The sequence below is a fragment of the Panthera uncia genome, chromosome A2 (genome assembly GCF_023721935.1).
Source record: "Panthera uncia isolate 11264 chromosome A2, Puncia_PCG_1.0, whole genome shotgun sequence".
NCBI lineage: Eukaryota > Metazoa > Chordata > Mammalia > Carnivora > Felidae > Panthera > Panthera uncia.
The window spans coordinates 11,282,691-11,400,226 of record NC_064816.1 but is presented as its reverse complement, the minus strand read 5'-3'; the positions used below and the strand labels follow the sequence as shown (position 1 = coordinate 11,400,226).

General features: G+C 50.7%; 5 protein-coding genes across 21 annotated transcripts in view; 4 read left to right on the top strand and 1 right to left on the bottom strand.

Moving 5' to 3' along the window:
* Window positions 1–5: 5 nt before the first annotated feature.
* SLC35E1 (solute carrier family 35 member E1) lies at window positions 6–19,723 on the top strand (the record flags this gene model as incomplete). Its single annotated transcript, XM_049639419.1, has 6 exons — window positions 6–393; window positions 797–867; window positions 2,424–2,561; window positions 3,959–4,084; window positions 15,926–16,171; window positions 16,626–19,723. Coding segments are annotated over 6 exons (1,200 nt in total), but the record flags the coding sequence as incomplete, so codon positions are not given.
* A 4,712-nt stretch (window positions 19,724–24,435) lies between these two features.
* On the top strand, window positions 24,436–43,964 carry CHERP (calcium homeostasis endoplasmic reticulum protein). Of its 3 annotated transcripts, none has more exons than XM_049640131.1 (17): window positions 24,436–25,084; window positions 25,394–25,567; window positions 28,789–28,973; window positions 30,110–30,247; window positions 30,554–30,705; window positions 32,398–32,509; window positions 32,624–32,713; window positions 34,319–34,583; window positions 35,364–35,539; window positions 37,245–37,680; window positions 38,922–39,160; window positions 40,164–40,297; window positions 40,901–40,987; window positions 41,264–41,407; window positions 41,498–41,614; window positions 42,100–42,194; window positions 42,464–43,964. In XM_049640131.1, exons 1-17 carry the CDS (start codon window positions 25,060–25,062, stop codon window positions 42,655–42,657), a joined length of 2,763 nt encoding a protein of 920 aa, XP_049496088.1. In that variant the 5' UTR covers window positions 24,436–25,059; the 3' UTR covers window positions 42,658–43,964. The 3 variants fall into 3 exon arrangements, with proteins under 3 accessions (XP_049496088.1, XP_049496089.1, XP_049496087.1); XM_049640132.1 differs by having other exon boundaries at window positions 32,365–32,509; window positions 37,599–37,680; XM_049640130.1 differs by having other exon boundaries at window positions 32,365–32,509.
* On the bottom strand, window positions 43,321–64,588 carry CA2H19orf44 (chromosome A2 C19orf44 homolog). 11 transcript variants are annotated; one of them, XM_049640141.1, is made up of 12 exons: window positions 64,480–64,586; window positions 62,908–63,104; window positions 62,731–62,810; window positions 61,020–61,116; window positions 58,813–59,575; window positions 56,412–56,724; window positions 51,107–51,180; window positions 49,753–50,167; window positions 48,307–48,402; window positions 46,086–46,252; window positions 44,476–44,556; window positions 43,321–43,409 (listed from the first exon to the last, which is right to left on the bottom strand). In XM_049640141.1, the coding sequence occupies exons 5-12, from the start codon at window positions 59,572–59,574 to the stop codon at window positions 43,353–43,355; spliced, it is 1,965 nt and encodes a 654-aa protein (XP_049496098.1). In that variant the 5' UTR covers window position 59,575; window positions 61,020–61,116; window positions 62,731–62,810; window positions 62,908–63,104; window positions 64,480–64,586; the 3' UTR covers window positions 43,321–43,352. The 11 variants fall into 11 exon arrangements, with proteins under 11 accessions (XP_049496098.1, XP_049496090.1, XP_049496097.1 ...); XM_049640133.1 differs by having other exon boundaries at window positions 43,392–44,324; XM_049640140.1 differs by having other exon boundaries at window positions 43,392–44,321.
* A 104-nt stretch (window positions 64,589–64,692) lies between these two features.
* Window positions 64,693–87,115, top strand: CALR3 (calreticulin 3). The gene is made up of 9 exons (XM_049640145.1): window positions 64,693–64,913; window positions 65,167–65,268; window positions 66,839–67,042; window positions 73,682–73,776; window positions 77,016–77,204; window positions 81,019–81,126; window positions 81,221–81,352; window positions 82,333–82,425; window positions 86,891–87,115. Exons 1-9 carry the CDS (start codon window positions 64,823–64,825, stop codon window positions 87,032–87,034), a joined length of 1,158 nt encoding a protein of 385 aa, XP_049496102.1. The 5' UTR covers window positions 64,693–64,822; the 3' UTR covers window positions 87,035–87,115.
* A 4,787-nt stretch (window positions 87,116–91,902) lies between these two features.
* Window positions 91,903–117,536, top strand: part of EPS15L1 (epidermal growth factor receptor pathway substrate 15 like 1) — a 97,733-nt gene continuing 72,099 nt past the window's right edge. For all 5 annotated transcript variants that reach the window (XM_049640126.1, XM_049640125.1, XM_049640124.1 and 2 more), the window contains exons 1-3: window positions 91,903–91,965; window positions 116,899–116,940; window positions 117,140–117,229. In XM_049640126.1, the coding sequence (XP_049496083.1) occupies window positions 91,933–91,965; window positions 116,899–116,940; window positions 117,140–117,229 (165 nt within the window). In that variant the 5' untranslated portion in view covers window positions 91,903–91,932. The remainder of the gene's footprint in view (window positions 91,966–116,898; window positions 116,941–117,139; window positions 117,230–117,536) is intronic.

The following is a 117,536-nucleotide window of genomic DNA, read 5'->3' as shown; positions in this document are numbered from 1 at the left end:
GCGCGGGGGGCCCGGGAGCGGCGGGCGGCGGCGGCGGCGGGGCGCGCGAGGGCGCGCGGGTGGCGGCGCTGTGCCTCCTGTGGTACGCGCTGAGCGCGGGCGGTAACGTGGTCAACAAGGTGATCCTGAGCGCCTTCCCGTTCCCTGTGACCGTGTCGCTGTGCCACATCCTGGCGCTGTGCGCGGGGCTCCCGCCGCTGCTGCGCGCCTGGCGCGTGCCCCCCGCGCCGCCCGTCTCGGGCCCCGGGCCCGGCCCACATCCGTCTCCCGGCCCGCTGCTGCCGCCGCGCTTCTACCCGCGCTACGTGCTGCCACTCGCCTTCGGCAAGTACTTCGCGTCCGTGTCAGCGCACGTCAGCATCTGGAAGGTGCCGGTGTCCTACGCGCACACTGGTGGGTGCAGCGGCCGGCCTGGGGGGCGGCGGCCGGGACGCGCCGCCCGGGGTTTCGGCGCGTGGGTAGGAGTGCGCTGGCGGGGCTGCGCCCCGACGGCCTGGAATACCAGACCGAGAAGTCAACTTCTGTTGGCGAGGGGCTGGGGGCCAACGAGACTTTTAGCAGGGGAGCGACTCGCACAGGGGTCTAGGGGAGGGAAGTGGCTGGGAAGAGAGCTGGGAGCTGAGCAGGGCGGGTCGCAGCTATTGGGCTGCGGGGAAGCTCCCCGGAAAGAGAAGGGCCGAGGAGGCTTGAGGGGCTGCCAGGCGCTCCCATCGCACTAGTGGAGTTGGGACAGGGTCCCAGGGTGGGTTCTGGGACGGAGACGGCTCCCTGAGAGCCCCCTCGCCTCTCTTTGCAGTCAAGGCTACCATGCCCATCTGGGTGGTTCTCCTGTCCCGGATCATCATGAAGGAGAAGCAGAGCACCAAGGTAACCTGGGAGGGTTCTGGGCCGGTGGGGGCCCCAAGGTCTTCCTGGCTGGTGCCCAGCTGGTGACGTGGTCGCGGCTCCTGGCTTCCTGTCAAATCAGGAAGTCTGCTTAGAGGCTTCTGGTGGCCCTTTCACTAATGTTCTGTAATCACTTTGGAGGCAGTGGTGTGCAGTGTGTGTGCCCCCGAGTTGTCTCTGCCGTGTGGTCTTGGGGACACTCCTGTCCCTCTCAGGTCCAGCTTCCCTTCGTGTTTTGGTTCCCTCCGTGTGGTTGCTAGTGGGCGGTGACTCGGTCCCATCTTGGCCAGGCCCCACGTGCCCCTCCAGGGGGACCCGGAATGGAACATCTGACGTCTTGCTGGAACTCTGACAAAGTTTCACTTCTTCGCGAGTGACCGCAGTCAGGTTGGGGACTTCTGGGGTCCGAAGTGAGGTGCTAGTCAAAAGAGTGATTTTGGCAAAATCCAACAAAGTCTTCGAAATGAAAACAACCAGGAACTGTGAGTGTCTGGGACTGGAAACGAAAGCAACACGCAGAGCCTAGGACCGCATAAGGAAGATGCTTTGGGCACAATCCAGTGTCTGTTCAAGATGCCAAGCCTGGGTATTTCCTGGCTTGGGGCGAGAGGAGCTGTGGCTTCAGCCAGAGACGGCCTTGCTCCTTGTCCTTAAGTGGAAGTGCAACTCCTGTCGTCCCAGCTGGAATCCATTTCGTGCTGGACAGAGCGCCTCTTCTCTAGGTGGTTGGTTTCTGGCATCCTGTATTTTATGTAACTCAGAGTGGCGGTGCCCTGGATCGGCTTATAGAAATTGGGCCACTTCTGGCTGATTTTTTTGTTTCAGCCTCTTTTTTGTCTGTAAGACCTGGGTGTGCTCTGGAACCCGCCCCCAGGGTGATGTCAGGTGTGACTTGTCTCCCTGGGTCCGAGTTGCCTGGGAGGTGTGTAGCTTCATCACTCGATATCACGTCATGTTTATCAGGTTTCCCTGTCGTTCGGGACATTGTACCCAGCTTGGGCAAGGAGCCGGCACCTTCCACTGTGGGGAAGGACTGAGGAATGGCCTAGGCATGTAGGGACCCACCCTATGAGACAGATAAGGCAGGTGATTGTCATTCTTGATCGCAGGGGAAGAAGTGGGACTTAAAGGGAAAGGGGAGAGTCAAATAGCCTAATAGCCTGAGGCCCACAGCCAGCAGGGGGGTGGGGGGGGGGGGGCTGGAATTCAGGTCCCCCAGTCCGGAACCCTTGTTCTGACCCTCTGGGGCGTTTGAGAGGGCCTTACACCACCTCCTAAAATTCCTGCAGTGCCTTTAAAGTGTCCTTTGTAGGAAAAGGGTGAGCTAGAGGTCCAAAATGGATCCCATTTCTCCAGAAGTTTGGAGCCATTTAGCCACCAGATCTCAGGAACCATCACATACGCTCTGGGCCTTGTAAAGTTGGACCTTCCCTTTGGTGAGGGACGGGAGACCGAGGCTCTCCTCCAGGCCCAGGGGCGTGTGGGGGGCAGCCTGGCTCAGCCTCGGCCATCCGCCCCTCCTGCCCCCCTTCCCGCAGGTGTACTTGTCGCTCATCCCCATCATCAGCGGCGTCCTGCTGGCCACTGTCACCGAGTTGTCATTCGACATGTGGGGGCTCATCAGCGCCCTTGCTGCCACACTGTGCTTCTCGCTTCAGAATATTTTCTCCAAAAAGGTATTTGGGTACCGTCTGGGACATGCCTGGTGGTTTGCGGGTACACAGGCGGGCGGCCTGTGAAAATGCGGTCAAGGAGGGTTTCCCTTGGTGTTGAAACAAACAAAAATCCTGTGGCCCTTCTGCTGGTTTTGTATTTGTTTCATTTTCTTAAGTAATTTGTTTCCTTTTATAAAATTAGCATATATTCAATGTGGAAAACTAGAGAAAAGTCCCCCCACCCCCCAAAAATCAGAAAACTTGTGTCAGGTACCATAGTGGGTGCTGGAGATGACTAATCAATAGAGACCTGCCCTGCAGCCAGGGATTTCCACGCTATTGAGCAAAATCACAGTACTTTCCCCTAAAGAACTACTGGGTTTTTTTTTTCTTTTAATGTTTATTATTTTTGAGAGAGAGAGAGTGCAAGCGGGAGAAGGGGGGGGGGGGGGGGAGAGAGAGAGAGAGAGAGAGAGAGAGAGAGAGAGAGAGGACACAGAATCCAAAGCAGGCTCCAGGCTCTGAGATGTCAGCACAGAACCTGACGTGGGGCTCAAACTCACCAACTGTGAGATCTTGACTGGAGCCGAAGTCCAACACTTAACCCACCGAGCCACCCAGGTGCCCCAAAGAGAACTACTGTTAATGCTAGTAGGGGTCTTTTTCTGTACAGTTTTTAGAGTTGTGATATTATAGGTACGTTTCAGAATTGTGCTTTTGAAAAGTAAAATTAGTACATTTTCATTTACGATTACAACATTCTCCCATTTCATTAAAAATTACTGCTCTAGGGACACCTGGGTGGCTCAGTCAGTTGAGCATCTGACTTTGGCTCAGGTCATGATCTCACGGTTCGTGAGTTCCAGCCCCACATCAGGCTCACTGCTGTCAACCTAGTAGTGCAGAGCCAGCTTCTGATCCTCTGTCCCCTGCTCTCTGCCCCTCCCCCACTCGCGCTCTCTCAAAAATAAGTATTTAAGAAAAAAACTATTTTTCTCCAACCATTCATTATAAGGAACGCAGCAACAAACATCTTTGTGTGTGCAGGTTTTCTGTCTCGAGTTATTTCCTTACGTTGTTGGGTCGGAGTATATGAGATATTTATGGCTGCTGATAGACTTTGCCTGGTTGCATTCTGGAATGTGCATGAGCTGATTTAGACATAAACCAGTAGAATTTCAGAGTGCCTGTTTCACTACAGCTTTACCAGTTTTGAGTGTTGGTGTTTTTCACTCTCAGTCCCTCATATTTGTCTTGGGCACGGGCTGTGTGTCTCATCATAGGGCACTGGTAGGTTTGGTGGTCAAGGTCAGATGTCAGGGCTTATGTATAGTCACTGTGTTTGGGGCCTGGGTAACTGGAGCCCTTCTTGCCATGTTTAGTTTCAGTCGGCCTTTACAGAGGTTTTCTCTTTTCAGGTGTTAAGAGATTCACGGATCCACCATCTCCGGCTGCTGAACATCTTGGGCTGCCACGCTGTCTTCTTTATGATCCCCACGTGGGTCCTGGTGGACCTTTCAGCTTTCCTGGTCAGCAGCGACCTGGTGAGTTGGCCGGTGCCACGGACACACCCTTTTCTTAACGAGTTCCAAACCAGTTGCTTTGCCGGGCAGTTACACCTGTGTTGACTTTGGGACATTCGGGGCCCCTGGCAGCCAGCCAGCCCTCTTAAGGCTCAGCTTTGTCATGACGCAGTTTTCGTGCAGTCGAGGAAGTCGTCTTCCTTTGCACTTCCTCCTCCAGCGTGCTGGATCTCAGGTGTTGATGGCTGCTTCATTTGTGCCAGTGGCATCAGGAAGGAAAATGCCAGCACGGGCGACTTTCCTGTCCTGACAGTCTGGCTCAGATCTCACTTTGACTTGTCAAAACTGTGTTTGCATAGCTTGATTCCTCTCTTGGTGTCATCTCCGTCCGTACTTCCTTTACTCTGGGTGTGTGCGGAGCTCTCTGAGCACCAGCATGAAGCTTCCCACCACGTGCAGGGCCAGCCTCCAGACGGTTCACTGGAAGCTAAGCAAGTGAAAAAATAAATAAAAAAGAAACTAAGCAGATGACAGTGATAAGGAGGAGGTAGGCGTGGTTTCTTCAAAGCCGGAGTTACAGAGAGGGTAAGAGAGGGTAGTAAATTTTATTAGGGCTTAATGAGGCCCGATAGAGTTCTTGGCATTGGTCTTCAATCCTCAGCACTGCCTGGAGACATAGTGCACGTTATTTCCATTTTCCAGATGAGGAAAGTGGCTCTGTTCTCACTTCCTTTCCATATTGATTAGCTGTAATTTTTCTGTAAAGAGCTTTCCATCATCACTCAGGACTAGTGTGTTACTTTCAACTACACGAAAAGCAGTTCAGTGCTTTTCTTTCATTTTTTTCTTAATTACCAATTTTTAGAGAACACTTCTTAGCTTAGTGTAAATGTTAACCAGTGAATGGGGGGGGGTGTTTTTTGTGGGAGGGGTAAAGGAAGGTCCTTTTATATATTCTTTTTTTTTCAACATCTTTGTGGACGCCTGTGTCAGTTGCACATCTTAACACTTTTTCTATTTGGATTATCCTGTCTCGGCCAACGGAGTCCTTCCCACTGGCTCCCTGTCCTTCTGACAGCACAGGTCAGCCTTTGGTAGCTTTTGGTCCAGCAGGATGTTGTTTCCCATATCGTGCCTCTCCTGTCCCAGACTTGCAGTCAGCCGCTCCTTCGAGAGTCCGGGTTGCTTGTGGTAGAGAGCGCTGCTGAGAGAGACAGGCCGTGGTGCTCACCGCTGTTGGGTTGTCATTGCTTTTAAGTCTTTGTGGTAGAAAACTAGGAAAGCCCTGTTGGGGCAGAGGGGAGAGTTCATTCCAGTTCATTGCAATGTAACATGACAGGATTCGTCACGGCTGTGATTTTTAAGTGTACGTCTTTTCGGGTACGCTTGATTCCTTCCCGTAATTACTCACGTACAAGATTCCACTGTATGCACACATAATTGCTTCAGAGTGAAAATGCCCACAGGCCAGCTGCGGACAGAATTCTGAGTTTAAGGTTTCTTTGCCGGTCTTCTTTGTCCTTAGGACATGTCCCGTTAAAGATGCACAGTTGGAATGCTGTGTTCTAAGGGCACTGGAAATAATTGTTTTCACAATGTGCCCGTGTCACCAGCTTGTCCGGTTGGGTTCTTTTACTTCCATCTGTTTTCCATTTGTGGCATTGCTTTCCTCCCCCCGCCCCCCAACACTGAATTTGTCAGATACCTTTATATTTCCAAAGCCAAATGAGATGAGGAGGTTTTTTCAAAGAAGTCTGGCTTCGGGGGCGCCTGGGTGGCTCTGTGGGTTATACGTCCAGTCTTGATTTCAGCTCAGGTCATGATCTCAGGGCGTGGAGCTCTGTGCCGGGTGTGGAGCCTCCTTAAGATTCTCTCCATCTCCCTCTCGCCTTCCCCTCCTCGCAAGCACGCACTCCCCACCCCCGCCAAAGTGAATAAACAAAATAAAAACAAAAAATAAAAATATTAAGAAACAAAAAACCCCAAGAAGTCTGGCTTCAGTCCCTATCACCTCCTGCTTTCTTGTCCCTCCCCTGGAGTTCTTCATCGCTATGCTCTTGGTTTATTCTTTCAGGGTTTCTTTTTGCAAGTATAAACACATCTGTATATATTCCTACCTTTCTCCTCCTTACACAGAAAGTGACTTTTTAGGTAGAAAGGAGCACTTTGCTATTTTCCCTCAGTGATATTTCCTGGGGATCGATTATTCCCTATTGACATATTTAGGTCTTTCTCATTCTTTTTATTGGCTGCAGATACTGCTGGTGGGTTTCGTGTCAGTTCTCTTACTACGTCCTGTGACAGCTCCTTAGTGTCTCTGTATACATGCACACAGACACGTGCTTCCAGGCTCGGCTCTAGTAACTTCGCTTGTATTTGCATTCAGGACACGTTTTAGTTTTATTCCAGTGATTACCTTGTTTGTAATACCTTTAGTGACCTGTTCTCTTTGTCGAGCCCATACATATTTTTTACCTTGATGGGGTCCTCGTACGCTCCAACAGTTTTCCGGGGAGCACTCTGTATTTGACAGTGCTGGGGTGTGAAGGCAGGGCCCCTACCTCTCTGGGCTCCCCCTCCCTGCCCTGTGTCTCTGGCACGGACGCCGGGTGACGTGGCCCCATCCCAGTGCTGTGCTTCGTGGCGGTACAGGGAGAAGGATCAGGTAGGAGAGCATCACCTGGAGTCTGCCGCTCGCCGTGTCACCAGGATTCAAAGGCTGTGTGTGGTGGGTAGTTCTGCACACGGGCAGCCCCACTGCTGACAGCTTGACCGAAGCCAGGCAGGGATCACTAGACTCCGAAGCAGGCGGCCTGGTTTTAAAGCTTTTACAAGATGAGTGAAGCAGCTATTTGAGAACAGAAAAGTAAATGGCAGTGGACAGGCTGGGGTTGAAGACCAGATTTCAAATTACCACTGAGTCAGCAGTTTGCTTTGCTTTTCTTCCTTTTTTTTTTTTTTTTTAATTTTTTAAATGTTTTTATTTTTGAGACAGAGAGAGACAGACTATGAGCATGGGAGGGGCAGAGAGAGAGGGAGACACAGAATCCGAAGCAGGCTCCAGGCTCTGAGCCGTCAGCACAGAGCCCAACGTGGGGCTTGAACCCACGGACTGTGAGATCATGAGCTGAGCCGAAGTTGGACACTTAACCGACTGAGCCACCCAGGCACCCCTCTTTTCTTTTTTTTAAGTTTATTTATTTTGAGAGAGAGAGAGCAAGAGTGAGTGGGGCAGGAGCAGAGAGAGGGAGAGACAGAATCCCAAGTAGACTCCTTGCCGTCAGTGAAGAGCCTGACATGAGGCTCGAACTCATGAACCGTGAGATCATGACCCAAGCCGAGATCAAGAGTCAGATGCTTAACTGACTGAGCCACCCAGGTGCCCCTCAGTTTGTCTTTCTTTTGCCTCCTGTATCTTCAGCCTTAACTCGCAGCCCCGGGTGCTGCACGTGGTGAGAACAGAGTGAGACACCCTCTACTTCTGGATCAGGGAATAGGAAAGGGGGTTCCTGATGCTCAGGGTAGGGGAAATGCCCTTCTGGCTTTTTCTGTTATTTTTGTTTCTTTGTTCTCCTGTGTCCCAGGCCCCTGGCAATCCTGTGGCAATGGTAGCAGCAGGGTCCCACAGCACCTGAGATGCTGAGTGAGGGCAGCCTCCCTCTGCGGTCAGAGTGGGATTAGCCCCCACTGTGTATTTTTCTCTTTTAATCAGCCCACTGCTTGGTCCCAAGTAGAGGTACAGTTGTGGGAAGGCCATAGTGTAGAGCGGGATAACTGTGCCCCAGCCCTTTGACTAGAGGACTGGTTCCTAGGGGAACCCTAGGCCACGGTCAGTACCAGGGAGATCGTGGAGGAGGAGGAACTTGGGAAAGTGACCTCAGAAACACCATGAAATCCTAGGCTCACCCCCGAGCTGTACATGTGAGGATCTGACCCTAATAGCACACCAAAGACTGACACTGAATTACGAGGTAGACTGCTGCCCACATCCCAGACTGATTGCTGGGTAGCGCACACTCCGGATGGAGCCGCGTACTGCTGGAGAGGCTTTGGAAACACAACTGACATTGGAACCAACACCCCCAGAAGGCTTGTCAAGCTTGTAGCCTGAACCCAACTGAGTCTGTTAAAACAAAATTCCGTATCAACGTTCTGTAGAGGATTTAAGTAAGACCTACAGTCTTACAATATCCGAAACGTCCAGAATATAATCCAAAATTACTCGGCATATGAAGAACCAGGGAAATTTCAAGTCCCTTCTCATAGAAGACAATTAACAGATGCCAACACTGAGATGACACAGATCTTGGAATTATTGAACAGCGACTATTTTTTTTAAGTTTATCTATTTATTTTGAGAGAGAGCACGAGAGGGCAAGTGGGGGAGGGGCAGAGAGAGGGAGAGAGAGAATCTCAGGCAGGCTCTGCACTATCATTGTAAAGCCCGATGCAGGTCTCAAACCCACAAACCCACAAACCTCAGATCATGACCTGAGCCAAAGTCAGATGCTTAACCAACTGAACCACCTAGGCACCCCTGAAAAATGTCTTAAAAAAAAAAAAAGTATTTACTTTTGAGATAGAGAAAGCACCAGCTGGGAAGGGGCAGAGAGACAGGGAGACAGGAACTGAAGTGGGCTGCACACTGACAACAGAAAGCCCGATGCAGAGCTCAAATTCATGAGGTGTGAGATCATGACCTCAGCCGAAGTCAGACACTTAGCCAACTGAGTCACCCAGGCACCCCCTTAACAATGACTTTAAAGCAATGATTATAATCATGCCCCAAAAGGTAACGTGAATTCTCTTGAGACAAATGTAAAGAATGAAAGGCAGAAGAACCAAATGGAAATTTTGGAAATTCAGAAAGAGTAGCTTAAAAACTCAGTGGATGAGTTCAGTAGTAGAATGGAAATGACAAAGGAAAGGGTCAGTAACTCAAAGATAGATCAATAGAAATTATCCAGTTTGACCCACAGAGAGAAAAAAAAGATTAAAACACAAACAAGCAAAAAATCTGGAAGCAGCCAGAGAAAAATGATGCATTACTTACAGAACAGCGGTTTGAATGACTGTGGATTTCTCATTAGAAACCATGAACACCAGAAAGAGGTGAAATAACATTTTTAAAGTACTGAAACTAAGAACTAGCAACACATAGTTTTATATCCAGTGAATACAGAACCTCCAGAACCAATAGAACTATAAAAAAAAAAACCCACCAAGCAAAAAGATAATATCAGCAACCAACTGGGTATCTCACTGACATTTGTAAAACATTTTACCCAACAACAGTGTAATAGACATTCTTTCCAGGTATTCATGGAACATTCACCAAGACAAACCATATTCTGTGTCATAAAACAAACTTTAACAAAAAATCTGAAAACATACAGGGGTGCCTGAGTGGCTCAGTTGGTTAAGTGTTGACTTTTGATCTCGGCTCAGGTCACAACCTCATGATTTGTGGGTTTGAGCCCCGTGTCGGGCTTTGTGCTGACAGCACAGAGCCTCCTTGGGATTCTCTGTCTCCCTCTCTCTCTTTCTGCCCCTACCCCACCTGTTCTCTCTCTCTCTTCTCTCTCTCTCTATAAATAAATTAAAAAAAAAAAAAGATACGAAAACATACAAAGTATCTTCTTTGACAGCAGTAACAGGAAAATCTCCACAAACATTTAGAAATTAAGTAACACATTTCTAAATGATGCAGGGCCCAAGAGGAAGCCTCAAGGGAAATAAAAAATATTTTCAACTGAAGCAAAACAGAAAAGAAGACATTACAAACACCAAGAGTGAAAGAGGGAATATCACTATAGACCTCACAGACATTAAAATGATAGAGATATTACTGACTATTCTATATACAGCATAGATGAAATAGACCAATTCTTCATAAACCACAAACTATCAAAACTCACCTACCCAAGATGAACTAGATAACCTAAATAGTCCTATAGCTTTTTTTTTTTTATTTTTTTTTATTTTTTGATGTTTTATTTTTATTTTTGAGAGAGAGAGGGAGACACAGAATCCAAGGCAGGCTCCAGGCTCTGAGCTGTCAGCACAGAGCCCTATGTGGGGCTCAAACTCACGAACCGCGAGATCATGACCTGAGCCAAAGTCAGACACTTAACCAACTGAGCCACCCAGGCACCCCAGTACTCCTATAGCTTTTAAGGAAATTGAATTCATAGGTTCAAACATTCTAAAAAGAAATCATCAGGCCCAGCTGGTTTCACTGGCAAATTCTACCAGACATTTAAGAAAAAATAAATATCGATTCTACACAGTCTCCTCCAGAAAACAGAAGACAGGGGAATGCTTTGGGCCATATAACAAAACCAGTATTCCTCATGGACGTTGGGGCAAAAGTTAACAGAATATTAGTAGGGGCACCTGGGTGCCTCAGTTGGCTGAACATCCAACTCTTGATTTCAGCTCAGATCGTGATTTCAGGGACATGGGATCAAGCCCCACATCGGGCTCTGTGCCAAGCATGGAGCCTACTTAAGATTCATTCTGTCTCTCTCGCTCGCTTGCTCTCCCCATTCCCCCCACTCACATTCTCTGTCTAAAAATTAAAAAAAATAAAAAAATATTTTTAAAAGCCCCAAATACTAGTAAATCGAATGTAGCAATGTATAAAAAGCATAATACACTATGACAAAATGGGATTTAAATCAAGAATGCAAGGCTAATTCAATATTTGAAAATCAGTGTAATCTCTAACAGTTTAACAAAGAAAATCACTTATTCATTTCAACTGATACAGAAAAGGCATCTGACAAAACCCAACATCATTCATGAAGATAAACACAACTAGGGGCGCCTGGATGGCTCAGTTGGTTGAGCATCCGACTCTTGGTTTTAGTGCAGGTCATGATCTCACTATGTAAGATCAAGCCCGGAGTCGCAGATCCCACTTAAGATTTTCTTCCTCCTCCTCTGCCCCTCCCCGACTCATGCATGCACATGCATGCTCTCTCTCAAAATAAAATAAAATACAAAGTCAACAAACTAGAAATAGAAGGAAACTTCCTCAACCTGATTTTTTTTTACACGAAAGCTGATTCTTACCATCAACAGCCATTCTTTAAACATGAACATGCATATAGAATATTCTGCACACACATCACAGTTTTTAACATTAACGGTTAAACACACAACCTACATCCTCATGAAAATAGTCAAAATGCAAACATAAAACAAAAGTCTTACTAATTTTTAAAAAGTTTGTGTTGGGTCCCATTTGTACAACATAATTAATTTAGACGTTTTCATTTTGGCTGTACATGAAAAAAGCAGCCAGTTGAAAATAAAGTCATTGAGGGTTTTTAAATAGCAGAATAGGCAGTTTTGCCATGCAGGAGAAACAATGTTAAATATTAGTTTTCCCAAAAAATCCACATTTAAAAATATTTAGTTCAAGTCACAGAATTTTTCTCAGTAGAGACCTCAATGTGATGCATAATTAGCTGCCTTAGATGGCCCATTTGAAAGGACGGTGTCCCTTCCCCAGTATAACGTTACTGATTTTGGCACAGAAAAGAAGTCTTAAGTATGAGAACATGATAAAAAAAGATGGAAGAGAACAGAGGAAAGAAAAACAGCAAGAAAGAGTACATGAGCTAGTAGTCGCAATCACTGAAAACTGCATTCTCAGCCACTGCAGAATACTAACACCATGATGAAAGATTGGAGGTTTTTCCTGCTAAATTCAAGAATAATTTCAGGATGTTCATGCTCAACATGTTTATTCCACATCATACTTGACATCCTGGCCGGTGCAATAAGACAAGAAAAAGAAATAAATAGATTTGAAAGGAAGAAATAAAATTCTAACCAGTAAAACCTTGTTCTTTAGTATTAATTATAAATAATTGCTTGAATTTTAACTTCAATTTTTCTCCTTGGAAAAGGTGGTAATGAAGAAAAGTTGAGATCCATTAATCTACACAGGCATACCTTGTTTTATCGCACTTAGCTTTATCACACTTCGCAGATACTCCATTTTTTACAAATTGAAGGTTTGTGGCAACCTCACATCAAGGAAATCTGTTGGTGCCGTTTTCCCAACAGCATTTGCTCACTGTGTCTTTGTGTCATGTTTTAGTAATCTTTGCAGTCTTAAAAACTTCTTAATTGTTACTGCATTTGTTATGGTGATCTATGATGAGTGATTATGACTGACTGAAAGCTCAGGTGATGGTTGGCATTTGGGAGTAATAAAGTTCTGTACATTTAATTAAGGCGTACCCCTTTTTTAAGACATAATGCTATTGCACATTTAATAGTCTACAGTATAATATAACTTCTATACGCACTGAGAAACAAAATTCACTTGACTTGCTTTATCGCAATATTTCCTTTATTGCAGTGGTCTGTAAGTGAACCTGCAATATTGCGAAGATATATGCCTGTATATCTGTGTGTGTGCACGTGTGTGTGTGTGTGTGTGAGAGAGAGTGTGCGCGCGCGTGTGGATAGATAGATAGGTATTGAGTTTTTTTAATCTTAAAGCTGATTGGAATATTTACGTAGATAGGCAGACAAACTGGAATAGTCAAAATAAGTCTAAGAAAGAATAAACTTGGAGGAATCACATTATTTAAAGACTTAGTATTAAGGTACAGATACTGGTTAAGGGGGAGACACATAAATCAGTGGAGCAGAATCGTGTGCAACTAAATGCACACAAATTTGGGTAATTGATTTTTGACAAAGATTCAAAAGCAATCACAGGGCAAAGGGTAGTTTAACAAATGGTGTTGGAACAACTGGACATCGATAAGGAAAAATCTGAGCCTTGACTTAGACCTCACACATTACAGAAAACTTAACTCATAATGTATTCTAGACTTAAATGTAATGATAACCTTTAGGGGAAAAGAAACACACACACAGGAGAAAAATCTTCATCATGACTTGGGATTAGTTCTTAAGACATTCCACCAAAAGCAAAGTCCATAAAGAAAAAATTGGTAAATGGAGTCTCATTAAAATTCAAAACTTTTGCTCTGTGAAGACACTACTAAGTGAAAGAAAAGACAGACTCCCAACTGGGAGGAAATATTTGCAAATGACGTACTAACAGAGAACTTGTGTTTTGAATATATAAAGAACTCTCAAAACTCACTAGCAAGATCATAACTTGCTTAAAAATGGGCAAAGGACTTGAACAGACTTTTTCCCATTGGGACTGTCTAGATGGCATGTAAATAGGCAAGTAAAATATGCTCAACATCATTAGGCACTAGAGAGAAACAGAACCATAATAAGATCCACCTCATACCTATTAGAATGGCTGTAATAATAAAAAAATACAATGCCATGTTTGTCAAGGATAAGGCACAGCTAGAATTCTTATATGTTGTTGGAGTAAATACAGAGTGGTACAACCATTCTAGAAAACATTTGGGAGTTTCTTCTGAAGTTAAACATACGCTAATCGTATGACCCAGCAATCTCACATGTGGGTGTTAACTTTAGAGAAATGAAACTCAAGTTCACACAAATGTTTATAGCAACTCCACTCGTGACCTCATGACCACCAAAAACTGGACACAACCCAGATGTCCTTCAACAAGCGGGTGAATAAAAAATGAAACAAGCCCACTTTGGTACATTCATACAACGGAGAGTTGCTTGGCAATGAAAAAGGTCATCAGCTGTTGTTCCTTATGACAGCTTGGGTGGATGTCACAGGCATTATTGCTGAGTGAAAGCAGCCTGTCTGAGAAAGTTCCATCCTGTATCATTCCAGTTCTAGGATCGTCTCTAAAAGGACAAACCTAGAGGGAAGGAGAACACACCGTTAGTTTACCTGGATTGGGGAAGGGGATTCATACCAAGAGGCCTGGGAGGGTGTTTCGGGGTGAGGGAGTGGTTCTGAATCCTGATTGTGTGGGGAAGAAACACTTGACTGGTATCAGTTTTTTTTAAAAGCTGGATTGACTGGGTTCCTTTTCTGAGAAATAGGGATCTAGGCAAGCTGGCTGGCTCATAAAAACAGCTTGTAAGACCATGTCGGTCATCTCAGGAAAGGACTCGGGAGTGAACAGGTCAGCTTGCCACAGAAGCATGCTGGTGGGCTCACGTGCCTTACAGGGGCTGTTCCAACGAGGGGCAAAAGTCAGAGTGACCGTGAGGTCACCTAAGTGTATCTTGCTGCCCTTTGAGAGGACCTTGTGATCCCTCTCTCTCTCTGAGGGTGGTGGAGATGGAATCAGGTGGCCATTCTAAGACCGTTCCAGCTCCCATGCTGGCAGGCCACTAAATGCCACCTTCCCGGAGGGACCCAGCTGTGTCCAGTACCAATGTGGCTTGAGGACTGGGATGCAGAGAGGAGGTGCCACCGCGCAGCTTTGCTGGCTTTGCTACCTTCACTGAGCCACACTAGGTCTTGAGGGTGCTCTGCCCTTGGAGCACGGGGACGTGGGGATTGTCCCAGCACTCCAGACGAGGTCAGACACTGCAGAGGTGGACAGCCTGGAGCTGTGCGTGGCTGGTGTACTGTCTCCTGGGGCCCTTCCCCTGGCCGCCCTGCCCTGTAGCAGCCTCTTGGTGCCCCTTGGTTCCTCAGGACTGGTACCGAGGTAGGACTGTGGGAGGTGGGGAGGCATAGGAGTGGTGCCACATGCCTTCCGGTATCCAGCTCTGAATAGATGTCCGTAACTGTTCAGCACTGGGCATTCCCAGCCGCCTGGCGGGGGCAGCCCCCCACCTAATTCTCAGCTGCTGCCTGTTCTGGGATCAACCCAGTCTCAGGGGGAGGGGTGGGGGAAGGGGGTTCTGTGGTCCAGATGTCTGCTAGTTGTGAGTTCTTAACTTCTGGGCCCCCTTGATCAGAGTGCCTCATTCCAGAGAGGGTCAGATGATAACTAAAGTTTTTGAGAACATCTCGTGTTTGGCTTGGACTGTTTTAAAGCACTTTCACGGCCATGAACCCTTTTGATTGTCCCCGCAGCAGCACTGTGTGGGCTCAGCAGGGTCAGTGTCTTCTGTCGCACAGAGGAAGAAAGTGTGACTTGAAAGGTCAGGTGGCTGGAGGTGAAGGGCGGGGAGGAGGGGGGGTGGTTCTCAGTAACAGGGCAGACCCAGGGCTTCTTGCTTCTAGCCTGGGACTCTTGTATTACTAGGTTCTGTGCATACTCAGGGGCTGCCTTCCCAGGGCCTCCCTGTCCTACAGAACGTGTCATGTCTGCCACAGTCTGAATGTGTCCCCCCCACTCAAATTTCTATGTTGAAACCCAGCCCCTCATATGATGGTATGAGGAGGTGAGGCCCTCGTCAGACAGGGTCGGTTGGCCTTATAAAATGAGACCCAGTGAGTTCTCGCCCCTTCCACCACATGAGGGCACCGTGAGAAGACCCCACCTATGAACTGGGAAGCTCACACAAGACACTGAGTCTCTTTGATCTTGAACTTCCTGGCTTCCCGAACGGTGAGAAATAAATGTCTATTGTTTATACCCCCCACCCGCCCATGGCATTTTGTTATAGCAGCTCAGTTGGACTGAGACAGTGTCCAGTAAGCAGACCTTGCTCTGCTAACCCCACAGCTCCCAGTCCTCACTGTCCGGGACAAGGGAAGCTCCAGTTCACCTCGTGCTCTCCACCCTTGGGGCTCTTGGAGCCTCCCCGTCCTCAGCAGCAACGGAGTGGATTATTGCTGTGCCTGCGTGCAGTGTCGCGAGGGTCAGAGGTTGCGCAGATCAGGCACCTGTTATTACACGGCAACACACAGCTGGAACTGCTCCCCGCCTGGACGCCGACCCCAGTAAGCCACTTTGTGCCTCTCCCCCACTTCTGCCAGGGCCAGCATGTGACCCCAGTGCTGTTCTTGTTTTCTCGTCTCTGTAGACCTATGTGTCCCAGTGGCCCTGGACGCTCCTGCTCCTGGCTGTCAGCGGCTTCTGTAACTTTGCCCAGAATGTCATTGCCTTCAGCATCCTCAACCTCATCAGCCCTCTGAGCTACTCCGTTGCCAATGCCACCAAGAGAATCATGGTCATCACGGTGTCCTTGATCATGCTGCAAAACCCAGTCACCAGCACCAACGTCCTAGGCATGATGACAGCCATCCTGGGGGTCTTTCTGTATAACAAAGTGAGTCTGAGGTGGGGTGGGGTGTCCCCTCGATACCCAAGGAGGCACCAAGAGTCAGTGGAGGGGAGAAGAAAGGGCCTCACCCTGAGCCAAGAGGCTGGGGTTCCAGCTCCCAGCTTTGTGGCTGACTGGTTTATGGTGTTGGTGTGGCCCTTCCTAGCCCGGCTTTCCTTTTCCTGTGTAGATTATTCTGGGTCCGTGCCATACTCCAGCTGTGGCTTTTGGGTCTGTGGAGACTCTGTCAGGGATCTCACGGTCTCCTCAAGAAGACCGTGTTCAGTCCAGTGTAAAGACACAGATGGCTCACAGGGACGGCTGGCCATGCCTGAGCCCTGCTAGGGCCAGTGCTTCGGTGGTGCCTTGAAGGGCTGCTCGGATGCCCGTTGCTCCTCTGTCCTGTGTGCATGTCCTGGGGAAGGAGCCAGTTGTCTCACTGACTCTCTTGATCTTGCAGACCAAGTACGATGCCAATCAGCAAGCCCGGAAGCACCTCCTCCCTGTCACAACGGGGGACCTGAGCAGTAAGGAACATCACCGGAGCCCCCTGGAAAAACCCCACAATGGCATCCTCTTCCCCCAGCACGGGGACTATCAGTATGGCCGCAACAACATCTTAACAGATCACTTCCAGTACAGTCGGCAGAGCTACCCAAACTCATACAGTTTGAACCGTTATGACGTGTAGAGTGTAGAGGGCAGGGTGGTACCTGTGTGACTCCTTCCCCCACTCCCTAGCAGTACCAGAAACTTCTGACAACCAGTGAATGTACAACCCAGCCGAGGGGACGGTGCACAACCATCAGAAGACCCTGGGCTTCCCAGCCCCTTGGGGGCAGCAGGACGCTGCCCTGCAGTAAGGGCCACCGCCCTCAAGCTCCCGTGTTCCAGGCCCTTTCTTCCTGGAGTCTGTCATCCGAGGGCTGTGTTGCTGTGGAGATCTTGGCCAGGTTTTTACCTTTCTGTGTGGACTTCTTCCCCAAGTCATGTATTTGAGAGTTCTCGTTCTGCTTTCCAGATAGTATTTCCAGGTAACTCTCCGGAGAGGCGGGATCACTGTGGATGCAGACCTCCCCGAGCAGGCAAGAGGGGGTTCCCGGGGGCCAAGGAAAGGACAGTAGGATGGTGCTGGAGAATGACAAACTAGCTGCTTCAATTCCGCTGCTCAGATAGGCCAAGGGCCGAGGCAGGCATGGAGCAGAGGGGTACTAATTAAAAGCATCTCCAGCAACATAGATGGACCCAGTTTCCGGCCAACCCCTTGGCCGTTTGCAGTTACTGGCAGATCTTCCAAAGAGAAAAGCTACTGCAATTAGCCTTGAATTCTTGGAGCCTAATTCTTTGACCTGCAAGTCAGAGTCAGTATATGTCCAGATCCAGAGGGAAGGGCAGCTGCTGTCTCCTGTGCCCTCTCTTTCCTAGCCAGAGCAGGGCACCTCTCCTTGCTGGGGACAGCAAAGGGGGAGTGGCTGAGGGGCTGTCAGAGCATTAGGAAATCACGTTCAGTGTTTCAAGCTCTGTTTTTGTAATATTCGTTTTGTCTTTTCTGATGAGTCTTCGCTTCTGTGACGACTTAGTAGGATGTTTGGTGGGGAGATGTTAACTTGATGAGGATCTTGCATTTTTCTAGGGAATATTTTGCAGTTGTGTGTGTTTATGCCATTGTCTCCTATGGGGGGTGGGGCGCATGAGGACTGGCTTATAGATTGAAAACGCTTTTGTTCTTAAATGTTTAAAAACAAGAAAAACTCCTTCTGGTGATGCGTGTCTTGATACATTTCAGCATTAGTAGGAAGCGCTGAAGTTTCTGAAGCTCCTAATGGCCCCAGCCGCCGAAAGCAGAATGAATCAAGAATGTCATCTCAACAGTTTGTGTAATAGATGAGACCACAGCACTTTGATTCCATGACCTGATCTGGTGGGGTGTCTGCGTTAGGATCGGAACCATGTCCTGGTGAAGGGGAGAAGCGGCGAGCACCAAGCTAGGATTTGGGTTTGGATAAATCACGTATCAGGAAAATGATGTGGCCCCAGCAGATAGCCCATGTGCCGAGGTTCAGGTCAGGGTCTCCATCTTTCCTAGCGTCACAAGAGGATGCTGTCCTCGCAGAGGGGACCGCTGGCTCAGCTGCTGGGGTCCCTGGTGATGTCTGCCTTCCTTCGGGGCTGTGCCCAACCTCTTGAATAGGCACTCGGAGGAAGGCGCAGGTGGGACAGTGGGTCACCCTTTATGTCTTGGTGAGACATTTCCCCGTCTGAGGGAGTACCATAGCTTATGATGGACTCCTGGTTTGGTTATTTTTGTCAGCTTATGAGTGGGCTGTTCCTGGAGGTCACCCGGTCCCCTTGTGGCTGGAGTTTATGCACCACCAGCCTCAGGTCCCTGTGTGTTCACGTGTCGTTCACTTTCTTTGTAATTATTTTGGTTGGCCCCAAGTTTTGAGACGGTTGCTGTGTAAAACGGGAAGGGGAAATCTGAAGGGCATTTGTGAAAAGAGTTTGCTGAGTGTCTTCACAGAGGCATTACAGTCTGTAGCTGAACTTTTCTCACTGGTGACTAGCAACAAATGGGGGTAATTCTGCACCACAAAGATACTGTGGTAGTTGTTTTTATGATTATAGTGACTGAGTCCTTGAACAGATAATTGAACTCCAAAATGAACTGTGTGTCTTTTCAGGTTTAATGAAATTTATGATGTTGCTAAAATTTGTATATTGTTTCCCTTTTCCAATGCAAGATCTGCTGGCGAGGGGAAAAGACTGGTTTTATTACGGTTTATAAATTAATAAATGGGGTATTTAATTCTGTACATAAATCTGCAGCAAGTACATACACTGGAATGAATGAGACAATCATATTAGACCAAATCATCCGATCAAAAGACAAAGACATACTTTTGAGACTTGAAGGTTCAGAGCTGACACTGACCTCCTGAAGGCCAGTTTTCCAGCCACTTTGGCCCTGGCCTACCACCCCCGCCCACTCCCACATTCCCATTTGCAGCTCTGTTCCCCTCTCCCTCTCCCTTGCTGGGGTTTGTGGCAGGAAATTAATCTACCCATCCTTTGTGTGGTCTTGCCTAGGACACTAACTCGAACCCAACTCCTTCATTTTACAGAAGGGGAAACTGAGGCTCAGAGGGCATTTTCGAATAGTGTTTGTTCACTATTTTGAGACTTGGTGTGGACTTTTTAAGCACCTTATTTTAAGTCATTCGTTATAGGGAAAATCAAACCCCTATTACAAAGGAGAGAAACCAAACATGTTGAAGTGAAGAAGCACTTGGGATTTCTCAATTTTGCTGTGTATTTGGTATACATCATGCAACAGGCCCTTTATTGTTGCTGGGATACAACCAGACCCGGGTAACTTAAGGTCTAACAGCCTTAAAGGGATAGAACATTAAATTATTAAAGGAACTGAAAATTGTGAATTCTTTTTTTTCAGTGGTCACCTGTTTTCAAGAATTAAATGCTATAGACTTCTGTGGGATTGATACTGTGTGTATATTCATTGATGGCATTTACCAAAAATAAACGATGGTCTCCAGGGAATCATGACTGGTCCTAATTTGTCAGTGAGGGTCTGAGTGACCCTGTCTTCAGTGTGCCCGGCAACAAAACATGTAAGAAACAGAACGAACCAACTTGATTCTCACATCTGAGTAAACTGCAACTTTTTTTCCTGAGCCAAAGATGAGGACATGTGATGTGTGAATTTATGACATGGTAGAATAAAACCAGAGACACAGCTCAGCAGTTAATGACATGCCTTTATTGAACAAAATAACACGGAAAACCCAAGAACATGTAGCAGCTGTTTTCATGGAGCGTATTTTTGAGGAATAATGGCTAATAGTGAGACCTGCTCCACGCCTAACACAGTGGTGGATTTTCCCCACACAATCCTTACAAGGTTTATTAACTTTATTTTACAGATGAAAATGAGGCTCGAGGGGGTTATCACACAGTAAGTCTGCCTCCAAAGCCCATCCCTCCCCCCATATTAACTCAGAAACCCATTACCTACAGAATTTCCTTCAGCCACAGTTGAAGAGTAGGAGTTTCTGCTACAACAACTGCCCACATCCTTTTAATTCATAATCCTTTTGTTCACTGATTTACGGAACACTTCATTTGAGTCAAGTACAGGAAACAGATGCCTAGGCCTCAGAGCACGCTTGGCTTAATTTGTAGATACGTAACTAAGTTAAGTAGCATATAGGGGCTATATTGGGGATATGGAAAACGGTAAGGAAAGTACAGGATAATTATTTGAGGAGAATGGAATGGAAATGTTTGCCTTATTACACTTACAATTCTCAGGTTATTTTACTTGCATATTTTATATTATACACATCTCATTTAACCATCAGAACCCAAGAGGGAGATACTGGCACCATTTTCCAGGGAAGTGGAAACAAAGCCCATGGACCAAGCCAGGAATCCAGGAGTGTCTGACTCCAAGCCAGGGCCCTTTGCCCGGCAGAGCGGCCAAGATAAAGTGAGCTGTTTTGTTTTTCCTCACCTTTGTCACATATTCGCCATGAGAGGAGGTGATGTCCTCAGGGGTGTGTCCTTTCGTTGCAGTTGTGTGGGCCATGCTGCCACAGTAAGACCTTGACGGAGCCCTCCTGTCTGGGCGACTGGTGGCTTGGCAGTCCACCACTGCAGCTGCAACGGGGCCTCCAGAGGCTCTGCCCCAGGATGGAGTTGCTGCCTCACAACTCAAGACCTGGTCCTACGGAGAATAACAGCTCATGCTGCACGCGGCCCCGTTGTTCAGACACTAGTCTCAACTCCTACCTGGGACTGAACACTCCAGGGACTGGAATACTCCCATTTATCTATCTCCCCAGGGCAACTCCTTTGTGACCAGAGGCTGGCTCGGTGACAAGATCAGGCCCTGAGGAATGCTGCTCCCTCAAAGACTGGATAGGACCTTCTCTGTTCCCACATCATTCCTCCTGCTGTGGCTTCAGCTAGTTGACCACACGGGGTTCAGTTACTGTAGGAAACGAGATTGACAGTAACACCAAGCTTTGGCTTTATTGAGACTACACGTCTGGATGGGCATTAGACTTCCTTAGTCAGCCGCTACTTTTTTAATAACAATTTTTATTGTCTATGTATTTTTCAGCTTGAAAAAAATTGTTAAAGCTAAAAAATATCTATACTATACAGACATCGAAAAGAATGAGTTAAGGGTGTCTGGGTGGCTCAGTCAGTCAAGCGTCCAATTCTTGGTTTTGGCTCAGGTCACGATCTTAAGGTTGTGAGATAGAGCACCGAGTTGGGCTCTGCCCTGCCCCCACCTGTGTTCTCACTCTCAAAATAAATAAACTTAAAAAAAAAAAAAAAGAATGAGCTAGATCTATGTGTGAAGGGAACAATTTCCAAAATATATGGATATATAAATGTGCTTGTGAATACACAGTATGTTTCTGGAAAGACACACAAAAGACAACACAGCAGTTGCCTGTGGGAAGGGTATATATGTGTCTTTTTTTTTTTTTTTAATGTTTATTTATTTTTGAGAGAGACAGAGCAAACAGGGGAGGGGCAGAGAGAGAGGGAGACACAGAATCAGAGGCAGGCTCCAGGCTCTGAGCTGTCAGCATAGAGCGCGACACAGGGCTCGAACCCACAGACCACGAGATCATGACCTGAGCCAAAGGCAGATGCTTAACTGACTGTGCCACTCAGGCGCCCTGTTATATACATGTTTCTTTCAAAACATGCCATATGCGTATTATTTTATAACCCGCTTTTAAAAAATATGCCATGGGTGCCTGGGTGCCTCAGTCAGTTGAGCATCCAACTTCAGCTCAGCTCATGATCTCACAGTTTGTGAGTTCAAGCCCCGCACTGGGCGCTCTGCACTTGGTGCAAGAACCTGCTTTGGATCTTCTGTCTCCCTCTCTCTGCCTCTCCCCTGCTCACGCACTCTCTCAAAATAAATAAACATTAAAAAAAAAAAAAGTATGCCAGAAACATTTCCGCATGTTATTAAATATCCTCTTGATTTCGTGCGTCTGTGTACACACATTCTATTGAGGGAATGTGCTATAATTAACCGATCCCTACTGCTGCACATTTAAACACCATTTTATGGGATAACTTTGCAGTGCACAGCATAGCACATACTTCTGATTTGGGATAAATCCTTCACAGCGTGTTTGCAGATCAAAGCAGGTATGCATACGGCTTTAGACATTTTTCCATTCTGCTTCTTGGGGTGGGCGGGAGGGGTCTCTTCAAGTTCATCTCGCCCAGGAGTATGCATTTTACTGGTTTCCTTAAGAGTTGTTTCCAGGTTCTTGAGACCATCGGTGCAGCAGCCTCTGCTTTTGGCAACTCGACTGCTTTCTTTTGACCAGTGGATTCTCATTTGGCCCACTGAAAGGAGTCTGCGTGAGGCCGCCTGATGCTTAAGTGTTCAGTTTCAGATAAATGGCATTTTAAACACTAAGAAATTAATGTAGTGGGGCGCTTGGGTGGCTCAGCCAGTTGAGCGTCTGACTTTGGCTCAGGTCATGATCTCATGGTTCGTGAGTTCGAGCCCCACATCGGGCTTGCTGCTGTCAGCCTGTCAGCACCACAAGTGTCAGAGCCACTTCAGATCCTCTGTCCTCCCCCCCGCCCCTCCCCCGAAAAAACAAAACATTAAAACTAAAAAAAATGAATGTAGGGACGCCTGGGTGGCTCAGTTGGTTAAGCGTCTGACTTGATTTCAGCTCAGGTCATGATCTCACGGTTTATGGGTTCGAGTACCACTGACAGTGTGGAGCCTATTTGGGATTCTCTCTTTCCCTCTCTCTCTGTCCCTCCCCTCCTCCCTCTCTGTCTCTCTCTCAAAATAAATAAACTTAAAAAAAATGACTGTATAAAAGTGGTCACAGGTTTACATTATCATTTGAGGGGACAGTTGAACATTATCAGTATTAAATGTGCACATCCTACGCTAAATCATTTTAACAGTGGCCTAAAAGTGGAATCAATCAAAGAGACTCCATAGAGTCTGGCTTGAATAAATTATTGTACACCCACATCACACTGTCCTGAGCAGTCACGAGAAATGACCATACAGATTCGTTAACCTGTCTTGGCTCACAGATCCTGTTAAGACTCTAAAAAAACACTGTGTATCTTTAACTCACGAAAACACATATAGGTACAACAGCGTGCTATCTCTGAATTCCATCCGTGGCGGATCACAAATTAAAACCCTGATGGAGATCTTTACTGGCACCTGCAGCCCCCGGATTACTGGGCTTTATACTGAACAGACCAACATCCATGCTCCCTTTGCCTGGTGTGGTCACACAGCTTGCTGCAGAGTAGGATCTCAGTGCAAACCTCACTTCCCAGGGGCAGGCCATACCCCCCTCCCTCATCAAGGTCTCAGTACCCAGCTGTTTTCCTTAATAACACTGTTGGAATGACGGATTTGTCTACTGATTTATAGGTCTCTGCCCCTCCTCGGCTGCCTGCTCAGGAGAGCAGAGTTCAGGCATCACTGGGACATCACAAGCCACGTTCAGCCTGCTTTTCCGTGAACCAAGAATAGTCTCTACTAGGGAACATCTGCAATCAACTCATGCCAGGGAAGACCAAGTTAGAACCGCCAAAAAAAGCATTCTATTTTTCTCAGCAGACCTGTATTTTAAAAACTGCTTAATCATTACATTCTGAATACCACCAATAAAAAAATGTTAGGGACGTTTTCTCTTTGATTACGCAAGTACCTACATAATATGCTCCGTTTTGCCTCTTGGCCCACAGAGCCTAAAATATTTGCTATCTGGCCCTTTATAGAGAAAGTTTGCCAATTCCTGGCCTAGAGCAGTATCTGACATACAGGAGATAATCCATGAGCGTCAGGTGGCGAAATTTGTAACCAAAGAGAAAAGTATCTAAAATATATAGACGCTTATTTGCACAGAAAAAATAGGGACGTAGAGCCAACCAAGCGTTAATGGCAAATCTCAAGAAGGTCGGATGACCGGGACGTCCAGTCTACGTTCTCTAACGTTTACGGCTGCTGCTTTTATCTTTCCCCACCATCAGCACGCGTTCGCTTCGTCATCATCTGAGAAGGAATGTGCATCTTTCAGGAAGGCGCCGAGCCCACTGGGCGCGCAGTCTAGAAGGCCGGGCACCCGCAGGTCGTGGGCGCTCGTTCCACGCCGCTTGAATGACTGCACGGAAACCACGCGAGCCCCAAGGGGACGCAGTCTGAGGCCGGCGAGGGTGGCGTAGGTCCCCCGCCCCAAAGTCTTCCTTACCAAAGCGTTGGGTCGAGCGAAAGAAACTGAGCGGAAGGATCTTGTGAAGTTCAACAAGCCCAGTTCCATCCCCGCCAAGCCCGTCGCCTCCCGGTTCTAACGCCCGGGAAGATGTGACCGGCGTCACGGCCCGGGAGCCTCCCGGACGCACCTCACCTCGTAGTCTTCTCACCGCAGCCTCGCGAGGAGGAAACACAGGCTTTGACCGGCGCAGGGACTCCCCAGGCAGCTGTCCAGCGGAGCACGCAACCTGCCAGGCCCTCCAGCTGCGACGCCGGCTCGGGAGAACGCCGCGGCGGCGGGTAACGGTAGTCCGCGCCTTTCCCCACGTTCCGGGGCGGAGCGCGACAGCGGCCCACTCCGCGCAAGCGCGGGAAGGCCCCTGCGCGTGCGCATCACTAGCGACCAGTATCGCGCGGCTTCTTCCCGCCCGCCTTCTGCCCTCCCTTCCGCGGTTTCCCGGCGACGGCCGTAAGTGGAGGGCGGAAGCCGCCCGCGAGACCAGCCGTAAACGGCTCCCTCGCGCCACTTCCGGCCGGCTTCCGCAGACGGGGCTGGTGGGCGATCGTGAGGCGCCGGAGGACGTTCCTTGCGGCCGGAGCCATGGAGATGCCCCTGCCGCCCGACGGTGAGGCCCAGCCTCGGCTCGGGGACCGTTTCTCTCTCCCCGGAATCCCTTCTTGGCCCGCCCCGCCTTCCGGGGTTTCCGGGCCTAGGAGGGGGCGGGGCTCGGCCGCCCGGGTTCGCCTGCGGCCTCTCCCGCGGGTCCCCGCATCCCCGGCGCGCGTGTGGCCTCTATCGGGACCCGTACAAGGGCGGCCTCTCCGGGGCCCAGCCCCAGGGACCCCGGCCCGGCGGACGGGGGCTGGGACGCCAGGGCTCCCGGATTTGGGCGGTCCTCCCTGACGCCCCGCGTGGCCTTTTCTCCGTCCTCCAGACCAGGAGCTTCGGAATGTCATCGACAAGCTGGCCCAGTTCGTGGCTCGCAACGGGCCCGAGTTTGAGAAGATGACGATGGAAAAGCAGAAGGACAACCCGAAATTCTCGTTTCTGTTCGGAGGCGAGTTCTACAGTTACTACAAGTGCAAGTTGGCGCTGGAGCAGCAGCAGCGTGAGTTCTCTCCAGCTCTCAGGCCGCCCCTTCCAAGCGATTCCTTTCTCCGACTCCAGTTCGTGCCCTGCCACAAACCGCCTTCTTTCGGCCGCATGCTCAGTCTCTGAAAATGGGACAGCTCGGCCTTCACAATCCCAGGGCCCTGCCCCGAGCGGCTGCTGGGTCCGAGTGTAATAGAGAACGAGGTTATTGATCCTCTTCCTGGGCTCCGGATAAAGGATTTCTGTATTGTTTTGCAGATGTGATGACTTCGGTCAGCAGAAGTAGAGTGGCTGCTTCAGTGTTTTCCAGAGCGGAAGTGATAGAGGCTGGACTGGGACCCTAGTGGCAGGTGTCCAGAACCCTTTGCGGGACTCTCGGGTCTAGCAAGATTTTTGTGCATTTCAGGTGTTTGCAGTCCAGATCTAAAAGACTTGTTCTTTGGGTTTTAGTTCTTGGCAGATATTTGCCATTTATTTATGTTCGCTGAGTTGTGTATCAGGCTTCCAGCCCTGCTCTCAAAGAGTTTAAGATGGGTTTAGAATGGCCTTTGAATAATAGTCACCACGTGGTAAGAGCCCATATCTGTCTTGTTTAGTATCACATTTCAAGCTTGTAGATGACATTAAATGAATAAGTAGGGGGTTGCCAAGAGGTAGGCATCGAAAGGTGTATATTTCCTAAGACTATAGGTTTCCTGAAGCCAACCAGACCTTGTTTGGGTCGTTGTGTTATATAATACATGGTAGGTAGTAGGTGTTCAATAAAAAGTTGGTAAGAAACAGCAAATGTGCGTTGGCTTGAATAAACACGGTGTGTTTAGAGAGCCATAAGAGTACTGTGAGAAGCCCACCATGGCTAGAGCCTAGAACGTGTGTAGAGTAGGGAAGGGTTTGAGCTGGAGTGATAAATACCAGGGGAAAGTTTGGATTTTCTCTCTCATTCCAGTAGTTCATTTGGTGCCAGTTAGGAGTTAGGTTTGAGGTGTAGGTGGGGGTTTGCCTGCAATTGTAGGCAAATTGTTGTATGCACTTAAGTGTTTTGGAGCAACCATTCATCAGCCCCAGCACATCACCTTGAAAACAGCTGCTACAGGCAGTGGAAAGCCACGAGAGTGTTTGAAAGAAGGGAGAGGTGGGTCAGGTTTGTGGGGCCAGTGTGGAAGACAGGGTGGAGGGAGCATGAATGGAGGCTGGGACCAGTGAGGTCTGCACGTGACGGAACAGGGCATTTGATGGTAAGGTCTGAATTAGGTCAGCAGGTTGGGTCAGAGGGAGTGGGCATGGGGGCAAGTAGGGTTAAGGGGTAAATCCATGAACTAGGGCCCCAGTTGGATATTTATGAGGGTGTCATAACCAGGCAGAGGAGGACAGTGCTTTGGCCCAAGTGACCATGAGGTGAGGTGCTGTTTTCCCTGCAAGGGAGCCCACTCCCTCCCTGGACTGTCAGAAATTGGGGGCTGCTTGGGACTTGGCATTATAACGGGGGGGGGGGGGGAAGGATGGGGTGCTTCTAACAGGGGAAGTTGGCTCAGGAAATGCCTTCTGCTGGTAACGACATCTCTGTTGAGATTAAAGAGGATGTCAGAGTTAGTCAGATGGAAACAGAGGAGAGCAGTGTTTAGGCAAAGGAAAGAGCCTTAGGGAGGGTTGGGAGTGGAGGGAGCAACAGCTCAGGGTGGCTAAAACCCAGAGAAGGAAGGATTGTTGGAGTGGACAGAGGCCAGGGTACAGATGACGGAGGGCTGGCTTGCCAGGGACTTAGGAATTCTGGAAGCTTTTGGAGAGATCTTGGAGGATTTCAGTACTGTGTTCTGGAGCAGGCGTAGCCACTGTGTAGCTGGCCCTTCACCCTGGTAGTTTGAGAAGAGTGAGCCCAAGACTGTTCTAGAATGGCGCTTCACAAACTCTGGTGAAGAATTAGATTTTATTTTTCATTTTTTTAAAACCCGACCTGTTGTGGAAAGTGTACTATTGCAAAATACAATAAAGTGAACTGCGAACCATCAAGCCGCTATGAAGATGCCAGAATGATCGTTGGCCATTTGTATATTCGGTCCGGGTTTCGCCAAGGGCTGACCCTCGGACCACACTTTCACCAGCAGCACTCTGGCTGTGGTATTGCAAAGAGGTGTAGAGGGCAGGACTGGACTCGGGAGACCAGTTCCAAGGGTGATGCAGGTGACAGCAGAGTCACAGCAGTGATGGCAGGGACACAGATCGGAGTGTGATGTAGGAGGTTCCGACTTGACTACCCGGGGTGACCTGTCAGTGTAGGGTGCAAGGGAGTGGGGAGTGCCCAGACCTCCTGGGCTTCGGGCGTGGGCCTAACTGTGCCAGCCACGGAGCCTGGGAAGGGCCCTGGAGAGGTGGAGCACGTGGCGAGAGGACACGTGTGCCTGTTTGAGGTGCCTGTGGAAAGCCCGTGGGCTGTTGGGTCTGTAATCGGATCCACAGTGCAAGGAATACAGGATGGTGACAACAGAGGTAGGAGCCGTGGCTTGCGAACGTAACTGCAGCCTCAAGTTACCATGTCACGCTCCCGTGGGCTCGCGCAGAGAAGAGGGTGGAACTAGGCATCCCAGCATCCCAGGGTCGGGCAGGGAAAGACGACGGGGCCTGGGGGCAGCCACACAGGCCAAGTGAGACTGGGACCTGAGACCGGGCCGCCGGCCTGAAGAAGGATGTCCACAGGGGTTGGCGGGAGGGGGGTGCAGAGCCAGACCGCCATGGAACGAGATAAACGGGAGGCGCAGAATTAAAGATGAGCCTCAGCTGTAAAGTTGTTGAGAGGAGGCATGAGACAAAGTTTTTACAGACAGAAACTGCTGAGGAGGCTGGGGAACTAGAGACCCCCTTGGGGTGGGGCTATTTATGATCTGGGTTCAACTTGGGCTGGGGCCTGGGTGAGGGGTGGAGAGGGTGGGGGGTGATGGGCTCAGTCTCAGCTGGAAGGCCATTGGCAAGGCCAGATGGCAGGCTAGGGAAGGGCAAGGTGACGTCACACAGAAGAGGGCCCTTAGGGTCGAGGGCAGGACTAGGGCCCTTCAAGTTGAGGGCAGAGCGGGAGGAGCCGGGCTCAGAGTGAGGGGCTGCCGTGCAGCATGGGGGTCCTCTTGTGGACGGCTCAAATAGGGAGGGGAAGTCTCTGCGCCTTGGAGCTGCCCAACGGGCAGCTAAGGGGACGCTTGGGCCCTGGCCACCTCCTCATGGGGGCCACCTTTCCTCCTCTGTCACCAGTCATCTGCAAGCAGCAGGCCCCAGAGCTGGAGCCGGCCGCGGCCCTGCCGCCCCTGCCGCAGCCCCCGCTGGCCCCGGCTGCGCCCATCCCGCCGGCCCAGGGAGCCCCATCCATGGACGAGCTCATCCAGCAGAGCCAGTGGAACCTGCAGCAGCAGGAGCAGCACCTGTTAGCTCTCAGACAGGTACGGGGCCTGCTCCTCCTCTGCCCTCTCCCTCCCTCCCCTGCTGGCCCTGGGAGGAGGGGGGGTTCCCGAGGAGGCCTGGGGCCCTCCCTGCTTCCCCTCTTGGTCCTGAGGCGGGTAGCCGGAGCTCAGCCTGGGCCTCAGCGTTTGCATCTGTGTGTTGGGACTGAGAATGGTTATCAGAAGAATCCGCCACCATGTGCCAGCACTGAAGACAGGGCTGCCACCCCTTGGGATGTGTTTAGCGGGGCCCCTGACGCGGGACACAGTTCTTCGTGAAGTCATTCCACGAGGTCTTTGACGCACGGACACCCTTCGTGATGGGGTGGACGTCCACAAGTGGGCCACGTGCTCGAAGGCCGGGTGGCCTCTGGTGCCGTTGGCCCCAGCTCCCGCTAGCTAGGCCACCCCAGGCTGTCACGGGGAAGGACCCTTTGGTCCTGATTTGTCACGGTTTGAGTTTTTGGCAAAGTACAGCAGGACGAGTTGCCAGAAAAACAGGATGAATAAAAAATAAAACACCTGAAACGCCAGCTCCATTTCTATTACTAGGTTCAAGATGTAAAACTACTGTCATTTTGCCGAAAACAAAACCTTCCAGAGCGCTCCCCCTCGGTTCCCATGCAGAGCTCGTCCGGGACTGGGTGGCCCGGCTCGGCCAGCCCTGAGCTGACTGCCCAGCCCACAGCAGCACTGGGCCTCAGCCGCTTCGCGGTCTGCGAATCTAGTGTGCGAGACCCCGCGCCACATTTTAACTCCCGTTTCCCCGACTGCTAGTGTGGTTGCTCTCTTTTCCCTTGACCGGTGACTGTATGTTGTCTTTGGACTGTTTGTCCACACTGGTCGCTCAGTTTTCATTCTGTTTTTGTTGAATTGATTGGCTGCCCCTCTGGGTGTTCGTTTTTCCATCCATCGCCTCGGGGGCAGATACCATCTCTTGCTACGCTTTGTCTTGTTCTATCTTCTCCCTGCCTGCCCTGGTCACGGCTGTGACCATGACTGTCCCCGATGCGTGTCTCGGGCTTCAGGTGTGAGGGACAGGACCTCCTGATGCTGGGGGCAGGGCGTGGATGGGCCCGGCTCAGCCTGGGCTGAGGTCCCTCCTCACTCAGCCTCCCTCCTGCTTGGCCTCCCAGGAGCAGGTGACAGCGGCCGTGGCCCACGCGGTGGAGCAGCAGATGCAGAAGCTCCTGGAGGAGACCCAGCTGGACATGAATGAGTTTGACAACCTGCTTCAACCCATCATCGACACGTGCACCAAAGATGCCATCTCGGTGAGCGCGGGAGGGGGGGTTGGGCGGGCGCTCCCAGAATCTGGCGCTCCCGATGAGATGGGAGCCTCCTGCGGCCTGCGTAGGGTGGCAGTGCTCCGGGGGGATCCCCATCTGCCCCTTGTCTCCGCTCTCGAGCACTGCGGGCAGGTGTGCTGCTTCCGGGGAGAGGGAGCCAGAAGCCTGGGTGTGCAGCCCAGCGCTTGGACGCCACGCCCTCAGGGCCCGCCCTCGGCCTCCTGGGCGCCTGCCCGCGTGGTGGCCCGGCGGGGAGCTCATCCCTGCTCACCATCGGCCTGGCTGTTGCAGGCCGGGAAGAACTGGATGTTTAGCAACGCCAAGTCCCCTCCTCACTGCGAGCTGATGGCGGGCCACCTCCGGAACCGCATCACAGCCGACGGGGCACACTTCGAGTTGCGGCTGCACCTCATCTACCTGATCAACGACGTGCTGCACCACTGGTGAGGGCCCCGCCAGGCTCCGCCTTGCCTGTCCCCCCTCTTCTGGCCCTCTACTGGGCTGCTGTTCTGCACTCAGTAGCTTGGCCTGGCCCGGGACCGTGGGCGTCGCGTGTCCAAAGACCCCAGAGGCGGATTGGTCTGAGCCATGAGCCCTCCGTCGGGAGGACACCCCACCATCCCCGACATCTTGGCCCGTTCCCTAGACCCTTCATGTCACCCGGGCCACCGTCCCCTGACTCCTTACTTTCCTCGGGCAGCTTCTGGGTGTCTTTAGGCATCTGTCTGTGTCAGCTGCCCGCTTCTCTTCGTTGACACACACACACACACACACACACACACACACACACACACACACACTCGCTCACTCAGTCACCCTGCTGCCCGACTCTGCTTTGCTTCAGGTCCCTCCCATGGAGTCCTCTTTGCTACCCTCTGTCCCACCGCCCTGAAACCCACCCCCACCACACACACAGCCCTCCCGAGGCCAGGCCAGCGGTTAGTTCTGCACAGCCTCTTTGGTACCTTACGACAAAGGTTAACTTAAAAAAAATCAGACACCTGAGCCAAAGCAGTCCTGGAGAGGAAACCGGCAGAAGCACAGATTACTGGTGAGGCTAGCGCTTAGCCGTCAAGACTGGCTGCCAAGTTTGGCTTTGAGCTTGGCCTGGCTGAAGGGGACGGCTCCCTCGAGAGCAGCAGAAGCTGCCCGCCTCCCTCCCGACCCTCACCCCATCTCGTCCCATCTCCTGCCTCGAGTGTGTGGTCTGGGTCCCCGCCCCTCCGCTCCCTGTTTCCTGTGCCAGGCAGATGGCTCTGTTACCACCCGGCCACTCCCTGCTTTGTCCCTCCATTATTTTTCTGCTGTGGGGAAATAGGCAGCCGCTCAGAACCTTCTCTGCTCTCCTGCTTTGACCAGCCACTGTGTTGACCAGGGCAGCTCTGCAGAGACGGCCCTGTTTCTGGTAGCTGTCCAGCCATGCTCCTCCTGAGCTCTGCTCTGTCCAGAAGCCTAGTGCTGCACCCTGTCCTCCTCCTAGGACTGCCCTCCCCTTCTCCCCTCCCCTGTCCCTCTTCCCAGGGCTGCACTCCCTGCTCTCTCGGAGCACTCTCTGGTGAGCTAGGTGCTGGGAGGGCCTTGGGCTGCTCGTCTTCTGCCCTGCATCCTCCTCCAGGAGGCAACGTGTACCACCGGGTTCTGCCACCTAACTGCACAGCCACAGGGGCCTCCACACCCATGTACACAGAGTGCCCCCCAGGAAGTTGTGAGGACGGGCCGGCTGGCATGGCCAGCACGCTCCCTCTGCCTCCTGAGATGCGGAGCTCGAGCCAAGGTCTCCTTGTGCATAGGGGGGGACAGGGCTGAGTGAGGCCACACAGACAGCTGGGGTTCCTACAGGCCTTGTGTCCATCACCGGGGGGAAAGGGTTGTCTTACTGATCAGGAGACCAGGGTGACAGGCCTCGCCCTGAAGGTCCCCAGGCTGTTCTTTCCCTCCTCCCATTGCTGTCCGTCTGTCACTTGGGCCCAGATGCCAGCATAGGTCTTGTGGGGAGCCCAGCCCTCGTCCCGGCCGGGTTGGGGGCCCGTGTCCCGAGAAGGCAGAGGGTGCTGTGGCTGGAGCCGCAATGGTAACGGGCGCGTGGCCGGGTCCCGCCCCAGGGCCCTGACGCGCGGAAGGTCTCTCCCTCACAGCCAGCGCAAGCAGGCCAGGGAGCTGCTGGCCGCCCTGCAGAAAGTCGTGGTGCCCATCTACTGCACCAGCTTCTTGGCCGTGGAGGAGGACAAGCAGCAGAAGATCGCCCGGGTACGTGGGGCAGCCGGGAGAGGCAGGGGGAGAGGGCCGGGGGGTGGCGGGAGAGGGGGTGGTGGTGCTGAATTTTCTTCTGACGCGGCCTCTCCCTCCTCTCCCCACGTCCAGCTCCTGCAGCTCTGGGAGAAGAACGGCTACTTTGACGACTCCATCATCCAGCAGCTACAGAGCCCAGCCCTGGGGCTCGGCCAGTACCAGGTGGGCGCCACCTCCACCCGCGCCGCTCCCCGGGACCGGTGCGGATCCCCCCCAGGGCCCGGAGGGTGGGGCGTCTGCGACCCCAGCACGTTGCCACAAGTCGAGGGGACCGCAGCCCCCGCCTGGGCCAGGAACGGCTGGTGGGGTGGGGTGGGGATTTCAGAGGCTGGGTGGCGTCTTCCAAACTGGGCTCTTGCATGTGTCTCCGGGGCGGTGGTGAGCAGTGGGAGGCCGGGCTCCGAACAGCAGCCTGTGGGGGCTCCCGCCCTGTCCACAGTAGCCAGGGAGCCCCTGCCCGCTGAGCCCGCCTGCCTTTTCCCTGGTGCTCTGGCGACCGGGCTGCCCCGTTCAGGCCCTGCTGTTGGCAGTCTCTGGCCTGTTGGCGCCGGTCCTCCGGGCTGGCTTCCGCACAACGGAAGCGTCAAAAAGCCTCGAGGCAGTCTTAGCCGTCGTGGTCGTGCCCCGTACGTGCGTGTCTGCCTCCTCTCTGAGGACAGGGGTGCGGGGCCGGGAGGGGAGGACCAGCCGGGTGTCCTTGGTCACCTCTACTGTGGCACCGGCATCGCTGCCCCATCCACAGCTGCTAGAAGAAAAAGCAGAGCTCCTACCCCTTTCCTCGGGCCGAAAGGTAGCGTTTTTCTGCAGAGATCTGGTGGGAGTGTCAGAAGCTGTGTTGGCTGTGTCCTCTTGATGGTCTTGAATGCCACCTCCCCGCAGGGGAGAAGCTTTCATGCTCAGAGAGGCAGGAGGAGCAAGTGCGTGGTGTACTTTTAAAACCACTTTCCTGTTTTTTGTTGTCGTGAAATAAAACACCCGGTCGGTGACGTTAACTGCTTTTTTTCTGCTGAGTTGGTGACAACAGCTCATGTTCATGGTGCTGCCCTAGTCTCTTTGCGTATGTTATTTCACTGAGTTCTCCCTCAAATCCTTGGAGGTAGGTCCCATTACCGTTACATTTTACAGATGAGGAAATTGAGGTTCAGGGAGGTTGTGACTTGCTCAGAGCTGTGTAGTGAGTGAGGACCGTAACCTAGAATTTTGTCAGTGTTTGTGGGTTTTTTGTTGTTGTTTGTTTGTTTTTTTGGTTTTTTGTTTTGTTTTGTTTTGAGTTTATTTTGAGAGAGACAGAGTGCTGAGCTGGAGAGGGGCAGAGAGAGGGAGAGCAAGAGTCACAGGCTCATAGTGCAGAGCCCGACACAGGGCCCAAACCCACAGAACTGGAAGACCATGACCTAAGCTGCAATCAGGAGTTGGCTCCTTAACTGGCTGAGCCACCCAGGGGCCCCTCAGCGTTGAGTTTTTAACAGTCGTGTGACAGTCAAGGACATGGCTGTCGAGGCTTGTTCCCTTTACCAGGGATTTACTTAACTGCAACGAACATTCTTGTCACCAGTTTTTGGCTAGAATCGAAGGCTCTGTGCTTGTCGAGACTATTACGTGACAGTCACCTGCCTGCCTGCTCCGGGCTCCTGGGCCTCACTGCCCAAGGCACTGTCCCAGATTCCAGGGACTTTCCGGGGTTTGCTCCAGAAGGTCTGGGCCGAGGCAGCGAGCCCTGAGGCTGCCATCCTGAGCGCCGGCTGCTCTCCTCTCTCTCTCTGCCAGGCGACACTCATCAACGAGTACTCCTCGGTGGTCCAGCCGGTGCAGCTAGCTTTCCAGCAGCAGATCCAGACCCTCAAGACGCAGCACGAGGAGTTTGTCAACAGCCTGGCCCAGCAGCAGCAGCAACAGCAGCAGCAGCAGCAGCAGCAGCAGCAGCAGATCCAAATGCCACAGATGGAAGCTGAAGTCAAGGCCACCCCGCCGCCGCCTGCCCCGCCTCCGGCCCCCACACCCACCCCTGCCATCCCGCCAACCACCCAGCCTGGTACGGGGCTCCCTCAGCACCCACCCTGGGAGGCAGCTTCAGGAAGGCAGCCTTCTCCCGCAGAGAAGGACTCCGGTTCCGTGGGCCCCAAACCGGGCCCAATCCCAGGGCCAGATTCTAACCTGTTTCCAAACACTAGGCCCGGAGATTTCACAGGTGAATATGACCAAACCCTTACAAGTCAGAGGATTCCTTTCCTGTACGAACTACCCCAGAGAATGCAGAGAGAGGAAAGCTGCCCAGATCATTTTTTGAGACCAGAGTAACTTTTACATCAGATGGACAAAGAGCGATAAAGGTCCTGCAACGTCACTTCTGAATACAAATGCACAACTACTTACCACCTGAAATCCAGCAAAGTATTTAAAGGCACATCACGGTCAAATAGGGTTTGCCCCAGGAATGCGGAAGGATGGTTCGACATGTAAAGAGTGTCATGAGATAACAGATGAGCTGGGGAAGAACGATCTTTCAACAAGATGTAGAAAGGGCATTTAATAAAAATCAGTAGTGGGAATTTTTGAGCAAACGAGAGATGGGGCAGAAGTTAAGGTGTTGGGAGGCTTTCAGAGGAGGGGGTATGTCGTGTGTGAGGTCAGTCCCCCCGCTTCTCACTGCCGTCCTGTAGGCGATCGCTTTCCAGTGGGGTCACACAGCAGGGGTTTAATGAGAGGTAAAGGCCCCGCCTGGGTTGGTCCCGCAGTGGTCGCTGAACATCTTTTTGGGCGGCGCCTCCTGCTGACTGTTGTCCTTGCTAACCACCTTCCTGCCTGGCTCTAGATGACAGCAAGCCTCCCATCCAGATGCCTGGCTCCTCTGAGTACGACGCCTCCGGGGGAGTCCAGGATCCTGCCGCTGCCGGCCCCCGGGGCCCTGGACCCCACGATCAGATCCCACCTAACAAGCCCCCGTGGTTTGACCAGCCTCATCCTGTGGCTCCTTGGGGCCAGCAGCAGGTATTTTCCCAAACTTGGGGGGGGGGGGGGGGGGGTGGGCGCTGTCCTGTGTGGGTCGATGGGCTTTTCCTGGCTTGCTGGGGAAACCTGAGATTCTGCAGCACGGCCCTGGGGCTGAGCGGGTAGGGGAGAGAGACCAGCCCCACGTTCCTGAGGGGCAGGGGCAGAACAAGGCAAGTCAGCTCTTCACACCCATCCCTGCTGCTACCTTCCGGCATTAGGAGCACAGGACCCCGTGTTCTGTGAGGGCTGGGAAGCTTCATAGGGTTTGAGTACAGCCAGGTGAACGGTTTCTGCCCCTTTAACTGGTTCAGCTAGCACAGTGCCAACATTTTGTCACCCTGCAAAGAACATGGTGCTTGCATAGAAAAGGAAGGTCAGAAACGGAAGGCTGGCAGTGCTTTCTGGGGCAGAGATGCTGCCCATTGCCTCTGGTTCCTTGGGGTCAGAATTCCTAGGCTGGGGTCATCTCATCCAGCTTCGCATGACTGGGAAATACTGGAAAGATCCGCCTGCTCTCTGGTCACTGGATCTGATTAGACACCTTCTGGCACGTCCCGCGGCCCCCGATGGATGCAGCCCTGCCAGGGGACTCTGTGGAGGGGGTGGGAGGGAGTCAGCTTGGGACTGACGGGCGGGGTCTGTGGCTTTGCGTCCCCATCCCCCACCCCAGCTTTAGGACAAGAGATTTAATTTCACCAAAGATCGGGCATCTCCGTAAAGACGGCTCGCGCCTCTGGGTGCCAGCTGTGAGCCGTGTGCCATTGGGCGTTTTGTGGGTGCCCTCTACTGAGGGAACAGTTCTCGTCCCCATTCTGTAGGTGTGGAAAACAGAAGCCCTCAGTGTCTCCAGGCTCCACCTTCTCTCTGGGGACTGGCGGATGGGCTCGTGACGAGGGCCACCTCCCTGAGGGTCTGCCCAGAGGCAGAGGCACGCTTGGCCTGGCCTGCCCACGTGGTATCTTACACATTTTGAAGTAACTCCCACGTTTAAAGTCTGGCTTTCTGACTTCTTGAAAGACCTGAGCGTGTGGTGCAGCCTCGGCCCGCTCTGTGCTGGCGGTCAGCGGAGCTTCCCAGCTGTGACCCTAGAGATGGGCCCTCTGGTCGTCCTCCCGGGCACATCCCCCCCCACCCCCGCCCGGCCCTGTTTGGGGTCAGAATCCCCGTTTTCAGCCTCACAGCAGCAGTTGGGTGAGATCCAGAGCTCATGTTCTCTTCCCCCTGCAGGAAGACACTTCCTGGAACGGGCCCTCGGGAGCAGACCCTGAGACAGGATTTGAGTTCGTACGGGAGGGGGCCCAGAGGACCGTGCAGGGCAGAGGGGAAGTGACAGGGAAGGGAGTGTCGTCAGAGCAGCATCCGCCGCCACGCGTCCCCGGGCCCAGCTGCTCTGCAAGCACCCAGGGGCGGGGGAACAAGAGGGCATCCGCCAGCTTCTGTGTCTGGTGGTCATGCGGCCCCGGGGCCTGCCTGGCCTGGACGCGGGCACAGGGAGCCCCCTCTGCTGAGACGCGGGGGCAGCATTGGGAGCGTGAGCCCGGGGTGCGCCCAGGCGGCACGGCGTCCGCCACGCGGCAGAGGGAAGGAGGTGGCACCAGGTCGGGGCCGGGCCGCCTCCACAGGCGGAGGCCAGTGCCGCAGAGCGGTTGGCCGGTGCCGGCCCGGCCTCGTGGGGGGCTCACGTCCGCCCTTTGCCTTGCAGCCTCCCGAGCAGCCCCCCTACCCGCACCACCAGGGCGGGCCGCCCCACTGCCCACCCTGGAACAACAGCCATGAGGGCATGTGGGGCGAGCAGCGTGGGGACCCCGGCTGGAACGGCCAGCGGGACGCGCCCTGGAACAGCCAGCCCGACCCCAACTGGAACAGCCAGTTCGAGGGCCCCTGGAACAGCCAGCACGAGCAGCCTCCATGGGGCGGAGGCCAGCGCGAGCCGCCCTTCCGCATGCAGCGGCCGCCCCACTTCCGGGGACCCTTCCCGCCCCACCAGCAGCACCCACAGTTCAACCAGCCGCCGCACCCCCACAACTTCAACCGCTTCCCACCTCGCTTCATGCAGGACGACTTTCCCCCGCGGCACCCCTTCGAGCGGCCGCCCTACCCCCACCGCTTCGACTACCCCCAGGGGGACTTCCCCGCCGGTGAGTGCGAAGGCGCCCTCCGTGGGGACTGTCCTCGGCCCCGTACACGCCCTCCCTCTCCTGCCCCTCGTTCCCGTCCCCTGCTCAGAGGAGGCGCCTCACGGATCGCCCTCCTGAGCGGGCTCATGGCGCAGCTCGGGGTCGTTGCTGCGGGACCTGGCACGTCCCCTGAGTCAAGGTGACAAGCAGAGGGTCACGGGATGTTGTGGAAGCCCAGGCCGGGCCCTTGGGAAGGCGGGGAGACGCAGAGGCTGGCGGCCCTGGTGGAGGCGTGTGGCACACAGCCGGCTGGCTGGCAGGGTAGGAAGTCCTGCTCCCGTTTCCCACAGAGCCTGGGAAGAGGGCGCTGCGTCTGTCTGTCCTGCACATGAGGAAGGATGTGGGGGTTTGTGGAAGGAAAGTAGCTCCCAAGCCCCACAGTGGGCACGTGGTGCCCCTTCCCGGTTCCTTGTCTGGCTGTTTTCACCATCTTTTCTAGTTCGTTGCCAATTTTTTTTTTTTTTTTTTTTTTTTTTTTTTTTTTTGGAAAGAATGTCTAATTTAGTTAAATTTCTCTTTTTAAAAAATGATTTCTACTCTGTCACTGCTTCTATGTTTGTTTTAAAATTCATTCTTGACCCTAAACTCAGTTGGGACCACTGAGCACATTGATGGCCAGTACAGGTTTCCCCAGGGCTGTACCAAAGCACAGGGCGTCTTGCCCCCCCCGCCCCCCCCCCCCCCCGCTCTGGGGGGGGTGAGAGTAGGGGGTCTTCTCCCCGTCTTCACATCGGCCTCCCTCTGTGTGTACCTGTGTCCCACTCGCCTCATCAGGACGGTCGTGTTGGCCTGCCTGTGGGACCTCACTGAAAGTTACCTTTTTAAATACCCTGTCTCCAAATAACAGTCATATCCTGGGGTACTGGGGTGGGGAGGCACAGTTCAGCCCATAATGTTGCTACAATGTTGTGATTTCCCTTATGGTTCCCTGTTTTTGCCTTGAGCCCACGGGTGTTGGTGTGGGTGCAGGACTGGTCCCCCCCGAACCCAGATCCTCCCCACCTGGCTGCAACACCCCAGATAGCGAGAAGCAGCTGGAGAGAAGGTGCCGGGCAGGGCTGCCCACGAGCAGGTGTTGGCATCTTTGCCCCTCACTGGACCCCCTTCCGCGGGCGCTTGTCACCTTGTAGATCTCAGTTGTGCTGTCAGCGCCACCCAGATCACGACCCCCAGCGGGCCTGAGAGGAGTTTCTGTTTTGCAGAGATGGGACCCCCTCACCACCACCCTGGCCACCGCATGCCTCATCCTGGGATCAACGAGCACCCACCCTGGGGTGGGCCCCAGCACCCCGACTTCGGCCCTCCTCCCCACGGCTTCAATGGGCAGCCCCCCCACATGCGGCGACAGGGCCCTCCCCACATCAACCATGATGACCCTAGCCTGGTCCCCAACGTGCCCTACTTCGATCTGCCTGCCGGGCTGATGGCGCCCCTCGTGAAGGTAAGGTCACCATGGCAAGCACCTGCTCGCGCTTGTGAGGAGTAGTGGGAGCCGCTTCCCCGCAGGCTACAAATGCTGCCGCCCGGGGCCCCTTCCCTCTGGTTCCCTACGCCCGGCCAGCCTGAGCGGTCAGTGGGAATGCGTCCAAGCCAACGCCTCTACCTGGACTTGAATCCCTGGGGCAAGAATGAGCAAGGCCCGTGTCTCCTCTGCCCCCTCCACATTTCCCTCCCAGTGCCCCAAGTTCCGTGGCCATGAGCAGCGGGCCAGGCTGGGTGTGAGGTGCAGCCCTCTTGACCCTGGCCCTGGGAAGCCACTTTGTCCAGTGGCTGACGGCAGAGGGATTTCTCAGAGAAGGTGTGGCCTCTGAACTGGGCCTGCAGGAAATCCAGGGAGGGGCAGCGCTGGGGGTGGGGGTGGGGGGCAAGGGGACCAAGGTCGGGCTGCAAACCGCTCAAGAGATGCGCTGACAGAGGAGCCACTTCTCATCTACTCTGAGGCCCCATCAGACTGGCAGTCGAGAAGGGCTGCGCCGGGGCGGCAAGGGGGCGGCAAACTGACCTGGTTTCTGGCGAGGGGGTTCCCTGGCTCGGGCTGATGCTGCTCTGACCCGGGAGGGGGCCCTGGGGTAGGAGCTGGGGGCACAGGGCAGAAGTCTGGCCGTATCTGCGATCTGCATCATGTCTGTGAGTGAACCGAGGGGCCTTTCCATCATCTCACCTTGGAGATTGTGTCTCACGTGTTTTCTGGAGGGAGAACTCTGGCCTTTATTGGTCTCCAAAAAGTCCTCAACCGCCTCATTAAGGGATCAGATGACTGGTGTGGCCGCAGCCCTAGTGGGATTTCTCAAGGAGGACAGGATGAGGAACACTCGTGCCCGGGGTAACCCTCATCAGACCAGGCCCTTATGTCCCCCACCCCACTCCCCGGTGCCCACAGCACCCTGGGTGGGCCTGACGGGGATTCCGGCTGGCGTGTGTGACACCTGTGTTCTTCACTGCAGCTGGAAGACCATGAGTACAAGCCTTTGGACCCAAAAGACATCCGCCTCCCACCCCCCATGCCGCCCAGCGAGAGGCTGCTGGCGGCTGTGGAGGCCTTTTACAGCCCTCCGTCCCACGACAGGCCCAGGAACAGGTACGGGGCTCGGGGAGACTGGGGATGCAGCTGGTGATGGGAGGGTGGCCCCTGTCCCCTCTCCTGGCCTGACTCTCCCGAGTTTAGTTTATGGGAAAGACTCCACGCCTTCTGCCCAGGGTAGTGTGAGGTCCAGGTGAGGAAAGTGGTGGCCTATATACAACGCTAGGCGTAGGGGTGCCTGGGTGGCTCGGTCGTTTGGGTGTCCGACTCTTGATTTCGGGTCAGTTCATGATCTCACAGTTCATGGCCTGCCCTTTGCAGGGCCACAGGCCTGTCGTCTGGGAGTCAGAGCTCCAGGTTCCCTGTTAGGAACATCGTAGGCCCTAACAGCCGTTTGAGCTGTTTGGGGAAACGCTGATGTGGAAAAGGCATGGGAGCCGGGCGTGCAGGCCAGCCTGACTGCTTCCCAGTGGGAGGCCCGGCCTCTCGGCCCGCTTCCCTGTGCGAAGAAGGGCGGCCTCTGCTCACCCGGGTGAGGGACCCTGCTCCGTGTCCGAATGAACGAGGGAAGGGAGGGCCGCACACCCGGACGTGAACTTTCCCCAGTTGGGTGCGGGAGGGAGGCGCACGGAGTCACACGGGAAGGCCTGTGTCTTACAGCGAGGGCTGGGAGCAGAACGGCCTCTATGAGTTCTTTCGAGCAAAGATGCGGGCGCGGCGGAGGAAGGGCCAGGAAAAGCGGAACAGGTGAGCGCACGGGGGCCCGCTCACGGTCCACCCGCCTCCCCAAACTACAGCGGGGCCCTGCCTGTGCCGGGCAGACGCGCTGTCACGTCCTGCCCCAGGCTGGCCCGTCTCCCCCTGGCAGGGGGCAGGGGGCAGAGGGAGGTCAGTCCGGCCCCTGCCCGGGCCTGGGGGTTTTTTCACGCGAGGCCCAAGTTAAACCCGAGACGCCAGCACCAGAGGTTTGCCCGGGGTCTTCCCGAAAGCCGGGGGCGCCGCTCACCAGCTCTCTCCCTGCAGTGGACCCTCACGGTCTCGGAGCAGATCCAAGAGCCGAGGGCGCTCTTCCTCCCGCTCCAACTCAAGGTCGTCCAAGTCCTCGGGCTCGTACTCCAGGTCCAGATCTCGCTCCTGCTCCCGCTCCTATTCCCGCTCCCGCTCCAGGTAGGCAGGGTGCCGCCCGCGGACCGAGGCCCCTCCGTGGCGCCCGTGGCCCGTGGCCGCCGCCGACCGCCCGCCCTGTCCTCCCTGCAGGAGCCGCAGCCGGTCTCGCTCCTCCCGGAGCCGCTCCCGCTCACGGTCCCGCTCCCGCTCCAAGTCCTACTCCCCGGGACGGAGACGCCGGTCGCGGTCCAGGAGCCCCACCCCGCCGTAAGATTTCTGTCTTAACTGTCCAGTGGCCGCTGGTAGCGCTGGAACCCTCTGATGCTTTGCTGTGAATGTTGAAACCTGTCGCTAGAAGACGTGCTCCCGGTGGCCCGTGCCGAGGTGGCACCTCGGGGACCCCGAGTTCTAGCGCGGTGACAGTGGCACCGCCTCGCCCCACACCACGCTCTTGCCTTTTTTGTGGTAACGCTGTAAAGCCTGAGGCGGCGCCTGGGCTGCGTCTGACCCTTCTGGGGGTTCCGTGTGACCTGCCCTCACCGCTCGCCGTGGGGCAGGGGCCATCTTAGGGAGCTCCCCTACCTGGCTGGCGAAGATGACGAAGAAGAATGAGAGAGACCCAGGATGTGTGTGTGTGTGTCCTCCTAACTGGTGAACCTTCACGTACGCCACACGCTGTAATGTTCTAAGAGTTTTCATTCCAATAAATGTATCCGCTCGTTTTTAAAAAACGTAACCTGTCTTAATTTTAGTTCCTCGGCTGGTCTGGGTTCTAATTCAGCACCTCCTATTCCTGATTCAAGGCTCGGGGAAGAAAACAAAGGACATCAGATGCTGGTGAAAATGGGTAAGGTTCCTGGGAAGAACCACCACCCGCTCTGGGCCTTTGGGGCTGGGGAGCCAGAGAAGGTTCCGGCTCTCTGCCAGAACTTCTACAGAGGGCGAGCCTGCGGTTTTTGCTGGCCATTCTTTCTTACCTCATCAGTTACACGCTTGCCGACCACACACGTGCACATCATTCAGCTCTGCACACGGAGTCCTGTTTCACTTCACACATAAATGTGCCAAATTTCGGCTTTCGTGGGTTATAACCGCCCTCCCCCCTTTCTTCTTAAGGCTGGAGTGGATCTGGTGGCCTCGGCGTGAAAGAGCAAGGGATCCAGGACCCCATCAAGGGGGGGGACGTCCGGGACAAGTGGGACCAGTACAAGGGTGTGGGCGTGGCCCTGGACGACCCCTACGAGAACTACCGCAGGAACAAGAGCTACTCCTTCATCGCCCGCATGAAGGCCAGGGACGAGTGCAAGTAGGCGCTCTGCGGGCGGGAGCCACGCCTCGGCCACCGCGTTGGCCACCGGGACCTTCCTGGCTTACTGGCAGTGACAGATGGTAGGGACAGCTCAGTTCTCACACAGCCTCCATCTCTGGGGAGCGGCAGAAGAGAAGGAAGGCCACAGCCTGCCTAGTGACGAGCGCCATGCTCGATAGCTTGGAAGGCCCCGGGCCCCGCCTGCAAACCGCTCTAACGTAGAAGCACGACCCCGCCAGGAGATGCCCGGGCCCGTGCGGCCAGAGCCTGCTTCCCTTGACGGCGAAGTGAGAAACACGAGACCCTCCACCCCTGGATGAGAATCCCTGACATCTTAAGGCACGGCTGTTTCGCACCTCTCCCCTCGGGCAGATCTGAGCTTCTGCTTAAACCAGTAGGAGCGTGTGGAGGAGAGGCCCTGGGCGAGTGGCCCGGCAGCCTGGGAGCGGGTGTGGGGCCAGCCGGCCCTGCCCGCCCGTGCCCCGCCCGTGCCCCGACGTGCGGTGGATGGGGAAGCTCAGGCCAGGCACTGGTTCCAAACAGAAAAACAGACCCTTTTTGATTTGCAAAGTTACACAGGGTTCTTCTCGTTTTTACTCCAGGTCTTTAGTTTTGGAGAAGGGAATGTTGCTCTAAGAGGATCCCAGTGAGAATTTGAAACCCGATTCCTCTGAGACATGCTGGCCCTTAGTTCATTTATTTTAGTTGTTTGCGTTGAAATTTTTTCCCCCAAACGTCAGCCGTTTGCTGTACCTGCAGAAACGGAGGTTCTGAGGACACGGACCTGAGGCATCTTCAGGTCCCAGAATGACACCCTCGGAGAGTCTGTACCCTTAGTGTCTCGGCCTGTGTTTCCCACTTAGAGGAACCCAACACCAGCGCTTGCGTGGACCTTCCGTTCCAGGGTGTGGAGAGAGACCCCTGGCTGTGCCTCCTGCTCCTCATTTCCCCTTGCTGCCCCACCCCCCCACAGCCACCACCATCGAGGGAGGTGAGGCCAGGAGGGAGTGGGGTCTGCTGGGCGACGCTGGGGACGGCGTGGGACAGGCCACGCTTGGCGTCTGTGGGCAGCTCGTGCGGTGCCGTTTATTTGTACAGAAACGTTTTTGAAAAATTCTTTTCAATAAGATGCAAAGTCCTCTCCAACTTTTCAACCTGATGTGATAAAATATTTGATTTTGTTCTAGGTTTCCTGTAGCTGTGAATTGTTCAAACGTGTCTGATTCAGGATAAAACGTAAACACGTGCTGTTAACAATTTCTTGTGGATTTTACTGTTTTGCCTTCAAATAAAAACTTTTTTTAAAGACCTTTTTCTCTGCGTGTTCAAGTTAGAAGTGTGCTCCAGCCGAGTCGGGAGCAGGCGTGCCTGGAACGCAGAGACTGCGTCCGAGTCGTGCGGTCAGGTCAGGAGCTGCCCTAGGCGCCTCATGTGGGTGTGCCCGGCGTGGACACCTGGCCTGGGCTCCTGCTTAGCAGACGGGGCTGCGGCCCCTCCCGTCTATGTCCGCTCACTGGGCGGCCAGCACCCGGCCGGCACAGCCGCTCCGCGGGGCTCCCGACAGGCTGGCATCCTCCGTCCGGCCGTGAGTGGTGACCGCTCCACCCGTGGGGCCACTGCCACCGGCCCGCGCGTCCCCTCGGGGGCCGGGCGAGTTCCACTACTCTGCTAAAGAAGGCTGGAGCTGGGATTCCACTCGGGTGAGTCCTCGGCACCGCCTGCCCCCCGCCACTGTCCCCTGGAAACCAACGTGTGTCGCAGCCTCGCAGCCGGTGTTCTGGACCCGCTTGTCCGTTCAAACCCACGAATCCCGCCTCACCTCCGGTCCCCAGAGCTCCTCCTCCACCTCCTCCAGGGCATCCTCCATGGACAGCGGGGCAGGCCTGTGGTGCCTGATGTACTGTGGGGCAGAGGACAGGGGGCCGTCACCACCGCCACCTCAGTCCACTGAGGCTTTGGGTGCTGGAGGCAGCGCCTGTCCCCAGTGGCTTCCGGGCAGGTGGGCAGAAAAAGACCATGACGCAAAGTCATGTGACAATGCTGTGGAAAGAAGAGGAGAGACAAACCCAGACAGGCTCTGGCCAAGGCACCTGCGAGGGATGCGCCCTGACTGGGTCTGAGAGGGAAGCATGACCACGGCTGGGGGTGGGGGGAGCTGGCGAGTGAGGCTACTGGGGGCGCCCTCAGGGCACACGGGGCGGGCAGAAGGGCCCAGAGCAGGCCGTGAGGAGCCACGGGGGGCTATAGGCAGGTGACATGGTCAGATCACTTCAGCTGTATCCCACCAATCGATGTGTATGACCAACTGAAGTCAAAGAACCCCGCAGGGGTGTGATCATCAGAGTCCAGGATGCGGGAAACCGTCAAAGAAACAACCTGTTTACTTGAACAAATGAACTGCAAGGAAACATCAAAGAGATGGGGCAGGGGAAACCGGTAAGCAGGGGTTCTCAAAGTGGGTCCCCTGTGGGCACAAGGGGGAACATCCGCTCCCAGGCCCACCTCTGCTGCCAGCGGAACCCTGGTGGCCCTCGGGGTCTGATGCCGCTCCGAGCCAAGAACCATCGCCCTAGGCCCTAATCGGGAGGCTAAAAAGACCCCAAACATTGATGTACAGGCTTTGGATTCTGAGGAAACAAATAGCAACAAAATGTTTGACTTGCATGAGCCAAGTGGGAATCTACCCCTGGATATCCACCAATACTAAGAAAATAAGAAAAGTCCATTTGGTTTGGGTGTTATAATGATACTGTGACCCTTGTTCCAAAGTCCTTAGTTTTAAGAACTACAAAGCAAGATATTTGTGGATAAAAGGATAGAAATGACCGTGCAGAAGTTCATGTGGTGTGATGACATCTCTATAAACATTATCATATCTAATACCTAGTATGCTATATATCTTATAACATACAGTATGAAACATACATAATATTGTATATTTCATACATAATGTTCCTATTTTACACAGGGAAAGTCTAAAGAATATCGAATTCTCTCTGAAATTGTGGAGGGCTTTATAAATTACCTACCTCTGTAACAAAATTTTTACAAAATGAGAAGAAAATTTTTACAATCGAACAAAACTTAAATTTAGGGGGGAGCGAGAGGTGAGTGTGACAGTCTTCGCACTTCGGCCCACAGGGCTGGGCAGAGCTTGGGGACGGGTCTGCAGAGGGACAGGAGCCCCCACCGAGGAGGTCCCCTTTGCTCCAAGGTCACACACAGCCTAGCCAGCCGCAGCCCGCGCCAGGCTGCCTCTCGCTGCCCCCGTCCCATACTGCTCTCGCCAAGGACGAGGACAGCTCCTTTCCCTAGGACTGTAGGTGACTGGGCCCACGGTGTCCCTGCTGCCCAGGCTGAGCCCTGTCCCCCTTCGCGTGCAAAGGCCCCTGCCCTCTCTCCCAGGAAGGGGGTGTGTGCTGCGGTCACCTGTTTGGTTTCCTCCAGGGTGTGGTAGTGGAAGGAGTCTCGGTCCAGGGACTGCAGGAGGGACATGTGCAGGTGCCGGCTGGCCTCCACGAACTGCTGCGTCAGGCTCAGCTGCTGCTTCAGCATGTCGTTGAGCGCCAACGCGGCCGGGCTGTAAGCTGTCAGGGCTGTACCAGCTCCGTGTCACTCCGCCCACCTGCCCGCCTGTCTCCCCAAGGGTGAGGCTCTGGGCCACCCCCCCCCCCGCCCTCACCCCGCCCTCAGCAGCGTCCCCGCAGGGCCAAGGGGGGCTGCCTTCTGGAAGTGCTGCCACCAGAAACACTGCTGTCTGCGGGCTTGTGTGGGACCCTCAGGAGCTGCACGTGGGATGCTCGGCTCCCAGGCAGAAACGGAAGCCTCAACTAAACGTCCCACCCGCGGGAAGAAGTCTAGGAAACCCCAAGTTCTGCAACCGCACGATGTGAATCCTGATCGCACCACTGAGCCGGACACTGAAAAACGGGTAAGAGGAGGGGCGCCTGGGGGGCTCAGTCGGCTAAGCGTCGTGGCCCTTGGTTTCGGCTCAGGTCATGATCTTGCGGTTCGTGAGTTCCAGCCCCACGTCGGGCTCCGTACTGACAGTGCGGAGCCTGCGTGGGATTCTCTCTCTCCCTCTGCCTCCCCCAACTTGTGCCGTCTCTGTCTCGAATAAACTCTTAAAGAAATGGGTAAGAGGGTAAATCCTGTTATGTATCTTTAAACATAAAACTAAAATACTTAAAATTAAAAATACAATTAAAGGGGCTCCTGGGTGGCTCAGTCGATTAAGCGTCTGACTCTTGGTCTCAGCTCAGGTCGCGATCTCATGGTGCGTAGGATTGAGCTGACAGCACAGAGCCTGCTTGGGATTCTCTCCCTGCCCCTTCCCTGCGTGCGCTGTCTCTCTCTCTCTCTCAAGAATAAATAAGTAAGGGGCGCCTGGGTGGCACAGTCGGTTAAGCGTCCGACTTCAGCCAGGTCACGATCTCGCGGTCCGTGAGTTCGAGCCCCGCGTCGGGCTCTGGGCTGATGGCTCGGAGCCTGGAGCCCGTTTCCGATTCTGTGTCTCCCTCTCTCTCTGCCCCTCCCCCGTTCATGCTCTGTCTCTCTCTGTCCCAAAAATAAATAAAAAATGTTGAAAAAAAAAAAAAAAAAGAATAAATAAGTAAACTTTGAAAAGTACAATTAAAAATAAAAATAAAAGTTTTAATTAAATTCAAAATATGTTGAAAAGTGGAAGCTGTGTAACTGTTAGAAATGATCATTGTCAGACTACAAGAGAACAGAAAAATCTCTGAGGTAATAGCAAGCTAAATGGAAGAGTTTTTTGAAAGGATACCAACATTTCAATTGTTACAACCTGTGCATTTTAACGTCTTCATCTTTAAAAAAATTGAAAATGGCAGGGGCGCCTAGGCTCAAGTCGGCTAAGCAGTCGACTTCGGCTCAGGTCATGATCTCACGGTCCGTGAGTCCGAGCCCCGCGTCGGGCTCTGTGCTGACAGCTCGGAGCCTGGAGCCTGTTTCAGCTTCTGTGTCTCCCTCTCTCTCTGCTCCTCCCCACTCATACTCTGTCTCTCTCAAAACCAAATAAACGTTAAAAAAATTGTTTTGTTTTTAATTGAAAAGGGAAAAAAACCCCCAAAAACCCAAGTCCTAGATGGACCTTTGTTTGTGCCCCGTGAGCCACCAGTGGCCCCGTGGGGACCTGACGCGGCCTGGGCTCCCTCAGCAGCTTCTGGGAGGGCCTTCCCCCTGCCCCAGGCTGGACCGGGCCTCCCTAGGACCCCACAACTCCCCCAGACTCTGAAAGGAGTCCAGGCCTGTGGCCGCCACGCTGGCTCACACTCAGGACCTGCCGAGCGTCTTCAGGGGAAAAAGCACCATGTATTCTGGACGCGAAGCCTCAGAGGGGAGCGCGCAAAATAAAAGTGCGGCGGGGGTGGGGGGCCTAGAGGTGTGTTACTCCCAACATTCCTGTCTTATCCGACACGGGTGTCCTTTGGCAACACGGACCAAAGGTTCTCAGACACCCAGTCTGTCATCAGGGGTCCCAGGAACCGGGGCAGTTGACTGTGACCATGTCGCCAACAGACTCCCCAAACCCAGCACTGAAGCGGGGCAGCAGCCCTCCCGGCGGGGGCAGCCCTGCAGCTAAGATGCGTCCGCTTCACCGCAAGGACCCGCTGAGCGGTACTGTTACCTTCTATGGAGTCCGCGCTGACGACGTGGCTGGCAATGGGCACGGGGTCCACGTAGGCACCTCCCAGAGCCGGTCCGACGGCCGCCACACCGGGCCCTGTCCCAGAGACAGAGGGGGAGGGGCCGGTGGGCAGGATTCAGAGCGACTTTCATCAACGGATGAAATAAGCTACACGAGTCTGTGCTTTCCTCTCCCGAACAGGACAGCCGCCTTCTTGCTTTGTTAACCTCCTTTACGATTTCCCCGAACCTGCTCCGTCTTCCTGGAGGCGTCTCCTGGTACAAGTCTGCTGAGCGGGCTCAAGCCATCACCGCAGTCCGTGACATCATGCCCTCCCCTCCTTCTCCCCTCCATCCTTGGGGCCACACGAAGGCTTCGGAATGTTCCCGGGACTCTGATAAGCTGGTTGATTTAGACTGCTGTTTTCCTCTTTCGATATCAGGCCTAGTCGAGGAAAACGGCACCAGCTGGGTTTTACCAAAGGGCTCTTTAAGTCGCAAAATAATAGAGACAGAAACGCGCACATTTGTCAACAGGCTACGTTGTCAGGCAGCGGGAGGATGTGGAGAGGAGCACAGAGGCTTCTACGTCAGAACTGGGCCTCCACTACCCTCGAAGGCCTTCTAGTGATCTGACTTGGCACATCTGACTGGCTTTCCTCCCCGAGAAATGAGAAAATGGTCATGACCTACCCCAGCGTGCAGCCCAGGCTGAGACACGGCTAAGCCCCCCTGAATCAAAATGAATACAGCAGGTGAGAGTGTTACGCCCTCGTGCAGTCCAGGAATAACCCTGGCTACGCTGTGGGCAGCCACCTAGGCGAGAAAAGAGAGCGGGGGGACGTTTAAAAGCAAGGGACCTTTCCACCCAGAAGGGCCAAGACTGAAACTGGAGACAAGACAGACGCCTGGAAACTCACAACGGCCATGAAGAGCAATGTCCCCTGCACCACAGAAGAGAATCCACCACAACACACCGCACCGGGACCCCCAAGCCACCTGAGGACTCGCCGTCCCAGGTGGTGGTCCCACGCTCAGTGCCGTCCCCAGGCTCGCCCTGGGCACCGCCAACATTTGGGGCTGGGTCATCTCCTGGCAGGGCCAGCCTGGGCACCGCAGGACGCTGGGCAGCATCCCTGGCCTCTACCCAGTCATGACAGCCGGAACTGGCTCCAACCTCGCTGAGGTCCCCCGGGGGCAGGCTCACCACAGCTGAGAACCACCGCCTTAGTCCCTGATTCTGAAACCTTTCCGGAGGTTTTAGAGCTCGGGAGGCAGTGGGAGACACCCAGGGCGGCTGCCCCTCATCGTTGCAAGAGGGAACGGGGCACCGAGGCCCCCCAGCTGGTTAATAATGACAGACACTGAAGCCTTCGTCATGCTTCCAAGGATGCCCGCGGCACGCGCCCTGGGAGCCGGCGCCTCCCCCCGGGGCCCGCACACTTACCCTCCACCCACTGGTAGGTGAAGGCGGGCTCGAGGGTCTGCACAGCCGTCTCCTTCATGATGACTCTTGTAACGTCCCCGACTTGCTTTTTCCAAGGCTTGAGCGTTGGCAGGGGAAGGTCTGTCTTCAGGCTTGCAGAGAATTCTGACAGAGTGTCCAGCGTCCTTTCAGGAGACTCGGAACGGGCCCTTGACTCGGATGCTGTCGAATTTGGGGATTTTTCAAAATCTTCTGAGTAAGCCGAGCTCACTGTGCTGGCCGTGGGCTCCTGAGACGTTGGCCTCGGGCTGGAAGCATCCTCAGGCCCGGCAGAGGAAGCCGATGGCTCGCTCAGGCACTCTGAGACCTCGCTTCCAGTGGGAGGGCCCCCTGCCTGGGGACTTTGGCTGGATCCCTTTTCCCGCTGGCCTTCTTTCTAAAGGGAGGGTGACAGAGGTCACGGGAAAGTGGTTTCAAACGATCAACACGCTCAAAGTACCAACGCATTAGAATGGAGTGCAGGGTACCCAGGGGGCCCAGCAGGGAAGGGTCCACGCTGGTCCTTCAGGGGTTTTGAGCAGGCCCAGTACCATGAGCAATATTCTTGAGATGCTTTGGGGCTGCTGTATTTTAACACTGATGGTGTGAGCATGTGTAGGGGGCACGTGGTTGAAATCCGTTACAATGTCATTATTATGTATTATTAAAACAGTGCCTGCAGGTTCCATAGTGAGGAGGTTACTAATATGGCAAGAACCACAATGGGGCACTATGATGAGTACAGGTCAGCGCGGTGTTCTTATGGGGCAGTTTAAGTGGGACCCGCTTTTTTTCTTTTTTCTTTTTTTAAGTTTATTTACTACTTATTTTGAGAGAAAGGGACAGCATGAGTGGGGGAGGGGCAGAGAGGGAGAGAGAATCCACACTGTCAGCGCAGAGCCCCCACATGAGGCTCAGACTCACGAACTGTGAGATCGCGACCTGAGCCAAGGTCAAGAGTCGCACGCTCTGCCGACCGAGCCAGCCAGGCACCCCTAAGTGGGACCTGCTTTAATCACCTGCCACATTAACTAGCTTTATTCTGTTTTCACCTACATCAGGATCTCTCACCCGGGGCACTCCTGAGACCTGAAGCCTAAACACTCTTTGCAGTGGGGACTGTCCTGTGCATTGCAGGACACTGAGCGGCATCCCTGGCCGCCACCCACCAGACGCCGGCAGCAATCTCCACCCCAGTCACGATAATCAAAACTGTCTCCAGACCTGCCAAGGGTCCCCCGGGGGTTAGGTCAAGACCCACGGGCCTAAAGGAAGCACAATGCTACCAAGCGTCTCCACGTAACCTACCGTGAAATATTAAGTTGGCTGTACTCACTTTCCGTTCCAAGTCTGAGTTCTCACGGACAGCTGGAGCCAGATCATCGAGGGATAAAAGATTGATTCGAAAATCTGTAATTAAAAATGCAACATGACATTCACTCATTTACATACCACACGGTATTTACCATTATGTCATAGGCACTGGGCTAAGTGCTAAGAATAGAAACACAGAAGCGTGCAGTCTCGGTCCTTAATAAGCCAGCACAGGGATCTACACGTGTTTTCTCTAACTAGCAAATGGTTTCCACTTTGCACCCTAGACTGTACCACAGTTAGCTCTGTCGTTATGGTGCAAAAACCACCACAGACCACGTGTAAACAAATGGATGGGGCTGGGTTCCAATAAAGCTTCATTTCGGGGCACGTGGGTGGCTCAGTAGGTTAAGCGTCCAATTCTGGATTGTGGCTCAGGTCACGATCTCGCGGTTCGTGAGTTCAAGCCCCTGCATCGGGCTTGCTGCTGTCGGTGTAGGGCCCCCTTTGGATCCTCTGTACCCCTTTCTCTCTGCCCCTCCCCCCCAAAAATAAACATTTTAAGTGTTTTTAATGTTTATTTTTGAGACAGAAAGAGACAGAGCATGAGCAGGAGAGGGCCAGAGAGAGAGGGAGACACAGAATCCGAAGCAGCTCCAGGCTCTGAGCCGTCAGCACAGAGCCCAATGCGGGGCTCGAACTCACAGACCACGAGATCATGACCCGAGCCAAAGACAGACACTTAACCGGCTGAGCCACTCAGGCGCCCCAACAAATAAACATTAAGAAAAAAGCCTCTTTAGTTATAAAAACAGACACTGAGCCAGATGAGTAGATGACAGCAACACAGTAAAGAATGTGTGGTGCCCAGTGTGTGCAAGGTAGGGGGTGTGGGGTGTAGGGACAACTCAAGCAGACATAAAACTAGACCCGAAGTGTCGTAAGTTCCCACTTAAAGCAAGTTAAGGGCACAGGAGCCCAAGGAGAACCAGCATTCGGCATGCCAGCTGGCCAGTCGCCAGTGCCTGAGACTTGGGAGTCTAGAATCCTCTGTGGAGTTCTGGTGTTCCAAACAGACCTCTGGGAACCCAACAGATGAGCCCACTCCTCTAGGTGGGTGGGCAGTGGACATCGGCCAAAGTTGGCAGCAACTTCTATTGCACAGTTCAGTTCAGGCCCTGAAACACGGACAGGGGGCGGGGTGAGAGAGAGAGAGAGAGAGAGAGAGAGAGAGTAAGTTGGAAGGAACAGGCAAGAGTAGGGTCCTCTGGGCAGCAGGCACAGGGCTGGATGCGGGAGAGAGAGAGAGAGAGAGACAGAGGGAAGTCCACACCACCTGCCCCCCGCACCTGCCCATCCTAAGCCCTAGAGTGAATCCCCGTCACCCCAGTCCTGGGGGCTCACGTCTCCTCCGAGCTCTCTGCTTCTGTCACTGCCATTCACGTGGCAGGCAGGTCCAGAGACACATCCCTGGACAAAGCGTCTGAACTAAAAGGCATCCGGCTGGCCCAGAGCAAAGGCATAGGGGTGATTCTGAACTTGAGCACTTGGGAACAGCGTTGGCGCTGGCCGAGGAACATTACCGTCATGTAGGCCAACCCTAGCACGCACGCGCCTCCTGTAGCAGAGGGCCAGCTGAGGGGCTTCACAGCCACTTCTGTGGCTCTGCCCCCACTTGACGGATGAGAAAACTGAGGCACAAAGCGCCCGAGACTGCACAACCGGTAAGAGGCAGGGCCAGGACGCCCACCCAGCTACGTCAGACTCAGAATGTGCTCACCACTGCCAGCTGCCTCCCTCCCTCGAAGCTACATCTGGACAAGGGAGGGCAGGGGCTGGCCACCAGGAGAGGCCCCTCCAGGCCAGCAGTGAGGACAGAAGGGCTGCCGGGACCGGCAGTGTGGACAAACAGCAGAAACCTGGGTCTGTCACCTGCCCCACCAGCCTATACCCGTCTTCCCATCCACGTGATGAGGGAGGTGACATGGGGCCAGGGGAGCAGGGACACCCACTTACTAAACTCTCGGGCCCAAGGATCAGAGCCACTGAGGGAGCTCAAAGGGGTATCTCACGTCGGCAGCCAAGAGCCCATCCCCCTGCGTTCTCCGACCCTAACAAGGGCACCGGAAGGAACCACCCTTCATGGCAATACTTCCCCTCAAACCCCACCCCGATAGAGCTTCTACTGCTGACCTCCCGGGGCATGAACACCCACGTTAGTCTGTGATGGGATTCAGGACACGCTACCCCAAAATACAGCACCTTGGCCTACTGAATATCTCAGATGGGAGGGAACTTGAACATGGCACGTGCTGCAAGAATCCTCTGCCCTTCTCCCTTGACCTGCTGCAAGGGTCTCATGTGAGAAGTGCACCCCCCGCCGCCACCCAGAGGAAAGGAGCATCCCGTTTCCAAGACAGAGGGACCCCAAGAGGAATCACAGCAGGCCTCGCCAAGTCTGGCCCCGTTTACCACCCTTAGCTCGTTTCCTTTTGTCTGATCACGTTTTTCCAGTACCTTCCACTCCTCATCGAGCCTAGAGTAAAAACGCTCACACACTTAACTGTTTTTTTTTTTTTTTTTCCAGGTCTGGTTTCCTTAGGAAGGCTCTGTGTCCCATAAAACTTACGTTGAATATTTAACATCTATTTAATAACTGTATGCTTTTCTCTCAATCTGTCTTTTGTTGCAGAGCTCCCACCAGGAACGTAGAAGGGTAGCAGGAAGAAGCTCTTTTTTCATCCCCTACCAGAGTCACGAGCTACGGGTCACCCAGCGCACAGGGGGCAGGGCTTGTGTTGGCCTGTTTGCCATCGTCTTCTTGCTAACACCACCCTTGCCACGTGCCAGTGCCCAGCACGCCCTCAAGACACAGTTTAGGGGCGCCTGGGTGGCTCCGTCAGTCGTGCGTCCAACTTCGGCTCAGGTCATGATCTCACAGTTCGTGGGTTCGAGCCCCGCGTCGGGCTCTGTGCTGACAGCTCAGAGCCTGGAGCCTGCTTCAGATCCTGGGTCTCCCTCTCTCTCTGCCCCTCCCTGGCTCATGCTCTGTCTCTCTGTCTCTCAAAAATAAACATTAAAAATAAATAAATAAATAAAGACATTTTAATTTGGGTCTCACAATGAAGCACCCCAGAGGGAAGACATTAAGTGTTGGGTATACATCTTTTCTCTTTCTCCTTTCTTTCTTAAATATGTGTAATATTGGGATAAAAATAATATTGAATAATTTGAAATAACAGAAGTGTCTAATTGTGACTGGTTAGAGATTTACTCCCTTTTCTGAATATAAAAAGGAAAGGAGGTAAATTCCTCTTTCACCAAAAGAAAAATCGCGTTGCCTTTTTGTCGTATGTGGCTCTAGGATTTTGTTTTCAGGTTATTGCTCTGTAATTGGTCAGGGTTACTGAATGAAAACACTAAAGACAGAACATGGCACAAAAACAGACACTCAGATCAATGGAACAGAATAGAGAACCCAGAAATGGACCCACAAACGTATGGCCAGCTAATCTTTGACAAAGCAGGAAAGAATATCCAATGGAAAAAAGACAGTCTCTTCAGCAACTGGTGCTGGGAAAACTGGACAGCCACAGGCAGAAAAATGAACCTGGATCACTTTCTTACATGATACACAAAAATAAACTCACAATGGATGAAAAACCTAAACATAAGACAGGAAACCATCAAAATCTTTGAGAAGAAAGCAGGCAAAAACCTCTTTGACCTTGGCCACAGCAACTTCTTACTCATCACGTCTCCAGAAGCAAGGGAAACAAAAACAAACATGAACTATTGGGACCTCATCAAAAGAAAAAGCTTCTGCGAAGGAAACCATCAGCAAAACTAAAAACCGACGGAATGGGAGAAGATATTTGCAAACGACATATCAGATAAAGGGTTAGTATCCAAAATCTATAAAGAACTTATCAAACTCAACACCCAAAATACAACCCAGTGAAGAAATGGGCAAAAGACATGAATAGACACTTCTTCAAAGAAGACATCCAGATGGCTAACAGACACATGAAAAAATGCTCAAAATCACTCATCATCAGGGAAATACAAATCAAAACCACAATGAGATACCACCTCACACCAGTCAGAGTGGCTAAAATAAAAACTCAGGCAACAACAGATGTTGGCAAGGATGCACAGAAAGAGGATCTCTTTTGCATTGTTGGTGGGAATGCAAGTTGGTGCAGCCACTCTGGAAAACAGTATGGAGGTTCCTCAAAAAACTAAAAATAGAACTACCCTACGACCCAGCAATTGCACTACTAGGTATTTATCCAAGGGATACAGGTGTGCTGTTTCAAAGGGGCACATGCACCCCCATGTTTATAGCAGCACTATCGACAATAGCCAAAGTATGGAAAGAGCCCACATGTCCATTGATGGATGAATGGATAAAGAAGATGTATACATATATATATGGCCAGAGTTCATTCTTTTTGATTGCTGAGTAATACTCCATTGTATATATGTGTGTGTGTGTGTGTATGTGTGTGTGTGTGTGTACATATACATATATATATGTGTGTGTATATATACACACACACACACACACACACACATATATGGAGGGACCAAGTCTCTCTCACACACACACACACACACACACACACATATATATATATACACGTGTATATATATGTGTGTGTGTGTGTGTGTGTGTGTGTCTGTGTGTATACATACATATATATATATACACTCCATTGTATGTGTGTGTGTATGTGTGCATGTTTATATATATATATATATATATATATGCACACATACAATGGAGTATTACTCAGCAATCAAAAAGAATGAAATCTTGCCATTCGCAACTATGTGGATGGACTAGAGAGTATTATGCTAAGCGAAATTAGAGAAAAACATATCATATGACTTCACTCTTTTAAGGACTTTAAGACACAAAACAGATGAATATAAGGGAAGGGAAGCAAAAATAATATAAAAACAGAGAGAGGGACAAAACTAAGAGACTCTTAAATATGGAGAACAAACAGGGTTACTGGGGGGGGGGGGGGGGGGGGGGGGGTAAATGGGTAAGAGGCATTAAGGAATCTACTCCTGGAATCACTGTTGTACCATATGCTAACTAACCTGGATGTAAATTAAAAAAAAAAAAAAAAAAAAAAAAAAAGGAGCAAAAATCTGACTTGGCTCCTCCACCAGGAAAGGTGGTCAGGAAGTAGAGGGGGTGGCATGACCAATGCGTTCCCCACGGCAATACCCAGTGACCCCCCCCCCCAGGGACCCTCTAGGTGGTCTTGCCCTTCCTGCCTAGGGTGACAGGTGGGCACAGGGCCATGGGTTACCATTCAGGCTGTCATCGGCAGCTTCTGAGGGCGACTGATCGTGAGGCTCAGGCTCACTCCTTCCGGGGGAGAGCTTGCCATGTGGCGTCATGGAGGCTGATTTTGAAAAGGTGCCAGTGATGGACAGTGATGCTGTGCAGGCGGCTGCGTCCCCTGAAGCGTGAGTCTGTGGGGAGCGAGCTTTTGAGCGCGTGCTGCGAAGGGTCCCGTCTGCTGACTGTGAGGCTGGCAGACATGATGTCCGAAATGGCTTTGGGCCGGGAGGTTCCTCACTGGGTAGTGAAAGGATTCTTGGTTGAGTTGGGATCTGATCCTACTTTGGCGGAAATAAATGAAATTAATTATCAAACAGGTGACAAGGAAGTCCTTATCACTGAATAATGCGGCCAGAGTAGGGCGGGCCAAGGATTGGCGATCAAAGAGTTCTCTCTCTCTGGGCCCCTTTCTTTCTCTCCCTTCATCTCTAGAAGTCCAGGTACAACATTTAGACGAGATAATATTGGGACTGCAGTGCAGAAACACTGCACAAATAATCAGAAATATCACATGGCTTTCAAACAAATTTGGTTAATTACACCGTTTCTAAATTAAGGCCCCTGAGCGCATGATCTAGGAAAGCCTGAGCCTGCAGCAGAATCAAAATAAATGGGCAGATTTTTCCCCCTTAAAATGCAGCCTTTCCATCACTTTATACCCACTAAGATGGCTCCAGTAACAAGTGCTAGCTCTAATAACCAGCGTTGGAGAGGGTGTGGAGAAACTGGAACCCTCGTGCACTGTGGCCGGGAACGCAAAACGGCGCAGCTGCTTTGGAAAAGTTTGGCACTGCTTCAGTAAGTCACACAGAGAATTACCACAGGACCCGGTAATTCCGCTGGTAGGGAGAGCCCCAAAAATTGAAAACAGGGACTCAGACAGATACGTGTACACAAATGCTCCTAACAGCACTATTCACAAATAGCCAAAGGGTGGAAAAGACCCAAATGCCCATCAGTGGATGGTGGATACAGAAGATGTAGTATATTGACACAATGGAGTATTACTCGGCCATGAAAAGGAAGGAAACACTGACTCCTGTTACGATGTGGAGGAACCTCGAAAACATTATGCTCAGAAAAGCTGCCAGTCACATAGGACCACGTACTGGATGATTCCGTGCATGTGAAATGTCCAGAACAGGCAAATTCACGGACACAGAAAGCTGATTAGTAATTTTCAGGTGCTGGAGGGAGGGGAAAACAAGGAATGATCATTTAACAGGTACAGGGTCTCCTCAGGGGTTGATGGAAACGTTCTGGAATTAGAGGTAGTACACTGGCACGACATCATGAATGGACTAAATGGCACTGAACCGTTTGTTTTAAAAATGTTAATTTGAGGGATGACTGGATGGCTCAGTCGGCTAAGCATCCGACTCTTGATTTCAGCTCAGGTCTTGATCTCCCGGTTTGTGGGTTCGAGCCCTGAGCTGGGCTCTGTGCTGACAGTGTGGGAACCTGCTTGAGATCCTCTCTCTCCCTCTCTCTCTGTTGCTCGAGCTCTCTCTCTCTCTCTCAAAATAAATATATAAACTTTAAAAAATAAAAAAGGAACGAAAGTAAAAATGTGGATTTTAGATTATGTGAATTTCATCTCAATTTTGAAAAAACAGAAACGCAGCTGTCCCAAGTTTCCTGTGCGGCACCACGATCCGTCATACAAAGTGCAGGCCTGCGCTGCGCACACTTACTCCAGATATTGCAAAACTGCCTAATGTCCCAAACCCTGTCACCTCACGTCAGGCCCAAAACAGGCAGCCGTGGTTGGCTGGAGGCCAACGGTTCCTTGTCAAATCCCTTCCTCAAGTAGCTTACGGGTGACAGCTGCTGTCAAACCTTTGTAAAGCGCTGTGACACACAGTGCAGACGCGAAGCTTGGTTAAGAATAAATACACGCAGGGGCACCCGGGTGGCTCAGTCGGTTAAGCTTCCAACTTCGGCTCAGGTCATGATCTCACGGTTCATGGGTTCGAGCCCCGCGATAGGCTCTGTGCTGACAGCTCAGAGCCTGGAGCCTGCTTTGGAGTCTGTGTCTCCCTCGCTCTCTGCCCCTCCCCCGCTCACATTCTGTCTCTCTCTCTCTCAAAAATAAACATTAAAACAACAAAGAATAAATACATGCAGGGGAGCCTGGGTGGCTCAGTCGGTTAAGCGTCTGACTTCGGCTCAGGTCACAGTCTCACAGTTCGTGAATTTGAGCCCCGTGTCGGGCTCTGGGCTGACAGCTCACAGCCTGGAGCCTGCTTCGGATTCTGTCTCTCGTCTCTGCCCCTCCCCAACTCATGTGTGCTCGCTCCCTCTCTCTCTCTCTCACAAAAAAAAAAATAAAAAAAAAAAAAAAAAAAGAATACGTAAAAACTTACCGAGAATACTTTTGTTTGTTCTTTCTCACTGACTTTGGAGCTGATGAAACGCCGATTCGTGTATGTTTCTTTTTCTCTAGAAGATTCTATCAAGCCTCCTAGCAACTCTTTCATTTCCTCCTCATCGCTGTCTGGAGAATCTAGTTTTCTAGTGGGTTTTTTCTCTTTGGGTGTTTGAAAACTCCTCTCTTTTCCACAATGTGTTTCAGGGAACCCATTTTCAACGCGTGGTTCCCTCTTCTTTAGAAACCTACTGACCTTCCCACTCTGTGTGCCGCTCCCGGCCGTGGGAGTTTCATGGGCTTGTTTCTGGGTTTTCTCTGGGCCGTGTGAGGAAAGTCCGACTGTGCTCCTGGGAAGGGCTGTATCTGCGCTCCTCGGAAGACTGTCCTCGGGGGTCTTCAGGTCAGATTCCACATCAGACAAATCCGCCTGAGCTTTCCGATTCATGATCTTGGTTTCCAGCTGAGTCAGTTTTGTGAGCGCAGCGCTGGCCCTGAGCTTCGAGGCAGTGATCGGGGGTCTCCCCGAAGACAGTCTGAGCCCACCCTCCACAACAGCATTCTCTTTCGGGAGTGAGTATTTTACACCCATAGTTGGGTGTCCTTTGAGAAATCTGCTGCGGCCGGGTGCTATTTGGGTAAGACTTCTACCGATTTTCAAGTTTCTGATTTCTTCCATTTTTGAATCCTCTAAGGAAAGATCACTAAAATCACCAAAAATATTGCGCATGGGATGGCCGGTTCTTCTTCTGGAAGCCATTCTGCGGGGGGGGGGGGGGGGGGGGTTGGTGAAGAAAGAAAACTTAGAGTAAGAATATCTACCTGGTGTTCATACCATGCATTCAAATCTCTCAAGGCCTCCCATTTTATTTATTTAAAGTTTATTTGTTTTTGAGAGAGACATACACAGCGAGCAGGGGAGGGGCAGAGAGAGAGAGGGAGAGAGAATCCCAGGCAAGCTCCACAAGGTCGGCGCGGAGCCTGATGTGGGGCTCGAACTCACAAAACTGTGAGATCATGACCTGAGCCGAAACCAAGAGTCAGTCGCTTAACTGACTGAGCCACCCAGGCGCCCCTCAGCACCTCCCATTTTAAAGATCAAACCTTTCTTTGCAGTCTGCCTGAAGCGCTCCCTTCAAGCCCCATGATGGCAATGAAAATGTCAACACCCAGTACCACTGGCTGAATTGCCGTTCAATGCCAGGTCTTTTTTGACATTTACTTAAATTCAAATTAGTTAACACGTAGCGTGGTATTGCTTTCAGCAGAATTTAGTAATTTATCGCTTACATATAACACCCCGTGCTCATCCGAACAAGCGACCTCCTTAATGCCCATCACCCATCTAGCCCATCCGCCCACCCACCTCCCCTCCAGCAACCCTCAGTTTGTTCTCAGCGTTTAAGAGTCTCTTAGGGTTTGCCTGATGCCAAGCTCTTAAAGGAGACACGTTGCACGTCAGACAGAAGAGCCAGAGCCTCTCAGCCTCCAACAGTGAGCCTGGCGCTCTGCTCAGAGCTGTATTATCTGTTTTAATCCTCACGCAACCTTGAGGCAGCTAGTGTCACCTCCCCCCGCCAAATCCCGTTTTAAAGAGGAGGTGAAAGAAATAAAAGCACCTGAAGGTTAGGTCACCGGTTAAGGTCACCGGTCAAGGTCCCCTGGCTGGTGAGCAACAGAACCAAATTCAAAGCTCAGGTCTGATTCCAAAGGCCCCCTTGTTCCCGACAGAGCTCCACTGCCTGGCCAGTGACACGACCACTACTCCAGGAGTCCTACTCCCCACTGGCTCCCCACATCAGCGCTCCTCTATCCAAGTATCCTCAGCTGTCTCACAAGGAACTGCTTAACATCAGCCTGTATTTAAGGACCCTCCCCTCCGCAGAAAATCTCACTTCACTTTAAGGGTAAAAACCACCTGGGGTGCCTGGGTGGCTCAGTCGGTTGAACGTCTGACTTCGGCTCAGGCCGTGGTCTTGCAGTTTGTGAGTTCGGGCCCCGCGTCAGGCTCTGTGCTAACAAACAGCTCAGAGCCTAGAGCCTCCTTCGGATTCTCTCTCTCTCCCCCTCCACTGCTCATGCTCTGCCTCTCTCTCTCAAAAATAAATAAATGTTAAAAAAAAATGTTTTAAAAATAAAGTTTAAGGGTAAAAACCACGGTCCTGGAAGGGTGGAGGGGCTACAGACGGACACAGCAGCACCCACCCAATGTTGATCACATGTTGTGCGCACACACTGGTGAACAGCCTTCAGCAGGGCGGGGTCAGTGCTTTTATCATATTCTCAGTGTTCCTGCGTGCCCCTGAAAGAATAAAAATGACCCACCCCAAGATTTAAAAAGGTTTCAAAGAAGTTTAAAGTCTCAAAAAAAAAAAAACATGGAAAAATATGGCATGGGTGGCTGTGCGTTTGCTGCAGCCCCTTTAGTAAGGAACTCAGCAACAGCAACGAAAATGTGAAAAGCAGAGGCCCGGCACCCGGGCAATTGGAATTTGCCTCCGATTACACTCTCAAATGCACATTGATGTGTATGCGCGAGGAATGTCATGGCAGCATCGTCTGTACCCCTCAAGCGCTTGAACCCATCCGTAAAGAGCCGGGGAAATCCAGAAGACCACGTGCAGACAAGCGAGTGCTACGCAGCCGTGAAAAAGCAGTGAGGGAGATCTGTGTGCATAATGTCGTCTCCAGCGTAGTATGTGAGGCAGAAAAGACCAGGTGCACAACCACTGCTCGTTTCCATCCTGTTTGAGTGTTTTAACAAGGCCAAGTGTTATTTTGTTGTTTAAAAAGAATTCACTGTGAGACCTGAAGGAGCCTTTTTTCCCATCCCTGTCCACTTGGAAAACAATCTTACGAGGATTACCAGATTAAATACAGGACACCCGGGATGTGAATTTAAGATAAAGACTAAATAATTTTTTTTAAGAGAGAGCGTGTAAGCAGGGTAGAGAAGCAAAGGGGGAGAGAGAGAATCTTTTTTTTTTTTTTTTTAAGTTTATGTACTTATTTTGAGAGAGAAAGCAAGAGCACACACACGCCAGCAGGGGAGGAACAAAGAGAGGAGAGAGAGAGAATCCCAAGCAGGCTCTGCGCTGTCAGCACAGAGCTGGACACAGAGCTCGAACCCGCAAACTGTGAGATCATGACCTGAGCCGAAACCAAGAGTTGGACTCTTAACCAAGTAAGCCACCCTGACACCCGGGGTGAAAGAATCTTAAGCAGGCTCCATACTCAGCACGGAGCCAAATGCGGGGCTCGATCTCACAAGCCTGGGATCGTGACCAAGAGTCGGACGATCAACTGACTGAGCCACCCAGGTGCCCCAATAATTGTTAAAATAGAAGTATGACCCACATATTTTTATGCTAAAAAGTAGTATGTTCCAAATAATTTCATACTAAAAAATTATTGGTTGTTTATCTCAAATTCAAATTCAACTGGGTGTCCCATACTTTTATTTGTAAAATCTGGCAACCGTCTGTCTTATGCACCTTTCAGAGCTGAACTCAGGGGCACCGAGGTGGCTCAGTCCATTAAGTGTCTGATTCTTGATTTCAGCTCAGGTCACGATCTCACGGTTCGTGAGTTCCAGCCTGGCATCGGGCTCTGTGCTGACACCGTGGAGCCTGGTCGAGATTCTCTCTCTTCCCCTCTCTCTGCCCCTTCCCTGCACTTGCTCTATGTCTGAAAATAAATAAACTTGTTAAAAAAAAAAAAAAAGCTGAACTCAAATGTTTTGTGAGAGGAAAAACATTGAACCCAGCCCTAAGATTCTGTCTGCAGAAGAGTGAATCGTTTTTCTTTGACTCTGTTTTTCTGCGTGGCGTACCTGCTTGCTCATCCCCATCTGGGTACTTAGAGTGCCTGGCACAGGCCTGACCACAGGGGTCAGTGAAGGCAAAACCAACCACACCTGACAGAAACAGTGCAGGAGTCCTAGCCTGTGTGACGCTGGGCAAGTTACTTGACCACTCTGTGCTTCGGCTTGCTCATCTGTAAAACGATGACAATTATTCCCTTCATAAGATTCCTATGTTCATTGTAGGACATGGAATAAATGGTAAGATTTAGATAATAGTGTTTGGAATACCTGCATTAGCGGGCTTTTAGCAGGAAGGACGTGGTAAAGAGGAAGTAGAGACTGCTGGAACGTCAACAGCTACCTTGGTTGATATTTTTCTAACCGAGGCTCAGGAGGTGACTCAGCCCCCACCATTCTGTGGGTCAGAGGGAAAGCCCGACCACCAGGCCAGGTTTAACAGCGTCTAGTTTTTCTGAAAAGTTTCCCTAGGTTTAAAAATAAATCAACAATGGTTACAAAGGCAAGTTTTATGTTCTATCCATTTCATCACAACTAAAATCGGTATATTTTTAAAACACAATTAAAAATAAACCTATGGGCAAAGGATACGAACAGATACCTCGCTGAAAAAAAAAGAAAACATACAAATGGCCAATAAGCACATGAAACCATGTTCAACATCACTAGCCATTAGGCAAATGCAAACCAAAACCACCAGATCCCAGTTCCCAGCCACTAGAATGCCTACAATCAAAACCACAGATGGGGCGCCTGGGTGGCTCAGTCGGTTAAGTATCCAACTTCGGCTCAGATCATGATCTCACGGTTTGTGAGTTAAGCCTGAGTCTGGGCTCTGTGCTTACAGGGTGGAGCCTGGAGCCTGCTTCGGATTCTGTGTCTCCCTCCCTCTCTGCCCGTCCCCCACTCGCATTCTGTCTCTCTCTCAAAAATAAACATCAAAAAAATAAATTAAAAAACTAGAAACTGTAGATAATAACAAGTGTTGCTGAGGATGTGAAGAAATTGGTGCCCTCATACACGGTCATGGAGCATTACAATGGTACAGTCACCAATTTGGAAAACAGTCTGGCAGTTCCCCTGTAGCCAAAGGTGCTTGAAATGTATGCAAATGTTCATATTAATTATTATTCATAGTAGGCAAAAAGTGGAAACAACCCAAAAGTCCGTTAACTAGTGAATGGATAAGAACCGAGGTCCATCCATCCAATGAAATACTATTCAGCATTAAAAAAAAGAATATGGATACATACAACAACATGCATGCATACATCTCGGACACATCATGCTAAGGGAAAGTAACCACATACTGTATGACCTCATTCATAAGGATCATCCAGAAAACGCAACTTTATAGTCAGAAAGCGCATCAATGGTTGCCTGGGGCTGGGAGGAGGAGCGAGGAGGGACTGCAAAGGGCCAGGAGTGATATCCTTGGGTAGACAGAAAAGTTCTAAAGCTGGATCTTGGTGACGCTTGCCCCACTTAGCAAACTTATTAAAGTAACAGAGTTGTGCACTTACAAGGGGTGGATTGTACGGTAGGTAAACGCATCCTCAATAAAGTTGTTAAAGATAAATAAACCTAACTTTGAACACACAGGCGCCTCTCACCCCATCGGGCTCTTCCCACCCCCCCCAACTGCCCCCCGCTCCCCACCACCGGCCTGGAGCGACCCACCCCGGCCCACGATCCCAAATGGGCCCCGACGGGGAACCAGGCGTGAGGCCCCTACCCTCCCTCAGCCCGACAAGCCCAGCTCCAGAACGTTCCCCATTTCCCGCAACTCCTCTCCCAAATCCGGTCGCCAAGCCCGGCAGCAACCGGGCCAACCCCGCCAACCTCGTCCCACGATGTCCATCCGCAGAGGCCGTCGCTGCGCTCCCGGCTAGACACTCCGGCCGGATGGGACCGTTGCCCCCGGCAACTGCGCCAGGGCGGAAGAGACTACATATCCCAGAGCGCGCCGCGCCCCGAGGACCAATGGGGCCTCACGTCATAATCGCGGCGCGTCGGGAGGGTGGTAGTGCCTGGGCGGGCCCGGCGTGCACTGCGCGGTAGGGGCCAATGGTGCCTCAGGTCACAATCGCGAGGCGTGACGGGAGTTGTAGTCTTGGGACGGTCTGGCACTTCGCCGAGACCGCTGGGAGCAAAGGGGCGTTACAAGAAGAGCAGCGCGCACTCTATGGCTGTGGCTCCCGTTCCGCTGTGGGCGGTCTGCGTGCTGCGGGTGGCGCTGGCCACCGTCTACTTCCAAGAGGAATTTCTAGACGGAGGTGAAAAGGCGATGTCCGTGGTGGTGGGAAAGTAGGGGCGAAAGCTCCTCCATCCTTGGCTGCCCAGCGGATAGCCAGAGTCGCCATTGGCACCAGCCCATCGCCGCGGGGTCGGTGGTGGCGAAGCTTTGAAGCCTCGAGCCCCCCGCCCCCCCACCGCGCGCGCGCGCGCTCACACACACACACACACACACACACCTCCATGATTCAAATGAACAGTCTCAGCTCTAACCGGTCTTGTTTCCCCCCACAGAGCGCTGGAGGAACCGCTGGGTGCAGTCCACCAATGACTCCCAATTTGGGCATTTTAGACTCTCATCGGGGAAATTTTATGGTCATAAGGAAAAGGACAAAGGTTAGTGTAGGAATGGTGAGAAAATGGAGCTAAATGTCAAACACACACGCCTCACCTCCATAGCAACCTTCCGAGGTAGGTGTGGCACACCCATAACACCTCTTACAGCCGTTTCACGGGTGGGGAAGCTAAGGCTTGGATAGGGCCTGGCATTACTTTTTCTCTTTCCTTTCTTTACTTGCCCAAGGTTGCTCCATTGTATACCCACTAGTGGCAGGAGTTTGGAGACTCCAGGTCTTTGACCTGCAAAAGGAAAATGATTAGGGGATACTTCTCATGTTTATTTCCACTTTAAGAAGGAGAAAAAAATCGACCTAAAAGGTACATGCTGTCAGGTGTATAGATCGTAGGGGTATAGAAAGATGAGTGTTTACATTTGTACACCCTGGATCAGATAGGGAATGTTTCAGAGCCCCCGCCCCCTTGCACTGCCCATCCCCCAAGTCAGTAGCCTCCTAGTGCCAAGGGTAACTTCTGTCTTCTTCTCATTTCTCATGTTCAAACGTGGACAAACTACACACTTGTTTTTTGCATGGCTGGTGAGATAAGAATGGCTTTTACATATTTTAGTTGTTGGGGAAAAATCAAAAGGGGAATGGTATTTTATAATGTATAAAAATTACATAAAATTTAGTGAAACATATGAAATGTCAATATCCATAAGTAAAGTTTTAATGGAACACAGCCATGATCATTCATTGACTTAGGTTCTTTGGCCTTTTGCATGCTGTAAAGGCAGTAAGTTGGCACACAGACTGTATGACCCGCGAAGTCTAAAATACTTGATCTCTGGCTTGGCAGAAAAGATTGGCCAACCTCTGGTTCAGATGAAAAGTTTTCCTCTTTTCACCAGCCTTCCACTCCACCTCTACCTTGACTCCGCTCCTCCGGTGTTGTCCTGTCGGCAGCTTCTGGTTTTCTTTTCTTTCTTTTTTTTTTTTTTTTTTTAATTTTTTAACTTTTATTTATTATTGAGAGACAGAGCATGAGCATGGGAGGGGCAGAGAGAGGAGGAGACACAGAATCTGAAGGAGGCTCCAGGCTCTGAGCTGTCAGCACAGAGCCTGACGCGGGGCTCGAACTCACAGACCGTGAGATCATGACCTGAGCCAAAGTTGGACACTTAACCGACTGAGCCACCCAGGCGCCCCCAAAGCAACTCTTTTAAGACAGGAATGAAAGAAAAGACCTAGGATGCTCTGGTTTTTAACGAAGTTGCCGCACAAGCTTTATTGTGTGTTCCCACCCCTTGGAGGATGAATGGAAGCAAAATTAACTCCTTATCCCCTTAGACTGCACATTTGTCATCTAAAGTTTAAGTGTTTCAATTTAAGACACAACAGTGGTACACTGAGCACAGAGAAACAACGGGGTGTGGAAATAGAAGGTTTCTGGCAGCAGAGAGACTTAGTGGTATGGCCATCCCATATTATTGTGAAGGTGTGTGTGAGGCCCTGGGCTGATGTGAGTGGTTATTCCTGGGGGCAGGGGGAAGGGTGACCATTTAATTCCCTGCAGCACCGAGCGCACGTGTCATTCCTCATCCTTCACGAGTCCTTTTTGTTTAAAGGTCTGCAAACCACGCAAAATGGCCGATTCTATGCCATCTCGGCACGTTTCAAACCGTTTAGCAACAAAGGGAAGACGCTGGTCGTTCAGTACACAGTGAAACACGAGCAAAAGATGGACTGTGGAGGGGGCTACGTTAAGATCTTCCCTGCAGATGTGGATCAGAAGAACCTGAATGGAAAATCTCAGTACTATATTATGTTTGGTGAGTTCAGATAGCACAAAACAACCATTTCTGATGACTTTGAACCCTTCCTTCCACTTGATAGAATTCCTCAGAGCAAGACTTGGCTTCAGTAGTAGTGTTGAGTATATCCAACCAAAGGTTTTTAGTACTGTGAAACCTAATTAACATTATAAAAAGGCAACTGTACCATTCTATTGTACTTTTTTTTTAAATTTTTTAATGTTTATTTATTTTGAGACAGAGAGAGACAGAGCATGAACGGGGGAGGGGCAGAGAGAGAGGGAGACACAGAATCGGAAACAGGCTCCAGGCTCTGAGCTGTCAGCACAGAGCCCGACACGGGGCTCGAACCCACGAACCGTGAGATCATGACCTGAGCCGAAGTCGGACGCTTAACCGACTGAGCCACCCAGGCACCCCTCTATTGTACTTTTGAGAGAGTTATTTATGCGATAGTAATGTAGTCCCAAGTATTTGAAATACATCAGGAGTCAGCAGACTTTGGCCACGGGCCACGTCAGCCAACGGACTGTGTTTGTTACGCCCCATGAGCTGAGAATGGGTTTTAATGTTTTTAATGATTAAAAAAATTAAAAGAAGGCTAATATTTTTGACACATGAAAATGGTAGGAAAGCCAAAAACATTTCCTGCCTAGCCCTTGCTGACCCCTGGAACACATTAAATATCTCCTGATACCAGGAGTAATTGATTACAATTTGTGCTAGAATTGGCATGGGAGCCCATTGGGCCACAGGAACTGGACATAACTGAAGCGTGTGGGTTCAAAAAGTTTTCAGGATAAAGAGGATTCTGGGAAAATGGAATAGGACGCACCAGGAATCCATCTCCCCACCTGGACAAAAATCAACAGAATATGATGTAACTATTTTGGAACTCTGAAGTCTGTGGAAGGATTGCTTCTTCCAGGGGAAGAATGGGAAGGTTAATTTGGGGCAATTTGAGCTCTTAGCACAGGAGACCTACCCATCCCCCATTTCAAGCCACACGGCAGACAGCTGTGCATGTGCTCCTGGAGCAGCCGATACGCAGCTTGCCACAGCCGGGGTGGGCAAAAAGGACCCTGTCCTCCCAGTATCAGGGATCTGAACTCTGATCGCTGCTTCCGATCACAGAAGTGCAAACAAATGAACAGCAGAGTTTTGTGTGTTATTGAAGTTAAACTGGTGTAAATTCTAATTAGAGCACTATAACTTCAAGGTGTTAAATGTAACCCCCATGGTTCCTCCACAAAGGAAGTAGCTATAGAATATACACAAAAGGAAGTTAAAAAGGAATTTAAACATTTCCCTACAAAAACTCAAAACGAAAGAAGGGGCGCCTGGGTGGCTCAGTCGGTTAAGCATCCAACTTCAGCTCAGGTCATGATCTTATGGTTTGTGAGTTCGAGCCCCGCATCGGGCTCTGTGCTGAAAGCTCAGAGCCCGGAGCCTGCTTCAGATTCTGTGTCTCCCCCTCTCTCTGATCCTCCCCCACTCATGCTCTTTCTCTCAAAAAAAAAAAAAAAAAAAAAAAAAAAAAACATTAAAAAAGTTTTTTTCAAAGAGGTTTAAAGTGAAAGGGTGGGAAAAGGTATTCCAGGCAAATAGCACCCAAAAGAGAGCAGAGGTGGCCATACTAATATCAGGCAAAATAGACTTTGAATAAAAGGTTACAAGAGACACAGGACATTATATATTAATAAAAAGGTCAAGGGGCGCCTGGGTGGCTCAGTCGGTTGGGCGGCCGACTTCGGCTCAGGTCATGATCTCGCGGTCCGTAAGTTCGAGCCCCGCGTCGGGCTCTGTGCTCACAGCTCAGAGCCTGGAGCCTGTTTCAGATTCTGTGTCTCCCTCTCTCTGACCCTCCCTGTTCATGCTCTGTCTCTCTGTTTCAAAAATAAATAAACGTTAAAAATTTTTTTTTTTAAAAAAGGCAAGAAGATGTAATAACTATAAACATTTACATGCCTAAATGTAACTTCAAAATATATGAAACAAAAACTGGTAGAATTGAAGGGAGAAATAGGCATAATAAAGAGTACAGCAGAGATAAATGAAATCATGAATAGAAAGACAACAGAGGAAATTAATGAAATCCAAAGTTGTTTCTCCAAAAAGGTCAACAAAACTGACAAAACCTTTACCTAGATGGACAAAGAAAGAAGACTCAAATTACTAAAATCAGAAATGGGATGTTACTACCAATTCTACAGAAATAAAAGGAATTATATGAGAGAGTGCTAAGAACAATTATACACCCAAAAATTTGGATAACCTTGGTAAAATGGACAAATTCCTAGAATCACAAAACCTGCCAAGACTCAATCATGAAAAAATAGAAAATCTGAAGAGACTTATAAATAGTAAGGAGCTTGAAGCAGTAAACCAAAATCTCCCAATAAAGCAAAATCTTGAATCTGATGAACCTCTCACCAATTCTACCAAACATTTAAAGAAGGACTAACACCAATCCTTCTCAAACTTTTCAAAAAAACATTGAAGAGGTGGGAACATGTACTTCCTAGCTCATTCTATGAGGCTAGCATTATTCTGATACCAAAGCCAGACACTAAAAGAAAAGAAACCTACAGACCAATATTCTTATTAACATTGATGCAAAAATTCTCAACAAAATACTAGCAAACAGAAGTCAGCAGCATATTAAAAGGATTATACACCATGACCAAGTGGCATTTCTTCCTTGTCTACAAGGGTGATTTGAAATATGAAAATCAATCAATAGTATATGCTGCATCAACAGAATGAAAGAAAAAAAGAAACACATGATCATCACAATTGATGCAGAAAAAGCATTCAACAAAATTCAATACCCTTTCATGATAAAACAGTTGACGAACTAGAAATAGCAGGAAACTACTTCAACATAATAAAAGCCATATATGAAAAACCCACAGCAAACATACCTAGTGGTGAAAGACAAAGCTTTTCCTGTAAGATCAGGAATAAGGCAAGCATGCCCACTTTCACCACTTTTTTTTTAAGTTTGTTTATTTTGAGAGGAAGAGGGGGAGAGAGAGTGCCCAAGTGCAAGCAGGGGAGGGGCAGAGAGAGAAGGAGAGAGAATTCCAAGCAGGGGTTCGAACTCACAAATCATGAAATCATGACCTGAGCCGAAATCAAGAGTTGGATGCTCAACCAACTGAGCCACCCAGGTGCCCCCACTTTCACCACTTCTTTTCAACATACTACTGGAAGTTCTAGCCAGAGCAAACAAGCAAGAAAAATAAATAAAAGCCATCCAAATTGGAAAGAAAGTAAAATTATCTGTTTGCAGATGATTTGATCTTATATGGAGAAAATCATAGAGATTGCACAAAAAAATTATTAGAATTAGTGAATGAATTCAGCAAAGTAGCAGGATACAAAGTCAACACACAAAAACCAGTTACGTTCCTATATGTGAACAATGAACAATCTGAAAGGGAAGTTACAAAAATAATTCCATTTACAATAGCATCCAAAAGAGTAAAATACTTAGGAATTAAGCAAGGAGGTGAAAAATTCATACAATGATAACTACAAAATATTGCTGAAAGAAATTAAAGAAGATGTAAATAAATGGAAAGACATTCCATGTTCATGGAATGGAAGACTTAATAGTGTTAAAATGTTAACTCTAGGGGCGCCTGGGTGGCTCAGTCGGTTAAGCCACCGACTTCGGCTCAGGTCATGATCTCGCGGTCCGTGAGTTCAAGCCCCCCGTTGGGCTCTGTGCTGACAGCTCAGAGCCTGGAGCCTGTTTCGGATTCTGTGTCTCCCTCTCTCTGACCCTCCCCCGTTCATGCTCTGTCTCTCTCTGTCTCAAAAATAAATAAACGTTAAAAAAAAAAAAATGTTAACACTAGCCAAAGCATTCTACAGATTCTAAAAACAATATACAGATTCAATCCAATTCCTATTAAAATTCCAATGACTTTTTTTTTTTGGCAGAATTGGAAAAACCCATTCTAACATTCATGTGGAATCTCAAGGGACCCTGAATAGCCAAAACAATCTCAAAAAAGAAGAACAAGACTAGAGGGCTCAAGTGTCCATCTGCAAATGAATGGATATACAAATGTGGTATCCATATAATGGACTATCATTCAGCTTTATAAAGGAGGGAAATTTTGATACAGGCTACAACATGGAAGAACCTTGAGGACATTATTCTAAGTGAAATAAGCCAGTCACAAAAAGACAAATACTATCCAATTCCACTTATTTTATTTTAGGTCCTTGGAGTAGTCAAAATTATAGAGCCAGAAGATAGAATGGTGGTTGCCAGGGGCTGAGACAGGGGAGAATGGGGAGTTAGTGTTTAATAAATATAGAGTTCCAGTTTTGTAAGATGAAGAGTCATGGGGATGGGCAGTGGGGATGGTTGCTCAACACGGCAAATGTATTTAATACCCCTGAAGGTACACTTAAAAATGACCCAGACAGTAAATCTTATGTATATTTTACCACAGTTAAAAAATAAGTGAAAAAAATCTTTAAAAAAATTTTTTTTAATGTTTATTTTTGAGAGAGTGAGAGAGAGAGAGAGACAGAAGGCAAGTGGGGGAGGGGCAGAGAGAGAGGGAGACACAGAATCTGAAGCAGGCTCCAGGCCCTGAGTTGTCAGCACAGAGCCCGACACGGGGCTCAAACCCACGAACTGTGAGATCATGACCTGAGCCAAAGTTGGACGCTTAAGCGGTTGACTGAGCCACCCAGGCACCCCCCAAAAATATTGGAAATGCAATTTCAAAATATCTGTCTGTAATTCAAGTTTAGGGAATCCTTTTTTAAAGTTCTTTTCTCTCGTGACATGGATGTATTGCAGAAATTTTCTCTGTCCTGGTTTTCCAGTGCTTATCTTTGAATTTATTGTGATCAGCATCAGCCTTCAGACACCTGTTACACTGTTCTCATGTTTGTATGTACAGCTGGTCACAGTGTTATAGAAGTAGAGAAAATAGATATTATATTATTTATTGAATCTGGATATAATCCTGCCCTGTCTTGGAGGGCAAGGTGACTTCTCTAAGGCCACCACATTACATATATGCAAACTTTCCACCAATTGCATAGTCCCTGACCCCTGCTGTCTTCTCCACCATGACTCCAATTTACTGTTGCATTTAAAATCTGGAACAAAGAACAAACATCTTTATTTTGATTAAAAAGGAAATTAAAATGTCTTCATTTAGGTTATTTTTATTTTCTTAAAACAGGATGCCAGCGATACAAATGCAGTCTTAAATTATGTTTAAAACCCTAGGAAACAGGTAACACAGCTTCCATTTTGCAAATAAAGAAACTGAGGCTCACGAAGATTAAACTTACTTGCCCCAAATCAGGTCAGCCTGGCTTTAGAGCCTATCTGTCTACTCCCATTTCTTCATAAAAATCCATTACATGCATAAATATTTTATGATCGCTCTTAATGGAAAATGTCCAGATTTCCCAGGCATGCCCGGGCATGTTCTGAAGCCTAATTTAATATTTAAAGCATGTAGGTGCTTAGAAATCAGAAAATTCTGACCAACTTTGAAGGGAAAATTTCATATTTTAATCCTGAGGTGGTAGACTTTCATACAGATAGTTCACATACCATAGCTTTTGTTTTAAAAATTGAACTGGAATGTTTTCCAGTGATTTAAAAAAAAAAAAAAAAGGAAATTACATAAACATTGTCCTCTGAGAACTCAGCTGGGAGGTAGACATACTGTTCTTTGTGGGTCCCTCAGGATGCTACTTCTAAGTTCAATGTCATATCCACTCTGGCAAATTGATGATATCCTTTAATTATGTGCAGCCTGGATCTCTCTTATTCTGGAGACTCATCACTGCAAGTTGTAGAAAAAAAAAAAAAATTGCCGTCATCTGCTTGTGTTTACATAGGGTTTGCCTCACAGAATCCCCAGGGGCGGGTGCAGCCCCGGGTCAATGGATTTGGTGGAATTTGATTCGAGACAGAAAGACACCCAGAGGGTCTAGTACATTCCGGAGGCTTAAGCTCAGTAAAGCAGCAGCAGGGTAATTCCAAACATCCTCAGAAGTTTGGACAAATTTTCCAGATACCTCCTGCAAACCTTGTTTAGTACATTCAGAAAGTCTTAGTCCGAATATGTGCCTGCGTGTTGTGCATAATGATAATAACAAATATTGAGCATTGCCATATTAAATGCTTTACATACCTGAGCCCATTTAATTGGCAAAGTATCCTTGGAAGTCAGGATTAACATCCCCATTTTAGAGAGCAGGACACGGGGGCGTGGGTAGCTGCGTCGCTGCAAATGTGTCTTAGCACGGTGAAAGCTGAGATCAGAGCCAGCTAGTCCCTCACCTGGCACAGGCCACCTCTTAGAGCTTCAGACCAAGGACCCAAGTCTCAGGCAGCGTGCCAAGGATGCTTCCCAGACTGTTAAATCTTTTTCTTACTCACATGCTGCCTTACACTTGACTCCAAAGTAGTTTCAGTGAACCGAGAAGTCACCTGAACCAAGAAGGGTGCCGCTGTCCATTTCAGTATCTCTATGACAACGTCCGATTGTTCCTGCACCTATAGACTTCTGGTGCCTCGTATATTATTTCACAATGATTGGGGGTCTCCTGGGGTGATGCATCATAGAAAGAAATTGAGAGCAGCTAATATTTTTTTTTTTGTAGGGCCCGATATTTGTGGATTTGATTTCAAGAAAGTTCATGTTATTTTACACTTCAAGAATCAGTATCACTCAAACAAGAAATCGATCAGGTGTAAGGTAAGTGCTTCTGTATTCAAATCTGTGATTGTGTTAACTCTTTTTTTTTTTTAATGTTTATTTATTTTGAGAGAGAGTGAGAGAGAGAGAGAGAAGGGAAGGGGCAGAGAGGGAGGGAAAGAGAGAGAATCCAAAGCAGGATCCACACTGTCAGCAGAGCCCAACTCGGAGCTTGAACTCACGAACTGTGAGATCATACCCTGAGCTGAAATCAAGAGTCGGATGATTAACTGACTGAGCCACCCAGCCACCTGTGTTAACTCTTAATGACAGCATAAATTTAGAGAAAATCCTTTTGATCTTAAAATATTTATGGGGCGCCTGGGTGGCTTGGTCGGTTAAGTGTCTGACTTCGGCTCAGGTCATGATCTCACTGCCCGTGAGTTCGAGCCCCGCGTCGGGCTCTGTGCTGACCGCTCAGAGCCTGGAGCCTGTTTCAGATTCTGTGTCTCCTTCTCTCTCTGCCCCTCCCCTGTTCATGCTCTGTCTCTCTCTGTCTCAAAAATAAATAAATGTTGAAAAAAAAAAATTAAAATATTTAACTGAGCCAGGTATGGATCTTAGCAAACACACCCCCCATGCCCTAGGTTTCCAGTTTAGCAGTGTTATTAGAGATACTTGCCTACCCCTTTGGCTTGTTTTCTGACGTTTGTACCCATCAGGAGGGCATACTCACTTTTCACTGTGAGCTGTGACATCGTATTATAATCTGCCTTATAAGGGTTACAATAGAATAGTCACATTTCAGCGGTATCCGTCCTCACTATGGAATAAAATATTCAGGCTGGGACGCAAAAACATCCTGAAGAAATTAATCTTCAACATACCAAAACATTTACAAATGGGAAAGTTTCTAAAATGGAAGCATACTTTCTTACTTTTTACCACGGATCCTGTGAAAACAACACTGATGCCTTCATAACTCCACGGCCCAGCCCAGGGCTTCTCCAAAGAGGCAGTTTGCATCACGTCCCTTGCTCCGGGCCCGCAGAAGGGAAGTACACTCCCCGAAGCAACCCCTCTATTTGAATGTAGCCACCAGGAAGCAGGGACCTGACTCCTGGGGCATCCCCAGTGCCCAGAGCTTCAACATGGGGGGCCTCCACAAGTCTGGGCAAATCTGGGCAGGAGGCCGGGGTGCATCTGGAGAGCACAGTGACTGCACAGAGGGGAAGTGTCCATAATCGCCACTATTTATTCAGTCCTGACCCAAGCAGGGGTGTGTTCGGTCTCTTCACAAAGCCCCAGTGAGTCTCCCGTTGGCAGCCTCGTTGCTCTCTTGGGGTCCCACCCGCCGACCTGGTGGCTGCAAAGGATCACCAGGTCCTCTTTAAATGGAGAGGCCTGACATCACTCCTGTGGGGGTGAGGGAGAGCTCGAAGGCCAACTGAGTGCACAGGTTTTACAACTGATTCCCGAGGAATTGTTCAGTTGCACATTGGATGTGGGGGAGAGCCGGGGGATGACACTACAGAGGCCATGAAGTCTGGCCTGGACTGTGCTGGGGAGGTCAGAGCATGACAAGCTCAGGACAGCAAGCCTATGGGGCCCCGAGTGGCAGCCGCAGATTGATGATGCCCTCAGACATGTGCTATTTCTGCACCTGCTAGAAAAAGAAAAGATGCTTCTGTTGAAGGAGCACTGACTCACAGGAGGTTGTTGGTGTTCCCAGTGAGGAGAAGCTACGTCCAGTGGGGTTGGATTCATTCTGTGATGCTGTGAAAGAAAGGCTGAGAATCTCCCCTGCAGGCAGTGGTCAGCCCTCAGGGGTTTTCAAGGAGAGGGGCAGATCTGCCTGTTAGAGAAATACCTCAGATGTTCTGGGGGGCGGGGGCTGGAGGGACAGGGTGATCGATAGGCAGGGAGAAGGGTGAGACTGTGAGGCCAAGGCTTCAATGGGATACAGAACATGGGACCGTTTTTGACAGGGGTGGGACCCAGAGGACTTTGTGATGTTTGGAATTCGGCTACTGGGTATGTGGTCGATGAATCTCAGCAGCATTGCTGTTAATCAGGGGAAACAAAGACCAGTGGGGGGCCAGGCCACACTCGAGAGATGTGTTTGGAACCATTGGTTGTGGACTCCTGGCAGACATCCAGGTAGAGGTGTCCAGAAAGTTGTTGGAAACTCCGCTCTGTAGCTCAGGCCAATGGTTAGGATTAAAGATCCTGGTTTGGATCCATTGCATATGTGTGGGAGTGGATGTTATCCCTCGGGATGGCCAATGAACCCAAAGTCTAAATTAGGAAAGGTGAGTGGAGACAAAGACGGACAGAGATCAGGGAGGGAGCATTGGGAGAAGCCTGTACTCAGCTGTCACAGCGAGCTACAGAGGTCGAGAGGAACACGGAGCAGACAGAGCCATCGGCCGTGGTGTGGACAGCAGCCTATGCCCCTCAGAGCAGAGCAGAGGGGTACTGAAGAAGCTATTACTTTTGGCTCTTAGCAGGGGGGGAGTCCTCCTGATGGAGCCTTTAAGATGCTGAGACAGTGGTTCCCAAACCTGAGCCCTGAGCAGCATCAGCATCTTTGGAAGGTCTGTGCAGGAGACTGGAGGGTCCATTCAGGTGCTGATACAGCAGGTCAGGCTGACCCGGCGACAGACATTTCTAGGGCATGCCCCGTGACAATGACCAGGCAGCCCCACTGCTGACAGGCAGGCACATCTTGGGCAGCCCCGACCTCCCCAGACACCTGCCCATCCACCTCCCATCTGTCATTTATTGAATGCTTGCCCAATGGTTCCCTTGTGTCTGGTCTGGGGCTTTTAACTGTGACCAAGAGAGACACTAGGCCTGCCCTTGCTAGACGGCTCAGAGCATTAGAAAGGTCCCCGCTGTGTTGAAAAAATAGACTGGGCTTCATTTGGTATCTTTCAGAATACAGAACAGGAAATCGTTTTCCGCATAACTTTTCATAAACCGAACAGAGCAGTGGTGTTTGGGTTACACCAAGACCCTGTCATAACCACCTGTGGGATTCTAGGTGGGAAGCATTGTCTACACATAAGGGAACCAGCCACTCAAGAGAAGTCAGCTGGTAGCGCGGAAGTTTTCTACAAGGGAGCGATTTCTTCTGTGGGCCACGTTTTGTAGTCAAGTCAACCCCTGTCCCTAGAAACACTCTTCTTGCTGTTTACAGCAAAGCTTTGACCAACAGCGACTTAAATCACATACGTAGACCTGCCCTGAAATGTCAAAGGTCTCATCGTTATCCTTTCTCCCCTTAAAACGTGCAGGTTGATGGATTTACACACCTCTATGCTCTGGTTTTAAGACCGGACCTCACTTACGAAGTGAAAATTGACGGTCAATCAATTGAATCCGGCGACATCGAGTATGACTGGAACTTAACGTCACTTAAGAAGATGGAGAAGTCCTCCGCAGAGTCCAAGGATTGGGACCAGGCGAAAGATGACAAATCCCAGGTGTGCATTTTCCACGAACATCTCCACAGAGTGTGCCAGTGGAGTTTGTAAGCACGCAGGTCCTGTGTGATTGCTGCATGGCTGGTAATCATGATGCCCACATGGTCACAACCAAAGTGCCCTCCCTGGAGCATTTGCCACTGAAACCGGCCACATAGCTTCACGCTTCCAGGGATCGTGAAAGGGTCTTACAATATTTGTGATGAAAGTGAGCAAGTTTTTTTTTTTTAACCCATGTGGTTTTTTTTTAAGGATATTGCATCAGCAATCTTTATAAAAGTGATTTTTTTTTCTTATTTTGCTATTCCGAATTTGAACATGAAGTATTTTTTGAGCATTGCACTTGTGACTGACAACCAAGAATCAGTTAACGTAATGGGTCTGCGTGAGTTTTCCTAGGGTTGCTTAACAAAGGACCGCAAAGTGGGTGGCTTAAAAATGACAGAAGTATAGGGGGGTGGGGGGAGCCAGGGTGGCTCAGTGGGTTGAACATCCGACCTCAGTCCAGGTCACGATCTCACGGTTCGTGACTTCAAGCCCCACATTGGGCTCGCTGCTGTCAGCACAGAGCCTGCTTCTGATCCTCTGTCCCCCTCTCTCTGCCTCTCTCCCACTTGTGCTCTCAAAAATAAATAAAACGTTAAAGATCATGACAGAGGGGCACCTGGGTGGCTCAGTTGGTTAAGTGTCCGACTTTGGCTCAGGTCATGATCTCATGGTTCTTGAGTTCGAGCCCCCACATTGGGCTCTGTGCTGATAGCTCAGAGCCTGGAGCCCGCTTCGGATTCTGTGTCTCCTTCTCTCTCTCTGCCCCACCCCTACTCGCTCACGCTCTCTCTCTCTCTCTCCAAAATAAATTAACATTAAAAAAAAAAAAGGACAAATGTATTCTCTCATGGGTCTTGAGGGCAGAAGGCAGAAATCCAGGATATCAGTAGGGTAACACTCCCTCTGAAGGATCTAGAGGACAATCCTTCCTTGTTTCTTCCAGCTTCCGTTGGTTCCAGGAGTTCCTTGGCTGGTAGGCCTCAATCTCTGCCCCGCCACCTCCCGCCCCCACACGGCCTCTTCTTCTTGTGTCTCTCCTATCTCTTATAAAGACGTTTGTCATTGGACTTAAGGCCCACCTGGATAATCCAGAAAGATGTGCCTCAAGATCCTTACCTTAATTACTTCTTCAAAGATCCTTTGTTCAATATAAGCTTGCATTCCCAGATTCCGAGATTTTGGACATGGACAAACCCTTACCCGGAGCTACCACTCAGCCCACTACAAGCTACCTTCTGTTTTGTTTTGTTTTGTGTTTAGTTTACATTTATTTATTGTCGCAGTGTTTTGTTTTGAGCATCAAACACTACTCCAAACCCATGAACCATTTGCCTTAAGACGGTTGTCTTTGCTGTAAGGCAATCAATGTCTGTGTTTACGATTAATTTCTGGCAACTTAAACCTGCTCAGTGGCATTGCTGTCTGATAATCAAGTACGTTGTCATAGACAATGTAATCATTAAAGCAAAAGAGCAAAGTTTCTCCCTCCCTTACTGACCTACCCTAAAAACAGACCAAAAAAGTAGTTTTCACCTGGAAAGAGCACTTACTTTAAACAAGGTACAGAGGGGCCCTTGGGTGGCTCAGTCGGTTAAGCGTCCGACCTCAGCTCAGGTCATGATCTCATGGTTTGTGAGTTCGAGCCCCGCGTCGGGCTCTGTGCTGACAACTCAGGGCCTGGAGCCTGCTTCAGATTCTGTGTCTCCCTCTCTCTCTGTCCCTCCCCAACTTGTCCTCTGTCTCTCTCTCTCTCTCTCTCTCTCTCTCTCAAAAATAAATAAACAGTAAAATTAAAAAACAAGCAAACAGAAAAACAAGGCACAGAATGGCGAAGAAACTGACCTTGCAGCCCTCTGGCTATGCAGGAGAGGACACAGGTCTTAGGATGAAAGTCCTGGCTGCCTCTGAGCTACAACGATGTGGGCTAGCAGTGTTGTGTGCCTTAGGGCTGAGCGTACTTGAGGTGGGTCCCTGGTGGAGCCTAATCATACGCTCAGGAGCTGGCCTCCAAACTGGCTGTGTTTTGTCCATTTGTTCAGTTCTGTGTGAACTCCTAAGCAAATTAGTTCATTATGGCATTATGATTTGACAGCCTGCAATTATAAGGAGCTGGCTACTCGGATTGCATTGTAACCATTTCCTGGTCCCAGCACAAGAGTGGCTCATCTGTTGCCAGTTGAGGTGGGAGCAAAAAAGCCGACCGGAAGCCACCAAATCCTACGTGTCAGTCATTAAGAAATATTGCATATCATGAAAAAGCCCGTCTTTTTTCGTTTGTTTGTTACTTTTGAGAAAGAGTGCGTGTGAGCAGGGGAGGGGCAGAGAGAGAGGGAGAGAGAGGATCCCAAGTGGTCTCCATGATGTCAGCACAGAGCCCAACTTGGGGCTCAAACCCACGAACCATGAAATCACGATCTGAGCTGAGATCAAGAGTCAGACGCTCAACCAACTAAGCCACCCAGATGCCCCTGTTTTTATATGTTTATCTGAATATTAATCCATAGCACCTTTTATTCATCCATTTATGTTTTTATAAAGTCTTTTTTAGTGTTTATTTATTTTTGAAAGCGAGAGACAGAGAGTGAGCAGGAGAGGGGCAGAGAGAAAGAGAGACACAGAATCCGGAATGGGCTCCAGGCTCTGAGCTGTCGCAGGGCTCGAACTCACGAACCGTGAGATCGTGACCTGAGCCAAAGTCGGACGCTTAACCCACTGAGCTACCCAGGCGCCCCATTCTCATCCATTTATTTATTCAACAAATATTTGTTCAACACCTCCTGAGCCACGTACAGACATAGAGACTCAGATATATGTGTATATATATGAGTGCATGGCTACATGTGTATATGTGTATACAAGTGTGCATGTGTGTTAATGTGTGTATGTATATGTGTGTCCACATCTATTATACACACGGATTATACATGTGTGTGCATGTATTATATGCATGCATATGTGCATGTATGTATGCATATATTTATATGTGTATACTGTGACTGTTAATATACATGTGTATATATTTTATATAATATATGTGTAAAGTCTAAATAACATAACTGCTTTTCTCCTGCTACCCAGCAATCCCCAGGTAAATCCTGGAACATTTCTTAGTTGTCCAGCCTCTCTCTCTGGAACATACCATGCACGACTGTGATGTAGAAGGACAGACCACCTAACCAGCAGTGACTGTGTGGCCCCTTCCCCCCAACATCACTTCTGTCCCAACATTTTTTTTTTTATTTTTTTTTTAAATTTATTTTTGAGACAGAGAGAAACAGAGCATGAACGGGGGAGGGCCAGAGAGAGAGGGAGACACAGAATCCGAAGCAGGCTCCAGGCTCTAAGCTGTCAGCACAGAGCCCAACGCGGGGCTCGAACTCACGGACAGTGAGATCATGACCTGAGCCAAAGTCGGACGCTCAACTGGCTGAGCCACCCAGGCGCCCCTGTCCCAACATTTTTTAACTTTAGCCACTATGTTGAGTTTTCCAGACTGTTGTTCCTCACCAGTTTGGGAAGGGCGGTGTGATCATGCCAAGGCTTAGGGAGAAAATCCGGGCAGCGTGGGGCCTTGACATCCTCGGTGGGACTGAGAACCCTGAGCACTTGGCCCTTTGATCACCAAATTGATGGGCAAATTATGATTTGACAGCCTGCAATGGGCCCACGCATAATGGGCCCATGGGCCTGCTGCTGCCTCCGGGTAGCTAAGAATTTCTTTTCTCACATCTGAGATTTGATTGTTTTTTTCCTTATACATGGTAAGGACTGGGAGAAGCATTTTCTGGATGCCAGTGCCAGTAAGCCAAGCGACTGGAACAGCGAACTGGACGGGGACTGGCAGGCGCCGATGCTGCAGAAGCCTCCGTACCAGGTGGGTGGTGTCTTTTCCTGCGATGCCCCAGGATGGCCCTCCCCCGCCTCCGCCTGCGTCCCTCCGGACCCGCACTTAGGTTCTGTTGTTGCAGGATGGCCTGAAACCAGAGGGTATAGACAAAGACGTTTGGCTCCATCAGAAGCTGAAAAACACCCATTATTTGACGGAGTACGACCTCTCAGAATTTGAGAACATTGGTGCCATTGGACTGGAGCTTTGGCAGGTTACTTGGTTTTAAATTTGCTATCACGCGGGGGCGCCTAGGTGGCTCAGGAAGTTGAGTGTCCAACTCTTGATTTCAGCTCAGGTCATGATCCCAAGGTCGTGGGATAGAGCCATGCGTCGGGCTCAGCCCCCGAGCATGGAGCCTATTTGGGATTCTCTCTCTCTCTCTCTCTCTCTCTCTCTCTCTCTCTCCCCCCCCTTCTGCCCCTCCCCCACTGAAAGAAAGAAAGAAAGAATAAATAAATAAATAAATAAATAAATAAATAAATAAATAAATTTGCTGCAGTTTGATAACTCTGAGCTTCAGCCTAAACTCCTGCATTCGCATAGCTGGTATTCCTTGAGTTCCTACTGTGTACCTGGTATTCCTTGAGCTCCTACTGTGTACCTGGTACCCATACCTGGACTCAAGACGTAATTCAGCCATGAACAAAACAGACATCCTTTCTGCCCTCCTTTTTTTTTTTTTTTTTTTTGCATTTCCCGTCTGCCTCGCTGCCCCCTGGGGATTTGTCACTCCTCAGCCTGGAGTTGACCTGTGGGGCCCATCAGCTTTAGGACAAGACTGCAGATTCTGATGCTAGCAGAGTGTCCAGGGTGGAGCCTGAGATCCTGCCTCCCCAGCAAGCTCCCAGGTGGTGCTGACGCTGCGGGCTGACTTTGCACAGTCAAGTTCTCGGGCAGTGGTGGGTGAACATCACAAGCGCTCGAGTCCCTTGAGTGCTCTTCAGTCTCCACGCCCAGGCAGCACCCCAGACCGGTTAAGTCAGCATCCCTGGGGGGGACGCCAGGCATCAGGAGTTTCTAAGTTTGAGAACCAGTGCCTCGGAGGGAAGGGATGCTTCAGAAATGGGTTTAGGCACATGCTACTGTTGAGATCCAATCACCCTTAGGGTCCTGAGCCACATACAATTGCTTCTTGGTACAAAGTTGTTGTATTCGTCACATCAATAAGGAAGGCCTTATTTTCATCCACAGGTGAGATCAGGAACCATCTTCGATAACTTCCTGATCACAGACGATGAAGAGTATGCTGAGAATTTTGGCAAAGCCACTTGGGGGGAAACTAAGGTATGACACACAATGAACTTTTTGTTCATCATTCATTTATGTCTGTACTTGAGTCTAACATATAGGAAAGGGCTTGATGGATTTGTATTAGTAAACATCCCACCCAGATCAATGTACAGAATGTTACCAGGGTTCTGGGAACCTCCTCATACCCCCTCCCTGCCGGTAGCTGCCCCCGAAGGGAGGAACCACTATCCCATTGCCGTACATTTGACCTCCTTTTGAAATTCATGTAAGTGGAGCCATCCAATAGTTACTCACTCAGGCAGTGCTGTGAGCTTCAGGTTATCGAATGCAGCAGCAGCTCATTCTTGCTGTGTGAATATTCCAGAAGGTATATATCCGTTCTCTGTTGATGCAGCTTTGGATTGCTTCCAGCTTGTGGCCTCACGAATAAAGCTGTTTCCGTCATTCCCGTGTGTGTCTTTCAGTGGACACATGCCCAGGACAGGACAGCCTGGGTCACAAGGTCCCACACAGCCCAACAGTTTTCGGTGTGTCATCCTCTTTTCTGTTTCCTTTTGCACAGGTTGAGAGTTACAGTTTATGCCGCATCTTTGGCCACGCTTGGTATCATCGTCAGTTGTTGACAAGTCAAATTTACTGAAGCATAATATGCACACTGTAAGACTTATCCTTTTTTGGTGTGGAAGTCTACGACTTTTGATAAACGCATACAGTTGTGAAACCACCAACAAAGATCCAGATGTAGGGGGGCCTGGGTGGCTCGGTCGGTTAAGCGTTTGACCTCGGCTCACGTCACGATCTCATGGTCTGTGAGTTCGAGCCCCGCGTCGGGCTCTGTGCTGACGGCTCAGAGCCTAGAGCCTGTTTCCGAGTCTGTGTCTCCCTCTCTCTCTGCCCCTCCCCCGCTCACGCTCTGTCTCTCTCTCTCTCAAAAAATAAATAAACATTAAAAAATTTTTTTTAAATGGGATGAACTGGGGGCGCCTGGGTGGCTCAGTCAGTTAAGCGTCCGACTTCAGCTCAGGTCATGATATAATGGTTTGAGGGTTCAAGCCCTGCATCAGGTTCTGTGCTGACAGCTCAGAGCCTGGAGCCTGCTTCAAATTCTGTGTCTCCCTCTCTCTCTGCCCCTCCCCTACTCATGCTCTTTCTCTCAAAAATAAACATTAAAAAAGTTAAAAAAAAAAAAAAAAAAAAAAGAACCAGATGTAGAACAGGATCATCATCCCCAAAGGTCTCCTTGGGCCCTTTGGAGCCAAACCCTCTCCCACTTCAGGCCTCCACTGACCTGGTATCTGCCCGTACAGCCTCAACTTTTCGAAGTGTCATGTAAATGGAGTAAGCTAGCATGTGGTCTTTTTGAGCCTGCTCCTCAAGCATAATGTGTCTGAGATTGAGCCATGTTTGGGGTATTAGTCAGTAATTGGTTTCTTCTTATTGCCGGGTAGTTTTATTTTTTTTTTAATTTTTATTATTTTTGTAATCTTTATTTATTTTTGAGAGACAGAGACAGAGCATGAGTGGAGGAGGGGCAGAGAGAAAGGGAGACACAGAATCCGAAGCAGGCTCCAGGCTCTGAGCTGTCAGCATAGAGCTTGAGGCGGGGCTCGCACCCACAAACTGTGAGATCATGATCTGAGCCGAAGTCAGACGCTTAACCGACTGAGCCACCCAGGCACCCCAGTAGTTTTATTTTTTTTTTTAATTTTTAAGTTTATTTATTTATTTTGAGAGAGAAAGGAAGTGGGGGAGGGGCAGAGAGAGGGGGCAAGAGAGAATCCCAAGCAGGCTCCACACTGTTGGCGCAGAGCCCAACGCGGGGCGCTAATTCACGAACTGTGAGTTCATGACCGGAACCGAGATCAAGAGTCAGATGCTTAACCAACTGAGCCCCCACCAGGCACCCCATTGGTAGTTTTATCTGTTCACCAGTTGACAGACAATTGGGTGTTTCCGGTTTTTGACATATGATCAAAGCTGTTATGAATATTTACTTAACAGTTTTTTCTGTGTGGATGCGGGCCTTCAGTTCTCTGGCGTAAATAGCCAGGAATAGGTGGGTCCTACAAGAGGGGTTTAACCCCAGAAGAACCTGCCAGGCTGTTCCTAGGGGGGCTGTGCTGTCTCGCATCCTCAACCAGCACGGGGATTGTGGGCTTCTCTAGGCGTGTAGGGGTATTTCCAGTTTTAGTTTTCTTACCCTGGTAACAAATGAAGGTTGGCCCTGTTTTATGGCTTTCGTGGCCCTTTGGATATCCTTTTTTGTGAACCGCTTGCCTTTGATTTATTACTTCAGTTGAAGTGTAGTTGGCATACAATATTATATTGGTTGCGGGTGTACAACATAGTGATTCAACATTTATGTACGTTAAGAAATGTTCAGGGGCGCCTGGGTGGCGCAGTCGGTTAAGCGTCCGACTTCAGCCAGGTCACGATCTCGCGGTCCGTGAGTTCGAGCCCCGCGTCGGGCTCTGGGCTGATGGCTCGGAGCCTGGAGCCTGTTTCCGATTCTGTGTCTCCCTCTCTCTCTGCCCCTCCCCCGTTCATGCTTTGTCTCTCTCTGTCCCAAAAATAAATAAAAAAACATTGAAAAAAAAAATTAAAAAAAAAAAAAAAAAAAAAAGAAATGTTCACCATAAGTCTAGCTACCACCTGTCACCGTACAAAGTTATTACAGTATTATTGACTATATCGTCTATGCCGCACATGACATCCCCATGACTTATTTATATTTTATAACTGGAAGTTTGTACTTTTTGACCCCCTTCACTCATTTTGTGCACCCTCTTTCATTCCCCACCCCTCACCGTGTCTGATAAGCACCAACCTGTTCTCTGTATCTATGAGCTTGGTTTTTTTTTTTTTTTATTATTATTATTCCACATATAGGTGAGATCATATGGTATTTGTCTTTCTTCATCTTACTTATTTCACTTAGCATAATGCCTTCAAGGTCCATCTGTGTTGCTGCAGATGGCAAGATTTCATTCTCTTTTATGGCTAAGTAATATTCCACTGTGTGTGTGCGTGTGTGTGTGTGTGTGTCACATTTTCTTTATCCATTCATTGGTTGGTGGGCAGTTGGGTTGCTCTTAGTCTTGGCTATTGTAGATAATGCTGGAATAAACATGGGGGTGCAGATATCCTTTTGAGACAGTGTTTTCGTTTTCTTCAGAGAAATACCCAGAAGTGGAATTACTGGATTATATGGCATTACTGTTTTTAATTTGGGGGGAACCATCATACTGTTTTCTGTAGTGATTGCCCCAATTTACATTCCCACCAATAGTGTATGAGGGATCCCTTTTCTCCACATCCTTGGCCAGCGCTTTTTATCTAGTGGTTTTTTTTTTTTTTTTTTAATATATATAATAGCCATTCTAACAGGTGTGAGGTGATATCTCATTGTGGTTTTAATTTGTATTTTCCTGATAAGTGATAATGAGCATTTTTTTATGTTGGCCTGTTGGTCTGTGGGCCATCTGGATGTCTTCTTTGGGAAATGTCTATTCAGATCCTCTGCCTGTTTTTTCCATCAGATTTTTTTTTTTTGCTATTAAGTTGCATAAGTTCTTTATATAATTTGGATATGAACCTCTCATTAGACATGATTTGCAAATATTTCCTCCCATTGAACAGGTTGCCTTTTCATTTTGTTGACGGTGAGGGAGCCATTTCTTCTTGAATCTGATTTCTCCTGTAAAGCTTTACTAAAACTCTTTTTCAGTAATGACTACGGGAACCTTCTTGATGTTGTCTGCACTGCTAACCCTTGTGTTGATCACATGAGCCTGGATTTTTTTCACCTAGGCTCAGAGGACTCCTTTCACTACCCGTTCACTGCTTAGTTGATTGAAGGACAGGGGCCCAGGTACTCTGGGAAGAGAAGGAAGCGGATGGGTGTATTTGTGTCCTGTGGCCACTGTAACAGATTACCACAAATTGGCTGGCTTAACACAACATAGATTCATCATCTCACAGGTCTGGATGCCCGAAGTCCAAAATCACTATCAGTGGACTGAAATCAAGGCCTCAGCAGGGCTGAGCAGGCTGAGCAGCCCTCCAAGGGCTCTGCGGGAGCATCCTTCCTTCGCCTCTTGCAGCCTCCGGTGGCCCCTAGTGTCCCTTGGTTTGTGGCCATGTGGCTCTGTTTCTGCCTCTGTCTTTACGTGGTCTTCTGTGTATGTGTCAAATCTCTCCCTGTCTCCTATGAGGACATTAGTGATGGATTTTAGCGTCCATTTGATGACCCAGGATAATCTTCCTATCTCAACATGCTTAACTTAATCATATTTGCAAAGACCCTTTTCCCATAGAAGGTCCCATTTACAGGATCCGGGATTAAGGCCTGGCATCCTTGGGGGCTCTTCTAAGCTGCCCCCAGGCGGTGTGGAGGCTTGTAGAAGGCAAGGGCAGGCTGAAGGTGGATCCCCAGTCCCCTCCCTGGAAACACAACCCCCAGCGGCTAATGTCTCATGTGTCTGTTTCTTTCTCCAAGGGCCCAGAAAGGGAGATGGATGCCATACAGGCCAAGGAGGAAGTGAAGAAGGCCCGTGAGGAAGATGAGGAGGAGCTGCTGATGGGCAAGTTTGGTGGGCACGACAAAGGTTTCCAGAGATTTCACAGGAGGGACGAATTCTAGTCATTCCCACCCCAGATAAAGATGATGGGTAAAACCTTGCTTCTACTTTAATCTACATTTAAAAGTGCAAACATCAACATATGTGGTAATCTGTCCAATTTTCTTTGAAAATGTTCCTATGCTTCTCAGTGGGGTTGGCCTGGTTTTCCCCGGGGCCCCCTCCCCGCTGCGCACAGAGATTTCTCTCCACAAATCTGAGTGCTAGAAGCTACAGGCCAGTGACAGTCTGGCCCAAATCACGATGCTCTTCTCTTAGCCCCCAAAATGTTTTATAAATAAAAGTTGGTAGGGGCACCCGGGTGGCTTAGTCAGTTGGGCGGCCGACTACAGCTCAGGTCATGATCTCGCGGTGTGTGAGTTTGAGCCCCACATCGGGCTCTGTGCTGACAGCTCGGAGCCTGGAGCCTGCTTTGGATTCTGTGTCTCCCTCTCTCTCTGCCCCTTCCCTGTTTGCTCTCTGTCTCCCTCTCTCAAAAATAATAAACATTAAAAAAAAAAAGTTGGTAAAACTGATTTTGAAAAAGGAGAACTGATGCCTTTTTTTTCTTCAGGCTGTAAATTACCGATAGCATATGCTAACCTTTTCCAATACAAAATCTTTTTTTTTTTTTAATTTATTTTTGAGAGAGAGAGACAGAGAGTGCGAGTGGGGGAGGGGCAGACACAGAATCTGAAACAGGCTCCAGGCTCTGAGCTGTCAGCACAGAGTTCGAGCCCCCGACACGGGGCTTGAACTCATGAGCCATGAGATCATGACCTGAGCTGAAGTGAGATGCCCAACCCACTGAGCCACCCAGGCGCCCGTCACCGCCCCCCCCCCCCCCCCGCCCCCAATATGAAATCTTGATACACCATCATTAGCGTGGAAGCGTTTTGCAGGCTATTCTGGAGAACCCGGGTCTTGTGCACACACTTCTGATGTGCTGTAAAGATGCTCCTGCTTCTTTTCCGTCACTCTGTGACCCACTGCTGTGGCCTTTTATTCTCTGTAGGACAGAGGAATGAAATTCATTTTCTCGAGTGAAAATAATAATTACTTCCCAGTTCAATTTTTTCCCTTTAATCAAATAATTTGCTTTCTAATATTTTCTCTTTTAAAAACATTTTTTGATGTTTATTTTTGAGAGAGAGACAGAGACAGAGACAGAGTGCGAGCAGAGGAGGGGCAGAGAGAGAGGGAGACACAGAATCCCAAACAGGCTCCAGGCTCCGAGCGCTCAGCAGAGAGCCCAACGCGGGGCTCGAACTCACAAACTGGGAGATCGTGACCTAATCTGAAGTCGGACACTTAACCAGCTGCGCAACCCAGGTGCACCTTTAATATTTTAATTAGAAAACTAAAAAAAAAATTTTTAAGTAGACTCCACACCCAATATGGGGCTTGAACTCACAACTCCAAGATCAAGAGCCAAATGCTCTACTAACTGAGCCAGCCAGGCGCCCCAAATAACTTGCTTTTTTAAAGTCCTACATAAGCAGACTTCTGATTTGAAGACACCCGTTTTTCACACAGAAACTTGTGTTGGAAGTAATAAAATTTAGGACATCAGGAATTTGGAATCCGGTGATATTACAAATAAGCTGCATACATTAGAAACTATATGTGGCACATTGCTGGGTGATTAATGTGAAAAGTCTGCCGAGGAAGTGAAATTCCGGCAAGTTCCGTTCTCACTTTGGTTGAAGTTGGCGGACCTTCAGATGTGGACTTTTGGGCTGACGCTGACAGTTTATTGGGGTTGGTTATCACTCTCAGAAACGAAAGACACTTGCTGGAAGTGCAGGGATGGGATTCAACTGTCTACCTCTTTAATCTCTGAACGGGTAAGAAGTTACTGAGGAAACAAGCAGAGCCAGGCTTTGAGAGAATATGCTGCAAGCAGTTGTATGAAGACGGGCCAGACCAGGTCAGACCCCGCAGAGCTCATCTTTTGGAGCAGTGCCAACCTAGAGAACTTTCTGTGAAGATGTTGCCCATTTGCACTGGCCAATACAGTGGCCACTGGCCACCCCTGAGCCCCTGAAATGTGACTGGTGAGACTGAGGAATAAATTTTAAAACAAATTAATAAACATTGGTTTTAGAGTAATTTTGGGTTCACGGCAAAACTGAGCACAAAGTACAAAGAGTTCCCACGTACCCCCACTCCTACACCCACACATCTCCACCGCCATCAATATCCCACAACACAGCGGGACGTTTGTCACCACGGCTGAACCTGACACATCGTGATCTCCCAGAATCCATAGTTTACAGTAAGATTCACTCTTGGTGTTGTACATTCTATGGAGGGATGCATTTTCAATCTTATTTAATTAATTAAATTAAGTTAATTTGAATTTAGTCAGCCAACCTGACGGGTGGCCGCCATGTTGGACAGTGCAGCTCTGTCCAGCGAGAGAGGCCCAGGAGGGGGGATCACTGCCCAGTGTGGTAGTTACAGGAGTAAGAGGGAATCCCCGGCCGCTGGCTGGGTGGGACTCACACCACCAAGCCTCTGTGTCCAGGCAAGAGGATGCAGGAGAGTCTCTGTTGTCCTGGTCTCTATAGGCTCTGACACCAAGGCTGGAAGCCTGCATATGCCATTTCACGGACACCCGTGCCCATTGGTTTCCTGTCATGTTCCGTCAGAAAGAAGTGGGAAGGCAGGTGGAGAGGAGAAGCCATTTTTTTTTCAGGCTTCTGCGGGCATCTCAGGCATGGTAAGAACAAAGCAGTGGCTTTAATGATGGGCAGAAGCAGCAGTGGCTGGGGACTGCGGGCTTCCGGGTTCCTGCTCAGGGTCCAGTGATTTTGGGTTTTGGGCCACACCTTTTTCCCTTTTGACCTTTAGTCTTAGAAGCGCTTGAAGCTCCCTACAGTTACTAATCGATAGGCGACCTTATATGCCTGTTCTGTTTTTCGCATACTTTTGTACTCATTCTCCCGTATGAAACATCCTCTGTGGGAAATACCTAAGATGACTTTTCCTGGGGTGCCTCGGCGGCTCAATCAGTTAAGTGTCTGACTCTTGGTTTCGGCTTCTGTCACGATCTCATTGTTCGTGGGGTCAAGTCCTGCGTTGGGCTCCACGCTGTCAACATGAAGCCTCCTTGGGATTCTTTCTTCTCCTCTCTCCGCCCCTCCCCTGGGTGCACTCTCTTGCTCTCTCAAAATAAATAAATAAACTTAAAAAATATTTAAAAAAATAAAATGACTTTTCCTTATGGAACACAGACTAATAAAGCACTCAAGACAGCTAAAAGCCTTGATCACCGCACCTAGACCACCACTACGCTTTCCAGCTGACCCACTCCCTTCCGTCCATCTATGCTCGGTACATTTTGCCTGCTGCATCCAGAGCCACCACTCTAGAACACAAATCTGATCATGTTTAGATCCCTCTTGTGGCTTCCCATTGTTTTTTGGGGGGAATGGGACAGAGGGAAAGGGAGAGAGTGAGAATCCTTTTTTTTTTTTTTTTAAACATACTCATTTTAGAGAGACAGAGTGAGAGCAGGGGAGGGGCAGAGGGAGAGGGAGACACAGAATCCGAAGCAGGCTCCAGGCTCTGAGCCGTCAGCACAGAGCCCAATGTGGGGCTCAAACTCACGAGCCGTGAGATCATGACCTGAGCTGAAGTCGGACGCTTAACCAACTGAGCCACCCAGGCGCCCCAGGAGAGAGAGTCCTAAGTAGGCTCCACGCTCAGCACAGAGCCTGACACGGGGCTCGATCCCACCACCTGGGATCATAGGATCAGTCAGATGCTCAACCAACTGAGCCAACCAGGTGCCCCTTCCCATTGATCTTTATACAGGGGATGGAGAAGTGTAGGAGCACGATGAGACTGAAAACTTAGAGCAGACAGCAAAACACTCTCAAGATGAGACCAGATGACACATGGTCTCATATCATTGCTCTTTACTCAGGGGTGTCTCATAAGATCAGCAGGAGCTTGTGAGACTCCCAAATGGAAGAGGGAGACAGGAAGCTGTGCCCCACCCCTGAGATCACATGGCCTTCTAGCTTGCCTGCCTGAGAAACAGGGCCTGATCAGACTCACTGTGCCACCATCACAGGAGGAGGGCAGGTAAGGGGATGCCCACCTGCCCTGAAGAGACCTTGCGGTCAGCTGCCCAGGACTCCTTCTTCATCTTGTTAGTGGAATCCTTACTCATCCTGTTAGTGGAATCTGGCCACAGAGGAGTGTGTGTCCCTTGCGAATGGAAGACAAAACGTCTGAGAAATAAATGCCCTCTCCAGTACCGGTTCTCCAGCAAACCTCCGGTGCCTGCTCTGTGCCAGGCACAGTGTGAGACATGGAGGTGGAACGACAGCAAACATATATTACCACTCCCACTTTTCAGAAGGGGGGACTAGGGGCTCCGAGAAAGTAGTTAAGTGACTTGCTAAGGTGATTTGCCTCCTGCTAGAAATGGGAGCTGGGAAATCATCACACACACACACAGACACACACCCTCCCACCCCCCCACCCCCCCCACACATACACCCTATCCTGGGAACAGCGAGTGTAGTTGGGCACGGCGAGGTTTCTGACGCTCCGCGAGGTGCGTAACAACCTTCCCATAAGGATTTGCCAGGCGCACGGAAAAGGGAACGGCACCTGAAAGAATGACAGCATGTCAGACTTACGCAGCGGACGGAGGGGTAACGGGGCAAATAGGCTGGGTTCACACGGCGGGACCCGCGCGCCTAACCGGCCCCGCCCCCTCCCGGCCTGGGCTAGGTGTGCGCGGCCCCGCCCCCGCCCCTTCGGTTTCGGTTGCGCGTGCGCAGCCCTGCTTCGGTCCCGCCCCTTCCCGGACTCAGCTGCGCGCGCACCGCCCCTCGCACCAGTGCGCACGCGCGGCCCCGCCCCCGTCTCCCCGGCGCTCGGAGCCCGAGTCCGCGGGAAGATGGCGGCCCCGCTCATCCCGCTCTCCCAGCAGGTATGGGCCAGCGGGCGGGGGTGCAGCGCCGGGGCGTAAGGCGCGAGGCGGGCGCCCCGGGGAGACCGATGCGCGGGGAGGCCCACCCGGGCGGCGGCGGCTCGTGCTGACGGGCCCGCGCGGAGGGAGGGCGAGTGGGCGGGCGGTCCTGAAGGTGACAGGCCGGCCCGGCCCGCGGCCTCCCGCGCCCTGGAGACCCTCTGCGGGCGGCGTCCAGGCGGGGCTGCTGCATGTATCTGCATGGTTCAGGGCCCGGGCCCGGCTACGAGTCTGGCCTTTGCCGCAGCTCCCAGGCCGGGCGATGCACGGTGGCACTGGGCTCTCACTCTGGGAGGTGGGCGAGGGGAGCGAGCCTTTCTGCCGGTGCGACAGCCCCGCGAGTCTTTGTTTTCTGCCGGGTCCCAGCGCCGGCGAGGACGGTGTCCCCGCCGGGGTGGAGGGCAGAGCCCTGCCAGAGCCAGGACCCTCCAGCAGTGCGATCCCGGACTCATCCCTCCCTTGGGAGCTGTTTCTGCCACCCTTGAATTGAGAGAGAGGAGCTCGCACGTCTCCTTTCTGCGTCTTCAAATCTGCCTGATGGTCTGTCTTACTAAGGGGCAGTAACAGCGGCGCGACATATAACGTGCAAAAAAGAGCCTTGCGCAGGCAGCTTTGCTTTCTGGGAAGGATGTTCATTCATTTATTTGTCTGTCAAATGTGCGTTGGGCCAGGTGCTGGGAGTGCAGCAGTCACCCAGACAGACAAGGTCGCTGCTCTCCTGGAGGTGACACTCTTATGGGAACTAGAAACTACCTGTGTCCTGCTAACGACAGCTGCCTTTATTTACTGAATACTTGTGTTGTACCAAGCGCCATGTTATAAGCACTTTGAACTATCTAGCACGGAGTTGGAATTAAGAGTGAAGACACGGGGTCATGTCATCTTGCTGTTTAGTTCTTGGCTCTGTCATTTATTCCTTTGAGTGTGCTTGGGTGAAGTGCTTAGAACTCATCTGGAAAATGGAAATATAAAACATATAGGGATGATGTGAAGATTAAGCATGTAAAACGCTTAGTAAACAGTGCCTGGCACATCAAAGCACTCCGTGAAACTATAATTATTACCATCATTTAATTCTCTGGCAGATTGGGACATACGGGAATGTAGACCACAGCAGTAAGAATGCCGAACCTTAAGAGAGCTGATAGGTAGGTTGACATGACTGGTCAGCTTTTCCAAGGAGAGAGACATACCTGCTAAATCTTACAAGAACTAGCCAATTTGTAACGCCGTCACGAAATTAAAAGTGTTAAAGGCCAGTGGTTATTAATTAATACATTCTTATAACAGGTATGAAAGTGCTATGTAAATTAGGTGCTCTACGGATAGGGGGTATTATTATTAATAGCCACTCGCTATAGTTTAGGATATGTGCATTGGGTGAAACTCACTTAGGCTCACTTAATGAGAACGTGCTCCCATTTTTTGGGGGAGGGGAAGAATCTTTTTGAAACTTCCTTTGACTTCCTGTCAAATTTTGACAGCCCTAATTTGAACTTTGATGACAACAGTGGCTAATGTCTATTGAGTGCGTTGGAGTTTAAGTGCTTTCTAACATGTTGGCACTTATCCCCACAACAAGGAGAAGGAAATTCTCATTTTACTGATGCAGAATTAGGTTCAGAGGAAGGCCACTGTGAGTTAAGGAATGGAAACATGATTTGGGTCCTGTGATTCATGTGCTTAGCACCCTTTGGGATAAATTCCCAGTTCTTTCTCAGGAAGCCTCGCTGGTCTGGTGCCTGCCAGCCCTCTCCCGCCTCCTGCTTTCCCTGGTCCCCACCCTGCAGCCATACTTGCTGCTTTTCTGCTCCTCCCACAGTCCCAGCTTTCTCTGTCCTCAGGGTGTCTCACTAGTTGTTCCTTCTTCCAGAAGTGCTCTTCCCTGTCTCTTCCCTTGGTGCTTTTGGTTCCTGGGTCCTTTCCCTCCTTTGGGCGGTAGCTCAGATGTCATTCTTCCCAGAGGCCTTTGCTGATCGCTTGTCATAAGTAGAGCCCCTTCCATCCCACCAGAAATGTGTTTTTTCCACACACCCCTCGGCACCAATCAATGGTTTACACCCAGGCACCCAGGGAGAGCAGGTACAGGCCTCTTGATCCTGTGACCAGCCCCCAGGAGGTGTCTCAAGGTAAACTCTTTTTTTTTTTTTTTTAATTTTTTTTTTCAACGTTTTTAATTTATTTTTTTTTTTGGGGACAGAGAGAGACAGAGCATGAATGGGGGAGGGGCAGAGAGAGAGGGAGACACAGAATTGGAAACAGGCTCCAGGCTCCGAGCCATCAGCCCAGAGCCTGACGCGGGGGTCAAACTCACGGACCGCGAGATCGTGACCTGGCTGAAGTCGGACGCTTAACCGACTGCGCCACCCAGGCGCCCCTCAAGGTAAACTCTTGAGGCACCCATGACTTATACATGCCAGCGCCATTTCCAGGTGGCTTTTCTTCTCTATGTGTGGGATGGGGACAGGGGTGGGAGTTGCAAGAGACTGACAGCCAGGAGCCCATGACACGTTTAGGTCACAGACTTCTGTGCTTTTTCCTGTTCCTTTACACGTTTGTTGAACAAAGGCGTGACCAGGCTTTCTTCCTTCAGGTAGTTATCTGACATTTCTCTACACCTGTTCTTTTTTGTTGTTGTTAAGTTTATTTATTTTGAGGGAGATTGAGCACCAGCTAGGGAGGGGCAGAGAGAGAGAGAGAGAGAGGGAGGGAGAGAGAGAGAACCCCAAGCAGGCAACACGCTGTTGATGCAAAGCCCGGCACAGGGCTGGAACTCATGAACCGTGAGATCATGACCTGAGCCGAAATCAAGAGTGGGACGCTTAACCGACTGAGCCACCCAGGCGCCCCTCTTTATACCTGTTCTTATGGGAAGCTCTGCACTAGGTGTTCCTGTCGGCCAAGGTGTGAGGCTTAGCCCGTCCAGCCGCTTTCAGTCTAAGCTGAGCGATCACACAGGTTCACAGATAATTCGCGGAGATGCGTGGATAGGATTCCAGGATAATTTCTGGTTGGGGGCATTCAGGGAGCCGCCTGGAGCGCGAGGCTGTGCTCTGGTTGGACTGAGGTGTAGAGCACACTTGGAACATTCTTGGAACACGGAACTTGGAACATGGATGGCCAGGTGAAGGTGAGTAAAGCAGCTGCTCGCAGGGTTGCAGAGGGGAGAGGGGCTGTGTGTTTCCCCTCTGTCGCCAGCACTTTTGCTATAGGCATCTTTCCTGGTCTGCTCCACAGTCCCCGGTATCTGTGACACCTCTTTCCCTGTGCAGTCTCTGATGACCCTGAATACGAATCTTGCTCTTGTGAAGGAAGAGTCAGGGTGGATTTCTCCCTCCGTTGGCGGCTCAGTGATTTCCGTTTCTCCCTGCCTCTGAGCAAGCTCCCCTTTGCCTCTCCTAGCCTGGAAGTGCACCTGTGTCCCTCCCCCCTTTGTACCGTGTGATCTCGTAAGTGGCCGGTCACCCTGGTGGCCTGTCACTGGTTGCCCTTGAGCCTCACAGCACCGCGTCCTCTCTGTCTGCCCCCATCTTAGGGTCTCCCCGCAGAGCGTGCGCTTCCCCCACCAAGACCCTGCTGGAGTCCAGCCTCCTGTTTCTCCCTTGCCAGCCACCTCTGGAATTGGCCACTTCCTTACCACATGCACAAGTTCACAGGCTGCGGCTGCCCCCCTTCCTACTCAGCCTCTGCCTCCGAGTTCATTCCGCACAACCACCCCCTGCTCCAGAAGCTTCCAGCTACTCCCGTCTCCCTCCCCTCAGTATGTCCAGCTCGGCCGCCCCTGTGCTGCTCCGCCTGACCTTGCCAGCTTGCTCTCCCACCCTCGCACCACTCCACTTAGACCCTTGCTGTTCCCAGCGCTCCCCCCACACCCTCCGTGGCTCTGTTGCCCCCACCTCGTGCTGTGACCTCCTGCTGCGTCCTGCCCCACCTCCCGCCCACGGGAGGCCACTCCCAGAGGCCTTCCTGGGGGTGTCTTCCATCAGTCCCACCAGAACGTCACTGTCCCTCCTGTACCTTCTGTGGGTCCCTTGTGTGGCCCTCGACCTAGGAAGCATGCGGGAAGCGTTGGGCTCACTGATGAAGAGAGTGTCCTGGGCCCAAGGGGGTGCTCCCACCAATGCCACTGGGGTCCTCCTCCGCCAGGTACTTCCTGTGCCCACGCCCTTGAGACACGTCATCTTTTTAATGGGTGCCATGTTCTGGAAGGTTTTTATTCCCATTTCACAAACTGAGACCCACAGAGATTTAAGTAACTTGCCAAAGTCCCATAGTTGGTGGGTTGACCCCACATCCGCCTGCCTGCAGAGCCCCGCTCTTTCCCCTCTTCCAGGCGGCCCGCTGGGCTCCTCGCCCAGAGCAACACCCGGTGAACGTGTCTGCAGTGAATGCCAAGTGCTTGGGACACTTGGTTGTCCTTTCGTCCCTTGTTTTTTTTCCTCTAAAATAACTGCCAGTCTCTCTGTCTTACTAGAATGCTAATGGTGATGTGGTATAAATTGGTGGGGACAGAGCCAGGGTTTAGAGTAAAGATTGGCCCTGCCCCGTAAGATCCAGAATTCCCCGGCTGGCTCTTTGTCGTATTGACCTGCATTGGCCTGGTTTTTGTGAACTGAGTAGCTCCCAGTCGAACAAGAACATACAAGTTTTGCTCCCTCTGCCCCAATTTTGCACTTTAAAGCAACTTTCCCACATCTGGCTCTTTACCCGATCAGCTGATCCCGGAAGTGGACTGTCTTCGATCAGATGGTACCCAAGCGCCGAGCGTCCACTCTCTGATGCCTCAGGCCACTTGCCGTTATTGAGCCGACGGACAAACACAGCCCCCCCCCCCCCCCCCCGAAGGAGGCAGCCCGTCAGCCACTCTGGGGGTGCCCTCGGGTTCTCCCCTCCCAGACTTCACCTGAGCAGCCAGCATCCACTCGGAAAGCTCTTCCACATTCTTCCTGAAAGACACTTCTCCCACCCCGTTACCCCATGAGGTCCCTTCAGGGGGTGTGTGTTTTCAGTGTCATGGTCCCCAGATGTTCTCTCAGAGCCCTCGGTTGTGCGGTATTTTCCGTATCTCACTTTGTCCGTGTGCAAACTGGGCCTGCCTCGCTAAGTATCTGCCTCCTGACAGCGGAGTATCAGCACCTCGCGGGGTGATGGGTGTGCCGTCAGAAAGCGCCTCTTGTTTGTGGATCGCGCTGTTCATTCGGCAGATGTGTATCAGGCTTCTTCTCTTTGCTGGGCACCTCCTGGCCAGTGGGATGTAGCAGTGAACCTGAAGACAGCTCTGTCCCCTGGAGCCGAGGTTCTAAGGACGGCGGGGGGGGGGGGGGGGGTGCAGACAGCAGGAAAGGAGCTAGTATGTAGTCTGTCCCAGGGCCGTGTGGTCCGCGCTGTGAGGGCTGTGAAACCGAGTTTACGATCCCACAGGTGAGGTGGGGAGGCCTCACTGCACAGGCGCCAAGGACTGAGCAAAAAAGGCATTTGGATTGCTCACCTCCCCCTCCCGAGTCACCGTGGTCCGTCTTATCCTCCCTCTATGAAGAGGTAAACGGGGGCCCAGAGGCAGAGGTCACTTGTGAGAAGTCACACCCCACAAGCTCGTGCTGATAGAGCTCGTCTGACACAGATCTGGGGCTCTGTGCAGCACTCCAGTTTCTTTTTATTTATTTCTTCACTGCCAAGCATTCAACAGTGTGAGAGGTCATTTGGTTTTAAACAACGGCCGTGCTCCCTGGGTGCTAGGCGCTGTATCCGCTAGATGCTGTAGGGTCTGATGGAGAGAAGATCACGTGTTTAAAATTTTATTTTATTGTTTTGATCTCCTCTCCCTGGAAAGTCATGGGGGAAACGGAAAAGCTGCCTTTTCGTCTTTACAGAGGGTCAGCAGGTCGGTTTCCCTGCTGGCGTGGGTGTTCGGTGCCTCAAGGCGGAAGGCAGAAATGAGGGCGCCATGTCCGGCCCACGAGGAGGGTCGGCGTGGTCTGGGCCACAGTGGAGGCAGAGGCCACGGGTGGTCTGAGCTGGATGAGGGGCGGACGACTTGCTTCCACTTGGGTGTGTTGGAGACGGCTGCATGGAGGAGGAAGGGCGCCGGGGCTGGGCCGTGGGGACATTGGGAAGGAAGGGAGGGATGCTTTTTCAGACAGCGGCAGAGCAGAATGAACAGAAACCGAGGGATTGGAATCCCGGCTCAAAAGGGCCGAATGTGAGGCCGGGGCTGGGAACTTTGGGCTCTGCATCCCTCTTTTAGTTAGGGTGACTTGGGGATTAAAGGGAGAAGGTGGCTTGGTAAATGGGACATGGTCTGTGCCTGGCCTACAGATTGGCCCGAGACAAAAGGGACTGACAGGGTGTCTGCTTGCCTAGAGTGGCCGACGAGGGGGGTGGGGTAGAGTGGAGACCTGCCTGCTGTGTGGCCCAGAGGGCCGCTCCTGCTTAGAATGCTCTGCCCACTCTAGTGGTAGGGCCAGCCCTTAATGTCCCAAGCTGCTGGAGGGAGGGAGAGGTTACAGATGACCACAAACAGCCATCTCCTTGCACTTCCGCCTGGCTCTGCCTACTGGGGGGGCGGGGCGGGGGGGGGGGGGGACTGTTGCACTCCTAATGGCAGAATTGATTTACTGATTACGTTCAGACTGGCTGATAAAAAGTCAGTTCTCCTTTTGTAGACACTGGCTGAAAGCAGGGAAGGGTGGTGCCAGGAAGCCTGGCTGTCCCTCTCTGCAGACTGGAGGCCGGCTTCTGCCCCTCCAGCGCGCTGCTCACCTGCATCCCATGCTTCCCAGTTCTGCTCTCCTCCCTGTTTGCTGTGCCCTGTGGCCCCTTGGCATTCTTTTCCAGTTGCTTGTTCAGGCGACATTCTGTCTTGCCTCAGGGCCTTTGCACATGCTATTTATTGTTCCTTTCTGGGATTTTCTTCCACCTGTTATCTCTGCGTTAACTTCTACTCCTCTTCATATCTCAGCTGGCACATCACTTCCTCAGGTAAAGCATTCCCTGACAGATTGGCCCAGCTTCTCTGTTACTGCCTGTGGGGATGCTTTGTACTTTCCCACATACCAGTTTGTAATTTCCTGTTGCTGGGATTATTTGATGGATGGTCAGTCTCCCCCACCACCTAGACTACGCTCAAAAAGGCCTGTTTTAATTTGTCCTAGTTCCCCAGGTGCTCAGTAATCCTGTTGAGCAAATGGCAGAATGGTAGGGCAGGTCCACGGTGTGTGAGGTAGTGAGGAGCTGTGGCACGTTCTTGAGGAGTGAAGTGAGATGTTTAGATCTGACCGCTTGCGTAGAGAATGCACAGAGCTGGGCACTAGCTCAGAGATGCTTGTTGTGATATGGGCACGAAGTGATAAAGAGCAACCTAGGGCGCCTGGGTGGCTCAGTCGGTTAAGCATCCAACTTCCGCTCAGGTCATGATCTCACGGTTCGTGAGTTCGAGCCCGGTGTCGGGCTCTGAGCGCGAGCTGACAGCTCAGAGCCTGGAGCCTGCTTCGGATTCTGTGTCTCCCCCTCTCTTTCTGCCCCTCTCGCGCTCACACTCTGTCTCTGTCTCTCAAAAATAAGTAAACATTAGAGCCTGGAGCCTGCTTTGGATTCCGTGTCTCTCTCTCTCTGCCCCTTGCCTGCTCATGCTCTGTGTCTCACAAATAAATAAATGTTAAAAAAAAAAAAAAGAGCAACCTGGCATGAGGTTGTTTCTGGAAGAGGAGAGGGGTTGGTGATTGGAGGACTGTGTGGGATGGTTATTTGGGCAGAGGGGCCTTCTAAGTGGGGGGAGGAGGCAGAAGAAAGGGGCAGGTGTGGTGTGTGCAGCCAGCAGGGCCAGACCAGCTTTGCTGGGCAGTGCCAGGTGGGTGGCTGGGTCACCTTGCAGCAGGCCCTTCAGGCCTGGTGGGACCCCACGTTTAGGTGCAGTTGAGAAGCAGCCTGCCTCCTGGGGGTACCGTCAGGTTGCACTTTCTGAGCATCCACCCTGTGCTGGTATGAGAGCAAGAAGAATAAAACAGCCCCCACCCTTTAGATAGCTCAGCTGGAGCCGGGCTCCCAGGCACACAGATAAGTAGGACCCCCTGTGGCAGACTGCTTCGTGGAGGTCAGGTGGCAGCCTGCATGGGTGGAATGAGTTGCCCTAGAGGATTGGAAATAAGGACAGGAGGAAGAGGGGGCCTGGGTCTTCCTTCCTCCTTTCCCTCTTCTGTTCCGGCAGGACTGGAGGCAGTAGGGTACAGCCTTCCAGACTGGCTGCTCACCGCCCCTCCTCCTCCCCCCCGCCCCGCCCCGCCCCGGTCCCGACACGGTCAGAGTCCCCTTCCCCGACTCTGGAAACCCAGGTGTCGGGGAGACATCTGGGGTGCAGGTATTGCGCAGAAGTAAGGGAGTGTGTTTGGACACCCACTTTGTGCCCACTCACCACTGACTCCTCATTAGGGAAGTGTCATTGGCACTGTCCCTGCAGCTCCTTTCTGAACAAGGAAACTGAGAAGGACAGAGGGAAAATGACTGGTTTCAGGCCTCTCAGGGAGGTGGGGTGCTCCAAAGCTGGTGTTCGCTCCCATGGACACCACACCGGGGGGCTCCTGGGAGGGCAGGAGCAGCTGTGTCCCTGCTGTGTCCCGAGCCCCTGCAGCAGGCAGGTGATCACCATCTGTTGATGGATGCCACACGCTCCGAATAGCAACCAGGAGCAGCGTCTGTAGCCGCCCTTGATGGTAGTTGATTAGTGGAAATGTTTTCTGTGTCTTCGGTGGAGAAGCAGGCACCTTCTGCCCTGGGGATGGGAGTCAGGGAAGCCTTGGGAGACCAGCATCCTGATGGCCAGGCCCCCACACGTTCGCAGGGCTCCCGGTGTCTCTTCACTTCCGCTATGAGAGGGTATGGGAGGGGGTTCTCTGATTTACTAGTGACAGTGACAGGCATGCCTGTTGATCCATAGAAACTTGGCTTTTCTGATCCACAAAGGTTGTTGTCAGTTTTATATACTCAGTGGGAAAAGGAAACGATCTTCTTTCAGACCACTTTTTTTTTTTTTTTAATGTTTGTTTATTTTTGAGAGACAGAGATGGAGCACGAGCAGGGGAGGGGCAGATAGAGACACGCACACAGAATCTGAAGCAGGCTCAAGGCTCTGAGCTGTCAGCACAGAATCCGACGCGAGGCTTGAACCCATGAACCCATGATCACGACCTGAGCCGAAGTCAGACATTTAACTGACGCTCCCCAGGTACCCCCCAGGCTGTTTTTAAAGCGGAAAGAATGAACGGAAAGAACTGTTGATGGTGAGGCCCTCACATGGACACGCTTAAACCTGGACTGGAAGGCTCAGGGACTGGATTAGCCCTCTAAAATTCCCCACACCCTAGAAGCGGCAGTTTGTGGTTGGAGGTGCCAGAACCCGGTAGACCTTGGTGTGTGTTATTGAGAATGTTTCTCCCGTTGGGAGTTTTCTTTGATGAAGACTAGAATGGTCTCTGTGCCCGCAGGGCACCCCATATCCGTCGTGGGCGCTCTTTCCATGGTGAAGGGGGTTCCATAGGGACGAGCGGACACCCACGGCTGCTGAGTGGGTGCGAGCCAGTGCTGTTGTTCCTGTCGCCCACACGCCAGACCAGGGAATCGGCATTTTCTTTTAAGCCAAGCTCGTCGTCCCGTTGGCATTTGGCCTCTTGATTTAATTTTTTGTTGCCTTTGAGCCCCTTGAAAATACCCTTTGCTTCACAGCTACTAAGCACTTAACCCTCTGTGTGTGAAATTGCACGTTTTAAAAAAATCATCAGTAAGGGGCACCTGGGTGGCTTAGTCGGTTGAGCGGCCGACTCCGGCTCAGGTCACGATCTCGCGGACCGTGAGTTCGAGCCCCGCGTTGGGCTCTGTGCTGACAGCTCAGAGCCTGGAGCCTGTTTCAGATTCTGTGTCTCCCTCTCTCTGACCCTCCCCTGTTCATGCTCTGTCTCTCCCTGTCTCAAAAATAAATAAAACGTTAAAAAAAAAAAATCATCGGTAAGACTTAAGAACTAGTAAAAGACTGGGGTGTCTTAGATGTTGGGAGAGGCTCAGCCGACTAGTTGAGAGAGAAAACGAGTACGACGTGTGCTGCAGTGTAGCCAGCGTTTGGTGAAATATTTTATCATTTTTTTGGCCAAGATCATTTGGTGTGGCATGCTGTAAGGACTGCGGATTTGATGCTTGTGGGACACGCCCTGCTTAGCAGCCTTGCCTGACTTCCCTTCCCACCCGCCACCGATTCTCTGTAAAGAAAGCCTGCTCCTCTGACTCGGTGGCGGTAATAAGGGCGCTGATGGGTACAGTAGCGCCTCCCACTTGTGGAGTGCGCTTTGCCGTGATGCTGAAAGCGATCCTCAGGGCAGGCACTGTACCGTTCCCATTTTATGGAAGCGGAAACTGAGGCCCCGCTCTGCTGCTGAGCGGTGGAGCTGTGTCTCTGCCCGAGCATCGCTCTCGCTGCACCCATCCCAGCCTCTCCCTCCTGAGGCTCCATCTGTGAACAAATGATCTGTAAACAGACATTTAAGGAAGGCCTGCTTACCCCGCCAGCATGGCAAGAGGTAGAATAAATGTGAGACCTCCACCTCCCCCCCACTTCACCGAATTGAAAATGTAGGAGGGAGGCCTTGACAAAAATTGGACGTTTAAGAAATGTCTCATTTGTAAGTTCAGGGCTTATGGGAGTGTGGGGGAGGGAGGGAGGGAGGGACTCATTTCATTTGGGGGGGACTTTGGGAGGCTTTTTAAAGCAGGGGGTCATTTGTGGGGCTGGGAGGTAACTGGCCTTCAGCAGGCTCAGCCCCCCTCCCCGCAGGCATAGGGAATGATCTGGGGGGAGACCAGGAGCGGGAGGCACACAGTAGTAGAGCTTCTGCCAGAGCAGGAAGGAAAGCCGGGATTGAGGGCTGTGTGCCCGCGGTTGTGTGCAAGGGCCTCTGAGTGAGTGTGTGTGAGCGTCCAGGTGGATGTGTGCGTGTGTGGGGGGGGAGTAGTGCAGCTAGCTGGGGGGTGGGGGCAGGAGATGGCTGTGGGGCACCTCGAGAGCTCGGCAGAGGCTTGGAACCCTCTTTGCCAACTCACACTCTTTGCCAACCACAGAGGGTCTTTTCCGAGCTGAGGCGTGACCGTGTGTGATTCCTCTCCCTGCTCCTGCCAGCATGTTTTCTCTTCTGTGTTTGTTCCCTGATCAGACCGTGATGCTCCGCTCCTCCGTGGAATCTGTGGAATCTGGAGCCTGCTCGGTGCCTGGTGCCTAGAGGACCCCCAGGCTCCACAGAAGAGCAGTGGTGCCAGGAAGCTGATGATGCCATCCGCAGAGTGGAGGGGAGGGGCACGGAGAGCTGCTGACCCCATCCGCCTTGGGGAGCCCTGAGTCCCGGGCAGTGGGCTCTCTTGGGGGATGGCCAAATATCGGGCCAGGGCTCAGAAGATGGCCCAGGGTGTCTGATCTAGGAAAGGAATTTCGGGAAGATTCAGGGCCCCTTGGGGAAAGCTGGGAGCCTTGTGGGAAGTGGGCATTCTCGAGGAAGGTGGTAGGTGCTCTGCTGTGTGGGGCCCTTACTGCTGAGCTGTCGCCCCTGTGAGTCTGTTCAGGGCCTGCTCCACCATACAGAGGAAGGAAGGACAGAACGGATGGGGGCTGTTCTCTGGGATGCTAGGAGGAGCCATATCCAGGGAGGGCTCTGGGGAGGCCGGGGCCACTTTTCATCTTAAACAGCACTTTGGGGAGAATGAGCTCGAATCTGCTCCCTGCTCCACCTTGGCTGCCCAGCAAGGTCCCGGGAGCTCTCATTGCCTGACCCTTTCCAGGGCCATCCACCTGCCCTCTGTGGCTGCACTCAACCCTCCTACTGCTCCCCACACGCCCGTCCCCCGATCCCCTCAGGACCCTCCTCCCTTGGTGTTTTCCCGCCAGTGGTGCCTCCTTCTGTCTGTGTCACCGGTGTCCTTGGCCTGCTTGTTGCCTCGCATCCCCTCGGGCAGGCTCAGCTGGGGCAGGGCCGGTCTTCCTGCCCTCGCAGGTGCGTGTCTGGGCTGCCGAGTGCCCCTGCTGTCCCCGTCTTTTCCTCCCAGCCCTTAATGGCCCTCAGTGTGTGTTGTCGCGTGTAATGACATTCCCCTCCAGACTAGGAGCTCCACGAGGCATTCTGTAGAAATGGCAGAGGTTTCCACCTCGATGGCCCATAGGGACATCCCAGAGAAACGTGTGAAGGTGAATGGCTCATGTTGTCCGTGTTTGTGCGCCGTGAGTGGCTGCATTCCTTGGCCTCATCATCCTGGAGGCCTGCCCAAGTCTCTCCCTGGTTGCTTCCTGTGGGTGCTCCCCTGTCACCCACTCTGCGTAGCTAAGTGCATATTCAGTTCACTGGCTCGTGTGCACATCTGCTCAGGTCGCCTTGGGGATCACGTTCCGGGCTTTTCAGCAAGCCGGGCACAGACCCTGTTACCTCACTGTGTCCACTCTTGTGGCTGGCTGAAACCGTGCTGAATGAGCCCAGGTCCCTGGCGGCCCCCTCTGTCCTAGAGCCCACCTTGCCCATCGCTGACCCCTCGCTCAGGCTCCGGAGGCTTCGGCTGTGCATCCCGCCATCCCCTCATGTCCCATGGCACCTTGTGCTGCAGTCACAGGCTCACTTTGCCTGCGTGTCTCCCCATCTTGAGTCCTAGAGCTGTGTCTCACACCCTTTTGTATGCTTGATTCCTCCTCATGGTGTGAACTTAACCTTTGGTTTGTTGATTGAGTGAACGAATGAATTTATAAGTCCAAGGGCAGACCACTCTTTCAGGAAGTCTTCTGGGAAAGGGGCGGTTAGTAGCTTGAGGTAGAACTGGGCTGAGGGAACATTTACGGGGATGGGATACATTTTTGCATGGGAGACGGTGGAAGGAGAGGACAAGGGAGAGCACAGAACTATAAACAGCCGGCACTGGAGGAGAGCTCACCCCAGGTCAGTCTCTGGTGGTGGGAATGCTTATCCTTATTTTCCAGATGAAGAAACTGAGGCACAGAGAGGCTGCTCACCTTCCCCAGGGTTGCACAGCACACTAGTGGTGGGGTAGGACTTGAGTCCGCATCTGTCTGGTGGCACTGTTGACCTCTGTGTGGGTCTGCTTCCCCTGGTGCTGGGAGTGCGGGGCCAAGAGGTGTGGGTGGAGACCTTTGGGACTCAGTGTGGGTCCTGCCTCCTGCCTAGGGTGGCATGTCAGGGCGGGAAGGTTGCCTCGGGTGACCTCGGTTTCTCTTTTACTTCCATTTCTGGTAGATGGGGCAAGAGCAGTGGGCTCCCAGCAGTGCTGAAGCGTTTACGCCTCGAGTCTCCAGGTAGTTCTGGCCCTGAACTCCCCCTGGCTGTCTTGGTCGCCTTGATGCTTCACTGTGTGTCCAAACTTTCAGGCATGGTTCTCTTGCTCTTTGGTTCTCCTTGTGGTTGGGGACTGCAGCCCTTACCCCCTGCTTCCCGTCCCCACCGCAGGCCTTGAGTTCCCAGCGGGCTGGGTGGAGGTGCCGTACCCTGTGCCGAATGGCAGGTACACGCCTTCAGCTCGTCTTTCTTTCGTCATGGCGGTCATTAGGGTCCCCAGGGAGAATTACGTAGCTTCAGACCCCTCTTTTCCTTGAATGTGTCTTTCCCTTTTCTGTTTTACTCACAAAAGCAGTGAAGCAGGGTGCACTGATGTAGAACGCTGGCAAACTCAGAGCCACAGGGGGCAACCACGTCTCTTAGCCTGTGGCTTCTGTCCTGCCACATTCGGGTCCGTGTGCGTATATGATCGCTGTGCGCTTATAGCCGGGCCGTGACCGTGTGTGCTGGCTTGGACCCTCCCTTTGCAAATACCTGACGGTCATGGCCCACGCATGAGGGTTCTGCCCTTGCTGTTTTTACTGCTTTGTGGTGTATTCTCCTCACCTGTTTTCAACTTTGCTGTCACCTGCAGTCCTTGCCCTCAAGCAGGGTGAACTGATACATCCCTCTTGCCTTTCCCCACCTCCTGCATAGTTAATCACTTCCTCAGGGTAGACCTCCCAAGGGGAGACCTTGCAGTAGTGGAAGGGTGTGTGTGTGTGTGTGTGTGTGTGTGTGTGTGTGTGTGTGAAAGAAGTGCTAGTTTTTACTTTTTGACAAAAGTATGACAGTGCTGGTGATAAAGCTACTCTTTGTTCATCATACTTAACACGTGAAGCAGCTTGTACCATTAGGATCCTTGCCAAAGCAGAAACATATCAAATGTCGGTCTTTCTGTAAAATTTTACACACACTCGAAGTAGAGGGAAGAGTTTGATGAACTCCCATTTCTCACCACCCGTTTACAACAAATGTCATTTTTTCAAATCTCTCTGCACTTGTCTACCGTCCCTTGACCTCCTCTGCCATATACATTTTTATTTCTGAGGTTTTTATTTTAAATCTCAGAAATCACGTTTCAATATGCATCTCTAACAGTAAGGCCATTTGTCTTTACATGACCATGGTTCCCTATCAACACCATTTTATCTATTTATTTGTTTATTCATTCATTCATTCATTCATTTTTTTTTTCAACGTTTTTAATTTATTTTTTTTTTTTGGGACAGAGAGAGACAGAGCATGAACGGGGGAGGGGCAGAGAGAGAGGGAGACACAGAATCGGAAACAGGCTCCAGGCTCGGAGCCATCAGCCCAGAGCCTGACGCGGGGCTCGAACTCACGGACCGCGAGATCGTGACCTGGCTGAAGTCGGACGCTTAACCGACTGCGCCACCCAGGCGCCCCACATTCATTCATTTTTAAAGCTTATTTTGAGGGAGAGGGAGAGAGTGCATGCATGGATGAGTGGGGGAGGGGCAGAGAGAGAGAGAGGGACAGAGAATCTCAAGCACAGGGAGCCCGATGTGATCATGACCATGAGATCATGACCTGAGCCAAAATCAAGAGTTGGACGCTTAATTGACCGAGCCACCCAGGAGCCCCAACACCTTACACATTTAATTATTCCTTAGTATTACCTGACTGATATGCAGTCCCTATTCAAATTTCCCTGATTGTCTAAAAAGGTGACCTTGTTATTTGGTTGTGAGGCCTCCTGTCTCTCTCACTGTCTTTTAAAAATTTATTTTGGGATAATTGTAGATTTACATGCAGTTTGGAAAAATAATGCAGGGTGGCCCTGTGTATCCTTCACTCAGTTTCCTGCAGTGGTAACATTTTGCAAATCTGTAGTACACTATCACAACCAAGACTTTGACATTGTTGGGGTCAGATGGAGATGGGCTCCATCCCGCACAAGGATCCCTCCTCTTGGTCCTTTTTAGCCACTCCCCTTACTTCCTTAACCCCTGGTAACCACTGGTCTGCTCATTTCCATAATTTCAGCATCTTAATAATGTTGTATAATGGAATCATGTAGCATGTAACCTTTGGAGATTGGCCTTTTTTACTTAGTATAATCCTCTGGAGAGAGTTTTCCAGGTTGTTGTGTGTATCAGTAGTTCATTTGTTGGCATTTTTTCATTGGCAGGTAGTATCCCATGGGGGGGGGTCACAGTTCGTTTAACTCATTGAAGGATGTCTAGTGTGTTTCCAGTTTGGAGCGATGATGAATAAAGCTGCACTGAACATTTGAGTACAGGGTGTTATGTGAGCCTAAGTCTTCATTTCTCTGGATGAATGCCCAGGACAGTTGCTGGGTCTCGTGACAGTTGCAGGTTTAATTCTTTCTAAGAAACTGCTAAACTCCAAATGTCCATCGACAGATGAATGGTAAAGAAGATGTGGGGTGTGTGTGTGTGTGTGTGTGTGTGTGTGTGTGTGTTAATACACACTCCATACATACAATGGAGTATTAACTCGGCAACCAGAAAGAATGAGGTCTTGCCATTTGCAACAACATGGATGGAACTAGGGGGTATTTGCTAAGCAAAATTAGAGAAAGACAAATATATGACTTCACTCATGAGGAATTTAAGATACAAAACAGATGAACAGAAGGGAAGGGAAGCAAAAATAATATAAAAACAGGGAGGGGGACAAAACATAAGAGACTCTTAAATATAGAGAACAAATGGAGGGTCGCTGGAGGGGTTGTGGGTGGGGGGTTGGGCTACATGGGCAAGGGGCATTAGGGAGGACACTTGTTGGGATGAGCACTCACTCGGTGTCACACAGGGGATGAATCACTGGATTCTACTCCTGAAATCATTACTGCACCATATGCCAAGTAGAGTAAAAAATATATTAATTAATTAAAAACAAAGAAACTGCTAAACTGGTTTCCAGAGTAGCTGTACCTTTTTACCATCCTACCGGCAACGTGGAAGTGGTCCAGTTTCTCTGCGTGCTCACTGGGGTCACTGTTCTTTTGGCCATTCTGATAGGTGTGTGGTGGCATCTGCAAGTTGTTCTGATTTGCATTTTCTCTAATGACCAACATATGCTGACCATCTTTTTGTGGCCTTACTTGACATCTGTGCATTCTCTTGATGAAATGTCTCGTGCCTGTGTTCTCATTTGATTGTTTGCTTTTTTGCTGCTGAATTTTGAGAGCTCTTTATATATGCTGGGTACTAATCCTTTGTCAGATCTGTGATTTGCGAATATTTCTGTGGCTTGGCTTATCCTCCTCTTACCAGGGTCTTTCACAGAGCAACCATTTTTAATTTTGATCATGTCCAACTTTATCAATTTTTCCTTCATGAGTCAGGCTGTTGGTATCAAGTCTAAGAATTCTTTGCCCAGCCCTTGATCCTGAATGTTTTCTGCTATGTTTTTGCCCAAAAGTGTTATAGTTTTCCGTTTAAGCCTGTGATCCATTTGGAGTTAATTTTTGTAGAAATCTAGTGTGAGATTCTGTTGAGGCTCCTTTTCTTTTCCTTTCTTTTTCTTTCCTTCTCTTTTCGTTTTTTAAGTTTATTTTGAGAGAGACAGAGACAGTGCGAGTAGGGGAGGGGCAGAGAGAGAGGGAGAGAGAGAGAGAATCCCAAGCAGGCTCTGTGGTGCCAGCACAGAGCCCGACACAGGGCTCGAACTCACAAAACCGTGAGATCATGACCTGAGGTGAAACCAAGAGTTGGACACTTAACCAACTGAGCCACCCAGGTGCCCCAAGGCTCTTTTTCTTCCATTGGATGTCCACTGGATGTCTAGTGGACATATGCACCATATGTGGAACAGGCCTCTTTCCTTTTCCTAAATGGTTCTGCACCTTTGTCAGGACTTGGTTGGGCACACCTGTGCCTCTTTCTTGGTTGGGCATACCTGTGTCTCTTTCTGGGCTCTGTGCTCTGTTCCCTGGCCCTGTGTGTCTACCCCTCCATCGCTGCCATGCCGCCTCCATTACTGCAGCCTCATAGTGAGTCTTGAAATCAGGTAGACTGGTTCCTCCCGCTTTCTTTTTCTTTTTCAGAATTGTTTAGCTATTTTGGTTCCCTTGCCTGTCTCCATACATTTTAGAATAACCTTCTTTTTATCTACCAGAAAATCTTGCTGGGGTTTGGTAGGAATCAAGTTAAAACCTGCCTATCAGGGGTGTGTGGGGTGGCACTACCCTCCAGAAAAGCCACTTGGCACCTTCCCACCGGCAGGGCCCAAGATGCTTGTTCCCTCTTTGCTAGCTCTGCCCAGCAACCTCTCTCTGACCCCGCCAAGCTGATAGCAGGCGCTGGCGCGTCACTCTCTTGTAATACCGAAATTGAACATTTCCCCCAACTTTGCCACATCTTTTCTTTCTGAGTCACCTTTGTCTTTGACTTTGCTCATTTTTAAATGAAGATGCCTTTTTCCTTGTGACTTATAAAAAGCTCTTTCTCACCTCAGTGTTCTCCTTCTGTCAGCAATGCTTACCTTAGCTGGGGTTTAGACCCCCCCCCCCCCGCCCCGATGGTGCCGTTGGAGAGAACTGGTTGTTGCCGGGCAGTTAGGGATGCCCCAGTGTTTTCTGATGTTTTTTGAATGCTGCTGAGCTAAATCCCACTTTCCTCAGCTGCAGAATATGACTGTGCACATAGCCAAGATGATGGCTTTGTAAGCAGGGAGGGCAGCTAATGCCAAGTGGAAGACAGAAATGCAAGGATTATTAAGTGAGTACTGGGCTGCATTTTTGCATCGGCTTCTGGTTTTCCAAGTAGAAACTCAGAACGGGATGTCTCTTAGTGTTACATGCCTAATTCCTGCAAAACTTGGCATCTGGGTTGAAAAACACAACGATTTGCATTTCCCTGATGGTGAGTGACATTGAGCATCTTTTCATGTGCTTTGGCCATCTGGATGTCTTTAGGGAAATGTCTGTTCATGTTTTCCGCCCATTTTTAATTAGATTATTTGGGTTTTTTGTTTGTTTTTTTTTGTTTTTGGTGTTGAGTTGTATCAGTTCTTTTTATATTTTGGATACTAACCCTTTATTGGATATGCCATTTGCAAATATTTCCTTCCATTAGTAGGTTGTCTTTAGTTTTGTAGTTTGTTTCCTTTGCCATGCAGAGGACTTTTATTTTGACCTTGTCCCAATAGTTTATTTTTGCTTTTGTTTCCCTTGCCTCAAGAGGCCTATCTAGAAGGATGTTGCCACGACTAGTGTTGGAGAGATTACTGCCTATGTTCTCTCCTAGGATCTTTATGGTTTCAGGTCTCACATTTAGGTCCTTAATCCATTTAGAGTTTATTTTTTGTGTATGGTGTAAGAAAGTGGTCTAATTTTATTCTTTTGCATGTTGCCGTTCAGTTTCCCCAGCACCTTCTGTGAAGATACTGTCTTTTTCCCATTGCATATTCTTTCCTGCTTTGTCAGAGATTAACTTCTGGGCTTTCTGTTCTGTTTCCATTGATCTATCTAAGCAGTACCATACTGTTTTGATTAGTATAGTTCTGTAATATAACTTGAAGTCTAGAGTTATGACACCTCCAGCTTTGTTTTCCTTTTTTCAAGATTGCTTTGGCTATTCAGGGTCTTTTGTGGTTCCATAGAAATTTTAGGATTTTTTATTCTAGTTCTGTGAAAAGTGCTGTTGGTATTTTGATAGGGATTGCATTTAAATCTATAGATTGCTTTGGGTGGTATAGACGTTTTAACAATATTTGTTCTTCCAAAATAACTCATCATCAGGGAAATACAGATCAAAACCATAACAAGCTATCACCTCCCATCTGTCAGAATGGCTAAAATCAAAAACCCAAGAGACAATAAATGTTGGCAAAGATGTGGAGAAAGGGGGACTCTTGTGCACCTTTGTTGGGAATGCAAACTGATGCAGCCACTGTGGAAAACAGTATGGAAATTCCTCAAAAAATTTAAAATAGAAATATCCTACTGGGTGTCTATCCAAAGAGTACAAAAACACTAATTTGAAGGGATATACGCACCCTTATGTTTATTGAAGCATTATTTACAATAGCCAAACTATGGAAGGAGCGGCCCAAGTGTCCATTGATAGATGGATGGATAAAGAAGATGTGGCATATGTTATTCAGCCATAAGAAAGAATGAAATCTTGCCATTTGCAATGATGTGGATGAAGCTAGAGTATATTTTGCTAAGTGAAATAAGTCAGCTAGAGAAAGACAAATACCATATGATCTCACTCATGTGAAATTTAAGAAACAAAACAAATGAACAATGGAAAAAAGAGACAAATCAAAAGAGATTTTAATTTTTTTTAAATTTTTTTATTTTTTGGGGCGCCTGGGTGGCTCAGTCGGTTAAGTGGCCGACTTCGGCTCAGGTCATGATCTCACGGTCCGTGAGTTCGAGCCCCACGTCGGGCTCTGTGCTGACAGCTCAGAGCCTGGAGCCTGTTTCAGATTCTGTGTCTCCCTCTCTCTGACCCTGCCCCGTTCATGCTCTGTCTCTCTCTCTCTCAAAAATAAATAAACGTTAAAAAAAAATTTTTTTTTTAATTATTTATTTTTAAACTTTTATTTATTTATTTTCAGAGAAAGAGAGTGTTCACACAAGTGAGGAGGGGCAGAGAGGGAGAGAGAGAATCTCAAGCAGGTTCCACACCGTCAGGGCAGAGCCCAGCATGGGGCTCGAACTCATGAACTGTGAGATTATGACCTGAACCGAAGTCAAGAGTTGGAGGCTTAACCGATTGAGCCACCCAGACGCCCAACCTTTTTTTTTTTTTTTTTTTTTTTTTTTTAAGAGAGAGAGTGCAAGCAGAGGAGAGAGGCAGAGGGAGAGAATCTTAAGCAGGCTCCATGCCCAGTGCGGAATTCAACATGGGGTTCCGTCTCATGACCGTGACATCATGACCTGAGCCGAAATCAAGAGTCAGACACTTAACAGACTGAGCCACCCAGGTGCCCCCCAAAAGACTCTTAACTATAGAGAATAAACAGTTGGTTACCAGAGGGGAGGTAGGTTGGGGGATGGGGGAAACAGGCGGTGGGGAGTAAAGAACACAGTTATCTTGGGGCGCTTGGGTGGCTCAGTCAGTTAAACATCCCACTTCAGCTCAGGTCATGATCTTGCAGCTCATGAGTTCAAGCCCTGCGTTGGGCTCTGTGCTGACAGCTCAGAGCCTAGAGCCTGCTTCCGATTCTGTGTCTCCTTCTCTCTCTGCCCCTCCTCTGCTCATGTTCTGTCTCGCTCAAAAAGAAATAAACATTAAAAAAAATTTAAAGAGTACAGTTATCTTGATGAGCACTGAGTAGTATATAGAACTGTTGAATCACTATATTGTACACCTGAAACTAACAAAACACATGTGCTGACTACACTGGAACTTAAAAAAAGAAGATATATGACAGTAAAAAAAGAAAGAAAGAAAGAAAGAAGAGAGAAAGAAAGAAAGAAAGGAAGAAAGAAAGAGAAAGAAAGACAGATAGATAGATACAGCCATTATGGGGTCTTGGCTTTCTTGGGGAAATCAATGACAGGCTGTGCTGGTTTTCAAGTCAGTTTATGTACTCGAGTTGAGTCTTGCAGTCTGACCTCTTCAGTGGAATAAAATGCACAGTCATATAATCATGAGTCTGCATTTTCCCAGGCTACCATGCTTGGGAGGCTGTGCTGTGCCCGAGTGCCCAGCTGCCTGGGCTATTTTTGCAGCGTGCAGAGTAGGTTAGGGCCACGTGACCTGGGTGTTCCTCCGGCTCTGTCACTCATTGGCTCTGTGACCCTGGGCAAGGTAACCTCAGTCTTAGCACCTGTACATTGGGTACCTGTGCTGTAGTGTGGTTGGAGGATTAAATGAGGTACTGGATGGAAAACAGTGAGTGCTTCATAAATGTGATCCCCTATTTATTAGTGCAAGAAATTAAACCTTTTTTTAAAAGTTCCAAAACAGAGGCACCTGAGTGGTCAGTTGGCTAAGCATCTGACTCTTGATTTCGGCTCAGGTCATGGTCTCACGGTTTGTGAGTTCAAGCCCCGCGTCAGGCTCTATGCTGACAGTGCAGAGCCTGCTTGGGGTTCGTTCTCTCTCTCTCTCTCTCTCCCTCTCCCTCTTTTCCCCCCCCCCCCCCCTCCCCCCCCCTCTCTTTCCATCCTTCCTCTGCTTGTGTGCTCTCTCTCTCTCTCAAAAATAAATTAAAAAAAAAGAAAACTTAAAAGTCCTAAAACAAAAACTAGTTTCCTTTAAAGAATGCCATTTTGAAATGAGCAAGGCTGGCGATTGTTTGCTTTCTTTTGCATGAGAGCACATCCTTTCCTGGAAGAGTGGGAATTCTCCTGGTTCCAGGCATAAGGATTTAGGAAGGGTCCTGCCTGTGGACAAAAGTGGGGATCCGAACTGGGTGAATTCAATCCTGGGAGGTTTAGGAGTGGCTGGAACCCCGATCTTCAGAAGATTTCCCCTCCAAAGTGGTTCTGCTGTGTCCTTCCTTCATCTCGAGCTCCGTTTCCCCAGCCTCAAAACTGCATGTGCTCACATGAACTGTGGTGTTTTAAAGCCCACCCCACAGAAGGGTGTGAACTCCTTGCTACGCTCCCCTCCCTGCCATCCCCGCTTGTAAAGTGCATCTAGGCTGGAGGAGAGAGCAAAGAGGCCACAGGAACTTTTCATGTTATCTCTGTGTATTTTAAGATGCCACAAGCAACTGAAAGGTCACAATCAAACTTTTGACTGAACCTCATCAATGATTCAGTCACTGTAAGTTGAAGCTGGCCCCTTAGCAGAGTGAGTTGGTGAAGGAGATTGCCGTCCCAGGCCGGCTCTGTCCTACTTCCATTTCCTAAGACCTCGCCCAGCTCTCCGCAGCCTCTTACACTGAAAGCCCCGTCCCCCCTTTCTGTGTGTGCCCCAGGCTTTGTCTGGGGTCAAACAAAAGCAAACAGTGCAGGTGTCCACTCTCAGCGCGCCCTGCCCCAGCAGCTGCAACACTCCCTCTGGGAGCCGCTGCCTGCGCCTGCTGGTTGTGACGCTGCGAGCGGGTTGTGACGGAGGTCTTGCCCAGGAGCTGGCCACAGAGACTGCCTGTCTTCGGGAGGTTCATGGTGTTGGCTAGCAGCAGGTGTCTTCAGTGGCGCATCGGGCAGCTTGCAGACCTGACTCCACCCGTCCCCGGGTTGAGGCAGTGTGGTGAGAGCAAGTACCAATTAGATCTGCTGGTTTCCCTTCTTTCTCCCCTTCGGCTTTTGCAGTAGCTGAAGTGTGAGTAATCAGATCAAAACCTCTAATTGCGGTCTTTGTCCCAGCTTCACTAAATCGACTTCCAGAGAGAGGAATAGTCGAGGCTTCTCCAGTGGTTTTTCCGTCACCTGTGGATCATGTGGGATTAAAACCTGGCCGTAGAATGCCTGGGGGATGAGCCCCTAGCACAGACGGTTGGAGCTTTGGGTCTGGTGCTGCAGAGGCTTTTCAGGGTCTTGTTTTTCTTGATTGTGGATCCAGTAGCACAGAAGCATTTGGGAAGTTTGAGGCAGTTGTTGACTCTGTATGCCCCCAATACCGTAACTTTTGTCCTGGAATTATAGCAGCTTGGAAACTTCTTTCTTGCCTGCCGTGAGATCTTAAAAAAAAAAAAAAAAATCCCACTGGCAACGCATTTCAGACTCTCTGGTTATTGGTGGGAAGGGGATCTTTGCCATCAAGGTGGAGGTCCCTGGGGCCTGCGCATTCCCTTCCCGTGAACCACTGGCACGGGATGTGTTGTCAGGACCCGGCCACTGTCCCCTTGACAAACAGCCTGCCTGACTTTGCTTCCTCTGCCGGCCTTACCTCCTCTGAGGAGATGTGATGTGCTTTGGAAGGACGCCAGAGGTTTAAACCCAGGAGGTCACACGGGGTGTGATGGCGGGCACTGCCGTCTAAGGCCCCTGGGAGCTGAGGGTGACAGACTCCCCCAGTGACAGTGTGGGGCAAGTGCAGGAGGAAGCAGCCAGCCAGGGAGTGGCTGAGGCCACGTGCCTACCTCTTTTTTTTTTTTTAATGTTTTAATTTATTTTTGATAGAGAGACAGAGCATGAGCAGGGGAGGGGCAGAGAGAGGAAGACCCAGAATCCGAAGCAGGCTCCAGGCTCTGAGCTGTCAGCACAGAGCCCGACGCGGGGCTCGAACCCACGAACCGTGAGATCGTGACCTGAGCCGAAGTCGAACACTTAACCGACTGAGCCCCCCAGGAGCCCCCCATGTGCTTACCTCTTGATCCTTCTCGCTGGTGGTGTCTCCTTTTCTTTCTCAAGCCATGGCTCCTTCTTCCCCAGCCTTCCTTTTTACATTGGTCTGCGTTTGGTTTTCCCTGCTTTTTCAGGATTTCTCCCTTTCTTTCTGTTTTGACTTTCCTCTCTCCCCCTTCAGACCTTCATGCTCTTTTCCTTCTATTTCCATCCTGTCTTGGTGGTGTTCTCTGTACTTTCACCTCTTCATACACTCAGAGGTGTTGGGATCCTCTAGAGGAGCTGACTGTAATCTCGGCATTATTTGTAATTGTTTTTAATGTTTACTTTTTGAGAGAAAGAGAGAGAACGCGAGCGGGGGAGGTGCACAGAGAGGGGGAGAGACACACACACACACACACACACACACACACACACACACACAGAATCTGGAACAGGCTCCAGGCTCTAAGCTGTCAGCACAGAGCTTGATGCTGAATTCGGACCCGTGGACCGCAGAGATCATGACCTGAGCTGAAGTCGGACGCTTAACTGACGGAGCCATGCGGGTGCCCCTGGAGCTGACATTCTAGTGGCTGCCTAATTTCTTCCCTGGCTGACACTTCCCCTGGGGGATGGCTCGCCGGGGTCGGGAAGAGAGGCCACGGACGCGCGGTGAAAAGTGTGAGGGTTTGGCCGTCCACCAGGCCAGATCCAGACGTGGCCTCAGTGAGCCACATCGGGGAGCCACATGACTGTCGACTGGGTGGTTACCTTCTCTAAATAGTGACGTCTTGGGATCTGATGGCTGGAATGTGGACTGTCTTCTGTGCTGAGCTGAGGACTTCGTACTTCCTGCCTGCCACAGTAGGAGTGGCCACTGGCCAGCTGTCTCCCAGTGGGGGCCAGTCAGTGTGCATCTCTTGGCTGGTGGAGGACGGGATGGGTGGAGACCAGGTCTGGGGCGGGGAAACCAGTCTGAAGCTTGTGTGTCTGGTGACACGTGATGATATGCAGAAACTCCTGTTCTGATTCCGGAACCAGAGAACAGTCTCAGAGGATCCTCTGAGCCCCTGGATACGTCGAAATCCCCTCCTTTGGTGAGTGGAAGTCAGTTCAGCTGCTGCTGCTTCCTGAGTGCCAAGTTGTTTGTTAGGAATTAGAACTTGTGAAAGAGCGGTAGCGTTTCCGCTTCCCAAACTGGGTAAGTATGAGATCTGTGTCTAAAAACAAGCTGCGGTCTGTGTGGAGAGGACGTTTAAAGTGCGTACGTTTTGATTTTCACTGTTTACATTTTAGCAGTGACACTTTGTTTGAGGGGATGGCACTTTTTTTTGAAGGCGGGACGTGCCCACTTCTGACCAGTGTCTGTGGTTTCGTTCACAGATTCCCACTGGAAATCCCTTATACGAATCTTATTACAAGCAGGTAAGTTTCACGGGTGTCTTTGGGGATTGAATTAGCGAGGGCGTGTCTCAGTAGGCACAGTGCTGAATGGAAGCCCGGCATGGCCTCGAGTCCCTCTCTGTCCTCCACGTTATCGGCCAGTAGCCAGTGGGCCGTGTGCTGCCTTGTCTGCTGTTCTGGTTACTGCAGCCTCGTCTCACCAGTCGCTCCCCCATTCCAGGTAGACCCGGCATACACAGGGCGCGTTGGGGCGAGTGAAGCTGCACTTTTTCTAAAGAAGTCCGGGCTCTCAGACATTATCCTCGGGAAGGTACGTGAAGACCGGTAGTGACTTCTCTCCTGAGGCCGCCCTCGGGATTCCCCCCGGCAGGCGAAGGCCAGACCCCTCTTCTAAGGGGATGTGCCTCCTGGGGAGTGGGCTGGCCACGGCGGGCCTCTCAGACTGTAACTGGTGGGTTAGCCCACTTGTCACTCGGGCAGCGGACGGGAGGCCTGAGTGCTTTGCGGACCCTGACAGCTGGTGGATTGATTCTGGCTTTGGAGCTGAGTGGACCTGAGTGTTCTCCAGGCCCTGCCACCGGCCAGCTGTGTGCCCGGGGGGGGGGGGGGGGGGGGGC

Coding starts and splice junctions, on each gene's coding strand:
- CA2H19orf44 (XM_049640138.1), bottom strand. CDS start 59,574: ATGGCTTCCAGAAGAAGAACCGGCCATCCCATGCGCAATATTTTTGGT. Junction 56,725..58,812: donor AACAAACAAAAGTATTCTCG/GTAAGTTTTTAC, acceptor CCGCCAAAGTAG/GATCAGATCCCAACTCAACC. Junction 46,253..48,306: donor CAGCGCGGACTCCATAGAAG/GTAACAGTACCG, acceptor GAGCTGGTACAG/CCCTGACAGCTTACAGCCCG.
- CALR3 (XM_049640145.1), top strand. CDS start 64,823: ATGGCTGTGGCTCCCGTTCCGCTGTGGGCGGTCTGCGTGCTGCGGGTG. Junction 67,043..73,681: donor TCAGTACTATATTATGTTTG/GTGAGTTCAGAT, acceptor TTTTTTTTGTAG/GGCCCGATATTTGTGGATTT. Junction 81,127..81,220: donor TGCAGAAGCCTCCGTACCAG/GTGGGTGGTGTC, acceptor CTGTTGTTGCAG/GATGGCCTGAAACCAGAGGG.
- CHERP (XM_049640130.1), top strand. CDS start 25,060: ATGGAGATGCCCCTGCCGCCCGACG. Junction 25,568..28,788: donor GGCGCTGGAGCAGCAGCAGC/GTGAGTTCTCTC, acceptor CTCTGTCACCAG/TCATCTGCAAGCAGCAGGCC. Junction 30,248..30,553: donor GCACCAAAGATGCCATCTCG/GTGAGCGCGGGA, acceptor TGGCTGTTGCAG/GCCGGGAAGAACTGGATGTT.